Source organism: Tursiops truncatus, chromosome 18, assembly GCF_011762595.2.
Source record: "Tursiops truncatus isolate mTurTru1 chromosome 18, mTurTru1.mat.Y, whole genome shotgun sequence".
In the NCBI taxonomy this organism is placed as follows: domain Eukaryota; kingdom Metazoa; phylum Chordata; class Mammalia; order Artiodactyla; family Delphinidae; genus Tursiops; species Tursiops truncatus.
In genome coordinates, this window is record NC_047051.1 from 4,353,815 (window position 1) to 4,497,558 (window position 143,744).

Sequence of the window (143,744 nt, forward strand, 5' to 3'; positions counted from 1 at the left end):
ATATAGTTCAGATTCCTCTATGTCTTTTCATGCCTGATAGCTCATTTCTTTTTATCATTGAATAACATCCCATTGTCTGGATGTACCAGTTTGTTTATCCAGTAACCTACTGGAGGACATCTTGGTTGCTTCCGGTGTTTGGCAATTATAAACAAACATTTGTATGCAGGTTTTCATGTGGACCTACGTTTTCAGCTCATTTGGGTAAATACCAAGGAGCTCGATCGCTAGATTGTGTGGTAAGACTATGCTTAGCTTTGTGGAGAACTGCCATGCTGTCTTCCAAAGCAGCTGTACCATTCTGCATTCCCACCAGCCATGAATGAGCATTCCAGTTGCTCCCCATCCCTGTCAGCATTTGGTATTACCAGCTCTTTGAATTTTAGCCATTCTAGAAGGTATGTTGTGGCATTTCATTGTTTTAACTTGCAATTCTCTGACATATAATGCTTATTTGACATCTGAATATTGCCATCTCTATTTTGATGAGGCATCTCTTCAGATCTCTTGCTCATTTTTATACTGGGTTGTTTTCTTATTGCAATTTGAATGGCTTAAAAAAAAAGTGGGTCATTTCATGAATAAATAAACAGGAGTGAATAGAGAATGTCATTTACTCAGCAACTGTGGCAGAAACTGCATTCCCCTTTTCCCTTACTAACGGAACCCTCACATTGCTGCAGACAAGGTCCCTGGCTTATATTACTTAGTATTTCAGACTCTTTGGCACTCAGGGGTATGTCACAGTGTGACACAGGTCTGGCCAATAAGAAGCAAACAGAAGGTGCTGGTTGGGGCCTCCCAGAAAGGTTGTTAAGGGGAAGATTCAGTTGGCGGGCATCTCTTTGATCTTACGTCCTTTACCCATCCCCCTACCATTTTCCAGAATATGATACAATGTCCAGAAGGGGAGCAGCCATCTTGTGAGAGGAAGACAAAGCCACATGCTAAGGACAGCAGAGCCAACGGGGAGAAGCAGCCTGAGATATACTGACACCCTGGAGATATTGCAGACCCTCCAGGCTGTCTCCAGACTTCCTGTCACGTGGTAAGAAGCAACCCCTGTTGGTCTGCACTTTACTCAAGTTTCTGTTACAGGCAACCAATTTACTCCCTGATTTGGCAACATTTTTCCAGCTAAGTATGAGGCATTAGCCCCTTAAGGCAACTGCTCTGAGCAATTTTACTTAAAGGGCTGGTTCACAGAAGTACTATATTTGAAGAAAATTCTCTACATTATGGACACAATACTAAGGGTAAGGTTATATTTACTACATATTCAGCACTGCACTAGACATCACGGGGGAAGGAAACTGTAGTATAAAATAAGGACCTTACCCTTATGGAACTTAACATCTAATTAGAGATAAAACCGACTTATATGAAACAATCCTGAACACTTCAGGACAGTACAATTAAGGGCTAATAGTGGGTGTGAATTAAGTGTAGCAGCAGTTCATATAAAGTTGCGGGGGGGGGGTCACTGAAGACAGGAGAAGCAACGGAAATGTGATTAGCAACCCTGAAAACAGACTCTGGGTATCTTACACCTTCACATTTTTGAATTCTAAATCAATGACCTAAATATAGACCTGGAAGCTATTCCCCTGGGTAAATGAAGATAAAATGAAGGAAAGCCATTTCAACTTGAATAACAAGTCAGCTTTGAATGCAACAGAAATTTATCACCCTACTATCAATATTACAAATACAGAGCACTGTAATAATTCACTAAACTCCTGTTTACCTTATTAATGACCAGAATATTTCATGTTGACATGGTATGGAAATTAAATATATGTCACCTTAAAATAGAGCTTTAAAAACGCTTCCTTTGGAAGTAATGTAGGTTAATAGATTACACATGAAGAGGGATGCATGCGTTTTCTTCTGCATTTCTGGTGCTTCAAACTTTGCTAAAATTGTTATCAGCTGCTATGCATTTTCCCTAGCATTTAGTTGCTGTTAGGAGCCGGATCAGATGTGGGTAGTTATCACATGTCTGTAAAGACAACCTGAGTTAGTTTTTCTAGGACTCTTTATTGAGATTTGAACTTATTTCCTAAAAGCTTTTCAATTTAGTGACCTTATCGGTAAACCAAAAAGCATAAAGGCAAGTAAAATAAAGATAACACTTCCATTTTTAAACCCCTTTCCTTCAGGACCTAGGAGAACATAATTGGCTTTTCCTTTTTTTCTTGTCTTCCTTTCCTTCCTTTTCCTCCTCCCTTTTCTTTCCTTAAGCTTACTCCCGAGTCATCAATCAAGTCCCACTGCCAGGGGGCTTGGCTGGGCAGTTTATGGGATACCCCGTATTTAATAGGTATTGTGGATTCTCTCACATTTGGGCGGACGGAGACTGAAGTCGGGGGCGGGGGGAAAAGAAGAGAGGAATCTGCAGAGGGAATGAGAAGATTCTGCAGGCAGAATGCTGACGGATTTGAGAAGGGCATAAGACCAACCGAGGGCATGGCTGTAATCCTCTCAGGGTTGTGAACCCTCAACTCTGCAGCACACAGGTAGATAGATGGACCTCTGTCTCCAAGAGCCCTCAAACCCAGGGAAGGTTAGAGTATGGGTGGAAACCCAAAGGCACTGCAGTGGTACATCGTTAGCGGAGGTGCTGCACGGCCCCCAGGCTAAACTCTGCCCAAAGAGTCCCTACCTGTCCACTCCGGGAGGGACTCCGGCTAAAGCCTCAGCCCGACCCCAGGGGCGGAGGACGAAGGGCTAGAGCCACCTCCTCCGCAATCCCCCGCCCCCCGGCGCCGACGCGCCGCACTCCTGCCGCGCCCCCATTGGCCGAGGCGCTCGCCAATCCGGGGGCAGCGGCCGGTGAGCCGGCCCTGGTTGGTGGAGCCGGCGCTGGGCCCCCCTCTCGCTCCGGCCTGGCCCCCCGCCGGGAGGGGGCGTGGCCGCGGCCGTGGCCGGGCCGGAGGCGGCGTCGCTGGCGCCGCTGCGTGCGGGGCGGTGCGGGGTGGGGGCGCCGGGCGGCCGCGAAGCGGCGGGAGCATGGAGCTGAGAGCGCGGCGCCGGCGCCGGCGGCGGAACCGCGGACCGGTGAGTGCGGGCTGCAGCCAGCCGTCTCCCTGTGCCCGGCCCTGACCCCTGCGCTGCTCGGCTTCGGGCTGGGCGGCTGCCCCGCGGGCAGAGGCGGGCGCGGGCCCCGCAGCCCCGCGGCCAAGTGAACTTGCTGCATTGCCCGGGCGCTCGGGCGGGCGGTGGGGCCCACTGCGGCCGCGCCGCCGCCCGCGCCCGCCCTGCAGCCCGGCGCATCCTCCCCGCCGGCTCCCGCGCCGGCCCGGGCTTCCCGCCGTCGCCGCGCGGCCCGGCACCGTTCTCGCCCGCGCCGCCCCCCGGCCCCGGTGGGCGCCACCCGGCTGCGGGGCAGGCGCTCGCCATCCCGGCCGCAGGTGGCGCCCGGGCCTCGGCCCGCGCCGCACGCGTGGGCCCGGGGCTGCCTCGCGTCCGGGAGCCTCGCGTCCCTCCGGGCTGCGCGCGGTCTCGCCGCACCTGGCCCAGTCGCCGCGTGCCCGCCGCCCGGGTCCGGCCCTCTCCCCTCGGCTTCGCCCTCCCCGCGGCCGGTGCCCCCTCCCCCGGGGCTGCGGGCGCCCGTGGTCCTGGTCCCGGCCTTGGTAGCCGAGCGGGGCTCCGGGTGCCGGGAAGGGGTCGGCAGCCTGCGAGCGGCCCGCTGCGGGGTGCGAGGACTGGGCGCGCCGGGGCCCGCGGGCCGGGATGCGTCCTCTCGGGAGGCTCTCCCGGCGGGGCCTGGCTCTCGCGCCTCCTGCGCGCCGGGGCTTCGGCGAGGGGAAAGCCTTTGCCTCTCCGTGTGTGCTCCGTGTGTGCTGCTTAACCGGCAATGGCGATTTCTTCTTGGTTCAGCTTCTGTGCAAGGGAGAGTTCCCTGGTGGAGAGCAGAGTTCTTAATTATTAAGAAACTCAGCTGTGGGTTTAAGGATGAATGGAGCATCTCGTTTCTCAGCTGCTATTGGGCGGAATAGGAATTCTTTCTCGTTTGGGGATGAATTTTAAATTCTCAGTTATTACCAGCAGTAATTATTACGTTTTTAACAACTGACAATTAAAAAGGCCTGTTTTTGCTTTGAAGCTCTTCAAATCAAATGCATCGTGGGGCATGAAAGATTAAGAATCGGAATCCACATTTTTAAGGGCAGGAGCCAGCCATTAGAAATGTTTTGCATCTTAAAAAAAATTAGGTTTGCCTAAAACTTAAAATGTCTGCTTCTCTGTCAAAACTAGGTTCAAAGTGTTATAATTGACTTACTTCTCTATTGCCTCTAGGGCAAATTCTATTGAATGCTGATGACTTCTTTTTGTACGTGCTTTACCTAACTTTCCTTTTTCTAGCAGTGAAACAATGCAGAGATTCTTTAAAGCTAGTTCTTTTATCTACTTGAGAGGTTAAACGAAAGAAAGCCGGGTTTGGCCTTTCCCATAGGCAGTTCTCATTGTGCGTCTGGTCTCCTTCCTAAGAGCGTCCACGTCATACTCATTTTTCTTCATTTTTTAAAGACCTCCTTAATTGATATTCATGAGAGTTGTGTCTTTTCAGATGTTTCAAGCTCACTAGGTTGGAAAGTTTGGTTGGCTTTATATAGTTACCGTCTGACCTGTAGTCTCTGTTTTCTTAACACAGTGAAAAGAAGCTCGTTCTGGAACTATCTCCTTATAAAAATTGTTCTTTCATGTCTGGTTGCTGACATGAAGTTGCATTATAGCATTGTTTTCTCTGTTTGCCTCAGATTTATGACCTAATAGGCAATGATGTGCTACACCATTTTTACAAAATTCTGAAAATAAAGGTGAAAAAAGACACTTTGCCGAGCGGTCCTGCCAACATTATAGCACCCATCTCTTCTCAGTGTGTCCTTGTAGATGCGCCTTACCCTTCCCATGGAAGCCTTCATGTGGCAAGGAACCTTCTGGTTATTGGAACGTTTTGATTGAAATAGTTGCCTGTTATAAGTATTCAACATATAGCTCGTGGACCACTGCTAATGGTCTTTTAGAGTTCCCAGGACTTTCTCTGGAGAATATTCGAGATTGTGTTTTCCACTCACAGGCTGCTATCTTTCCTTATGTTTTCTTGGGAGCGCCTCCATATGGCTGGACAGACTGCAAATGTTCGACTTCTCTTTTAAGTCCTCTTTTTTTCTTAAGGCCTGGTTTTCCTCTTAGAGGGCAGATGTTCTCGGGAGCTGCTCATGGCGTTGGGACCCATGCATGCCTCTTCCCCGCTGGTTCTCTACCCCTGCCTTCATTTAAGGCTGGTAATGCAGGAATATTGTAGACCAGCAATGCGTAAATAACGCATGTTGTAACATACATTTACTGTCACTGTAGAGATAAGTGGAGCCGGAAGTCTGAGTTCCCCCTTCCTCCTGGTCCTGTCGCCCCCCGTCTGGTCCTGTTTCTTTCTCCAGGGGTAACCGCACTTAATGCCATGGGGTAGTCACCTTTTTTATTCAAAAGCCCTTTAGTGGATGCCTGCGAAGTACCGGGCGCTGCTATTTCAATACTGGGATTGCAGAAATAAGAGACGACAGCTCTGAGGATGCTCATGGTGTGCCGAGACGAACAGTTCGCGTGCAACGCGGCGGCTGCTGAGGCAGAACCCGCGGTGAGGCCCGTGGAGCATCCCGTGAGTGGCCGGACCCACTCATTGGCCCGCTTTATTCATTCAGCGAACTCCAGGGTTCACGGGGTGTTCGGGGACACAGGGGAACAAGGCAGGTGCCTCTGTGGGCCCCGGATGAGCTCCCGGTTCGGCGGCATCTGCGGCCGTGGGAGCCGCTGGTCACGGCGCAGTGTGCTCCGAACGGGCCCTCGCGGAGCTCCCAGGATGACCAGAAACCCGAGCCTGGGGACGGTTCGGAGAGACGAGGAAAGCGCCCCCAGAAGTGCCAGGGGGAAGGAGAGAGTACAGAGGCCTGTCGGGGACACGAGGCTTTGGAGCAGCTAGAGCCGAGGTTAGGGCTGCGTGGGGGGAGGGGGCCGGGGTGCCGCGTGGCAGGAGGAGGGGTGAGCCGGGCCTCCGGGGCCCTGCGAGGCCCGTTAGGATGGGCCTGGCCTCCCTGCTGGGTGACCAAAACGGCCGGAGCCTTCCGAGCCGAAGAAGGACGCAGTCAGACGTGCCCTTGGAGAACGGATAGCGGGGCAAGGCTGGAGGGAGGGGAGCCTGAGGGGGTAGGACGGCGTGGTCCGCGCGCGTCTGTGCGCGCGCGTGTGCTGGGAGAGCGAGGGCACAGGGCAGTGCCGAGTTGTGGCCGGGCGGCTGGTGGGTGGTGAGGCCGTCCTTAGGCCCCAGGACAGCGAGCAGCCGCCGTTTGGGGGAAAGATGCTGCCCTTGTCAAGTTCAAGGTGCCTGCGGGACGCAGCGGTCAGTGGCTGCACTGGGATCCGGATATTGGGAGGTGGCTGGACTGGAGGCACGCGTGTGAGAGTTCTCAGCACCGGTTCCCAAACTGTTTGCCACAGTGAACTCGCAGGGAGTATGAGTTCGACGAAGGACGCTCAGCAGTGCAAACAGCTGTCAGCCTTGCGGGACCTGCCTGCTCGGTTTCTCCAGGAGTTTCTGTCACGTTCCTTCTGATGACGTCATCTTTGCAAAGCTGGGGTTTCACTGGTTGCTGTTCTGCGTGCAGATCGGTGTGGACCAGGGAACGGGGGAGGTGCTATCCAGTCTGACTCCAAGGTGTGAGAAATTATGCTGTTTGTGCTTTATTGAAGAGAGAAGTGAAATACCCACTTTCTCTCAGTTGTAGTGTGCTGTTTTCAAATGGGTACTAAGTCGCTAGGACATAGATACTTGTTATTTGCAGTATCTAATGGTTCTATTACTCAGTAGGCATTTGTCCTTGCAATCAGGGCTGAGCGAACCGGTGCAGTGAGAAGAGAAAGTTCTAGAACCTCTGCCTTTGTTAATGGAGTAGATTCAAGAAGCTTGTGCAGACCATGCGTAAAGAAAAGGAGTGCGGAGAATGGGATCTGAAGGACTCTTGTGTTTAAAAGATAAGCTCCCACACTGAGACTGAAAGGCTTGGGTGTCTGGGAAGCCATGGTCCAGGAAAACGTCAGCAAAGAGGGATGATAACAGCCAGGTCATTGTAACATAGCTGACGGCAGTGATGACGCAGGGATGGGGGCAGGAGTGAGATGGCTGGTTTGTGAGAGGGCTTCCTAGTGAGCAGGGGCCACAGAGTGTGCTGGTGCTGAAGGGTGACAGAGGAGGGTGGGTGAAGGGGGACGTTTTTTTCTTTTTTAATGGAGGGATTTGTGTAAAAGTACCAAGAGAGAGAGGTTGCTAGACAGAGGTTGCTAGATGGTGGTTTCAAAATTTCCATTGGTTTTAGCCCTAGGACGTAATTACTGATTTTGGCAAGAGGCATCACAGTGGAGCCTTATTGCCGTGGATTAAGGGGTGGTGGTGCTAAGGAGGTGAAGCCAGTCAGGGGAGGCTGGATTTTGAAGAGGAGAGAAGGGCCTTCACTAGAGAAGAACGTCTGGCGCAGGGTGGAATGTTTTTAACAGTGACTTTATTTACTCTTATTAAAAACAAACTTTTTAGGATGCTGTTTTCCCTTTAAGGCATGCTTTTCCTAGGGCGGGTGGTCCTTCCAAGGGTGGGTTTATGTGCGCACAGCCTTGTCTTTTTCCAGGTCCTGGTGTCCTCTGGGGTCACATTATCTGTGACGTCCTCTCCGTTGCTGCCCTGTCCTGGCAGTGCTTTCTCAGCCACTTACCTCAAGGCCAGTCTTGTTTGTTTTGTGTCAGAGCCTATCCTCCTAACTTAATAGATGTCCCTAGATTAGAATATTTTTCCATATACTTGGATTTCACTCCTGATCTTTAGAGCCACCCTGTTTTGTTTCTTCTTCCCCGGACCTGTGCCTGTTCTCTTTGAGGTTAGCTCTTTGCTTCTGTTGACTTTTTTTTTAAAAATTTTAAACATCCCAAACATCCCAGGGTATTTTCCCACCTTTCAGGTCTACTAGAGCCTCTGGGCCTTGACCCTGAGCACAGCATCTGGGATCATTTCTAAACTTCGGACGAGTGACATTGTCCCTTGCTCCTCTTGTTGGGATGCCCTTTGACCTTCTGGAGCAGTGGTCTTGAAACTAATGTAAAGACGTCTTCAGCTATATTCTTGAACTTTTTCAGTGTTTTATTTATTTTAATTTCTTTCTTTCAGTTTTTGCTTTCTGGTTCTTTTCAGGAGGTCCACACGTGTTTGAGTGCCTACTGTGTATCACGCTCGTTACTGGTGATAACAGTGTTGATACAGCCAAGGTCCTGTCGTCAAAAGCTAGAGAGCTGAGGCAGAGGGTCGATTGTCCAGCTCACGTAACTATAAACTCCCTTCTGGTCAACAACCAGACATCGTGGTGCCTGTTTCGTAGGTGTGTCTGCCTTTGTCAGATAACCTGAGGTAAAGACCTCGTTAGGTCATAGCCTTAGCTCGCAGTGATAACACACATTGTCTTCCCCCAGCGGATGTGACCTTTGGTCTCTGAGTACTTCTGATTTCTGAAAACCCGTATTGGGCCTATAAAAGTTGTGCTCCAGCGCAATCCGAAGATTGCATCGCCTACTGCAACCGTTGCATTGTAGTTCATCTCAGAGCATCCTCCCATGAGTGCTGGTACTTGTTTTTGTGCACGTGAACAGTTCAGTGAAATTCTGTTGCAGTATAAAAGTGTGGATGTGATTGACTGTGAACCACAACCCATGGAGCCGTATTTTATCAGCTAAGTGGATGTAACAGTGTATTCTTTGCCATAGAAGAGCTTCAACAGATACTTTTTCATTGACTGAGTATGTCATAAGTTTTGATTCATGACCTAAGCAGAACACTACCCCTACTATGTAATTTTAAAAACTTGATCTGAGTCATCTTGCCCTACTAATGTCACACTTATTTTTTCAGCTCCTCAAAATGTGTGTATGACACAGGGGGTTTTGGTTTTTGCCTATTACCTTATGTAGTCCTGTGTTAGGGAATTACCTAGGCAGATATCAGCTTTCAGCTGACTTTGTAACTCTTTGCTGGGTGGTATTCTTTCCTCAGGTTAGAGTGAATGCTTAAGGAGAGGCCATGGATTTGAATTACTCCCTGTGGTGCATGGAAGGAATAGTGTCTAAACAGGAGGGAGCAAAATGTCCCATCCAAAGGGAGGATGACATTAACCAGAAGGTTGCAAGGAGATAGAGCCTGTGCTCACGTTGGTCTCATCCTGTGCGAGGCTGTCCACAGCCTAGAAAGGGGAGGAATAGATTCACTTTCCATCTCTGCAAAGTAAGACCTTAATTTTGGGGGCATGATTGTAATTTTTCAGAATAGGACCTTCGTCTGTTTCAGTAGAAATGGGAAAGCATTTGTTTTATAACCAACCCTGTAGATTTAAAACATATCTTGGTTCTTAGTTTTCCATAGGACTTGTCTCCCGTTTTTGTACACCTTTTAGAGTTAACTACCTTGATTATTGGTTTAAAAACCAGCAGTCACAGAAACCCCCAAATTCCCCAGTCACCTGCCTTCAGATTTTAATTACACACTGCAAACAACTTTGTTTCCAAAGGCTTGACTAAAGTGGGAATTGTTCTTTGAGATATCCCAGGGAGGAAGATTATTAAAACGTTACTTCTTTTTCTAAAAATTGGCATTGTAATTTTGAACGGTTACAAGGCTTATCAGCGATAATGAAGTCCCTACCTGAGCTGTAATTAAAAACGCACAGCTTCTGTGCTGTTTGTCCACTGCATCACATAGGCTAATTAAAGCCTTCTTCCACTTCCAATATGCCCAGTTCCTTCCATTCTGCCCCTCCAAAAAAAAAATTATGGTCATGACAAAACTTAGGGTATCATTTGGAAGAATTGTGTTGGGGCTCAGGCATTAAAGGGTTTAGGACAGAATTTTTCTTTGAAACTACATTTATGGCTACGTTTTCTGCTATGCAGTTTAGAAGTTTGTGGCTTTATTTCTTAGGCTATTTGGTTGCTACTGATAGTCAAATTTCATTTGAGACAAACAGTATTGCCCTGCATTTTAATATTTACTCAGCATTTTTTCTCTTTTTGGACACTGATATAACTTAGATCAACTGTGTATAAGTAAAAGTTGCATGTACAGTTTTTTTTAATGGAATGTATACTTTATCCAATTTTTTACTGTTTGAGATGCTTATGATTTTATTGGACGTAAGTGGTGGGAGCTTGTCTGTCTTGTCCCCCATTAAACAAAGATTTGAATGAACTTATAGGAAATACTCATCATAATAAAGCTGTATATAAATAATGAGAATCAAAACTACATGAGGATCAGGAATGAAAACAACACCACCTGTACTTTCAGTGATGGCTGAGCCTCCCAAGTTGGTGTTTTAGGTGTGGTGGGCTTACGTGAATAATGCAACGTGTCAGTGACTCAGCACGAGAAGCATCTCTAGGCTTGCAGTGGTGTGTGTTGGAAGCTCTGTTGGAATTCAGTTAGTTTATTCCTCCACTTACAGATGATTTGAAGGCTGTTGTATTCCGCCTCCTATATCAATGCTGGAAGGCATGGATCATATGTGGATATTTTTGCTCTCCTTGTGTATGTTTTGGAGGGAGAATGTATGAGGAGATTTGGAAGCAGGTGGACAAAATCCTCTGAGCCTGAAAGTCCTGCCAGGCCAGCATAATCTTAATATCTAATATTGTCAAGGATGTTACAAGAAAAAAATCATAGGACAGTCTCATTCATGAACATGCTTGCAAAAATCCTAAAAGATAACAATTAGATCTATCAACATAAAATGATAATATATCATGAACAATTGGTGTTTATTCTAGAATGCAGTGTCGGTTTAGCATTCAACAAATCCAATGCATCTCACCATATTGATAGAGAAAAAAACTATACAGTCATCATTAGATGCAGGAAACACTAAAATTTAATATCTATTCATGATGAAAAACTTTTAAGCAAACTAGGAAGAGTATCGGTGAGAAAACTTAGAGCAAATATCATATTAGTGTTGAAATAATGAAAAGTTATCTTCTAAAATTGGCAATGAGATAAGGATGCTTGTAATTACCACATTTATTCAGCATTATATTGTAGGTTCTTGCCAGCACAGTAAGATAAGAAAAAGAAATAAAAAATACTAGAGTTGGAAAAGAAGAAAAAAATTCAGTATATGCAGGTGAAACTATTGTGTATGCAGAAACATCCAAAAGAATCCGTGTAAGTTATTAGACTTAAGGTGTGTCTTTAGCATGGTTGCTAGATTCTCTATAGCCGTAAACAATTAGAAAATGAAGTTAATAAAGGTACTACTTATAATAGCATTAAAAATCCAAATATATAGGAATAGAACTTATAAGAAATTTATAATACCTTGACATAGGAAACCGTAAAATATTTAGAGAATTTAAGGAACAGGTAAGAAAAGAGGGAATATACCATGTTCATGGTATGAAAGACTAAATATAGAGATGTCCGTTCACCCTAAATTGATATAGATACTGTTCAACCCTAGTCCATAGTATGAAAAAATCTTAGGAGGTGGAAATTGACTATCTGTTTCTAGAATTTATATAAATGTAGAGGGCAAAGAATTTCAAGACACCCTTGAAGAACAACAGGTGGCAGGACTTATCAGATATCAAGAGTTTATAAAGTTGTAATATTCTAGACCATGTGGTATTGTCACAACTGTGGGCAAACAGATGAATGAAACTGAACAGAAAGACCTGAAACAGAACCAAACATCTGTAGACATTTGATTATGTTAAGTGTAAAATAGTTTGGAAAGGATGGTCTTTTTGGTCATTGGTGTGTGATCCTTGAGATGGATGTCCATAAATGACATTTGACCCCTACTTTATAACATACACAAAAATCAATGCCAGACAGACTGTAGATCTAAAGATGAAAGGTAAAAAATAATATAGGGTAGCTTCATGACCTAGAGTAGGGAAAAATGTCTGAAATAGAAAGCCCTGACCGTGAATGAATAGATGCTAAATTCTTTGTTGGGGGTTTTTAACCACAAATGGGTGTTGGATTTTGTGAAAGAAAAATCTGTATCTATTGAGACACCCATGTAGTATTGTCGTTTATTAATATGACATATAGTACTAATTGAGTTTTGGAGGTTAAACCAACTTTGCATTCTTCGGATAAATCCCGTTTGTTCATGGTATGTAATTCTTTTTCTGTGTTTCTAGATTTGATTTGTTAATATTTTGTTGAGTATTTTTGCATCTAATTCATGAGGGATATTGATCTGTAGTTTTTTTTGTGTTTTTTTTTTTTTTTTGTTTTTTTTTGCAGTAGGCAGGCCTCTCACTGTTGTGGTCCCTCCCGTCGTGGAGCACAGGCTCCGGATGCGCAGGCCCAGTGGCCATGGCTCATGGGCCCATCTGCTCCGCGGCATGTGGGATCTTCCCGGACCGGGGCACGAACCCGCGTCCCCTGCATCGGCAGGCGGACTCTCAACCACTGCGCCACCAGGGAAGCCCTGATCTGTAGTTTTCTTGTGCTATTTTTGTCTGGTGTTGGTGTCAGCATAAAACTGGTTTCATAGAATGAGTTAGGAAGTGTTTCCTCTTCTAGAAAAATTTGTGAAAGATTGGTATTTCTGTTTTAGGTATTCACCTGTGAAGTCATTTGGGCCTGAGGTTTTCTCTGTGGGAAGATTTTAAATTACTAATTCAATCTCTTAACTTGCCATACATTTATTCAGCTTATCTCTTTCTTTTTAAGTCAGTTTTGTTAATTTGTATGTTTCCAGGATTTTTCCTTTTCATCTAAGTTGTTTGGTTTGGTGGCATAAACTTCTTGAGAGTATTCCCTCGTAATCCTTGTGAAGTTTTTCTGGTTGGTAGTGATCAATGTCTATTCTTTTTTTTTTTTTTTTTTTTTTTTTTTTGCGGTACGCGGGCCTCTCACTGCTGTGGCCTCTCCCACCGCGGAGCACGGGCTCCGGACGCGCAGGCTCAGCAACCGTGGCTCACAGGCCCAGCCGCTCCGCGGCATGTGGGATCCTTCCGGACCGGGGCAGGAACCCGTGTCCTCTGCATCGGCAGGCGGACTCTCAACCACTGCGCCGCCAGGGAAGCCCCTCAATGTCTATTCTTCATTCTTGATTTTACCAGCGTGTGATTTTTCTCGTTTTTCTGTGTGTGTGTGGTCATTCTAAAGGTTTGTCAGTTTTGTTAATCTCCTAACGTCTAGGTAGAACTTAACCTCAAAACTGTCGAAAAATGATCTGTGACTGTGTTTTACTTTTTATTTTTTTAAAGAGAGGTGAAAAGCATTTGTTTTAAAATTAACATTCATCTTTTCAAAGAAACATTTGAGACCTTATCTGAGGCTAAAATGTTATTCAGTAATAATTTGGTTTGGTAAGTTAAAAGTGAGAGGAAAAATGGAAATGAGTTTAAAGGAAATGATGGAAATCGTCTATGTACCTATTTATGTTGACTGTGTTTTAGACTATAGAATTTTAGAATGATAGTTGTGCGGAACTGTCTTTCTATTGTGAAACTGTAAAACAACAAGAAGAGAGAAACTAGATTAAAATACAAAAGTCAATAAAATATCCAAGCTAGAGAAGGGGGAGGCTGGTTATGATTCATTATAAGCAAATTATTTAATGATTGTTTTTTTTGGCTTTCCTTTTATTGAGTAATTTGAGATGATAGACAGACAAAATTCAAATATTTTAACGTTCCATGGATTACACAGGTGAGTAGCCTGATTCCAGACAAACACTAAACTGAAGTGCCAAGAATGGGAAATAAGGTTGAAAACAACAGTTCTCTTTCGCTGAGGAGACATTGATATTTTGGGTTGTTTTGCAGATAAAACAAAATCTCACGTCCATTATCACCGTGCCTAGTTTACCATTATTTTTTTGTCTCTTTGAACTTTTGGGGGAAAAAGAATGAAAGACAAGGAAAGCATTATTCTCTTTGTATCTTGCTCCTTCTTTGTCCCCACCTTACGATGATCTTTAGACATGATATACAGCCCTGTGATGACCCTTTTCCACCAGGAGACAGCATTCCCGACGGTTAGCGTGCCCACTGATTGTGCATGGTCATCAGAAACGAATGAATGAGCCCAGAAAAAATGAAACTGAATCATGCCGAAAAACGCGTGATTTCTAGATTGACTGCGTTTCCGAAACCTTAGATGTTGAAGAGTAGAGATGCCTGTATTTCCAGTCATTTCTTGCTGCGTATTTTTGGCTTTCCAATATGTAAATTTGCATTTAAAAATAACCTCTTATGTTTTTCCATTTAGAAGGGTATTAGGATAGGTTTTTATTAATATGAATATGTTCAAAAGTTGGCTTTCACGCTGTTTTTCCCTCAGAAGTGCTGTAGCATAAAGTAGCTTAAACATTTGCGCAGTTGCTGTTTCTGTCTGGAACATCTCAAAGAACCTCCGTGAATGGAATCCCACTTTCAGCGGGCTTTGTATAAAAGCGGCCAAGCATTAGACGCATATGCGTTTGTAGGTCCAGTTAGCACTCAAATATTATTTCTGAAGTGTTGGATTTCATATAATACATTTTGGTGCTTGTTGACTTTTTTTTTCCCCCTTTAAGTCTAGTGTCAGCCTCAAATTATTTCTGGTAATTTTGGAATTTCTTTCTGTTGTTTTTAAAGATGATGTTTGCTTTGCACGCATTGGTCATTGGTGGAATGAGGAATCCTTCCTTATCTGGATGAATGGAATGTGATTTCTTTTCCTAAATTGAGTGAAATTTGATTCATCCTGGTCTTCTCATGAAAGTACTAAAATAAATCATAAGGTTCGGCAAATTTCATTTACATTTAACTTCCCAGAATTCCTGAAGTGTTAGGGACATGAACAGTAGTTAGTTAAATCACATTTTAGGAAAGTTGAATAAATAGAAACCCAGAGAGGTTTGGGTTGACCAGAGCTTTTTGATGTTTTCCTTCCCTCTCCCCCAGATGTATAAACGGTAAATGCTGTATCCTAAGATTACGTTTTAATGCTCTCACTGTTAAATCTAGCATAGTTTTGTAACTTTTCTAGTCACTCGTATTTCCTTGCTGCCATATGTAAGTTGTTGCGTATTGCTTCAGTTTTCTTAATTTGCTGAGATATCCTGTATGTACGTTTAAGAAGTGTATTATTTAATAGGCTTACCACCCGGAGTTTCACTTTTGCTGCTAATTGCTCCTTTTGGAAGGAAAACAAGCGATAAACTTTGAAGGAAGCAGTAGGAGGTGCGTTAGCTGTAAGTGTCGGGGAGGGCAGGGGACAGTCCTGAGTGACTTGCCAAGTTTCAGAGAAGTTATGATGAAGAAATCAGTTGGAAGCTTTCACTCTAGTTCCAACCAGAGTTACTCCCTTCTGGCTGCTTGGCATTCTGGTGAAAATTTTGTTTAAAAAAAAAAAAAAAAAGTTACAAAACTACTGCTCTGTGGGCAAGGGGTCCCAGCTTATATTATCAATGGAAGACGATCAGAGCTTCTTGGCTTTTATTTTTAATGACCATTTACTAGAGATTCTTTCCTCGACAGTCATTTGCTATGAGGCTATGCCAGCTAGGCTCTGGAATCAGAACAGAGGGGCCATTTGGAACATTGAAGAAAGAGGAATATGCCTTGGGGATTATTCAGCCCCTGCTTGGGGATAGGATGTCAGTAGGTGTGGACTCTATGTTTGCTGGAATTGCTTCCAGCTCTTAGAATCAGGAGTACAGGCACTTTGGTTTAGTAGTTGGTAGATGTGTGGCTTGTGGACACTATTCTGTAAAACCTTAGATTCCCCTTTTCAGGTTCTTGAACCAGATTTGTGGCTCACCTGAAGCAGATGTGCAGGATCTAAGGGATGCCTTCTGTATGTGTCTCATTTCTAGCTCACTTAATGCTTCTATTCTTATTTTCCTTTTCTTTTTTTCACCTACTTCCAATAAATGCTGTCTTGTTTCTGGAACACAGTGGGATGTGCACAGGGCTGGATGATTGAGTGCCTCTCAGACCCGATGAGAGACAGAATTGCAACCCAGTCAAGAGCCGGTGTTTGGGGCCAGACTGATTTGGGGTCACATCTTGGCTTTGCCGTTTATTAGCTGTGTGGTTTGGGGGCCATTTCTTAACTTCCGTGAGCCTTGACTTCCTTGTCTAAGAAAACAACGCCTGTCCCACAGAGTTGATGTAAGGAGTAAAGGAAGCCACGTGAATACTGAATGAAGGATCGACTTCTGTACTGAGAGTAAAAAATCGCCCAGGAATCGGCAGAATAAAGAACAATAGCAACAGCAAGAAAATTCCTAAGAAACCTTCAGACCTGTGTGTGCGTCCTGGGACCACACCTTGGAAGAGAGGGCAGAACAACCTAGATGTCCTTCTTAGCTGTTAACAGATCTCCTAAGAGGGTCAATACCTTGAGGGCATAATTAGTCACTAAGAAAGCTGTGGAAGGGCACCTCTATGGACGTTTAAAAATGGGGCAGAAAGAAATGAATGCTAAGTGGTAATTTGCAGCCTGGGGTCTTAGTGGAAAGAGGGTAACAGCTAAGGTGCCGTGGCTTGGACAGAGTTCGTGTGGGCGATGTGTGTCAGCTCTCAGAAGAGTGCACGTCTGATGATGTACGTGTTAGGGGTCTTCATTACGTGATCAAATTTGATGTCTACGGCAGTCCTCTGCGGGAGCTTTTTATTCAGATGGTCCCGGATCACGTGAGGGCAAGTTCCAGAGGCAACAGAGACAAGCAAGGATGGGAAAAAGTAGGATGATTTTCCTTAATAGATGAGACACAGAGAACTGCTTCTGGGCCTCAAGCAGCGGGTGAATGGGTAGTGCTGGCTGAGGACCTGATGCAGCGGGGGGCCCTTTCTCCTGTGCACCTGTTGTTATTCTGTCTATGCCCAAAACGGTCCCACAGAAGATGCAGAGAAGGTCGTAGTCAGAGTCGGCACAGGTGAGGGGGAAGCAGGGCCCAGGGATCCTCAAACCCAAGCACAGTTCTTTTATGTCAGGTGGTGTTTTCATTAAAAATTCCTTATTCTATTAAAAAGCATTTTTTTAAAGTTATGAATTTGATGATATTTCCTGTTTTTGTTGCTTCTTGGAGCAGTTTTTCAGAAAAGTGGCCCTAAACACACTGTACTGGGGCTTGGGAGCTGTCTTTAAATTATCCTTCTGTAATCTGTAGAATGTCTCTTCTTCCTCCTTAAAGCTGTGACGGTCTTGTGAAGCCACTCTTGCTTTCTTGAAATTTGCCTTTGTGGTCGGGAGGCTGTGTCAGGACCGTTTCATTCCCCTCAGATAGTAGGAGCAGATGGTAACAGGCATCCGGAGTGTGGGTGCTGCCTCAGGAGCCCGAAAAGGTTTGGAGGGCAGAAGCCACGGCTCACCAGGAGGTGATCTGCTCAGAAAGATCCGGAGAACTCAGTTCAGTGAAGTTCATTTTGGGCTCAGGGCAGTGAATCTCTGACCTCCTGGAAGATGCTGCATTTTTTCCTAGTGTTCACTTAAATCTCTTAACTTTTAAGTGGTACCTCTGGTGCTCTCCTACCATCCCCCTCCCTTCCAGGAAAAAAAAAAAAAGACACCCTTGGTTTTGCAGGATTATGGAGATCCAGCAAGCATTATAGCAAAGGTGCTTCATCATGGCTTAGTCGCCGGGGACCAGTGAATTAACAGAATGGGGAGCCTTTCTCTTGCTTTTTCTTGAGGGCTGATGGTTTCTGCTGGAATACAAATGAAACATCTCAGGATTTTAAAGATCTTACTATGAAAATCCTTGACTGTGGCAAATGAGGGTGTCTTATAATTCACGGGAAATACTTGCTAAGAGTGCTTCTCTAGAGCACTTATTTTTAGAGTAAAAGTGTGACTTTAATTTCCAGTACTAGGCAGTGAACATAATTTTTCTGAAACAGTATTCATAGGATCTAGAATTAAGACTGTATGGCCTCTGTTAACCTAATCTGTAGTTGATATGTTCACCGTAGAATATCGAGAGTCTGGTTGTTAACCAAAGAATTATTTATTACAGATTATTAAGGATAGCTTATTGGGTTCATTTCTTTATAATTAACAGATAAAAGGATGATTTGTCTTGAGTTCAGTCATTCCTTAAATTAAAATAAGGAACTTATAAAATATTTTTCCGTTTTATGTTATCTGGGAAGCACTCATGGGCGGCAAAGAAACACGTGAGATAATTATTCAGGAATTTTACTTGCTAGTATCTGTGTGTTGAAGGTACATATAGGACAAGAGGTCTTGGCATCTCTTGCAAAGTCAGAATTGCCCTGTAGATGATCCTACAGAGAGTCAGAACTGTTTCAAAGTCTTTGTAAATGGAACGAAGTGAAAACAGTTCCTCCTTTGATAGTTCTGACGGCTGGTGCCGTTTGGCCAAGGTTATGGAGGAGAAGTAGCGTCCAGCCTCTGGGAAGAGACGGCGGGGGGGCTGGGCAGATGCCTTCTGAATCAGAGCTTTCATCGTGAAATACACAACGTCCTCCCAAGCGATAGTGTGGGAAGCAAAAGAGGAAGAAAAACTTTGAAAAAATTGACAGAAGTGAGCGAATACGTAATTGTAACAGGTAATATTTTCATGTCAAAGAGAAAGAATGAATGGATGAGAACTTGGTGGAATACCAGATAGGGATAAAGGGGAAAAGTCCACAAGAGGTAAAAATTGCCTGGTTTCTGGACCAATATGATACTGAATGATGACTGAGTTTAAATAGCAGCTGTTTACATTTCCCTGCAGATGGAGCACCCGCTCAGCTGACGGGCTGTTCCGTGGTGCCTTCCGGTTTGGGGGCCGAGTCACTTAGGTATACCCGTAAACTAATTGTTTAAAAATCCCATGGTTAGAAGGGATTTGCTTATAAGTAATACATTAGATAACTGTAATTTTGCTTTATTCAGTCACGTGGGGAAATACGAAGATTGAAACATATGTTGCTGCTGTCGATAAGGACATCCGTTCCTCACGGTTTGTTTCGCGGATAACTTAGATGGTAAGCTTCTGGAAGGCAGAAGACTGGTTCTTCTTCATCTTAGAGCTTGGCTAACATGCAACAGGCGCCCAGTAGTGTCTGTTGACATTGTAAACTAGGTGAGCATTCACTGCTGAGTCTGCATGCTGACTGTCAGACCATACATCCCAGAGCAGACTTACTCTGAAAAAATGCCTGTTGCTTTGCCACGTGTACGTTTTGCTGAAGTTAAACTGTGGCCCCCAATGCCTACGAAAGACTTACTGTGTTGCTGATGGTTTCTAGTGTGAGTAGAGGTCACAGCTGAGGGTGGTGCTGTAGAAATCTCACTCCACAGGCCTAGGCAAGAAAGGAAGGTTTGAGGTCGTTTCCATGGATTCTGTGAGATTTAATTTTTCATGGTTTTAAAACTATCTTCTGAGGAATCTGGGATTGTATGGCAAACAGGAGTGCTGTGCTTGGATGGCAGAGAATCTGGGTTTGTCTGATGGTTAGGATTGTAACGCTCCGGAGGGGCTTCATTCGGTGGGTGACGTTGGCTTTGTTTGTTGGATTTTCAGTAATGAAGTAATATTTGATTCTTTCAAGTAGTTTAACGTTTGGCTTCTGTTGTTCAATCATGTTTCACAAGACCTTCTCCACTGCAAGATTATTAAGAAAAAAAAAAATCTTCTGTGTTTCTTCTGGTCCTTTGTTGGTTCCGTTTGGAGCTTCTTTTGGCCTGAGCGGTAAGGACGGACTCCGTTTGATTGCCCTCCCCCCATAGATTGTTACAGTAGCATTTAATGAATGATCTTTACTCCAGCGATACGAAATGCCACACCCATTTTATACTGCGTTCCGAGGTGTTAGGAGTCATTTCTGCGTTTCAGCGGCACACTGAGGCACACTGATTAGTCACTGTAGCTGTACAGCGCCTCAGTGGCCGACAGGGATGCCCTCTACTCTTTAGTCTTCTTTTTCAGAATTCCGGATCTTTGCTTGTTTTCCCGTAAGAACTTGAAGATCGCTTTGTCTTCTTCCTAAGCGGATTGTTGGGGATACTTAGAGAAAACCTTCCTCTGTGCTGAGTGACGCTCTGGAATCTTAGAACCCCATCTGTGTCGTAAGTCTGGAGACTTGTTTTGAGACTCAGTTCTGACGTTAACTGGCTCTGTAATAAGAAAGAAGAATTAGATTCATGTGTTACTATTTTACAGGTGTGTGCAGGTGGCTGTTAAAGAATTACTGTGCACTCATGGTTTTCTTCTTTACTTTCTCAATCACTAGACACAGCTATTGTAAGAGTCCTTAACATTTTTTAGCATCACAGAGGGGTCCTCGTCCTTGCAAAAGTTGGAAACAACTGAATTAGAGTACTCTAAGCTCTTTTTTGTTCTAAAATCCAGTTCTAAGTAAATGAAAGGTGGTATATCATCAATCCAATCAAGGATTGAATTTAAATCTTTGTAGCCACTGAAAGGGCTACTCTACCAAGAGAAACTGCAGAGATTGTTCTTGGCAAGATCATTTGTCTGTTTCTTTCTTTTTCTCTGGAAGCAGTTGGTGTTTTGAAAGGAAGCATATTGTCTAGATTTTCAAAGTTCTCTAAAAACAGGATGGGGGAGTGCGTTATTTTCGAAGCATGTAACATGATTGCATCTTCAGCAGAATTAAGTGCTTTGAAAGCTTGAATTCTTTGTGTTGTCATAGTTGACTATTATGATTGAAATAAGTACGTATATATCTTCTTCCCTTTCTGAGTGTTCATTGTGAGGTTGGGGGAGAGCCCTGGACGAATGATTATGGGAGAAGACAAGCCAGGCTATGTTAATTTTCTAAAGTCAGACTTCACATTTTGAAGGGCACATCGCATCTATAGTCTGTAGAATTCTGTAACAGGTTGGAAAATAATGGAACAAATGATGAGAGAAAATTGGCCTTCATCTGTTGGCGAACGGCAGTTACCATGAAATTAAAGTGAGTTTTAAAAATGAGGAGACGATAATTCTTTTTTTGCCCCCTTTGGAAAATTACTTTCAGGATTCGTTGATTTTAAAATTGTTATAGGACTTAAAAAAAAAAAAAAACCTCAAAAAATTGACCAGAAATCCTATAATCCTATCAGAATAATACTCTGAAGCGGAGGGGGAGTTTGGGGATTTGTTGAATCTAGCTGCACCAGACCCAGTCTGTTTAAGAAACATAGCTCATCATGCTCTTAAACAGGAAGTCAATATGGTCGTCAAATAAACTGGTTGAAATCGGAGTTTAGGAAAAACGAGGACATAAGCAGAAAATAATCCTAGAGTATAAATTTGAAAAACTCAAAGTGAAAGTCGGTTCACTGAATCCAGATGCCGTTTGTGTGCTAAGCAGGAAGAGAATATGCCAGGAACTCGGGACTTCTTTAGATGAAGCTCTCGATGTGAGTTCAGTTTCCTTCGTTCCAGCTCACGTGATGAGACTCCACCAGAATTGGGCTCTCAGATCCCCGTTCCTGGGAGGGAAGCCGACTGGCCCGTTTTGGGTTGTGTCCGTCCTGGTCACCGCGTGGCCAGGAAGTGTGGGGAGTGGGGGGTGTCACGCTAACCCTTCTGGTTTCCGCCAGCGTTAAACAGCATCCCAAACTGACTTCTTTGTCAGCTGTCAATCACAGACTACCTTTTGGGAAATACATATTTTTTCCCTTAGATTCTAATTTGATCCTGGGCACCCTTTGCAGTCTAAAAAGAGCCTCATTTATAGCTTCTGCTTGTGCCGGTGAAGTGTCAGAGTGCCTGAGGAACCCCAGCCTGGCCAACACGGGGGTTTTCGTGTTTCAGTCCTTGCTGATACGGTAAGTGAAAAGAGTGTATGGCATCGCGGCTTTCATTCGCGTATATGGATGTCACTCGAGGTCGGGCGTTTCTTCACGCCTGCTTTTCTGTTAATCGCTGGATGGAGTGTGACGTGGTTCTCTTCTGTTTTTGTTCAGCTGAATCTCTGGGCTGCAGGGAGTCTTCTGTTTTGTTAGAGGAATCGTTTGGGAGAAGTTTCAGCTTGTTCCATCAGGCATCAAATATAGCACTAGGAATGGTTCATCTCGAGACTGCCTCGGGCAGAGGGAGTGGGCAGGTGCCAGCAAAGCCCAGAAGGAAGTGATGGGGGAGCAGCGTGTCTGGTGGGAACCGCTGTGATGGGTGCATCGGTAGACCACACATTGAGCCCAGTGGGCCTCAGGAGCTGTATGGTCTAGACCAGGGGCCCCCAACGCCCGGGCCACGGACCCGTAGTGGTCCGTGGCCTGTTAGGAACCAGGCCGCACAGCAGGAGATTAGCAGCGGGCGAGCGAGCGAAGCTTCATCTGTATCCACAGCCGCTCCCCGTCGCTCCCATTACCTCCTGAGCTCCGCCTCCTGTCAGCATTATGGTGAGTTGTATAATTATTTCATTATATATTACAATGTAATAATAATAGAAATAAAGTGCACAATAAACGTAATGTGCTTGAAAGGTCCGGAAACCGTACCGCAGCCCCTGTCCGTGGAAAAATTGTCTTCCACGAAACCGGTGGAAGAAAGGTTGGGGACTGCTGGTCTAGACAGTTCCTGATGTCTCAAGTGACAAAATTCCGTGAAGGTCAGAGATTCCAGCCTGGCGCAGCGCTGTCCATAGATGGATGTGTAGGAGGGGTGGCTGCTTCAGCATTAATAGAATTCTAACAGGAAACTCGGTACCACGATAATACTTAGGGAATGATTTTGCTATATCTGGTATTTAAATCTTCCCTTTTGTTATTTCTCCAAAGCGCCACAGAGCTGGGCAAATTTATGTGTGTACCTCTCTTGAAATTAAATTAAAAACAGTCCCGTTGGTGGAGGTTGGGTTGGAGTGAACCTTCTCCCTCCGAGAGAACGTTAGACCTCGTGCTTTGGATTGTCTTGAACACAGAGTCTCGTGGCTTAGATGTTTCTTTAGATTTTAGCATCCGCGAGCACTGTTGTCGTGCCTCTTATACTGAATTGGAGCAAAGCAGTGTCCTGTTTCTGCATTAGTTCCTTGACTGCCCCCCCCCCTCGCCTACCCCCAGTGCCAGCGGATGTGACCTCATCAGCTCAGGTTACAGGAGTGAATGGAAAATGTAAACATGCCTTTGTTCTTGTGTGTGTAACTTTCCCTCCCCCTGTGAATGAACCCAGTTCCTTTGGGGAAACTGACGCTGAAGGGCCCTGTCTGAGTAGCGCAGCAACAAGACGCTGTCAGGGTATTCTTGGCCGTAGGCCGGGGTGCTTGGTTTCCATCCTGTTCATTTCTTATCCGTGATCCTCTGCTGAGAAGGTCTCCCCTCCCCATTTAATCATATTCAGAAAAAAAAGGGTAAACCACCTGATACCTGTTTTTAATGGTTTCTGTACTGGTGAGGTTGCCGCCTCTCTCTGTAGAAAGATGTAACGTGGTATTTACTTCTGCTTCAGTCATTTTTTTGGAATGTTGACCTTTTTTATTTGAGGAAAACACTAAAAGGAGGCGTAAGGTGGAGAATTGATGATTCTTTGAAAATGTCTTTCTCCCTACAGATCTCAGCTTTAAATGTAGATCTTAAACCAGAAATATCCCCTAAAAATCTACTCGTGGAAGGTGATCTGGCTGGGAGGTAAGTACAGGCAGATATAGATGAGGTTACTAGATGAGATCACCCAAGAAACGTTCCAAATAAATACATCAGAAGTCTGATAATCTCACAATTCTCTAGTGTCTTCTGTATAAAAAGTAGGAATGAAATGCCACGCAAACTCCCAGCAGCTAGCTGTTGACTCCCTGTCACGCTCCGTGTACTGTCGGAGTGAGGTGACCAGCCCTGAGAGAGTTTCAAATCCAGGAGACACAGGATCCGACTTGCCTGTTGACAGAATTGCTCTGGCTCCCGAGTGGAGAACAGGCTATTGGGAGCCAAGGGTGGAGGTGGGAGATCAGGTTGGGGCCAGCAGAGTCAAGGTGAGAAGTGGAGACCAGGCTGGGGGGCTTGGCGGAGCCATAGGTGAGAGCAGGGAGCAGAGCGAGGGCACTGTTTTGAAATTCAGGGCAGTGGTCTGGTCTGGTGATGTGAACTTGGCGGTTGTCTGGACTGGATGAGATCTGAGAGGAGGGGCTGTGATGGAGGAGAGCAAAGGTCCAGGGACTGAGCTGTGGGCCCTTGTGTTCTGCATTAACCCCCAGTGTGCTCAGCTGCTTCTTCAGGGTGGGTGGCTGACCGCCTGATGGAAGGAAATATTTATCAGGGAGTAGCTTAGAAGGACCTAGAAGGAAAGAGGAAGTTGGTTTTCTCTTTTGCTTCCTACGTCAGAGTGATTCTAGATTGCTCCGGGCTTTGCCTGATCTCCATAGGATAAGCTTTCCTGTATTATGGTTTTAATGAAGTTTATGATGTCACCTACCTCTGCAAAATGCTTTATTTAACCAACCTCCATAATATAATATCTCATTCTGAAACTTGACTTTTTAAAAATATAAGTAATTAGTATGCATTTAAATCTTACTTTTCAGGAAATATTCCAGAATACAGGGAATATTTGTGTGGCTTTTTGCAGTAGTTTTCCTCATGGAATTATATAGTATTTTTACTTTACAATGTTTTCTCAATTTCTCCATACCTACTATGAGGACATTCTTACCAGTTATCTGCTGAAGAGTAATTGTTTGGAGGATAAATGTCATCCGAGTTGTGCATGTGTTTTAAGTATAGACGCATTATTTTTCAGAGCGTTTGTGTAAGATGTTGTACAGCTCGCGTCAGTATTCTCAGTGCTTTCCTTCAGTTTAGTGTTTTCACAAATGCTTAAGGAATGGAACATTTTGCATTTGGGGAACTGGTCCTTGGTTTCTATAGGGGATGTTGTGATTTTGAGGGAGTCCCTGCCCTATAATATTGGTTCAATGAATGAATGAACAAACTTAGGTAAGTGAGTGTGTGTGTGTGTGTGTGTGTGTGTGTGTGTGTGTTGGAGGGGGGGTTGATCTGTCGTGAAAATGGAAAGGTACCAAATACCGTCCTAGCTTGTGTTTGGAAGGATCACTTCTCTTGTGAAATTACGGAGGAGATCGTTTTGGTCCAGAGCAGTCCAGCGGGGGCACAGGCCTCCGTAGCCAGGCTGCTTTCGTGCACTTCCTGATTTTTAGGTTTGAGGTTGAGAAAGGGGAGAGCTTGTAAGTTCTGCCTCCTGGGGATGCTGAAGGGTAAACCATAAAGGGCCCGGGCACTCTCCGGTTATAACAATGCCACCTTTCTTTTTCTAGACCATTTGTTAAGCCACCTGAAATTTGCTTTTGGTTTTCAGTTGACATTATTTTTTACTATTAATCTTGCAGTTTATTTATTTTAAGTCAATTTCAGGTACTTTTTATAGTTGATAGTATTCTTTTTACATCACCTGTTACGTTTGCCTTGTTAGCATTTATTTCCTATGAGGTTCTCTTGCAGATTTATTTATTTACCCTTTCTGGGACACTTACCAGTAGAATCCATGCTCCACAGAAATAAGGACTTATTTCTTTTATTGCATTTTCTCCCCAGTACCTAGGTGCTAGTACATAGAAGGTATTCAACAAATAATTCTTTCATAAGTAAATACTGTATATACTATTTTGTATGCTTTCGCATGTAATCTCATGTCATAAGACTTTTATCACATAATTTAAAAGTCTTCTAAAATGCAACGTAGGTATTGCATAATAATTTATTTTATAGATCTAGCATAATTTACTTTAAATTAATTCTTTTGTTTGGCATATTTAGTTTCTCTTGTGTTTTGTTATCACAAGTAACACTAAGGGGAACAACTTTATGTATAAATCTTTGCCCATATTTGTGTTTATTCCTTTAGGATATGTTGCTAAAGAATTAGTAGTTTAAATAATTTAAATAATTTAAGGCTCTTAACACATACTGACAACAAAAGTGGCACAATTTATGCCCCCACTGACATTTTAGGAGATCCCCTTTTCCCTGGAATTTGGTCTCTGATGCCATTTTCTCCCCATCTCGTGTTCATTCCCCTTGGCCTTGCCATCTGTTATGTCTCTGTTCCATTCCCTCAATTACAGCAGTGCTGGAGGCTTGTGACTTCTCTTTCCAGCCTCAGCTCTGCGTTCACTGGTGATCTGGAGGTCCCCTGCACGTCAGTTCTCCACCTCCAAGCGTGTAATTATTGTCTTTCCATTGCGACCTGCTCTCCCCTGCTCTGCTCCCTTTTTTTTGTTTGTTAGTTTTTTTCTTTTCTTTTTTCTTTCTTTTTTTTTTTTGCGGTACACGGGCCTCTCACCGTTGTGGCCTCTCCCGTTGCGGAGCACAGGCTCCGGACGCGCAGGCTCAGCGGCCATGGCTCACGGGCCCAGCCGCTCCACGGCATGTGGGATCTTCCCGGACCGGGGCACGAACCTGTGCCCCCTGCATCGGCAGGCGGACTCTCAACCGCTGCGCCACCAGGGAAGCCCTCTGCTCCCTTTTGAGACAGATTAAGGTTGGAGGTGGGGGAGTGATTCTCAGTCCTTCCCTTTTCCTGTTTATTCAGTGGTCATGAGTTACTCTCCACAGGCGACTGAAATTTTGTCTTCCTTTCTGGGCGGTAATCATTCCCCTTGTTCTGTCTCCTCTCGTGGGCTGTGTTCTTCCTTCTCACTGTGTGCGCTGAGCCGTTCAGCTCCCACACCCCAGACGCAGCCATGACAAGGTATGACTGGGGGCTCGGGAGACTTGAACGTGACAGCTGCGTGTGTCAGTCTTGTTTGAACGCACAGGTCACCTGTGGGGGGACGTTTATGGACCCATTTGTTACAGCGGCTGCTACTATACTTTCCTCAGGGAGAAAAATAACTGATGTTACTTGTTGAATTGCTTGTGTAATCTTTATGTCAGGTTTAACATTACACAGAAAGCTTTGAAATAGATTTTGATTCTGGAATATGTAAAAATCGTCATGGTGATCGGAAAAAAACCCAGCCGTCTGCCATGCGGCATTTACATCTGCTGTTTCCATCTGATAATGTGCAGATTTCCTAAGTATTTTTGTATATTTATGTAATAATTTTTTGGTCCAAATTTAAGATTCAGCATATTTAATGAAACTAAACAGTAATCCTGATTTGGTTATGATCTGTTTGGTATCTGACAGCATGTTGATTGCTGCCTGTATGGTATTTTAGGAGGTTGTTATATTGTTTAGTCTGAGGTTGAGGAGGGAAGGACATTGTGTCACTGGGGGGGGAGTCAGAGTGACTGCTCTGGTACCTGTGTTACGTCTGTCCTTCTCTTGAAGGAGTTGTGGACATGCAGAACTCCAGGTCTAAGCTGAAGATAAAAACGTAGGCTGGACCCCTCTCTCGGTCAGTTGTAGAGCTCCGCAGGTCCCCGCACGGGCCGACTGTGGTTGATGTGAGGGTGGGCTGGGAAGCCAGGCTCGAGAGAACCAAGTGGGGCTGGAAGTTCAAGCTGTGGGTCCTGGCGGGAACAGAAGCCAGGTGAATATGGGAGTCAAGGCGGGGCACATCAAGCGAATAGACCCCATGGAGACACCCAGTGGGTCCCGTTCCCGGGTGCTCAGGAACCAACACACAGTCAGAATCCAGGGACCGTTTACGGGGGTGGGGGAGCAGCAAAGACTCAAACCAGTTGAAGATGTAAGGCAACTTTAGTCATTGCTAAGGAAACCTCTTTTATATTTACTTACGATGGCCTGGGACAGACTTCCAGGATTTTCCAACCTAGTTGCAGCTAGGAAGGTGGGCCGAAGCCAAGAGTCATGCCATCGTTGGGGTGCTGGAGTTAGACCTTGGTCTCCTTGATGACTCTCTGATCAAGAGATGTTGATCATGGCATCATGATCAGGTGGCATCATGACAGTAATTCAGTGTATCCCTGTGATGTGTGTGCTATCATTCTAGACAGTACGAAACGTGAGATTCCATTTTTACCCTCCAGGGCTTCTAGTTGAGTTGAGAAGACAGAGCCTGTGCATTGGACGTAAGCCTCAGTGGAAAGGAGAGGTGCTGGGAGTCACCTGGGTTCTGCTCATCCTGAGTTCTGTTGGACTTGGAGGATGGGAATTGTGTGAGTCTTAGGAGGGGCTGAGTTTGGAATACGAGGTGGGACTTAGCGTGAGCAGGACGTAGGTGAGGGCTTGTCCCACCTTTACAAGCTGTTTCACTCTCAGAGCCTGCTTCCTCAGTTGTAAGCTGGTTAAAGTAATTTCTGCCTTGCTTGTTTGTGGCAGGGTTGTTGTAGAGATTAAACGAGATGATTTACGTGAAAACCCTTTGTAAACGGCACCATGGATTCAAATGTGAGGTGTTACTAATAATTTGCCATTTGCAGCGGGAGCCTGTTGGATCACAGCTCTGTTCATTCATCGTATGGAAATGAGACTGTATTCTTGCAGTCAGAGGTGTTTAATGAAGGTCATGATTAGATGTTGAGGAAAAGAGTCAAAGAGACTGTTTTTAAGTAAGGTTGGTGTATGTCTGAGTTTTTACTTATAAACTTATAAATACATAATTAGTGTTGAAAATTAATGTTTAATATGCATCTGAAGTGCTTTACATTTTTGGTTAATAAAAAGAGGAAATATATTTGAAGAGTAAGTTACTGAGCTGTGAAAAAAACAGGAGTCCATTTAGTAGCAAAATTACACGATGCTTCTCATTCCTCATTCTAGAACAGACTATTTTTAGCATCTCTTTGAATCAGTGGTGAAATTCCAGTTACAGGATTCAGTAATTAAAGCAGAGAAAAATATAACATCGTTTAGGCAAGAAAATCTTTTTACTTGAGTTGGACCTGTTTCAGGGTTTAGACTATTATCCTCAGCCATCCCCTGCCCCCTCCGGAATCGTTGGCTTGTCATCCCTGTGGGGTCACAAGCAACAGGAAGGGTGCCAGGACCTCGGCCGAGGACACAGTGTCCCGTTTCTAAGAAGGGATGTCTTGACGGGTAAGCTTGTTGAAACTGTCATCTGCGGGACTCTGGAACAAGTGTTCAGGGGTCCCGAGGCCTCCCCCTGTTTGCCTGTCCTCCATCCCTCCCCAATGGTCAGTTCTGTCGCTCTGTCTCCTGCATCTGTCCTGCCGCTCCTTTGTTTTTTCCGTCCTCCAGCTGCCTGTGAATATTGCGAAAGCAAACGGCGTGCTGCTGCCCGTTGGTCCCACTCCACATTTGTGTTTACTGGTTGTGGATTGTTCCATAATGTTGCTAAACAGCTTTCTGAAAACTTGCTCCCAGTCAGCAATCTTTCTTCAAGCTGGAAGCCTTATTTTTATCCTGTGCAAGTTATTATTATTTTATCTTTTTATGCCCATTCCGCAAAAGCTCATTAACTGTTTGGTTGCCCTGAAAGTGGTGTTCTGTTGACCCCAGTTCTCCTGCCGTTTCCCTGGGCGGAGCGCAGCCCTTGAAATGGTGACCACGGGGCCAGCACCGGGTCGCAGGACACTGCTGGCTGAAGTAGGTCACGGAGATGCATGATGATTTTTTTAACCGAGTCATTTGAGGAAGTTCACTTATTTGACCGATGTTTTTTGAGTGTTGCTTGTGTGCCGAACATTGAGCCAGGAATTAAAAAAAAAGAAAATGAGAAAGGTCTTTGACAGTGAAGAGTGCAGTTTTAGGACTCCGGTGGTGGCGCAGGGCCAGACCTCTCTGCGATGAGTGTTAAAATATATATATATATTTTATAAAAGCTTAACAGTCATAGGTAGGCAGAAGCGACACATAACTAGAAAATGCACTTTTGCTTTGAAAACTGATGGTTTACCGTGAATTTCCGAACCTTTTCCGCCTCTGAGTTCTTTGCTCTCGCGGCAGCGCGGTACTTTGTGTTGCAGTGATGGTAACCAGGCAAACGGGTAAGACCAGAACTAAATCTGGGCTTCTTCAGTCATCTTGCTTTTAGGCTTTTGTGTGCTCGTTTATTGATTCACTGTTTGTTTTGTTCTGGACTCAACACTGTTCGGGAGGCTTCGGAGCTCCTTTCTGTGTGAAGCCCTGCGGGCATAAGGACGTGGGTGACCCTCTTCCCACGCTGGGGGCCGTCACAGTGCCAGAGCAACAGGCAGGAGTGGTGCCGGGTCAGTGATGGATGTTCTCAGGGGCTTGTTACCACGTGTGAGGCCAGGCTTGTCCCAGGGATCACTCCTTTGATTCTCGCTCTCGTTGTATTTCGGGGAATTTAAGCTTAAATAACCTGCCTTAGAGGGTGTAAGTGGGAGGCCAGTTTGAGCTGAATCCTGGCTTGAGAGCCCACTGCACCATGGCATCCTGTGTCGCCTGGCTGACTTGGTGGGCACAGAGGAGGGGGTGGACTCTGCCGGCAGCTGAGCAGAGCTTTGCGGTGGAAGTGACTCCTCGCTGGTCAGAAGGTAGAGGGCAGGAGGGCCGGTGTGGGGAGATGCACGTGTGGGATGGGGAGATGCAGGTGTGGGGAGCTGCAAGTGTGGGGAGGGGAGGTGCACGTGTGGGGAGGGGAGATGCAGGTGTGGGGAGCTGCAAGTGTGGGGAGGGGAGATGCAGGTGTGGGGAGATGCAGGTGTGGAGAGATGCAGGTGTGGAGAGATGCAGGTGTGGGGAGATGCAGGTGTGGAGGGTGTGTGCATGAAGGCAGTGTGGGGAGGAGTGATGGGAGGGAAGCTTGCAGACCCTGCCCAGGAATTGGCCTGTCCCTGTGGGGGCAGGGCGGCGGTGTCAGGGACCCCAAGGTAAAGCCGATGGAACAGGCCGACGGGCCGCGTTAACAGAGGGTGTGCTGCTTCCCTCGGCTCCCCTGCTGTCCCTGCGCCTGTGAAGGGCAGACTGGAGCACCTGGGAAAGGCCAGAGTGCCTTCAGACCCTTGGAAGCTTGCAGAGTTGAAGGCTTTGGTAGATTCTCTGGTTTCAGAGGGCAGAACAGAGAGCATTGGTTTGAAGTGTTAAAGATACAGGCTTTAACCGAATACAGAGCTTGGGTTCTCAACGAGAGGTTACACATTCCTCTCCCTGGACAGTGTTCACGAGAAGCAGCCAGGGATGGGGCAGAGGGGAGTCGGCACTGGACGGCGGGTGGGTCTCTGGGCCCTTACAGCTCTGGCCTGCGCGTATCCTGTAGCTGCCCAGGCGGGCAGTACACACTCTATTTTATGAGCAAGCTCTGGACCTGGGAACTTCTGGACCCCCTCGTGATGTCTTCATGTTTAGGTGGTGAGGTAGCGCTTGTCTTTATGTTAACCTCGCATCCTCTGTGCGTTTCGGAGGACAGGAGTCAGTCTCTCGGTGTCGCTTTGCTCCGCACGCACATTGTAAGTCTTGTTTATTGAAGCCGGCATTGGTCCTTTCCTCCCACGACACCGGGCACAATCTCTCTTGCCACTTGGCACTTTCGGACCTCGGTGTGCTGTCTTTCTGGATGTCGTGTCCGGGCTGCCTGACTCATGGCTGCGTTGCTCCTGTATTGTAGAAAGGAACTAAGTGTCTGAATAGATCATGGGCGGTTGATGTGGCCCAGATCCTGATCTGCGTTATTCGATTCTCTGGCCGGGGACCGCTAGCCCAGAGGTATGGGCCAGCTGTGGCTCTCTGCACAGCCATGTTATATCAAGAATTGATCATTTTGTCTTCCTATTTCACTAGGTAGTTACTGTTCATCAGGTTAAGGGGAAGAAACTATTGTTTTATGACGCTAGTATTTAGGTCTGTGGTACATACTTTTTAAATGAACAAATTACTTAAAACTGGGAGAATTAGGGCTTCCCTGGTGGCGCAGTGGTTGAGAGTCCGCCTGCCGATGCAGGGGACGCGGGTTTGTGCCCCGGTCCGGGAGGATCCCACATGCCGCGGAGCGGCTGGGCCCGTGAGCCATGGCCGCTGAGCCTGCGCGTCCGGAGCCTGTGCTCCGCAACGGGAGAGGCCACAGCAGTGAGAGGCCCGCGTACCGCAAAAAAAAAAATACTGGGAGAATTTTTCATTTGCACCCTCATCGAATAATGAACGTGGTTTTATTAATTGTTAACTGAATGTGCCCCTAGCTGGGAAGGGGCTTATATGTAGGGGCTCAGTCCGTGTCGACTGGCGTGGCTGCTGTGCTGTGTGCAGCAGTGCTCCTGCTGCTGCTTGCTTTACGGGTACACGCGCGCACACACACACACAGACATCCTTCCTCAGCAGGTAAAGCTCTCTGGGCACCAGGACCGTGTCTTACTCCTCATCCCTCCTACGTGAGAGCTCACTTACGCGTTGAGGTGAACTGCGGGGCCAGCTACGTGTGTTCCTTGTGGCTCTGATCTAAGTGATGCAGGGCAGTTCTAGCCGTGGGAATTGAAGCTCAGGTAACCGACTGAGAGGCCGGGCAAGGCAGCACGGAGGTTGCTGTTTTGTCGTGTTGTTGGACGCGCTTCTGGCTGAAAACATTCCCGTTAGGCGTGCTGATGAGTGTTTCTCTGAAGATAGTGGAGTCTGCACGTTGCAGAGTGTCTAACAGTCTTGTAAGTAGAGCTTGCTCTGTGCATAGTGAAGAACGTTGATGACACGACCTCCTGGATGGAGAGGAACTTAGAATCTGAGCCAGGTGAAGAAGGTGGCCCCGGAATGCAGTGCAGAAACTGCTATCCTGGACCACGTGTGTGTGTTGTATGTACGCGGCTTCCCATTTCTGGAAAGCTGGAATTCAGAAGCTTAGGTGAGATGGCAAGGACCAAAATAGTACACAAATCCTAATACAATCAGATTAGGGTAATATTGGCAGATTACCAGTGAGTTACTTAGACACAACCTGTTCTCAGGTTAAATGTTTTCATGTCACAGAGTTCTTTCTTTCATGTTGACTTTGGATGTTGTAGGTAACAAAGAGGAAAGGGCATATTCCTAGGAAAAACTTTATTATCATTGACCTTTTAAAATGCTCTCTAGAACAAAATAAGGTATTTCATGAGTAAATTCAGTCTTTTCTCTCATCAGAGTACAGAAGAGTGTAGACCAAATGTCAGCTGAACTGCTTAGGAGCTGAAGGGTCTGTAATGTATTTGAAATTACCTGACCTCATGGTAAAGCTGCTACTCCTCTCCCCTCCCTGCTTCCTTTCATGTTTTTAGAAAATAACATATTTTACTAGATAGCAGTTTATCCTGGCTTCACTGATTATCTTTAATCTATGATTGTTTTCTAAATTATGGTTTCAGAAATATAGCTTTTCCTTTCCCCCCCTTTTCTCTGTCTCTCTTTTGCTTTCTTCAGAGTATGAGGAATTCGTAGTGCAGGGAATTGTAAGGTAGCAGTAGTGTTTTAAGGATGAGGCTGCGACCTGGAGCCAGCATGAGTACGTGTGGATGCTGCCACGTTGAGGGCATCACTCGAGACCCGAATGGCGAGGACACGCACCTCTTGATGGGATTTTAAAGGGAGGAACCCTTTAAGACCACCCACTTTGTTACTCTGTCCGTTGGCCTGTTCGTCCATCTATTCAACAAATATTTGCGTGTCCGCGTCCCTTTCTCTTGGGGATCCTTTTCCCAGGTCTGGTGACAACCCCTCAGCTCAGAATCTCGAGTCTGCAATGTTAAGAGCTGCACTGTTCAGTCCCGTAGCCACTAGCCACGTATTGCTCTTCAAATCAATATTAATTAAAAAGAAAGAAAATGGAAAACTCAGTCCCTCAGTCACACTTGGCACAGGTAAAGTGGTCGGTCGAGTGCTCTCTGTGACTGGGCCCACCACATGGGCCGGCGTCCACGTGTGGAACACGCCCATCACTGCGGGGGGCTGAGCCTGGCATTCCCGCCTCTGCTCCTGGGCTCCACCCCCGAGACCCCTCGGTGACCATCCGCTCTAGCACTCAGTGCCTACCTCTCCCAAGTTCATTCCCATTCATAAATTCTCCCATCTATTGTAGGTCTGGGTCATCTGTCATCTGAATTAAGGCCATGGTGTTACCAGAGCTGTGAAGCCTCCCTGCCCACCCCCCCCCCGGCTGCCCCCCGCCCCTCCCCCCCCCCGCTCTCGGTACCACGCACACAAAGTTGTCACACTGAATACCAATTCCTTGTTGATACAGCCTTTCTTCTGGGGGATCAAGAGGTTCTTGGGGGTGCAGGCTTGGGTTTTGGCTGTCCAGGGTCGGGGCACATGAAGCCTGACACATCACCACAGCAGGCAAGTGTTTATTAAACTGATAGAGGGAGGAACGGTGGGTGGAGGAGGCTCCACAGGTTGCGCTGTAAAGACTGGAGCCAATTTGGATGCACGGAAGCCACACGAGGAGAGGCGTTCGTGGCAGGGGAGCATCACAGGTGCAAGCCAGTTGGCAGGAAGTTCAGGGTGGCTGTGCTCCCAGGTGCAGCCGGAGTGGCACGTTCAGCACCATGGCCAGGGCTTAGCCAGGACAGAAACCATGTAAATCCTGGTGCTTCATATAAACGTGTTTCCCTGTGCTAATGCAACACCTCTTAGTAGAGGTGCTGCGTTTCACACTTAACAACCTTAACCTGTACCTTCAGAGGAGTTCAACATGCGCTTTTCCCCTGTAAAGTAAGGCAGCACATTCACAGAGTCCAGTTAACTCTTCAAGACCTTCGTGGTTCCTGACTTAGGTTAGACGGGTCATCAGCTCAGTAGGAAAGAAAAAGGCACGTATGCACGTCCAGAGGAGGCCATCTGATACAGTAATTAAGAACAGGGACGGTGGCCAGACAGCCCTGTCCTGGCTCTGCCTCTTCCAAGCTGTGTCGGCTGGGGCAAGTCACCTTCCGATCCTCAATTTCCTCATTTTTTAATGGAGATGTTACCTGTGTTGACTGAAGAAAATCACACAAGCTAAATAAATGCTTCGAGTTATGTTTTATTTGGGAATTTACCGAGGACTATAACCCGGGAAACAGCCTCTCAGATACTCTGAGGAAGTATTCCAAAGAGGTGAGGAGGGAGCCAGGATAGGAGTTTTTGCTGGAGGGGGGTGGGGGGGTGGGGTTGGGGCATGTAGTGGAACATCTAAAGATGACTGCCGATCGCAAAAACCAAACATCTCAAGTTAATGATTTTAGTGTCTTTCTATGTATGGGAAGATGCAAGAGTCTGGGCTCTTTGAAATTCTTCCTTAGATGTGCATCTTAACTATCTAGGACCAGTATCCTATTTTTCTCCGTCCTGAATCCCCTCAGGGCGCACCATCAGGGCAGCTGCAGCGGCTGCTAGCTTGATGGCGGGCAACATTTTTCCGTCCTGCCTTGTGAAGATTAAGTTACTCATAGGTGACTCAGCGCTCTGCTTAGTCCTCAGTAAGGCATTCACCAAGTGGTAACTAGTAACATAACCTTAACCTTTCACACAAATGGGAAAATGCATAGTTGTGTTTCCCAAAGGAAGAGTTAACACGTGATTGCGAATGTGAAGGGGCGTCCAGGGCACACACGTTTGGATCGCCCTTAGGTACAGTTAGCTGTATAGTCACATAGTGCTGGTTACTTTCAAAACCATGCAAATAAGGTGATCTGGTTCAGGTGAAATTTGGCCTGGATAATCTAAAACCCAGGGATGCTTCTCTGTATTTGGAAATAGGATGATCACTTATGCAAACGACAGGAAAGAGTCACTTTTGCATTTTGCATCGTCAAGTGCTGTCCAGCCGCTCCGAAGGAAGGGAGAGAAAATCATGTGCTGCTTTTAATTTTAACTGAGCAAAGTAGGAGGACGTGGGTAGTATTATCGAATGACCTTCCTATTTTTTTTTCACACTTTCAAAAGGATGGTGACAGTCTTAACTGTGGACATTCTCGTTATCCACTGGCCCACATACAACTCACGCACAGCCAGACAGTCCCTTCTAGACTTCAAGTTGCTTTCCTTTCCTACAGACATCACACCCCCTCCTTTCCAGGGCCTGCACGGCCTTTCCCCCTCCCCCCACCCTTCCTTGACCTCTCTCGAAGCTTTTGCTATACCCCAGCCCACTTCTGGGCTGCCCTGCTCTTTCCTGAATCTACTGTGTTGTATTATAATTATCTACGCACATCAATCACCCTTGCAAGACTCAGTTCTTTCGTGAGCAGGCGTTTTCTCAGTCATTTTTGTGTCTGCAGGGTTTAAAGGCGGGCCAGCTTACGCAAGATGCTTAGAAATGTTTTGCCGAATGAACGAATGCTTGTTCTCTACATGTTTCTTAAATGTATTCTCCTAAGTGAATGGTAACTCTATTTGGGTAGGAAACTGTACTATATTTTTGGTACCACAAACAGTGTTTATCTTCAGATAACTCTGTAGGCTTGCTGTTAATATCAGTTATCCTGGAAACACTTTCTAGGGTCAATTCAGCCGGTTTTACGTCGTCGTTACTGTTTTATCCCCACATGTACTATTAAAATATTTGTGAAGTGATCACCAAGATTTTTATTGCCTTGTGTTCTTATGCAAATGATCTGTATTCAGTTAATTGTGGGCGGTCACAAACCTAAAATGTGTGTAAGCAGTTCAGTTGAATAGACCTGTGGTATACTGGGCTTTTTTGTTTTTCTTCCCTTCGGCTGTTATTTACTAGATACCTTGAAGTTAATTTCAGAGCTTATTCCGGGATAGAGAGTGGGAATTATACCAGAATTCACATTCCTCATTAGCTCCCTGCTTAAACTAACTAAAAAGAACCAGTTCTGGGACTAGAGCTCCCTTGACGAAATTATTGGAACGTGAAATTTGAATTTAAGACTTTCTTGGAGACGTGAATGCATTTTGCTTGCCGGTACTGAATTTTTTTTTTTTCTTTCTTCTTAGTTTTAATTTTGATTGCTGTTACTACTGATATCTGAGCCAAAGTGGTGATGCTACCTGAGCGACATTTCTGCAACCCATAAGTCAACAGTTACACGGTAAGACTGTGTGCCTTTTACCCTTAAAGCCGTTTAATTTCTATAACATTATAGTTTAGAATTTGAAATGGAGTAGGATAAAATATGTTAGTGTTTCAAAATATCAATATATTTTAATCTATAAATATTAACAGCAGATAATATTTTAGAGCTTTTGGTCCTAATCAACAGTGAGAGGTTGAAAGAGAAAAACTATCATTTGATATATTCATTTCCTATTAATTTTTACGTGAACAAGTATGCATATGCAGTTTTTGACTCATTAAACTGGGGTCTCATTTCCCCCCCTATATATCTTGCCCATTTACTTTCTGTTTCCTGACGTTTAACCAGTTCATTATTTTTTGGATCTTGTTAATAACGAGTGGGTATGAGAAGCCACGATGATAAGACTTAAACCTCCTCAGGTGTTACTGTAACTCACTCTGAAGTGAAGTGGTGATTCCAACAGTGGCTCAAATGAGGTTTTGAATTATTTACGGGTTTAAATGACCTGTATTTCCCTATCTTTGAGGAATGCCTCGAGTAACGAGGATGGTGTACTAGGAAGGCAGGTCCTGCTCGGAACCTCACTTTCCTTCTGTACAAAATTCTGCCGTCTGTCTTGCCTGCTTTACAGAGTGAAAAAAATCACTTGATGTTTGTGGAATTGTCCTTTTTTGCATTAAGGGTAGAGGGAGAATAACAAGTCTTGGTTCTGAGTTGGTATTGAGAGAGAACGTATTACTCTTGATATCTGTGTGTGGGGCACGCCAGAAGCCTTGACCTCTAATCCTGCCTCACCTTGACCTTGGCACTCCAGTAACTTCCTGTCAAAAAACTGATGTTGATTCCCATACTTTCATGTTACAGGTAATTTTCCAGGAGTATGTCTGAATTCTTTGACCACAGCAGAATTAAGCTAGAAATCAGTATCAGATGTTTGGGAAATCACCAGATATTTTGAAATTAAACATCACATTATAAAGATCCCACGGGTCAAAGGGGAGGTCACAAGGGAAATCAGAAAATATCTTGAATGAAAATGAAAATATAACATATCAAGATTTATGGGATGTGCCTAAAGCAGTACTTCAAAGGGAAATTTATAGTGTTAAAGGCTTATATTAGAAAACAGAAGTTTTGAAACAATAGTATAAACTTTTACTTTATCAGCTCAGTGCTTTATATCCACCTAGAGGGTGGGATAGGGAGGGTTAGAGGGAGACGCAAGAGGGAGGAGATATGGGGATGTATGTATATGTATAACTGATTCACCTTGTTATACAGCAGAAACTAACACACCATTGTAAATCAATTATACTCCAATAAAGATGTTAGAAAAGAAAATAAATTAGAAGGCAGGGAACTATATTCAATATTCTGTAATAAACCATAATGGAAAAGAATATGAAAAAGAATATATATATTTATAACTGAATCACTTTGCTGTATAGCAGAAATCAACACAACATTGTAAGTCAACTATACTTCAAAAAAATTAATTAAAAAAAGAAAAGAAACTAGAAGGCAAAGAGCAAATTAAACCCAGAACAAGCAGAGGAAGAAAATAATAAAGATAAGGGCAGAAAACAATGAAATAAAAAACAGGAAAAAAAAATAGGAGAAAAATCAGTGAAACCAAAAGCTGTTTCTTTGATGAGATCAATAAAAGTGACAAACCTGTAGTCATAGTGATCAGGAAAAAGAGAGAGAAGAGAGACCATCAATCTAGATCCTACAGATATTAATAGGAAGATAAGGAAATATTATGAGCCACTTAATACATACGATAACTTAGATAAATGGACAAATTCCATCAAAGATACAACCTACCAAACCTCACTCAAGAAGAAATGGATAGGGACTTCCCTGGCGGTCCAGTGGTTAAGAACTTTGCCTTCCAATGTAGGGGGTGCGGGTTTGATCCTGGTTGGAGAGCTAAGATCCCATGTGCCTCGCAAGCCAAAAGGCCAAGACATAAAACAGAAGCAATATTGTAACAAATCCAATGAAGACTTTAAAAATGGTCCGCATCAAAAAATCTTAAAAAAAAAAAAAAAAAAGAAATGGGTAACTTGTATAGCTCTTTATTAAAGAAATTGAATTTGTAGTTAAAAATTGTCCCCAAAAGAAAGCTCTGAGCCCACATGGTCTCATTGGTGAATTCTGCCAACCTATTAAGAAAGAAATAATACCAATTATATACAAACCCTTCAGAAAACAGAAGGAAAGGAACACTATTTTATGAGGTCAGTATTACTCTGATACAAAAAACGGATATTTCGCCACAAAATATTAACAAATTAAATACAGTTTATATAGAAAGGGTAATATATCATGCCCAAGGACCATTTATTCCAGAAATGCAGGAGTAATTCACAATATCAACAAACTAAACAACAGAATTTTTAAAACCCCTATGATCAACTCAGTAGATGTAGAAAAAGCATTTAACAGTATTCATCATCCGGTCATGATTAAAAACTCAGAAAACTAAGAACAGAAGGAAACTCTCAAAAAAGTTGGAGTAGAAGGGAGCTTCCTGAACTTGATAAAAGCTGTCTATGAAGAACCTACAGCTGATATTACAATTACTGGTGAAAGACTGAATGCTTTTGCCTGACATTAGGAGCAAGGCTAGTCACTCAACGTTCCTATTCAGAATTGTCCTAGCCAGTGCAATAAAGCAGGAAAAAGAAATAAAAGGCATATGGTTAGGGAAAGAAGCAAAAGCAAATTTAGAACTCCCCTAGCAAGGGGCCTGAGAAATGTTGCTTTAGCCTGCCAGCCTCTGTGATATAGAAGGGAGAGCAGGAGTTGGGGAATAGCTGTTGAATGCCAGCACATAAAATCTACTACATTTTGGGTTCTGTGGTCATGATCTGAAAATCATAAAAGCAAGGCAACATTTATATCACTTGTGGGTTTAAATTACTGTTCTTTAAAGTTTTAAAAGTCAGCATAATCTATCGTGAGAGTCTTATTTCAGCATCTTCTTCTTTCCGTTGATATAACTGGAAAGCCACGTGTAGTATTTAAAAGTTACACATTGGTTTAAACTTCATTAAATAGCTTTTGTTTTTTAAGTTAAAGAAAAAGGCTATCTGAAACAATATAAAGATGTCCTCTAAAATTTTGTGAGGGCAAACAACGTTATTTGTTAAATCTGTTACAACCCTCACTTAACTTTGGAGGAGTTAACAGTTCTTAGACTATACAGACGTGTTTTGTGTAATAATATAAGACACATATTGTGCCTTTTAATGGCTGCTATGTAATTTCCAAGTACTTGCTCATTTTTGCGGTGGTTGGCAGTGTGGGGCTGAGGGAATCTTGAGTCGTGGTCCCAATTGTCTGGGAGAATTATGACAGGACAGCATCTCTGGGTGGTTTTACTGGAATCATTTCTAAGTCTCTTGCAATGAAATTGTTTTTCGGCCTAAGTAGAATACTTACAAATCTTAAACAAATTTAATAATTGTGTGCATTTCATTACATGTTACCGGCCCTGTCACTTGGTGCTCGGTACTTGGTATAGCACAGGGGACGAGTGTAAATTTAGACGTTACGGAAGATCTTGGGTCCAAATGCTAAAAACATAGAGGCTTAATTAAGCTTTCGAGCAAAATCCACGTAAATCCTTGATCCTCATTTCCCTTATCTGTAAAAGGAGGATAATAATCTTGATAAGCTGCTGAAAACATTGAAAATATTCCTCAGAGCATCGGAGAGACCGTGGACCCTCGGATGGTGATGCTGGTAGAGGGTCTTAGTTGCAGAAACATCATAAGACTTTGGCACCCACCAGAACCTTTTTTTTTTTTTTTTTTTGCGGTACGCAGGCCTCTCACTGTTGTGGCCTCTCCCGTTGCGGAGCACAAGCTCCGGACGTGCAGGCTCAGCGGCCACGGCTCACGGGCCCAGCCGCTACACGGCATGTGGCAGAACTGGTTTTGAGTTTAAGTTCTTCTACTTATGAATCATGTCACTTTGGATAAGTTAATTTTTGAGCCCTGAGTTCTTTATCTGTTAAGCGAGGGCAGTGCCAACCCATAAGGTTGTAGTGGGGTGTAAATGACATAACGCATATAATAAAATGCTCAGGTATGTAAAATGTTCCCATTTATCACCTGTAACGGGGTTACCATCGTTAGCTTTATGATTTTGTTTCTTTGGTTGATTTTCTATAAGGTGAACTAGAAACCCCGAATGGTCACGGTTCACCTGTTGGACTGTGTTGAGAAGAATGAAGCCGATAGGGTGCCACACCTGTTGGACTGTGTTGAGAAGAATGAAGCGGATAGGGTGCCAGGCTTGATGTTTTGAGACCAAGTGTTGCAAATGTTAGATATTTTACTAGTATTTCTCTGGTACTTGCATAGTGCCAACAGTTGGGAGTGGTTAACTAAAATAACCATTCAGTTTATCTTAACTATCTTTCATGAACACAGCTTCTAGTTGCCAAAAATATTGCCACCAGGATGCTTTTGGTTTCTAAAAATACAGGCTCAAGATCTGTAGCGTGTCTGCTAGGGAACAGTTGGTACGTTCTACAGCTTTTCTGCTATTTTGACCTTATTTCAGGATGTCGTTCGTATGAGTTGCCAACGTTTGGCTATTTTTGACCAACAAAAGTGGAAGCTCCATATGGTCCAAGTGGGTATTTCAGGCTCTGCTGTTAGTGTTTTCTTTACACACTTGGTAAATGATCTAATTTTGTATCTTATAATTTGTTGTTTCCTCTAGGAGCTTACATTTATTTTTAACGCATTTTGGATTTGCTTCATTAATTTGTTTGGTGAACGTTGTTCTCAAGTAATTGGTGCAAAAGAGTAGGACAGAGAAAAATAAGTGCTGCATCTTTCGTAACAAGAAGAGGAGATGCTGCCTAATCTTCAAGAAGACTTTCAATTTATGGTCAAGTAAATAGAAACAAAAACTAGAGGCTTTTGAGAATTAAACCTTGAGGTCATAGGTCATACAGGTAGAGTCTGAGTCCCTGAAGATTCTCTGAGATCCGTTCACCCTCGCAAGTGCTAAAGCCACTCTGGATGGTTATAGCGTCTGAGGGTTTATTCACGTGTTTCATGTTATGAAAATAACGCAGTGTTCACTCAGCTTAATGTTGTGTTTATAAAGTGTCCATGGGTCATATGTTTATTGTACTTTGAATAAGAAGCTGACAATTTTAGTTTTATTTAAAAGGGCATCCATGGAACAGATACTTAGTGGGGGTCGTAACTAGTGACAATACCATCGCGTTGAGCAGCTTGCGAGCCTTTCCTACGCATCTCAGTGTGACCGCAGCCTGATGGTGGTGCTGCTTAACCATCCTTCCCCCCCTTGTCCAGCTAATGGGAAAAGGGAGGCAGAGTTCGTTTTCTAATGTGTCAGGTAAGCACTGATTCCTGCACAGGGGTAGCATCTGGGGTTTGGGATCCGCTTTACGCTGTTTGTGGCCTTGGTGTACCACATCATCAGAGGTCTCATCGGAGCCCTCGGAGGGGAGCAGGCAGGCGTTGCTTCCGTCTTGGAGGTGAGGACTGGGGTGTAGTGGGCTTGAGCTCCTGAAGAACTTGGGTTCTGCTCGCTGGTCTGGCTTGCTCGGCTGCTGTGCCAGGCCCAGGCCCCTTTCAGGACGGCTGTCTGTGCTCACTGTTTGCACTGCCCGTCCCTGATGGTGGAGCGGGGACACATCCACTCTGGAGGATGGAACTCTGTAGGAGGAAAACTTTTCCTAGGAAGTGAGTTAGCATTTCCGTTTGCTGTATTCATCGAGCCATTAACTGTGGCGCCTGACGAGTTGCTAAATTTATCTTTTTCTGTTTTCTTTCTGTCGTGGTCTTTCGTCCCGTGTCTGTGGCTCACAGTAATTCTTTCTCCCTGACCATCGTGTCAAAATCTAAATATGAAATAATTTTCCAGGCATCTCCCAATTTGTATTCTGCTCTTATCTCTTATCCAACCCCACGGATCCAGTTTTTAAACTAATTGGATAGTTTTATTATTGAGTTTTGAGAGTTCTTTGTATGTTTTGCATATAAGACCTTCGTTCAATAAGGCGTAACTGGCCAACAGTAAATGATGCATGTTTGAAAGGTGCAGTCTGGTGAGTTCTGACCTGTGCACGCAGCCGTGAGCGCGCACGCTGTCGCCCATGGAAGGTTCCTCCGGCCTTTGTCACCCTCCCCACCCCCCACCGTCTCTCCCGCACCTCCAGGCAAGCACGAATCTGCTCTCTGTTTTGAGATTGGTGTGCGTTTCCAGAATGTTACTGTAAAGGAAAAGCAGTCCTCTGTGTGTCTCCTGCTTCTTCACTCTGACACCAGGCATGTAGTGTCCCCACGGCAAGCAGTTTGGTGACACCGGCCAGGTGGCTTGCAGTTCAACTCAGTTCTGACGTTTATCTGGTGGAGAGAGCACCCATCCCACAGGTGAAGGGCCTGTCCCACAAGATCCCCCCAGCCAAGCCCCCCAGCTTCCTTTGTTACCTGCACTTCTGGCCGAGTGGCTGTAAATCCAAGGTTCCCGTGACCCCTGTCTGGGCCTGATGGTGCACAGAACTCAGGAAACCAGTTTACCCACTAGATGGACGACCAGGCTGTTGCGAAGGACCTTCAGGGATATGAGTGAGCGGCTCGATGATGAGACACAGAACCCCGTGAGTTTGGGGTGCACCACCCTTCTGGCACGTGGATGCATCCGGTTCACCAGCCTAGAAGCTCTTGAACCCCATCCTTTTGGAGGGTTTCTGGAGACTTCATGACAGGCACGATTCGTTAGATCATTGGCGGTGGGTGACTGAACATGGTTTCCAGCCCCTCTCCTTTCCCCAGAGGTCTGGGGGTGGGACTGAAAATTCCAACCTTCTAATCACTGGGTTGGTTCCCCTGGCAACCAGCCCCCATCCTTAGGGAAGGTCCGGAAGTCACTTCATTCACATACGCAAGTGTGGTTCAAAGGGGTTGGTTTGTGTCAAAAGACCCCTTTATAGCTCTTATCACTTAGGAAATTCTAAGTTTTAGGAGCTCTGTGCCATTAGTGGTGATGAAGACAAAATACATATTTGTTATTATAAATCACAGTATCATAGTTACATAGGAGGAACCCTACAGTGTGTACTCTTTTGGTCTGGCCTTTGTTCAGCATAACCATCGGAGATTCATCCTTGTTGTTTCCCGTATCAGTAATTCGTTCCACGTTGTTGCTAAGAAGTGCAGTTTGTTGGGCTTCCCTGGTGGCGCGGTGGTTGAGAGTCTGCCTGCCGATGTGGGGGACACGGGTTTGTGCCCCGGTCCGGGAGGATCCCACATGCCGTGGAGAGGCTGGGCCCGTGAGCCATGGCCGCTGAGCCTGCGCGTCCGGAGCCTGTGCTCCGCAACGGGAGAGGCCACAACAGTGAGAGGCCCGCGTACCGCAAAAAAAAAAAAAAAAAAAAAAGTGCAGTTTGTTTATCCATTCACCCGTTGATGGGTTTTGGGGTCGTTTCTCTTTTGGGTTGTTTTTGGCTTTTGCAAATCAAGCTGTATGAACATTCATGTACGGGTCTTTGTGTGGGCATGTGCTTTTTTTTCTTTTTTAATTAATTTATTTATTTGGTTGTGCTGGGTCTTAGTGGCGGCAGGCGGGCTCCTTAGTTGCGGCATGCCTGTGGGATCTAGTTCCCTGACCAGGGATCAAACCCAGGCTCCCTGCATTGGGAGCTGGGAGTCTTAACCACTGCACCACCAGGGAAGTCCCTGGGCATATGCTTTTATTTCTTCTGCATAAATTCCCGGGAGTGGAATGGTTCCTAGGGTCATTCTGATAAGTGTGCGTTTAACTTTTTAAGAAACTGCCAGACTGTTTTCCAAAGTGATTGGGTTGTTTTACATCCCCTTCAGCAGAGAGTTCTGGTTTCTCTACATTCTTACCGATGTTTGGTGTGGTCAGTGGTTTTGCCTTCAGCCATTCTAATAGGTGTGCAGTGCTATCTCCTTGTGGTTTTAATTTGCATCTCCTTCATGGTTAATGACTGATGGTGTGAAGTGTCCTTGAGGTGCTTATTTGCCATCTGTCTGTCTGCTGTGAAGTGTCTGTTCATATATTTTGCTCATGTTTTTAATTGGATAGTTTTATCACTGAGTTTTGAGAGTTCTTTGTATGTTTTGCATATAAGACCTTCATTCAATAAGTGATTTGTACTTTCATCCATTTTACTAGTGATTTTCCCCCTTTACTCTAGAATGAAGCTTTTGGGAGTGACTGGGATTATTTTACAGTCTAGATCTCCCAGGTTCCATTTATCTTAAAAAAAGTTTATTTAAGTAGCTGGTTTTGTCTGGCTGGTCAAAACAGGGAAGGAAGGCAGTTCCCAGTGAAAGCATCTCTGAGGTTCCTGGATTAGTAACGTGAATCAGAATAAACTTTCATGTGCAACAGAGAAATAGAAAACAGGTGTAGGCTCAAATATAAAGTATATCCTACAGTCCCAAATGTACTGAGTGTCTGATTATATGGATACCAAGACACTATAAAATGACTTAGAAATAAAATACGAATATATTTTTAAAGCGGTTTACATCTAAAAGGAATTTAGTAATTTGTTGATGAAAAATTAATCAATAGTCAATCTAAGAAAGAGAGAGAAAATTTTATTCAGGCCATCCTGAAGATTATAACCCAGGAGGCAGTCTTTTAGAAATCTCTGAAGACTCTGCTCATCGGAGGTCAAAGCACACGATATATAAGTTTTTGAGACAAAGAGTCATACATCAGAGGAACATATTGACAGTTTGTGAGCCCAACAAGGCGAGTCGTGGGTCACGGTGACCTCTTGCAGGATTGAGAAAGGAGTGTTATTCCTAAGTCATTGCATCACTGGCACCAGTAGGAAGTTGCTTTTTGTGGGTGAGCAGGCATTCCTGTGTCTTTAAGGGGATCCAGTTAATATAATGTGTGATACAGATGCAAAGTGCACACTAAAGAGGGGGGGAGGGTAGTGGCTCAAATGGCAGAGAAAATTTTATGTTTAAACATTTTCTTGTTCTGCCTTAAAAATAATTTTATTTCATCACTTTAAATTGAAAAAAAAAAACCAGTCCAAACTAAAGAAGGACATAACAGAGCTTAAAAGTCAATTTCAATGTAGATATGCAGATAACTGGTGGAAGGTTCTAGAAGAGAAGCTTTCTTGAGCCCCATGGCCACCCCCGTGATGCCCAGGAGAGGAGGACGGGGCAGAGACCACGGATTGTTCTTCACTTACTGGATGCTCTTCACCACTTGCTTCTCCATATCCCACTCGTGGTAGGTTATTTTCTTCACTTTTTCTGGCCTTGAGCTTTCTTTCTACAGCAGACAAAAACAAGACAGGAGCCAGTGGTGAACACGCTGGTGCAGAGGAATCTCAGCCTCGGCCTCTACTCTCTGCCTTTTCAGTTAGAACCAGATGTTAGCGTCCACCTGAAAAAATGTCCAGGTGATGTTTTGTAGCCCATAAAAGACAAGCGACCGTTTCTTATCTCTGAGCGTCCTCCAAAAATAAGCACTTGACAGGGGTTTCATATCACTATGTTATTCCATAGACATACATCTGCTTTTTTCCCCTGGGGTACTTATTATTTACTTGTTGAGGCTGTTGAGCAAAAACGAGATGATACTTTCCAACCCTTGGAAACGAACTGCATTCCTCCACCACCTGACGTTTCCTGAGTAGCCTCCGTGTGCCGAGCGTGCGCTGCAGGGTCGGTGAAGCGGTGTGACCTCCCCATCCCCCAGTGGAGTCTTTCCAGTTGTGTGTTTTGTTTTGTTTTTTTTGCGGTACGCGGGCCTCTCACTGTTGTGGCCTCTCCCGTTGCGGAGCACAGGCTCCGGACGCGCAGGCTCAGCGGCCATGGCTCACGGGCCCAGCCGCTCCGCGGCATGTGGGATCTTCCCGGACCGGGGCACGAACCCGTGTCCCCTGCATCGGCAGGCGGACTGTCAACCACTGCGCCACCAGGGAAGCCCTCCAGTTGTGTTTTAATTTCCCAGGTATGAGAAATACCTTAAACTAGTGCTTGTCACCCTGGATTGTAACTTTATTGATATGCCTGCCTCTCTCACTGAACCATTACTTCCTCCAGGAAAGGGATTTTGTCTTATTTTTGATGTTTATTCTTTGTATTTCCATTGGCTAAAGTATAATAAAAATGCACAAGGTGTTTGGAGCACAGTTTGAATCCAATATGGCTATTTCTGGAAGCCAGCTGTATATCTAACTGGAAGGAAAGAAAGCGCGCCAGCGCTCGGGGGCCCTGTGAGAGCAAATCTGTTTCTTCGGAGGAGGAAACCGAGGCCCACCTTGGTTAAGAAACCTGCACAGGGTCACGCAGTGCTGGTGGCAGAACTGGGCCTGGAACCCAGGGCCTCCGGTTCCTCTGCGCCTTTCTGTCCCTCATCATGCAGGAGCCTACAGACCATGGTCTAGTAACAAAGCCTAGACATTTATCCCAGTGAAACACGACTGTTACACTTACGCAGTCTTTCCCCCACTTCGCCCCCCGACTTCATCACGACTTGCCTCTGAAGCTTACGTAAAAGAGGTGAGGCAGTGTCGCTCTAGAAGACCACAGAACAGGGTGGGCGCTGAGGAGGCCCAGGCGCTTCCTCTGGCTGCGGGAATGTGACGGCGTTGGGGGTACCTTCCGGGGAATGTCAGCAGGCAGGCGGGGTCCCGTAAAGCCAGGGAGGAGCGGACATGGTCCTTGCCCCTCACAGTAAAAGGGGCACAGCGGGAAATATGGTGGGAATCAGAGGACCGGCTCTGTGTGGGTGCAGGGATGGGGCCACATGTGCTGGGATCCCGTTTTTTCTGAGGACACAACTCCTACATACAAGTCAATGTGGTTAAAAATCCAGACATGTGCAGTAGGCACACGTGTAGTCTGCTGGGTGCAGGAGAGTCTGGGTGCGTGATTTCCTCTGCTGCGTGCTGCGCTGTAGCTGCCAGGCATGTGGCAGTCAGAGCAGAGGTTACCAGCGCGTCGGGAGCAGAAACGAAAGCATCACGAACGCCGTCAGGTTCCTGAGCTGTGCGCGTCCTCCAGCCTCAGGAAGTCTTTATGGCTGCAGGGTGGAGGCAGAAATCCATCACAGTTTTGTCAGCTTTATACACTCAAACAGGGCCATCAGTAACATAGTTTTAAATATGTAATAAGGACTTAGTGCACTTTCTTTAAGTCACTCTGCATCCAGTCAACCCTTTCTACAATCGTAATATAAACTGGGGAATGATCACGATCGTGGGTTTCTGGGCCATAAAACAAATCTCAGCAAATTTAAGGGAGTTAAAGTCAGACAAAGCCTGTCCTCTGAACACAATGAAATTCAACTGAACACCAGCAGCAGTGGGATATCTGGAAAAACCCACTCATTGTGTTTGTATTACTAAGTCGACTGCTCGCCCGAAAGAGATCTTCCAGATGGTTCACATGGACAGGAATGGCTGTGGAAAGGGACATTCTGAGAACTTCTTACTATTTTAAACATCTGTGGAATTGCTTCTATAAATTTTTTAAGAAAAAAAAGCATTCCAATTAATGATGCTGTAGGAAAACGGAAGAGTTTCAGTGTATGGAATTCTAAAAAGAGGTGAAATACGTTATTGGAAGATAGGAAAGTTGAGTGAAAGTAGAAAACACATTGATATGGTTCTGAAATTCTTTAATCCTTTGACTTTAATCACAAGAGTACTACTTGGAGAAGTTAAATGCCAGTTTGCAGACATTTCGTTGCATAATGAGTAAAATTACAGGAAAAATTCAGGTTTAGGTTAATTGTACAATAAGCAAAATTAGATGGGAAATATTAAGTATCTTATTTCAGTAATGAACGTGATATTAAAGTAATAAGATCATTAGTATCTTACATGTTGTTGCCCAGCACACATTTTCACGTGAGCCTCCACACGGCCTGTAAGGAACCCGCAGAAGGTGTAATTAGTACACACTGACTCGGGGTTATTTTGAAAAGGTGACACAAAAATCAGAGTCTAATGTCCGCTTATATTATTTATTCTGTGTCCTTATGGGATCCCACCTGCAAAAGTTTGATGGGGGATGTGCCTGTGTGAAAAGAGGAGAGGAGGCTGGAAGAGGCATCCTGCGTGATGCACGTCCGACCCCGAGGTGGGGGTGTAGGAGAAGGTTCCGTCCTGGTTGGCTGAGGTCTGCAGGAGCCTGGGCAGAGCCACTGGGAGCCCCGTCGCTGTCTGGTCTTTGCTGGTTCCCCTCAGCTGTCCCGTTCTCATTTCTTGCTGCAGACTGACCGTCAGCCTCCCACTCAAGTGGTGAAGACTGCTCCATCTCTGCTGCTCCAAAGAGCAGCAACTATGATCTGGACATCGTGGTCCCACTTCCAGGTTCCTGGGGAGGGACCCTGGCCTGGTTTCGGTCGTGCCTTGGAATCTAGTTCACAGTTGCGTGAACCAGGCTGTGTCTGTAAACTGAGACATTTCCCAGAAAAGTTGGACAAACTGCAGGCTTAGCAGTAAACCTCATGCTACCTCGGATAGTCCTTGAGCATTTGATTAGCAGTGTTAGATTTTTTTCTTAGCACGCAGGGTGGCTTTGAAGAATGGTTGGGACGTTCCAGGGATGGGCTGGTGAAGCGCATGGAAGTTGTTTGCTGGTGACTGGGTGGATTCGCTCATTCCATGTCTGTTTCTGTAACTGCAAAGCGTTTTCAAGAGAATCGATTGACTCAACATTTTCTCCTTTACCTCTTCCTTGCGCTTCCATTTATTCAAAACTGGATTCGCGTCAGATAAAGGCTGTCTGGGAAAAAATACATCTGTTAGAGTACTTCACACTGACAGGAAAGCCATAAAAGTCGTTGCTGGGTGATTAGAACTTTCAAAAGGATCTGTGAAATGCAACCCTTCTTCTAAAATTATACAGACGGCAGCACGTCCTCCCTCTCTGTTGTCTTGTGTATTTAGACAGGTGCGGGAGCCCCACATCTAGGTATAATGACAGTGAGAAGTGAAGGCTGGGATTAATTAGAGCTGAACTACTGAACAATAGGCCAGGTGCCCGGGGAGGGGCAGATAGACATGTGTGTGTGTAGGTATATGGGCACGAGGTCAGCAGGCATCATTGGGGTGCTCGAGCCATGGTGTGGGCTGTGAAGGGCTTGGTGGGGAACAGAGTCGATAGACTCAGCCCCGAAATCTGGGCAGTTTACGGTCTGCCCTGCGGGGAGAGACGCCGTCTGTGCTGGCCCAGTGCAGGCACACCGGCTCTGCGGGGTGCTGGGGACAGTAAGCGGGGAGCTGTGTGAGCGTCTGACAACGCAGCCTCTTCTGAATCCTTCTCAGACCTCTCACTGTTTAGAATATGGTGTGTCACTAGGAAACACGAGGTGTAGTGAAGCCAGTGGATCCAGAGACAACTGCCACTGACAAGAGAGTGAGTCGCTCCCAGCTCCCAGGGGCGGGGGCCCCACGGGGAAGCACCAGGGCCGTCGAGGCAGAGGGAGTGGGGGGGGATCAGGGGAAGGAGCCTGTATTGTGGATTTTCTCGGAGGCACGGGTGAGGCAGGGTGAGCGGGTTTAGGAGGAGCTCATTTGAATAATCTCAGGGGCTCTGGGGTGTGAGGTCACTCCTGGTGTCTGGCGCCCGGGTGATTAGGGCAGGCGGAAGGTGGCCTGCTGGGAGCAGTGGAGGTGGTGGCGAGGGCCCTGCACTGGTGGGCTGGATGGCAAGGCGAGTTCAGGATTTGGTCAGTCCCGGGAGGGGCAGCCCCTGCAGGCTGAGCCTGGGCTCAGGTGTCGAAGCATGAGAATCCAGAAAAGACAAGATGTGGTGAATGCCCCTGCAGAGACTTAAGCTCTTCTCCTCTGTGCCCTGATAGCATCACAGGCGAGTGTTCGCGTGGGCGCCTTCAGCACGTCTGTCAGGGACACACGGAGGCTCCAGGCAGCTCACCGATGCCGGAGGGGGTGTCTCAGGTGTAAACGTGAAGGACTTCAGCGGGGGCGGGGCAGGGCGGCAGGGCAGGGGAGGCTCCGAAAAGGCTGGTGTGGTTTTCAGGACGGCTTGTGGGAAACGGCGGTGTTAGCTCCAGATACGCCAGGACGACGACGTGACGGCACATCTGACGTCGGAGAGCCACCCAGTCAGGGAAGGAGGGGGAGGTGATGACCGCTTGGCCTGCTTTGCACGTGCAGGGGGGACGTCTGCGGGGTGCGTGTGTAGTTAGGATTTTGTGTATCTGAACGACGGCGGATCCAAAGAAATACGGGTGGTGGGCCGGGGGGTGTCAGACTGGCAAGTTTTGGGGCTGTCAGAGGTCGAAAAATATGGGGAAGGAGGACATTCCATCTTGAATAAATACAAATGCACCTGGAAGAGAATGTTATATACACAGTCGGCGCTCAGCTCCGAGCTCATGTCTACCCCAAGCCCTTGTACCACCCTCTTGTGAGAACTTACTCGAGAGCTAGTTCACACGTGGGCCGTTCTCACTGAGCAGCGTCCTGAGCAGTGGGTTCAGAGCCTTGCGGTCCCGTCCGCATCCCTTGCTCACCTGCGTCTGTGGAAGCTGCGCCCCCTGCCCCGCCCCCGCGGTGCTCGCCGCCTCTTTATGTACGTGGTAGTTGCTGTTGCCTAATTGCCTTCTAGTTCTCCAGTCTCTGCTATTGGTTCTCAGTATTTTTCTTTCCTATACTTTATGCTTTTATTAAGTTTGTTAATGATTTTTCTTTTCTTCCTCATGAGATTTTCTAGTTGATTATGACTCGTTACCAGCCTCTTGCTCTAATTGATTCTCCCAGGAAGAAATGGCATAAATCATAGCTACACGTTTGACTAGAGACTAGTGTATCTGGAATTTTCCTAGTTTAACACGCTTTCCTTGGATGTGTACCTCTTCTTTGACATCATTTCTTTTTTCTGGCATTCTGGGAAATTTTTAGTTTATTTTTATGCATATAAAGGTTCTCTCGTCACCACCTGGTCCCTTTCTTATTCTTAATAATCATGAGATGTTTAAGGACGGGGTGGGAGACAGTGCCCATGTCTTCCTAATGTCAGCATATGTGTACATTGAGAAAAACAATTTTAGGAACGGATGTAGAAGTATGGCTAACATCACTGAGATGAACCAGACTCTTAACAGTTCCTTTGGGTGCCCGACTTCCCCAAACTAGTCCCCCAAATAGGACTCAGATATCCTCCCATCAGTGATGTGGCTTTGGGACATCCCAGTCTGATGCTCTGGATGGGAGTGGGGAATGGGATGGCCTTGGAAGGCCAGTGAGAGCATCATGAGGCCTGTTAAACCCACCCTGCCCAGTGGACACCGCAGTGTCTGCACGGAAGGAGGCCCACAGGCTTTCAGTTGAAAGGGTCAGGGGCTTCTCCTCACTTCTTCCAGTTTCTAGATAATTCCAGGCCCTTCTCCTTTGGTACCTCTCAGTCTCCCACTTGAATTTATGAAGGTGTCAGACGTCAGCATCGGGCCGGTACACAGTCGGTGCTCAGTGTTTGATGGGTCCACGGCTGTTGAGGTTACGTGCAGTTCTACCTTCCTTTTTTTTAAGTTGAGGCATAGTTGTTTTACAGTGTTGTGTTAGTTTCTGCTGGACAGCAAAGTGCTGTAGAGTTCCCTGTGCTATACAGCAGGTTCTTATTAGTTACCTGTTTTATACATATTAGTGCATATATGTTCTTGGACATAATTTTAATGTAGATATTGTTATCCGTCTTCTGTGGTTCAGCCTTATTTTCAACCAGTGAACTGTTCCTTTTTTATTGTTACAATCAGAGTCAGAATTAACATCATAACAACATATGAGGTATGATAAAATTAATATAATTAGTCACATTGTTTGAGTGTCCCTATATGCCAGGCCCTGTTCTAAGTGGTTTATTATGTAATAATGCATTAAGTCCTCACTCCGTGAGGTAGGTCCCGTTGTGATCCCCGTTTTGTGGGGAGGAAAGGAAGGCATGGAGGGGTGAAGTGATGTACCACAGGCTGTGCACCTAGGTCGGTGGATGAAGTAGTATTTGGGTTGGAAGATGTGGTCGGTGTGCTCAACCAGCCCCTTAATGGACAAGAGGCGGAAATAGTCGATAAAAACACTGGCCAGTTGAGCAGAACTTTTCCTCTACAGCTGCCCCCGCCTTTCGCCCTCTGCTAGAGCCCTGTGAGATAGCCCCTGTCCACCCTTCTGATTTCAGCTCAGCAGTCACGTCCACAGAGAGGCTGCCCAGGGTCGGGTCCCCCAGGGGGTTTCATAGCCTGAGTCCACTGACCTGGGCGGTTGGACCGATGTCTCACTTCCCCGGGGGGGCGGGGAGGGGCCTTGTCTGTCTCACTCACCACGGGGTCCTCGTCACCTTGCACACTGCCTGGTGTCGGGTCAGTGCTCAGCAGGTGTTTATGGGATGCGCGAACAGAGGTAATGGAGAAGGGAGGAAGGAAAGAAAGATTTACCATGTGCCTCGCTAGTTCCAGCTTCTTGAGGTGAGCCGTTGTACCAGTTGGGAATAAATTTAATTCAGTAACAGAACACCCAGCAACAGTGACTTGAACAGGGTATTATTTGTCTCACGTAGCGAGAATTGCTCAGACGCCACCAGGCTCCTTGGCTTTTCTGGTGCTGCTCCTGTGAATTGGGCCTTGTGGGCGCCCTGTCAGGGTGACAGTGTGTCCCAGTCACTGGGTTTTCTCCTGCTGTAGGGGGCAGTAGATTTGCTGTATAGGTGGTAGGCTTGAAATTCTATATACCTCCTTAAACAAAACGTTGAGATGTCATTGGATGTATAACGTACTTTTTGAGGAGAGAAGTGGATTGAATTCCCAGGATAACGGGGAAGGCTTTCCTGAGTGTCTGGTGACCCTTCGCCCAGGTAGGTGGGCTCCGTCCTGCTCCCTCCTTGGCAGCCCAGGTTCGGCCTTTCCTGTGTCCTAGTCTGTAAGCGCTGCCTGTGGTTTTGGGCTGTTGTGTCCTTTCCTCCCTTAGTACGTGTGGGCTTGTGCCTTTCCTCTCTCTCGTCATTTTAGCGGAGTGGGGGAAGGGTAAAAATGCACGTATTCAGTCGCTAACGCTTCACTGGAAATCTCGCGTGCATCCCTTTTCTATAAAAGTGGGATTGTGCTGTCCATATATCTCTGAAGTCTATGGCATTCACGTAAGGAATTCAACATCTGTTGCATATTGAGCCGATTCTCTCACATAGAAATGATAGGATAATGCGGATTCCTGGAAAAGAGTCAGTTTTCCAGGGAGTTGAAACTCTAGGCTTGTTAAAACGTGCATATGAGCTTTTAAAACCGTCTTTTTAATTTTCAGATTGTGAGCCATGCCTTTAGTGAAGAGGAACATCGAACCCCGGCACCTGTGCCGGGGAGCCCTGCCCGAGGGCATCCCCAGTGAACTCGAGTGTGTGACCAACAGCACCCTGGCTGCCATCATACGTCAGCTGAGCAGTCTGAGTGAGTGTCCTGCCTCGGGACTCCTTTCTTCTGATTACCAGTGACATAGTTCAACAAATTAGCAAATTGATTTCAATTCAGTAGTTATGTGATTGTCCAGAGAAGAGGCCTGCAGCTTTGAAGGAGAGAGCCTCCCTCCCTCCCTCCCACCCTCCCTCTTGAATTTCCCAGCATGCAATCAGCTGTGGCCCCCTCACTGGTCTGTTGCTACCAGCTTCATGTGACGAAGTTAGCATTGACCAGTTCACAAGTCACTAGGTACCACCAAACGTGTAGATTTAAAGTAGTGTTCATTTTTAAAAGCTTAGTAAAAATGAGGATAAAATAATTGGCATTTTCAAAAATGTGAATTATGCATTAAACTTGGACAGGACTAATTATTTTTCAGTGTAACGAATTGAAAACTAGGTCGCACCTGTGATATGCCCGGCGTTAGAATAGAGGCTCAATACATGTTTGTTGATTGAATAATATTCCAAATGAATCAAAGAATCAAGCCCCAAGCTAGTGAGACTTGCTGATTTTAACCTACTGAAGGTTAAAATGCAGGTATTGACTTCCAGATTGAGGTCAGCAGATGAGTTGATGGTTACACGTACACAGTGCCATGTACACATTGCATACACAGATTATAGAAATATAAGCAAACACAAGCGTAAGGAAGAGAGGACTTCCTGTTACTCTAATTTTGAACATGAATATGAAATACCCAAGAAATATTCTATTTCTTAAGACTCACATATGCATGAAAATGCTTTTCCTTCAGAGCTTTTTGAAGTTGCAGTCTTTCTCCCTAACTTTTACATTTACGTCGTGATCTTATTTTCTCACTTCGTCCCACTCCTTTTCAGTTTAGATGGTTCACACTGCATTTTGGATGACAGGTTTTCACAGTTAAATTTTCAGAACCTCTGTTAATAATGAGAAAATCCTCCATGAAATTTCACATCCTGGCCGCGTCAAGCCGGGGAGAGCGGTTTTAAAAACAACTCAAGTGCTTTTATTTGTTTTGGAGAAGAAACACTATGGATGAGTTTTTTTTTTTCTTTAGAAGAATTGTAGCGCATCATTATTGGTATATTTTTGATATATTATGTCTATAATCATTGACTAAACAAAAGTAATTTGGAAATTGCTTAAAATGTGCTTCAAAATAGATTTCTTCTGGAATCTGAACTAATTATAATTGATTTTTGGTAGTGGTGGTTGGCAAAATGTATAAATTCGTATAATTACAGGAGGATACCTTGTGAATTATTGAAGGGTGAAGGTATTTCTGTGTGCATTCATATATCTCCACGAGAATGTTTTTTCAGTCTCTTGTTTTCTTATGACTGAAACGTCTATTGGCATAAGGTCTAAGTGATGAAAACCAACATGAACTGTTGAGGTTTTAATAATCACACCATGCCTCGTGCGCAGGGTTACATCAGAGGTGCCTGCCTGGCCACAGTCTCTTCTAAGTGAAACTACCCGCAGGGTACGTTTTGTTCTGTAGAGTCCGTTTGTAGGCAGAATGATCACAGCCCCTCTGAGGATGTCTGCATCCTCACCCTGGGAACCCGCAGATGTGCTGTGTGACCGGGCAAGGGGAGGATTAAGGCTGCTCGTCAGCTCACCTCACGAGAAGGAGGTTATCCTGGGCTGTCTGGTGGCCCCATGTAATCCCGGGGCTCTTTTAAGTGGGAGGAAGGAGTGTCAGAGTGATAGGATGTGAGAAGGATCCATCAACCGTTGCTGGTCCGAAGAAAGGAAAAGAGGCCACAAGCCAAGGAGTGCAGGTGGCCTCTGTACATTGCAAAAGCCTGGGAACTGGACCTTCCCCTGGGGCCTCCAAGGGAACAGAGCTCTGCCAGCGCCTGGATTTCAGCCCCGTGGTAACATTTCACACGTCTGATCTCCAGAGCTGTAAGATGGTAATTTTGTGTTGTTTTAATCCACTGAAGTTGTGAAAATTCGTTACAGCAGCAGCAGGAAACAGTGCACCCCTGGAGCCGTGGTGACACTTTGTACACACATCCTGCTCTAGCCTCGTGAGTGGACCAGGCATGGGTCCTGGCCTCAAGCACAGTCCAACCCCAGTCAGCCTGCTTCAGCCCTGATTCTCTGCTAGAATCACTGGGGGAGCTTGAACAGAAGATGCTAGGAATCACTGCAGGGATCGTGATCGGGGTGACCTACGAAGTCAGATGCTGCGTGTCTGGATCGAAAAGCCTGTCTGGGCCAGTCGTGTTCTGTCGGGAAGTTTGAACTAAGACACAGCGCGTGTGCTCGTTTATCGTGGGATCTACCGCTGGGGTGTGGCCCAGGACCGAGAGGTCCCGGTGGCCATCGCAGGCCTGCGTGGTTATTGCGGGGGGTGGAGGGAGGCCTCAAGGAGCTAGAGGGAGGCCTCAAGGAGCTAGAGGAAGCCAGCGGACGAAGAAAGGCAGGAGGGCACGGGGAGAGAAACAGGCACTGGGCACAAGCGAGGCCCCGGGCCGGCGAGGCAGGAGGGTTGCACTGATGGCCCCGCGCCCAGTCAAGGAGCCGCGTGGCCGGTTCACGGCAGACCCTCACAGGTGCCCAGGTGCCCCGTGCTCGCCGCCCAGGGAGGACGGGGGCGTGAGAGCCAAGGGTGTAACTTCAGAAAACTAGGATGGTTGTTTATTGGTGGTGGAGCAGCAAATTACTGATAACCAGTGATTTATTTATTCCTGTTTATTCACTCGGTGCTCCTCTAGGTGCAGCCTACAGCAAATAAAGTCAACTGGGTCCCTACTTAGAAGTTACAAAAGCATATATAATTGACATCAATATGGTCATACAATAGGCAACATGCAATTATGACCTGCCATAAACTCTCGCACATGATGAGTGGCGTCTACATTTTGGGTGAATCTTTAGTTTTTGTAGGTTTTTCTTCCCACTGAGTGGAAATACAGGAGATGAGAAAAGGTATATGCAAAAAAATTTTTATGATCTAAAATTGTTAAGGAAAATAAGAATTTAAAAGAATGTTTATAAATCAATAAAACAATGTTTTTTTCCTTTTTTTCCTGGACATAAATAGATTTCTTTTTTTAAATTTTTATTGGAGTATAGTGGCTTTACAATGCTGTGTTACTTTCTGCTGTACAGCAAAGTGAATCAGCCATACATACACATATATCCCCTCCTTTTGGATTTCCTTCCCACTTAGGTCACCACAGAGCACTGAGTAGAGTTTTTGTGTTGTTTTCTAATTTTCTAATCATTCATCAGTTATTTTTAAAGTGAAGTTTTAGGAAAGTATGAGTCTGTCATATTAAAATTCGTCTATTACTGAGGATGAATTTTCAAGATAAAGTCAAAACAGAGTCTATTTTTTTATTCCTTTGAGTTTCTGACCGTCATTCAGTAGGCTCCTGCCCACCCTGCCCCAGCGCCTCCACTCCCAGATTAGGACAGGTGATGTACAGTCATCTGAACTTCCTATAAGTGATACAGAGGGAGGCTAGACTTTGTCTACAAAGGCCGTCTTGGGGGAATCCCAAGGGGAACTTTAGGGATTTGCCTTGATCCTAGAGCGGTCATACCTGCCTGAGCAGCAGACTTGTCCTCCTGCCGTAATCCAGAGTAACTAATTCTCTAGTGGGTCTAAGGAAGGAAGAACAGACCAAGGGGCCAGAAGGAGTTTCTTTGGTCTTTTCCAAAAAGGAAGACTAGCAATTGAGGGCCCGATTCACCAGATCGTTCTGATTCTCATCACATCTATGGGGGAACAGTTCAGGGTCATCATGAAGGTTTAAATAACTTTACATCAAACAAGAGAACCCGGTCCTGGTACCAGATAGGCCTTTGAAGCCCCAGTGACTCTACGTAACTTTGGGGAAATCTTTAGGTTTTTACCGGTTACAGTGCTCCCACTACATCCAAACTAGACACTTGACTTTAAAGGGCCAGAAATTTTGTCAGAACTAGATATTTCCCAGGCTTTTCAGGGAATTGTTTCTTTTCAATGAAAAAATGTTGCTTATTGGTATTGAGTATAAGAACAGTCATAGAAATGAGGAAGAGGAAATTTGTAACTTGAACAGCCTTATAATTAGAGAATAAGTATCAAAAGCTTTCAAAGCTTTGTCCAATAAAATAAAAAATTAGTGTTTAGTAGTTTTCAGATTTTTTTCCTTTGAGTGTTACTAACTTCTAATATGAGTGAAGGTGTGGGGAGGGGAGTGGGAGGGAGAAGGAAAGCCACTTTTTAAAGTGGTTTTGGTTAATAGTGTGTTACTTGGCCTGTTGGCCATCTGTATGTCTTTTATGGAAAAATGTCTGTTCAGGTCTTCTGCCCATTTTTTGATTGGGTTGGTTGTTTGTTTTGATATTGAGTTGTGTGAGCTGTCTGTATATTTTGGATAATAATCCCTTGTCAGTCATATCATTTGTAAATATTTTCTCTCACTCCATAGATTGTCTCTTCATTTTGTCAGTGGTTTCTTTTGCTGTGCAAAAGCTTTTAAGTTTAATTAGGTCCCATTTGTTTATTTTTGCTTTTGCTTCTTTTGCCTTAGGAGACAGATGAAAAAAATGGCTGTGATTTATGTCAAAGAGTGTTCTGCCTATGTTCTCTTCTAGGAGTTTTATGGTTTCACATCTTACAATTAGGTCTTTAATCCATTTTGAGTTTATTTTTGTATATGGTGTGAGGAAATGTTCTAATCTCATTCTTTTACATGCAGCTGTCCAGTTTTCCCAGCACCACTTGTTGAAGACACTGTCTTCTCTGCATTGTATATTCTTGCCTCCTTTGTTGTAGATTAACTGACCATAGGTGTGTAGGTTTATTTCTGAGCTGTTTATTCTGTTCCATTGATCTGTGTGTTTATTTTTGTGCTGGTACCAGGCAGTTTTGATTACTGTAGCTTTGTAGTATAGTCTGAAGTCTGGGAGGGTGATATATCCAGCTTTTCTAATTATTAGAGAAATGCAAATCAAAACAAGATATCACCTCACACTTATCAGAATGACCATCATCAAAAAGTCTGCAAATAACAAATGTCAGTGAGGATATGTACACTGTTGGTGGGAATGTATCAATAAATTGGTGAATTCACTATGGAAAACAGTATGGAGGTTCCTCAAAAAACTAAAAATAGAATTACCATATGACCCAGCACTTCCACTCCTGGGTTTATATCCAGAAAAAATGAAAACACTAACTTGAAAACATACATGTACCCCAGTGTTCATAGCAGCACTATTCACTACAGCCAAGACATGGAAGCAACCTAAATGTCCATTGACAGAGGAATGGATAAAGAAGATGTGGTACATATATACAGTAGAATATTACTCAGCCATAAAAAAGAATGAAATTCGGCCATTTGCAGCAATATGGATGGACCTAGAGAACATTATACTTAGTGAAATAATCAGTCAGAAAAAGACACTGTATATCACTTATATGTGGAATCGAAAAAATAAATGAATGTATCTAGCAAAACAGAGACTCACAGATATAGAAAACAAGCTAGTGGTTACCAGTGGGGTAACCACTGGGAGGGGCAAGATAGGGGTATGGGATTAAGAGATACATACTGCTAGGTATAAAATAGATACGCAACAAGGATATATTGTACAGCACAGGGAATTACAGCCATTATCTTGTAATAACTTTTAATGGAGTATATAATCTGTAAAAATACTGAATCACTATACTCTATACCTGAAGCTAAAATAATATTGTAAGTCAACTCTACTTCATTGAAAAAAAATTAGTGTGTCACTTGGTTTTCCAGTAATGGAATATTGATATTTTTTTCTTCAAATAATGACAGTTTAGTGTAGCAGTTAACATTAAATCAGGAGTGCTTTTTCATCGTTTTCCTTGATTAATTATCTGAGTGCTCTTGTTCTTATCAGCTAGTTGCTCAATTAAAATTACAGTGTCTTGGGCTTCCCTGGTGGCACAGTGGTTGAGAGTCTGCCTGCCGATGCAGGGGACACGGGTTCGTGCCCTGGTCCGGGAAGATCCCACATGCCGCGGAGCGGCTGGGCCCGTGAGCCATGTGCTCCATAACGGGAGAGGCCACAACAGTGAGAGGCCCGTGTACCGCAAAAAAAAAAAAAAAATTACAGTGTCTTGCAATCAAATTACAGTGTCTTGCAATCAAATTCCTACTGATATTATAATGTAATTTTAATATAATTTGCTTTAAAAAGGAAATAGGGCATTTGTACCAAGGATGACGCAAATCCACTTCAATACCTCCCAGGCTGGTTTCCACTTCTTTCACTTCGTTCTTGTGATTATAGCTGTCTTCCCTTTCCTTTCTTAAGAGTATGTCACAAGGAAAAGAGTTAGACCTTAGGTGCCTCCCCTGCCCCAAAGTTTTTGGTTATATTTGATGATACTAATAAGATCATATAGAGAACTTAGCACAGGACAACACAAAGGAAAAAAATTACAATTTTTTTATTAATCAGGAAATCATTGATAATGCTTTGTATATATCATTATAAAAATGATACCTCACACATACGGTTTTGTAGCCTATACTCACTTGTATACAGTAAACATCTTTGTTGAGTCTTCTAAGACACATTTTTAATAGCTAGAGGTTACTGTGTTATATTGATACAGTATCATTAACCATTATCTTGCTGTTGGACATAACTGTATGTTTCTTTGTCAGGGAGGCACTAGTCTTTTTTGGCGCTTTTTTTTTTTTTTTTTAAGATTTCTTACATCTTATAGGTCATCAAACTTCCTCACAAAGAGCTAGGATCGTTCTTACAAATGGTCTAAAATTTTGAGACTCCATTAATTTTAAATGTGAGTCTCTGAAAAAAGTTATTACAAAATCTATTTTCTATTAATTTCTATATTAAGTACTTGTATAAATGAGAAAGAAATTCTGTTTTCTTCTCAGATTTTAATTAGTGATTATTTTTTTTATTGCTACTCCTTATGGTATGTATTATGTCTCGTATCAAACCAAATGCCAAATCGTCATAAAAATGCTTCCTTGAGGGCTTGCAGTATAATACATCTGCTTTATGTAATTGGATCTGAAATTCAGGGTTGTATTAATTGATTATACCAAGTTCAGTTGTCAGAATAGAGATTTAAGTTTTTTGAAGGCATGCACTGAATAGATTTCTTGGATGGTCTTAGCCAGATGGGATTTTTGAAGTGAAAGGGAAGATGTAAACACAGTATATGCAAGAAATAGGTCATAAGTTCATTTCCATGCAGGTTAAGGCTGGGTTGAGGTACTTTAAGAGGAAACGTGTGAATGTAGTGGACAGAGCTGACTGGAAGAAACAGCACGAATTTTTTAAAGTTTACTGCTTCAATCTGAGATAAGTATTTGCATTACTTGTGGATAAAAATAGGAAGCCAGTGAAGAGAGGTAAGAGAAATGTGTACTTAGGAAAGTATAAGGCACAACTCCATCAGCCGTAGAACTGGAGGTGAGTATAATGAGAGTCCCCCACAAAGGCAGGACTGTTGGGAATCCAAGCACTTACCGCCCCACCTGGAACATCGGAAACACTTCCTTCACAGAAGAAACGACGAGGGGGCCGTTTCTCACTTCTTGCCCTGGACAGGTTGCGACACGGCAGGATTTAAGTGTAGACTAATTGTCCAGAGCACAGGTGGAGAGCTAGCCACGTCCGAATGTTCAGTCAAGTCTGCCATCAAACCTCTCTGCTTTTGTCATCGGTATTCTTTCCATTTCGTGAGTTCATAGGCTTATGGTAACGTGTCTTCAGTGACTTACAGGTGTCTTCCTGATGGTTGTGATTTACACTGTTATTATCATCTAAAAACTTTGAGGGAAGATTTTCAAGGATTTTAATGTTGTTTTCTAAAGTTGTCCTAACCATGATCACTCCCCTCTCAGGTCCACGATTGTGATTACCAGCGTCCTGAGTTGAGTCGTGTTCCTCCTCGACATAGCACCTTTCATAGGAGTAAATGTTGTCTACTTCATTCTTTTTTTTTTTTTTTTTAAAGAAGATGTTGGGGGTAGGAGTTCAGTAATTTATTTATTTATTTTTGCTGTGTTGGGTCTTCGTTTCTGTGCAAGGGCTTTCTCTAGTTGTGGCAAGCGGGGACCACTCTTCATCGTGGTGCACGGGCCTCTGACTATCGCGGCCTCTCTTGTTGCGGAGCACAGGCTCCAGACGCGCAGGCTCAGTAGTTGTGGCTCACGGGCCCAGTTGCTCTGCGGCATATTGGATCCTCCCAGACCAGGGCTCGAACCCGTGTCCCCTGCATTAGCAGGCGGACTCTCAACCACTGCGCCACCAGGGAAGCCCTGTCTACTTCATTCTTGACTAGTCTTTTACACACGTTGTCCAGCAAAAAATTAAAATAGGAGACACATGGGAAAGGAGAAAAGCATGACTCATAATTAAGAGAAAGAGAAGTTAGTAGCAACAGGATCCACAGATGACTCCAGCCCGGCGTTTCAGGAACTTAGAAGCCACTCGCACCTGCATAACAGGAAAAGAGCTCAACAAACCGAAATCCACCAGCTTCTCTTAGATCCTTCAGAGAACTGAGGTCACAGGACAAACCGCTGCCCCCAAATTTGGAAAGACAGACAGATTCTGAGAATCACAACTCACCAGGATACAGAAGTTTTGCACAACACTCCCCCCCAATCTGACCTGATGGAGCTTTACAGAACACTAAACGCCCACCTGTAGAATACACGTTCTTCTAATGTTCCGTCCACATGGAATGTTCCTCGAGGTGGGACATATGCTTAGCCAGAGAATAAGACATTTGAAAGGACTGATACCATAAAGAGTGTGGTGTTAATGAGGAAATAATTACAATAACCTTTTTAGATACTTCTCACATATTGGAAAACCAAGCAATAGCTTCTAAATAACTCCTTGGGTCAAAGAAGAAATCAAAAAGGAAATTGCAAACTGTCTCTAACTGTGTGGGTAATGAACACACAGAATCCCCAGTGTATTTGTGGGATTAACGTAAAGAGGTGCTTAGGGGGAAATTTGTGCCTTTAAATGCTTGTATCAGGAAAGAAGAGAGATGTCAAATCACGAGCGTTCCTCAGGTGAGCACTCGTTTGCCTGGCAGTCCTGCTGAAATTCCTTCGCTCGTTAGTTTTCCCCGCCCGGAGGTGCCTGTGTCACATCTTCTCTTTCCACCCCAAACTCTGAGCTGGTGGTTTGCTTATTTCCCTGGGAAAATAAGAGCATTCAGGGGAGAACCAAACAGCCCCCTCCTGCCAGGTCAGCCCTCCGACCTGCCTGTGCACCGGCGCCCTGCCCCCCCTGCTCCAGTGCTGACCCCAGGACTCACTCCAGGACTGGGTTACGCTCCGTCTTTCCCGTGTCCTCCACCCCACCCCCGTCCGCATCATTCCTACTGAATGTTAACACACTGAGAAATCACGCTCAGGTCATCCTCTCCCCGTCGCCCCATTTCTTGCTCCCTTCACAGCAAGCTTCCTTGAAAGAACCACTCCTGCCTTTACCCTACCCCCGCTTGTCTCTTGTCCCCACTGAAGTTCTGTCGCATCTTTTCCTGAGACTGTGCTTGTCAGGGTCACCCACAGTGACACCCACGTTGCTAAGTCCCGTGCTCAGTCTCAGGCGTGTGGCCTGATGCCTGAGCACCGTTCGACCCCTGATAACTCCCTCCCCGTCCTGGAGGGCTTCCTTACCTGCCTCGGGCCAGCACCCTCAGGGTGTCTCTCGCCTCACGAGCCCTTCTGCATCGTTGGGCCCCAGGGTGTGGCCACAAGCCCTCCCCCGCTCCCGGTTCCCAGGCCACCTCACCCGCCGTGGCCCGAATACCTTCACGCTGACGGCTTCCAAACGTACGACCTCTCCCCAGACCTCAAACTTGTGTGTACAGCTGCTTCCAGAAGCATCTCACGTGCAACGTGATCAAACCGAAATAATGATTTTCTTCTCTCTTCCCCACCATGTATCTTAGCAGGTGGGGGCTCTGCTCTTCCGGCTGCCGTGGTCTTTCCCTTCTCTCTTCCTGCATCTTCACAGTGTGTACTGAATCCGCACACCTGCTCCCACCTCTGTTGCCGCAGTCCTGGTCCCAGCTGCCCCAGCCCTGCTGTACGGGGGCCCTGTGGGACCTGCCCGCCCCACTCTGGTCCCCCCACCGCAAGGGAAGGACATCCCTTTCTCCGTCCTCCTCCGCCACTCGCCCTCCTCCCTGAACGCTGTCCTCACCTGCAGCCTGTCTCTGCCTGGAAGGTGCCCCCTCACCTCCAGCCAGTGTCCGCCCAAACGTCACCTCCTCAGAGAGGCCTTTTGTGACCACCTGAGTGTCACCCACTTCCTACCATATTCTCTTGCAGTTTTGTTTTCTTCATACCACTTGTCATGTGATGGATTGTGTATTTATGGTCTGTGTGGTATTGTCTGCATATAATAAAAGCTGTGTTCATTGCTGTATTTCTTCAAGTGACTAGCATAGTGCCTGGTACACAGTGGGTGTTTGATACATATTTGCTGAATAAGCTGAAAATGCATAACAATCAGCATCTGTTGTCTTAGTTCTTATAAAATGCTTAGAAAGGGTGTTGTAAACAAGTGTACGAAAAAGTTCACTGTGGTTAACTATGCATGACATTTTTTACTTTTTATTGTTCTCCGAGTTTTGCAAATTTTCTTCCATGAGCTTGTGTTGCTTTTATATACCCACAAAGACATTTCAGAGAATCAGGCTGTGTGCTATGTTTTTGTTTTTGTTTTTGGTACGCGGGCCTCTCACCATTGTGGCCTCTCCCGTCGCGGAGCACAGGCTCCGGACGCGCAGGCTCAGCAGCCATGGCTCACGGGCCCAGCCACTCCGCGGTATGTAGGATCTTCCCGGACCGGGGCACGAACCCGTGTCCCCTGCATCGGCAGGTGGACTCTCAACCACTGCGCCGCCAGGGAAGCCCTAAATTTTTTAATTTTTAATTTTGAAATGATTTCAGACTTACAAAAAGGTCAAAAAGAGAATGAAGAATTCTCAGACTTTCACCCACATATTATTTTACCTCATCTGTTCTTTTTCTCAGAAATTCCTCTCTTTTCCTCCTGCCCTGCTTTCTCCTCCTCTGTCCCCTCCTGTGTCTGTGTGTACATACATGCGTACACATACATATATAGTTCTTATATATACAAACACGTATCTATTTCTATCTTTCTCCTTTAATCTGGAGCAGTTCCTCAGTCTGTTTTGACTTTTATGACTTGACATCTTGACATTTTAAGGGGAACCAGCCATGGTTTTATGGGCCATTCCTTGGTCTATCTTCTGATGCTCCCTCATGACTAGATTTAAGATGTTCTCAGGACTGTCACAGAGGGTTGACACCTCCTACTCAGGGCATTCTATCTGGAAGCTCACGTTACTGGCTTGTCCCGTAACTGCCCCTGTGAACTCTGATTGCTTGGTTAACATTTTGTCTGTGGGTTTCTGTACTGTAAAGTTTTATCCCCTATGTAATTAGTAAGTGTCTTGTGGGGAGACACTTTGAGACCATGTTCTGTCCCAGTTCTACCCAGTAGTCTTAGCATCCACGGATGGTCCTTGGCCAAAGCACTTATTATTGGGGGGGGTCACAGAATGGTGATTTTTGTCATTCCCTAATTTCTTCTGCGTTTATTAGTTGGAGTTCTGATGTAAGTGCTTTCACTTCTTTGCCTGTTATTCATTCATTCGTTTATTTACAACAGTCTGGACTCATGGATTCTTATTCCGTGGATTATAAGCCGTCATCTTGATTATTTGTCTTAGTACTCACATTTTCCCAGACTTGGCCAGTGGGACCCTTTCATGCTGGCTCCTGTGTCCTGTTGACATGTCCCCACCACCCTCTGAATACTTCTTTGCTTTTTTTGAAAAGCACACCAAGATATTCTAAGCACATCTTGTACTTTTTCACCCTCATCCCTAGAATCAGTCATTTTTTCACGGAGCCTCATTCCTTTTAGTGGAAAATGGAAAGCCAAAATCGTGACGAACCCAAGATCAAGGTGCTAGGTGTACGGATTAAAATTTCTGAAGGACCTCATTATGACTGGTGCCTTGTTCCGCAGAAAGGACTCTCACAGACACACTGATTGTTCCCCGAAAATCCTAAATACAACAGAAAATCCGCACATAATTTTGATGCTTTGGCAGTTGGGAGGCGCACTGCGCGACCTGACACACTTGGACGTAAGCTCGTGGTGGTGCCAATAAATCTGTAAATGGATCCTTTGTCAGTAAAGAATGAATAAATGGTGCTTACCTCTGTGTGGTCTTTAATTCAATTCAGAATTATTTTAGTGTAGCTATTATTGGACTTGCCACTGGAAGAGTGAGTACAATTAAGCTTTTCGAATAAGTTGCAGTTTGCAAAACGGAATGCTGTAATTGCAACACTTTATTCTTGTTCATCGGAAAATATAGTTCTTCCATTTCCTTCTCTTCAGTCACTCGTCAGCTTTCAGCAGCTGGAAGGGATTAAGTATGCAAGTCTTTAATTTCTGTTTCTTTTTATAAATTGAGAACTTCCAATGGGAGTATAGTAGCAGTTGTATGTTCTTTTCAAGTAGGGTTAAGCATGGAAGGTAAAGGGCCCGTGTTATTGACCCTTTTCAACGTATTTAGCATCTAGCAGAGTGTGCTTCTCAGCAGTGCTTGCTGTGCTTTGAGAACGCTGATGTCTTCTGCAAGAGGTCGTGCTGTACATGCCTGTGTTCTTGCTGGTATATGGTGTCCCTATTAGTTAGATTTCTGCAGAGTTGAAGGGAAAAGGGTTCTTCTGGAGTTGCACTGGAATTTTTTTTTTTTCTAACCATGAATGGGCAAGTAGAAAAACAAAAATCAGTTGGTTCCATTTTGACTATGTCTGGCATTCCAAATAAACAACTCCTAGACCTGGATCTAAAGCATTCGGAACACGGTGCTCTGTCTACAGGTCATCCCGGTGAACGGGCAGGCATTTTCCCAAATGGGCTTCAGAAAACAGTATTTCTGAAAGGTGTTACTGGTGTTTCCAGGCCCAGTCAGTTTGAAAACAGGGTGTGCTAGGGGCTTCTGCAGAATCCTAACACACACGAGCGTGTTAAAGATTTTAAGATGCCCTGAGGCGTAGATACACGTTTAATCCTTCTAGTCCAGCATTTCCCAAACTTACATGAGCAGGGAGCCTTTGTTGGCTGTGTCCTTGTTAACAAGAAAACACTGGTACAGGTTATGTGTTTTTATTCAAGAGATACTGAGCACAGGCTCAGCACAGACAGTGCAGAGAAGCAATGCAGATAAGGCATGGCTCACACCCTTAAAGAACTTCCGTCAATAAAGACAAGAATAGGGGCATGTGATGCGTCCTGTGACTGAGGCGTCCTTTGGGTACAGTAAGTCCCTGACATGTGAACAAGTCCTGTTCTGAGAGTGCGTTCGTAAGTCCAATTTGTTCATAAGGCCAACAAAACCTGGGTACCCAGCTAACACAGTTGGCTATATAGTGCTGTACTGTAATAGGTTTATAATACTTTTCACACAAATAATACATAAAAAACAAACACAAACAATAAAACATTTTTAATCTTACAGTACAGCACCTTGAAAAGTACAGTAGTACCAGCCACATCATTGCTGCTTCTACACTTGCTTCTGGATATCCTGGGCTTGAAATGAAGGGACTGTACTGCTGTACTCTATACCGTACTGCACAGTAAAGTACACAAAAGCACAACCACATGCAGAGGACGCACGCACGTGACCATGTACGCCAGACACGTGAACTAACTTACACGACTGGACCTGGGAACGCATGTTCGGGTCTTTGAAATTTCACAACTTGAAGGTTCGTATGTAACAGACTTACTGTATTTGCGAACACAGAGAGGGACCTCTGATCTCACAGACCCCAGTCTGCATCTGGAAGGATTGATTTTAAGTGTATGCATTTTTATTCGTTTATTCAAAACTCTTTTTGAGCACCTGTGATGAGCCAGGCACGCCCTAGACCTTGGCGACTGAAACAGCAGCACACAGACCGAGGAGAGACCTCCTCTCCGGATCGTATGTCCTAGTGGCAGGAGCCAGGCAGGAAACGGGATGAATAAGTACGGGTGTGTAACTTACTACGTGGTGGTAAGTGCTCGGGAGGAAAGTACAGCCCGGCAGGGACGGGCTGCCTGTGTGTTTGTTTACGTCTGTGAGAGTGGGCGGGAGGCGATGGCCGTTTAGCTGTAGTGGCTGGAGAAGGCCTCCCTTAGAAGGTGACCTTGGGTCGGGACCTGGATGGCAGCAGTGGCCCAGGCAGGAGGGACAGGAGTGAGCCTGGGGAGGAGCGGGCGTGGCCGGCGCAGCTGAGCGTCAGCAGGGGCCAGTGTGGCCCGCGTGGGGCGTGGGAGGGAGAGGAAAGCAGGGGATGGGCCAGCGAGGCAGATGAGCCGGACCACGTAGAACCTTCTGGGCCGTGACTGGCCTTCAGTGTCTTCTGAGCGAGGTGACAGTGCACGGGTTCGAACCTGAGGAGGGACTAACAGGGTCTGTGAGCAAGTGGGGCAGGTTTCGCCAGTGCGTTCTTCTGGAGCCCAGAAAAGGGGCAGCGCGGAGGTGCACAGGGCCCCCCGTGTCCTGCTGAGAGCCTCAGGGGTGGCGTTAGGCTGCTGGGAGCCGTGCAGGGTCGGCGCAGTAGCAGCGTGCCGCAGGGATTTGAGGGCAGAAGGTCAGTCTGGAGGCAGAAAAACAAAGCTGTTGATGTAATTCGGGCGAGAAACAAGGAGGGCCAGAGCCGAGGGGCTGGGGGCGTAAGGGGCCGAGGTTTGGTGTCAGTGGCCGTGGAGGGAGGGAGCTGTCCCGGAGGACTGTGTTCTCACTTGGGCTTCTTTCGGGGTGGTCCGTGCCTTTCCACGTGGGGGTGCACGTTTGAGTTAAGGTGGACACGAGTTCCTATGAGAACTTGTGCTGGCGTTGAGAGTCTTACAGGACATCCATGTGGAGATGTTTATGAGGTAATTAGATGCACAAGTCTGCTCAGGAAAGAGTTGACAAGGCAGCAAACAGACGTTAACTCTGGTGCCACGTCTAGTTGCAGTATTTAAAACATATGTAATTTGTGTGCAGGCTTTTTATTGAACGGACCCCTCACCAGAGACAGTGTACAGATGGCAAACAGGCACATGAAAAGATGCTCCACATCATATGTCATCGGGGAAGTGCAAATTAAAACAAGACACCACTACACACCGATTAGAATGGCAAAAATGCAAAACACTGACACCACCAAGTGCTGGCAAGGGCGTGGAGCAACAGGAACTCTTGTTCATTGCCGGTGGGAGTGCAGCCGCTTCGAAAGACTGTTTAGCTGTTTCTTAAAGACCTAAACATACTCGTACCGTAGAATCTAGTAGTCATGCTCCTTGGTATTTACCCAAGTGAGTCGAAAACTTAGATCCACACGGAAAGCTGCACCCAAATACTTATTCATAATCACCAAACACTGGAAGCAGCCAGGATGTCCTTCAGTAGGTGAACGGGTAAATAAAACTGTGTTACATTTAGACAATGGGATGTTATCCAGTGACAACAAGAAATGAGTTATCAGGCCATGAAAAGGCACGGAGGGACCTTAAGTGCATATCACTAGGTGATAGAAGCCAGTCTGAAAAGGCTCTCTACTATATGACTTCAATCCTATGACATTCTGGAAAAGGCAAAACTATGGAGACAGTAAAAGCAAGATCAGTGGTTGCCAAGATGGGGTGGGGTAAACAGCTGCAGCACAAAGGATTTTTAGGGCAGTGAAGCTACTCTGTATGATAACTACAGTGGTGGATCCCCGTCATTATATATACATGTCAAAGTCCATAGAATGTCCTACACCAAGAGTGAAGCCTAATGTAGACCGTGGACTTGGGGTGATAATGGCTTGTCAGTGTGTGTTCATCAGTTACAACACGTGCCATCTGGTGCAGGGTGCTGATAGCAGGGGAGGCTATGTGTGTGGGGGGCAGGTGTTACATGGGAACTCTCTGCTTTCTTCCCAGTTTTTCAGTGAACCTAAAACTGTCTAAAAAATGAAATCTAGTTAAAAAAAAAATAGTGGTATCTCTGTCCGGGGAGAGAGGATGCAGGCATGCCTTGTACACTCAAGTAGGTAGTTATTAAATGCTTGTTGAGAGAATAAAGGAATAGCGTTCGGATTTGGAAATTCATCGTAAGATACTGATTCCTATCTTGCTTGTTAAACTTTCAGAAATGTTATTAATTACACTTTAAGAAAAATTGGGAAGTATGTCTAGCACTCACAAGCATGAAGAGGTGATCCACAGAGAACAATTTAACTCAGAATTCAACATGTCGACTTTTAGGGAGGGCCAGAGTCAGCACTGTATACCTAGATTTTGAAATATGAATTAGAAGAAGTTAATGCTATTGGAAAGTTGTCGGCGCCATATGAGATGTCTAACATTTCCGATTGTGAATGAGGTAAAATCCTAAGTTTAGAAAACAACATGATTTACTGAATTACCTTGGGAAGTAAAGGGAAACCGTAGGTCCTGAGATGTTTATACATGCAGCCTGCAAAATGAGAGAGTAGTTTCTTCTAAAGAAGCTTAATGGAAAGCAACTGGTGGGATAGCTCATGGAACAATCAAGTAAAACTTCTATACCATTTTGGGGCATTTTAAAATTCTACAACTTTGGGTCAGTCTCAGATATGTGGAACATGCCTAATACATTTTGAAAACTTCTACAGGCCTTTGACTGTGATACTTTATTTTTGTGATCATTTGCGCAAAACCCCACGTGTTGAGATTGGAGTTTGGCTTGGGTGAGAATGTGGGTTCTGACCAGGTGGCCTTTCCCGTGCGTTCCTTCTCCAGGCAAACATGCTGAAGACATATTTGGTGAGTTGTTTAATGAGGCCAACAACTTCTACATCCGAGCAAATTCTCTTCAAGACAGAATCGATCGCCTTGCTGTCAAAGTCACCCAGCTGGACTCAACGGTGGAAGAGGGTAGGTAACTGCCTGAGAGCTGTGAGCTGGAAATGATGCGGACGGGACAGGAGTGGTTAATCGCAGGGTAATTCCTGCTTCTTCCTTGGGGTCGTATGCTGTTATTTCATCTTGTCTTTTTCTAGAAGAACGATGAGGGGGAAAACCCACAACAATGGGGTTAATTAGTAATTAAGAGAGTCCTATCTTGTCAGCCTTGTGTGCCACACTCTCTTTTTTTTTTTTGGTTGGTACGCAGGCCTCTCACTGTTGTGGCCTCTCCCGCTGCGGAGCACAGGCTCCGGATGCGCAGGCTCAGCGGCCATGGCCCACGGGCCCAGCCGCTCCGCGGCATGTGGGATCTTCCCGGACCGGGGCACGAACCTGCGTCCCCTGCATCGGCAGGCAGACTCTCAACCACTGTGCCACCAGGGAAGCCCCACACTCTCTTTTTAAATAAACTACACATGTAGTATTTGTTTTAAAGGACTCTTTGAATGCATTCAGTATTAGAAGTCCTCATGGACGTCATTGGTAGTTATTGGTAGTAAAGATAATTTCTTACCTAAAAATCACAGACTCTGTCCAACTAAGGGGGAGGGTGAGCTATCACCTGCTGCTCTCCTTAGGGCCGAGGCTTCTAAGTCATGCCGCTGATCCTGCTGGGTTAACTACCCAGAAATAACATTTACTGAAGGCCTCTAGGCTTCAGGGTTTTAAAACAAAGTTAGTGTTGACAGGCGCTGTGTAGTTAATTGATGGTCATACCCTGAAATTGGGGTAGTTTCAACAAAATGAATATTCAACAATTCCTTTTAAAATTTTTCCACTTGCTGTCTCTTTTGAACAAAAGACTGAAATTAGACTGGAAAAAATCTGTCCCCCAAAATCAAGATATGCCATTTTATATTTACTTTGAAAAGTTATTTTTACCTTTATATAAGGGTACTTACAATTCCTCTTGTTGCATTAAAACAATCCTAGCATCTGATTTTTCTACTAGGCCTTTAATAGTAGTAGTAATAAGAAGGTTTTCTTTTTTTTAATATAGTTATTTATGGAATTCATCCCTCATCATTTAAGAAAAACATGTTTTCTCATGTTCAGATCTTTTTCAACGGTCAAAATTAAATTAGCAAACTAAAAATTTAACAGAAATGTAGAACACTGATATTTTAATGTCTGTTACGAGCATTTCTTACTGACTCTTCGAACAGTAAGTAGCAAGCAGAGGCTGTGCTCTTTTTAATCTGATTTTTAAAATTTATCTCTTATTTTAAAAAATAAAAATTTGAATAGCTGCTTGGTCTATTCAGATAAGAAATTTTTAACATTTTAAATTAATCATTCACTTTTCAAATGGTATCACAAGTGTTTTTTTAAAAAATATTTGTCTTCAGTTTTTTGTTGGTTCTTGCAGTTGTAACGCCTGTGATAAACCTTACTCTGGAGAAGGTTAGTCTGTAGGTTAAATCTCATGAGATTCTACAGCATATCTCATATCCTTAACATTTCTTGCCAGTCAAGATTTTACCTTATTACTTTCCTTGCCATGGATGTAACTGTAGAAAAATCCCGCGGCCGAGTTAGGGAATCTGTGCTCTCCTTGGGCCTGCCACTGTTCTGCAGGGTGACCTTGGAAAGGTCATTGAACACCCCTGACCGTCAGCTTCGTTGGTCCAGTGGGTTAATGCAACAGTTTACCCACCTCAAAAAGTCTGTGTGGAGGTCAGATGAGTTGAAACCTGAGATGTAACATGTTGTACAAACTCAAGAAATGAGGATAATTAGCCTGGTTCTCATTCCTTAGTGCAGATTTGTATCATGCTGCTTAGTTTCTAGGACTACAGGTAGGTTGAAAAGCTTTGCCCTCTCTCTTTAATGTTAGTGTCAGAAAAATTTAATGCAGTTTTTACATTTGTGTGTTTTTTGCAGAAGTATTTCCCACATGTATTGTAATTAAACTGGTATTAACTGTTTGAGTGATTTTCCCCCCTAAGATACATTGTGTTTACATTCCTGTTATACTCATAACTCTACTCCTGTGTGGTTTCTGAGAAATGCTATTTGAGTAAAGAATGATGCTCTAATATCAGGTTCAATGAAATCATTATATCGCTACAGAAGAAGGAAAGGCGCGACTTACAGAGATAACTGTTTATCAGAGGGAGGGAAGGCATGTACTATTTAAGCATGGTTTTAAGTGAACAATAAAAGACATTATTTGGCTGTTCTAGGAGATGTTTATGATTGTGAGTCAAATTATACTTGTTTCTAAAATATTTCCATATAACCCGACTTGGACTTTTCTCTAAATAGTGTCACTACAGGATATCAACATGAAAAAAGCTTTCAAAAGTTCCACAGTCCAAGACCAGCAGGTGGTTTCAAAGAACAGCATTCCCAATCCTGTTGCTGACATTTACAACCAGAGTGATAAACCGCCTCCTCTGAATATCCTTACGCCATACAGGTACGGCCTTGTGTATCCCCAGAGCCTTTTCAGCGTAAGTAAGTTGAGAGAGGCGAGCAGTGCGGTGAAAATATCTTTTCAGACTTTGAGAATGATAATTGCGGTGTTAGCCACAGTGAAATTAGTTATTTACAGAATTGCTAAAGTCTGAGTCTTTCAAAATGTAAATAAGTTTACCAAGAGAAGTGGGAGCGCTCATGTTAGCTTTTAAACGCAGATATCTAGAGCAGAAGTGGGCACGTTATGTAATAACCCTGTGTGATTGTGTTGTTCCTCGCATGCAAAATCAAGTTTAAAGGAACTGCATAATTCACTTCTAATGCAGCAAAACACCTGTCTCAGCATTTCAGCCCTGCAGACGTTTGTTACTGAATTCAGAGAAACATGTTCTACAGCATTAGAGGTTTCTAAGAGTGAATATATAGTCAAGAAGTTAACCTTCTGTGTGAAGTGGTAGGACACATTATTAGGACCAAACTTCCAGGAAAAAGAATAGAAAATGCGCAAAAAATGAATATTAAGAAACTAACTAAAAATGCCCTTTAGAACTCCTCCCCTCCCGCCGGCCACATCCGTGTGTTCTTTCCCATTTCATGTACTTCCCTGTACTTCCCTGTCTTTTCACCCCACTGTCGAGCTCACTGGTGCAGCTTCTGATGAGCTCAGTCAGGCTGGTGGTGGGGTCCCCACGGTCCCCCAGGATTAGCTCTGCTGGGTAGTACCCCTGCAGAGGCCTTCCTGAAATCACTGTGTCCTTCACGTCCATTATTGTCCTCCTGGGCCCAGTGGCCCTTCTCAGGGAGTGCCCAGAGGTTTTTTGGGTCTGAATTAACTATCCTTTCGCAGGGTCCAAAAGGAGACGTTTGGAGCTGTGCTTTGTTGCGGCTCTGCTAGTAAAGCAGTAATTCAGACTGCATCCCTGTCTTTCAGCATGGACAGAAAGATTCTCCAAAAAATGTAATAGAGATTCCATGGAAACCGTGATGGGAGAGGACCAGGGTACCACATTTTTATATGAAACAAGCACACTTTTCTGGAGGTTTTAGTGCACTCACTTAAAGATGTAGATGAATAGTGGTACTGTAAGCCTAACGTTTTAACTTGTGACTTTGCTTTTGTTCAATAGACATTTTTCTGGGACAATTTCAGTTTTACTTATTAGCCCAGAGCCATGAGAACGTAGTAAAATTTTCCTAAGAAACCTCAGTAAATACTTTGTTCTAAAGGAAAAAAGAAACCCAGAAAATTCAATGAACCACTTGTGTTTGATTATTCAAGATCATGATTAAATATTTGTGGTGATTTAAAATGTTTAATTGCATAAAAAATGAATCGACCTTTATATATTATATTATTGTGTGTTTACTCAGTTTTATGGAAAAGAAAAATGTCTTTGACTTTTTAATAGTATTTAAGAATAGTAGTGCCAGCTCAAATCTACTTTTTATTAATACAGAAATGTTTGGGGTAAGAAAGCACATAAACTTTTGCATTTGGACTTAAATATGACACAGTCACAATGCAGTCTTAAATATGAGATGTATGTACAATGTAACTGAAAAATCGAATGTTTAGTTGCGATAAACATAGGACATTTCTGCTTATATTCTGATGTCAAGGTTAACATTTGCTTAAGTTATTAAACATATTTATTCCATTAAGTATTAGCTCCATTTTTGAAAAAAAGAAGGTGCATTTTATACGTCTTAAAATTGCAGCAAGTTCCTGCTCAGTTTTTCTGTCTTCACCTATATTGAAGGCCTAGTATCTTAGGGAAATAATTTATATTTTTCACAATAATGTTATTAATAAAATCTCAATAGTGCAGGTTGCTTCTCACTTAGGAAATTTGGAAAAGAAAGGATTTTAAGTAATTAAAGTTTAAAGTACAGAGTGAATTGTGCTGATTTGTTAGCGACTTTAAGACAGAGCTACCAGATGACCCTCATGAAAGCCTGGGTCTCTTTATTTGATGCTGAGAAGCTTACAGAACACGGCATAGCAGGAACTTCAAGACCATGTTTCCTTGAGTAATTCATGTCACTTTCTTTGACTGTGTGGCTACAAACTCTTTTCTATACTCATTTCTCTGATTTTTTTTTCTTTCTCTGTATGCCTTAAATGACTAATTGAAATGCTAATTTTTAAAAATAAATTTATTTTGGGCTGCATTGGGTCTTCGTTGTGGCGAGCAGGGGCTGCTCTTCGCTGCGGTGCGCGGGCTTCTCATTGCGGTGGCTTCTCTTGTTGCGGAGCACGGGCTCTAGGCACACGGGCTTCAGTAGTTGCAGCACACGGGCTCAGTAGTTGTGACTCACGGGCTCTAGAGCGCAGGCTCAGTAGTTGTGGCACATGGGCTCAGGTGCTCCACGGCATGTGGAATCCTCCCAGACCAGGGATCGAACCTGTGTCCCCTGCATTGGCAGGCGGATTCCCAACCACTGCGCCACCAGGGGAGTCCCTGACATGCTAATTTTAAATGTAAATGTTTTGCCTTCTCTTGAAGGTAATATACAGGCCAGATACTTTTTAAAGCATTAGTAGAATAAATAGAGTGTTCCCTCCTTATCATGATTATTTTGAGCTTTGCTGTCTATTGATTTATATTACAACTGTGGATTCATATTGGCTGCATTCTTATTGGCTTTATGATAAATGAATAACTTATATAAAGACTTGGGGCTTCCCTGGTGGCACAGTGGTTAAGAATCCACCTGCCAATGCGGGGGACACGGGTTCGAGCCCTGGTCCGGGAAGATTGCACATGCCGTGGAGCAACTGAGTCCGTGAGCCACAACTACTGAAGCCCGTGTGCCTAGAGCCGGTGCTCTGCAACAAAGAGAAGCTACCGCAGTGAGAAGCCCGTGCACAGCAACGAAGACCCAATGCAGCTCAAAATAAATAAATAAATTTTTTTAAAAAAGCCTTGAAGTATTTTTTAGAATATAGTAATTGCAGCAGTTCTTGACAATGAAATGGCTACAAGTGAATTTTCTTTGTCGGTTACTTCCATTTAAAAAAATATCTAGGTCATCATTTTTTATCCTAGTTACATTTATACACCATGAACCTTTTGCTCCTTTCCTAATTGAATTGTAGACATTGGGCAAACCTGATTAAGAGAAAAGCACAGAGTACTTGCTAATTTTTATCCTAATAACATTGTCGCTCCAGAGTAGAAGTGAATGTATATATATACTAAGAATCCATCCATCTGTGTGTGTGGCCCCCATTGGAATAAACAGAACATACCTTGGAATAACTGTGGAACTAAATGTTGCTGTTTACGAGCCATATTGTGATTTGGGCAGCACTTTGCTGTACCGAAATCTAAATTTGCAAGAGTAGTTTTTACTTCATTATTCTAGAAAAAAAGTGCTGTTCTTGCATGTTCACACATTTTTCCAAATAAGGAAAATTGGGAGACTTAACAGTGTATAAGGACAGTTCAAATTCCTCACGTAGATGTTACCATCTCATGATTTAGAATTAACATTAATGTTTACCCTGTATGAAACTCTCTAACGACCTTTTCTCCCCCCCGACTTGTAATACATTGGTTTATAGAGATGATAAAAAGGACGGGCTGAAGTTCTATACTGATCCTTCCTATTTCTTTGACCTCTGGAAAGAAAAAATGCTACAGGACACAGAAGACAAAAGGAAAGAGAAAAGACGTCAAAAGGTAAATAATTCTAGTATGGGAAACGTGCGTATAAATGGGATTCTCCCTTAGAAATTAGAAGTTTAAAATCAGTAAATTCTTTAAACGGTTGAGATGTTGAATTTCGTGAAGTTGTTTTAGAGGTTGCATTTGTCACATGAAGATACCATTCAGTCTAACACAGTAATACTATTTTCAATAAATACTGTTGATTTGTTCTCTAATACTTGCTTTAATAAATACAGTTTTGTTCGTAACTGTGGTTTATAACTTTTCTCTTGCTCTTCAGATTTCGTAAAGTAGTCAACATTCCATATCAGTTAGAATTTTCTGCTTTGGTCTTTTTAACATTATTAATTGTTGGGTTGTCACCTAACTGTAATTAAGACCGTGGTGAGAGGTTCATATTGGATTGAAAAGCGTGTGTGATCTGCACACTTGGAGGAGGGTAGTATTTACTAAAAATGAGATTCCCTTTGGTGGGGTGGTCGTAGGCAGGAGAATTGCAAGTTGGAAGGTTGAGAGACATCTGTACTGCAAACGCTCTTGGGAGGACAAACCCACTCTCAGATTAAGGAACTTCCGTTTTGAAAATTATCCCTTTGGGGCCCAGAAATTAGACTTAAACCATTGAAAATCAGAGTTAACTCTCCAAAGGCAGATATTTGCCAAGCCTTTTATATGTGAGCTGTGTTTTAAAAAATGACGACCTGCTTTGTTTGACAACTATTAGGGTGTGTGAATTAAGAGCTTAGCATGTTGTGGGCTGGCTGCCTGAAGGTTCTGAGACATCTAGTAGGTGTATTGGCCCAGTAGGAGTGACAGTTCGAGATGGAAGAGAACTTGAGATTTGAAAACAGGATTTAGGAAAGGGAACATGGAAATAGGTTGCAGACTGCAAGTGTGAGCGGTTACCACGAATTCTGGGAGAGAGTTCCACAGACTTGGTTATCTGTGTGCACTTCTCGTGCTGATGGGTTGGGGAGATTTAATGGGAAATCTTCGAAGAGTTGCTGGGTATTCACGTGGAGAAATAGCCAAGCAAAGAAGCTGCAAAGTGTTCAGGTGAAGAAAAAGAAGACACTAATCTCTCCAAAGGAAAAGGAACAGAGATTTAAAGGCCTGTTGGTCTGAATCCCCGAACTCTTTGATGGTAACAGGGCAAACCCCCAAGTACTTTTAAGAGGACTCTCCTTTAAAAATCTCCTGCTTTTAAAGTGGCCTCCCAGGATTTCCTAGAAGCATCAGTGATACTTTTGACAAAAATATTTAACTTCTTTGCCACTGTTCTTTAGTCTTAATCTACTCTGTGTGGTTACTGTGTCTTCAAAGTTACTTGTCATTTCCTTGGCAGTTTTGTCTTGTTCCATATTCCTCAAAGACGTAAAATTCTGATGAGAATTTCTTATTCATTCATTTATATAACGGTTCTTTTTTGAATGGCTTGTAAATGCTGTGATGAAAAAGAAAGGATTATCCCCCTCATGGAGATGAAAATACAGCGGGGGAAACAAACATTAGATAATCATGCTGTCCTTTGGAACTCAAAGAGGGAAAGAAATTTGAAAATTTTAATACAAATCTGCTTTCTATAGGAACAGAAAATGAGGCAAGATATCCTTAATTTCCCAGGATTTTAGAAACCCAAAAGTCACTTTCACTTTGGAACAGACAATTCTATCTGAAGGAAGAATTAGTTTAGAAAATTTGGGGATAAGACATCCATTGTTTCTGAACATTAAATTTCCTTGGTTTGATGGTCTAAGAACATTTTTTTAAGTTATGCAAATAGTTATGTCGTTGTAAGGCTGTAGTTACAGTGCTGGGAAGGAGAAGCCTTGGGGGAGGTGGCAGCAGCAGGTGGGGTGACAGTGCAGAAGGTGAGGTGGTGAGTTGAGGAAGGCCCCCCGGTGTTGCTCGCTGAGGTGCAAGGACTGAGAGCAGAAGTTAGCTCCGCAGAGTGAGTGTGTGTGCGACTGTGCGTGCATGTACGTGAGAGGGGATGCCGGAGGCGTGCTGGGCAGACCGAGGGGCTTTCAGGTATTGATAGGAGCAGCTAGGATCATCCTGGGGCAGGAAACAGCCTGCAGTAGCCTCAGGATTTTAACCTAGGCAGCGTAGTTGAGATGCAGATGCCTCATGGTTAGCATTTTATTATAGTTGGGGTGTGTGTGTGCTTGTGTGTGTGTGCGTGTGTGTGTGTGTGTGTGTGTGTGTCGGGTGCGTGTTGATGGGTAGATTGGAGGCTAAAGCATTGTAAAGAAAGTGGCAGATATAACACTTATCCCTGAATATGTCAGCATACATCTCTTAAAAGTAAGGGTGATAGTTATCAATTAGTGTAATACAGTGACGCTTGAGTGAGATGTATATTGGAACCCATTGAGGTCTCCCTTCTTTGTTCTCTCTTTTGGTTTTAAAAGTGTTCACACAATACATGCCAGTTGTAAAATGCCCCACCTACCCTGAAGTAAAACACATTTGTTTAGAAAATTTGGGGGTGAGTTTCTCCCTTGCCCAGGCATAACCACCCTCTGGTAACACATGTGCATACTTTTCGGCCTTGTAGGGCGTTCATAAATACATGTGTACACACTTCACAGAGTATTTTTTATTCCTAGAATTGACCTGTATACACACACACACAGACATACACATACAGTGACGTAATAAAGGTGGACTTCATGCTTTTTAATAGTTGTGTCATATTCCAAAGTTCGGAGGCTTCATAAACTATTTACCCATTACCGAATTAATGAATATTTAGGTTGCTGCTAAATTGTTGCTGTTACAGCACTGTAGGGGGTACCTGTACTCATGTGCACATATTTCGTCAGAGTAAATTCCCAGAAGTGCAATGTGAACTTGAAAATTTGAAAGATCCCATCCTATTGCTCCTGACCCTTTAAGGACTGAACCAGCTTATACTCCTAACAGGCCTCCTCCGGTCCTGAAGATTATTATTATTATTTGGCATTATCTTCATTTATTTAAAAATTTAAAAAAAATTTTTATACAGTTTTTAAAGGTTACTTTCCATTTACAGTTACAGTTACTACAAAATATTGGCTCTATTCCCCATGTTGTACATACATCCTCGAGCCTGCCCTACACCCACTAGTTTGCACCTCCCCCTCCCCCATCCCTACGTGCGCCCCACCACTGGTAGCCACTAGTTTGTTCTCTATATCTGTGAGTCTGCTTCTTTTTTGTTACGTTCATTAGTTTGTTGTAGTTTTTAGATTCCACATATAAGTGTATCATACAGTACTTGTCTTTCTCTGTCCGACTTATTTCACTGAGCATAATGCCCTCCAAGTCCATCCATGTTGCTGCAAATGGCATTATTTCGTTCTTTTTTGTGACCGAGTAGTATTCCATTGTATATATGTACCACATCTTCTTTATCCATTCATCTGCTGATGAACTATTATTATTTTTTGATGAGCTTCCCCACCCCCAAAAAAATCAAATACAAATTGCACATCTTTCTGTGTCTTTATTAACACTTGGCATGTGTTCTGTGAATTTCACGTTCACGTCGTCTGCCAGCACATCACTTGAGCCTCCTGGGTACGTGGGCTAATGGCTCCCCTCCTCTCCCATGGGCCTCCTCTCCTTCTGGACACCTGAGCAGCTTTCTGCCCGGCATCCCTGCCTCTCCCCGTGGACTCTGTCCCCAGCACAGGGGCTGCTCTCACGTGCCAGCCCCTCCCCTCTCAGTCTTCATGGTTTCCCGTTGCTCTTGGGATAAAGAACAACATTTCTACGCAGCCTTCAAGGTCTTACCCACCGTTCGCCCGAATTCACACTCGCCTTCTGTCGCTTCTCCTGGCGAGATGCTGTCCCATGGCCTCTTGCGTGCGTCTGCCCCCCTCCTCTGCAGGACTCAGGCCTCCTCACCCTGCAGAGCTCGTCCCAGCCTCTCGGGCACCCTCCCTGACTTCCAGACTGGACAGCGTTCTCTGTGTAATACAGTCGTGTTGTTGCACATTTCATAATTGCTCATTTACCTGTGTGACTCTGTGGGCTTCCCCGCTGGACCTCAAGCTCCATGAGGGCAGATCCTTGTCTTCTTTTGTTTGCCGTTTGTACCGTCCGGGCCTGGCAGGTGCTGGGACGTAGTGAGCACCATCGCTCACCTGGACGTGATCATTCAGTCCGCGTTTACTGAGCGTGGACCCTCGGTAGAGCCGCGCGTGGAGGTGCCGTGAGGGGAGCGTAGGACATAAAGGCGCATAGGTCACCTCCCTAAAGGTCAGCAGATCTCACGGGGGAAGCAGGAGGGACGTAAACACACGTAGAAGTAACTGTCCTCACCTTTAAAGAAGCATCTGCGTAGGACCCAAGTTATTTATCGAAGACATTTTTGCTGGCAAAGTAGGGCTGGAGCAGGAATGATTCTTTGTACGGGAGGGAAGGTAAGTTCTTATCTTGTTTTTTTTGTTAAGCTAGTTGCAGGGTTCGCTTAAATATTCTGCAATAACCTTTTCAAACTGAAATGGAGCATTTAAAATTGTGTTTTGAAAGATGATTGCACGTTAACAAGTCAGAATGGTGTAGGGGTGGGAAACGATTTCTCTGTCTGGTGCGGGCAGGTATTTCATGTGTGTAATAGGGATCTAAAAGGTGTCGTACATTGAAAACGAGCTAAATCCTAGTGAAGTGGGAATTCTTGATCCAAAATGCTGGTAAGCGACTCTTGAAGTTGCAGCACGGTAACTCTGATGTGTCGACGTTAACTCGTTAGGTATGTGTTATTTTGGTCGGGTCTGAGTTGGGTAAGCATGTTAGAACGTTCTTGACCCGGGAGTGATGGAAACGGGCCTGCCTTGCCTGCACGCCAGGCTCGTGGCTGCCGGGGCCGCTGCACTAACCCGCTCTTTTCCTTCCCTCTGTCTCGGCACGCTTGCCTTCCTTCCCGGACGTCAGGAGCAAAAGCGCATAGATGGCACAACCCGGGAGGTGAAAAAGGTTAGAAAAGCCAGAAACAGGCGCCAGGAATGGAATATGATGGCGTATGACAAAGAGCTTAGACCCGACACCAGGTTGTCGCAGAGCGTACACCACGGAGCATCTTCCGAGGGATCCCTGTCCCCAGACACTAGGTGTGTGTGCGTGTGCGTGTTCGTGTGCATGTGTGTGTGCAAAGCCGGCCTTGGCTTCCCTGTAAATGGAAATGCACGGTAGCATTGTGCTTCTCTGGCCCACAGTGTGTTTCCAAACTTTCCTTAAAAATGAACGGTATATATGCTTTGACTTCGAAATAATAGTTTACAGCAGTTTTCTGTGACGTTGGGTTACTTTGTGTGATTTTCTGTCTCTCTGGCTTAACTCGAGCATTCCATTAACCTAGATGCACTGTTTTAACTTTGATTCTGAATTTGGGCATAGTAACTGCCTATGACTGACCCTTTTAATTTTAATAATCATTTAATTCTCTTTCCGCCTCTTTTGCTTAGAATGTTGCCTTTCCTTTCACCTGGTATCTGAACCGATTGGTAGGTGGTAGCTGATGTGATCAAGGAATAACTGTTGTTCTTTTCGATAACCTTTTCTAAAAGTGATGAACAAAGATTTTTTTCCTTCAGTTCGCTAATCTTATGTATTCTAATTGCAGGAGGAGAATTCTGTTGAAGTTTATTTTAAAAATTTGTTAGCAATTAAGTAAAAATCTCTCTTGCAGATGTGAAAGATGTGGTCAGTAAGCAGCATTTATCCCAAAAGGGCTTCACTGAAGGAGAAGAACTGACCAGTCAATTGTAACTTACGGTTAATTTCCTATTTCTGCTTCTGTAAAGTTGGAGTCTTCCGTCAGTGTTTAAAAATGTGAATAGAGAATTCTTACATGATTCAAGGATGTTTCACAAACAGCAACAACCTGGACCTTGCGTTAGATCTGGGTTTTTGGTTTTTTTTATGTTTGTCTTTATTAACCTCAGCGTTTAGCACAGACTGACAGATGGAAGATACTTTTGATGTTTGGTGGTTACAGCCCTATAAATACTCCTACCCCACAAGGGCTGTCAGTCATTGCCTGTGAGGCAGGTCTAGGTCATTTTTCTGTACAGGCTGTGATCGGTTAGCTATTAGAGAATTACTGGAGCTTTAACTGAGCCCTGGCCTCAAGTTTTAATCTTTATGTCAGTTTATTTCTGTGGAAAGTAAGAATGATGACACACTTGTGCCCATAGTTCTTTGGGTGGGAGAAGTGCTTGAACTTGATCGGTCCCAGGAGAGCCATTTGGGTTTTGTTTTTTTCCAGCTAACTTAGTTGTGACCGTTGACTCATGCAAAACATATACTTTGCAATTCTCCATATATTCCCTTTCATTTCAGTAGGTAGATGGAAAGTGACTTTTTTTAATCCCTCAGTTGAATAATTGATATTTATTCTAGAATCTGAGATTAGATTGTGCCATACTGGGTGTACAATTGATGGATGATTTCCCTTAAATTATTTTGGAAATTTTTATTTGACTACAGCATATCACTATTTTTCTTATTATGAAATAAGATAAACCTTCCATATTTGCAAATTATAGAAAAAATTAAAGTATTCATAATCCTGTTATCCAAACAAACCACTTTTTTTGCATTTTAGTGTATTTCTTTCTTTGGTCTTTTTTCTGTAAATGCAAAATTTTTTTTTTTACAAAAGTGAAATCCTGCTCTGTTTTCTATCTTTTGATTTTTTAACTTCTTGTATTCACGTTTTAAGTATTACTTAGAAACTTGGTTTTTAGTGGATGTATTCAGGATAACTGAGGGAAATTTGAGTATCAGGTATCATGGTACGTGTATAAGTTGTTCATATAACTTACATATTTTAAGCTGATTGCATAAACTGATGTTAAGTTTTACTCTCTTTGTAGATGGTCAGGGATGGTTTGATTCTAAGCGTACGTTTAGGATGAGACTTGATGCAGTGCCTGTCCACTGCTCTCCTCAGCGATCCGGAAGCAGGATGCCTCCTTGCCCACCATCCTCGCCCCTTTCCTCCTCCTGTCCTGGGTGTTGCAGACGCCCGACTCTGCCCACCCTCCCACCCACAGAACCCTGCGGGATTCGTTTGATTCTCCCACTGGGTCTCCACTGCTTACACCTACTTCCTCCTGTTGCCATCTTGTCTTCACTCCTCCAAGTTCTCGTTCCCGTAACAGATCATTCCTGACGCTCATGCAGCTTCAGGACCACCCGCTCGTGCCCACACTAGTGCCGTGTCTTCTGTGGCTGATTTCTGCCTTCCTGTAGGGGTCCTTGTCTCTCAGAAGTCACCCCCCTCCTCACCTCTCCTCCAGCCCACCGGTGTCCCCTGTACTTGGACAGTGACCCCTCGAGTGACCGGTCCCGTCTCCCACCCACCCTTCGTCAGAGCCCTGTCCTTCCCGCTCTCCTGCTGTAATTCTTGATGTCGGACCTTCACCGCCCATTCCTTTCCTCCGTCCGATTATGCCGTTTGTATTGCCTCCTTTCGGCCCTTTATCACCAAGCTGCTCTACAGGACAGCTTTCCAAATTGTGCCAGGATATTCCCAGTTCCTGGCTTCTCATCCCCTCAGGAGCAGTCCGTGTTTTGTAGACGAGTCCATTTCCCTTAGAAAGTTACGCCCAGTCTATGACGCAGCCCCCCCGACAGAGCCAGGCACCCATCGTCAAGGACTCCAGAGTTTTAGGTATTTACGTTTTTAAAATAAGATAAATCTAAATACAGGTCAGAGTCTTCCCCCGTTGAAAATATTTTTAACTCTCTGACCAGCGAGCGGTTGCCACAGTTCAGAAGGCAGGCACACGCGCACTGTAAGCTAGAGTTCATAGGGCACTTAGGGGAGAAGAAAGTGAGTTACAGGTTATTATTATATTGCACTTAGGGAAGGAAAAAGAAAAAAGCCAGCGATCTTTTGCCATTTAAAGAACTTTTCTGTGTGGTGTGACGCTCCAGGGACGCTACTGTCTGAATTCCAAAGACCCGATGTGTGTTTGCCTCTTTCCTTCAGAGGGAGAGACACAAGCTGAATCCTAACAGAAACCAGCAAGTAAGTGTGAGAAAAGTAAGAACGAGAAGAGAAGAGTGGGAGAGAAGGAAGATGGGCATTGAGTTTATGAGTGACGCCAGGAAACTGCAGCAGGCAGGGAGCTCGGGAGACGACAGGACGCCCAGAGGGTTTGTCGCTCCGCTTGTTCTTGGATCGCAGCCTCAGCAGCCCCCTGCTTCGGCGTCACGAGAGGATGTGCCCCCTGTACTGACCACGCGTCCCGTAACCCGGGTGACTAACACCGTGTGACGTTGCCGAGCCCTCCCCTCCCCCAGCGGCCGGGTACCAGCATCCTCCTGAACCCTGCTGACTAAAACGAGACGCGCATTCCTTTCAGAGTTTCCCTCCCACCCGTGCGTTCAGAGACAGCAAGAGGGCCTCTGCGCGTGGCACCGCACTCCTCCTCTCCTTTTTGGCTAAATATGTTTCTTCTGTTTAAGAAAACCGCGACTCACCGTATCGCATCCTTGATTTCTTTTTCTGTTCTTACTGTTAATATGTATCCGGTTCGTCTGCCATTTGATAAGGTCTCATCATGTGCTGTCAGTTTCGTTGCACTAAAATCTTAGGTCTCCGATGCCATTTTCAAGTTAAGCACAGTGTGTCTTGCAGCCTCTCTTAGAAAAGAGTCGGCTGCGATGTTGAGGAAGGGGGCTCTGCTGCCTGCCGCTTGCCCGTCTGTGTCCGTCTGATGCGCTCACTTCAAAGCTGCGGCTCTGAATCCGCGTAACCCTGGCGCTTGCTGCCAAAGTTGTGATTACATTGTCGCTTGTGGGCCTAGACCTAGCTGATGGGAAAGGGAAAAAGCGTGTGATTTCTGTGCCTTGGCCATGTTATTATTCAAATACATGCTGATGCCTGGGAGGGGGAATCTTTTTCACTTACGTCGTTTTCTCCCACCCCTGGTTCTGGCCGTCAGGTCCCACGCGTCGGACGTCACGGATTACTCGTATCCTGCCACCCCCAACCATTCTCTGCACCCGCAGCCCGGGACGCCTTCCCACGGAGCCGGTGACGCACTGCCACGCGGGCCGGCAGCCCAGGCCCCCGAGCACGAGTTCCGGCCCCCGTCGGCCTCGGCCAGGCACCTGGCCCTGAACCGGCCCCAGAAGCCGCCTCCGCCCCCGCCGCAGGCCGCAGAGGCGTCGCAGGCCCCCGCGCCCCTGGCTCCCGCCGACTACGGGTAATTCCCCACTCCCGGGCTCTGACCGTGCCTTGCCATTGCACTGGGGTCTTGCTGTGCGTGGTGGAAGAGTTTTCACTGAATAATCACACTGTGGAGGCCAGGATGCAGCCCAGAATGACCGGATACGGATACTGTCAGTCGTGAGAAATCCTGTGTGAAAAAATGCAGTGTCATGCTGCTGCCCCTTTTTATTACAGATAAACCTCAGGTTGGTGTCTGTATTCGCAAACACACGTTCCCTTTATGTCTGAATGACTGAGCCAAGGCATTGACAAAGGATGAGCTGCCGGTTTTGTGAGCCTGTCCCAGCTGCTCCAGTGTTTCTCTGATATGCCAGGCGAACCGCAGAGAACGCGTATCTCAAAGGAGAAAGCTGTACAGTGCAGCGCTTGCTACACTTGTACATGTCACCCGGACCTCTTGGTACCCAAATACTCTTCTGCCACCAGGTCCTCTTGTTTTCTGTCGTTCGGGAGAAATTCGAACACCACCTAAACAAAGACCCTCCTGTTCAGCGTTTGTTCGTTGAAGCCCCCGCCTGTGTTTTGATAGGCTGTGGTTTTCGCACCACCTCAGCCTTTAAAGAGTTAGCCCCTCCGAGTCAGCGCCCAGGGAAGTTGAAAATGTGTTCCCATCGACAGTGTTTTTCTTCACTCCAGAGCAGCGTGGGTCACGTTCTGGATGTAGGTCCCTCAGCTCCCCGAGGTTTTCTCCCGTGGTTGGTTCTCTTTAAGTCAGGATCCCCAGCGTGTGTTCTGTGGCTCCTCCCAAGCATCAGGCAGAGAGGGTTTGCGGTCCAGCTGGTTTGGAAAGCTCTTGGCTAAATGGAACTCAGCAGATTTCTCGGCTGGAGGGGTTTTCAAAGCTTTGGATGTTCTGATGGGCGTCATGGGCTTGGGGAATTTCCGTGGAGACGCGATATAAAATACAGAAGTGTCCAATCTGATTGGCCACAGAACCCTTGTAAGATGGGTTTTCAAGCCCCCACTTCTGAGATGCCTCGTGCAGAGGATGCATGTGTGCTGCCTTCTTACCTCTGCAGTCAGCTGTTCCAGTGTTCCACAGAAAGTTACGTTTTCAGTGGTTAACTTTCTGGTGCACGTCAGTAGATGCTCTTGAATTCCGACCTAGGGATTGGTGTGGTCCTGTGGTCCAAAGCGTGGATGTTCGCGTCCTGCAGTGTTGTAAATTCAGCTGCCAGTGTGCGTCTTGTCCGGGGAGGCCCCTCTCCGAGGCGTGCGGGAACCTCCGAGGTTGGGACCCTGGGTTGCTCTTTGGTGACTCTTGTTTCGTGTCTCCGCCAGGATGCTCCCGGCACAGATCATGGAGTATTACAACCCCTCAGGACCCCCGCCGCCGCCGCCCCCGCCCATGATCCCTTCCGCACAGACTGCCTTCGTCAGCCCCCTCCAGATGCCCACGCAGCCCCCCTTCCCAGCGTCCGCCGGCCCCTCCTACGCGGGTCCTACCCACCCTCCCTCCGGTGGGCTGGTGGTCACGGCCCCGCCCCCCCCGGGCCCCCCGCCGCCGCCGCCGGGCCCTCCAGGTGCCGGCTCTTCGCTCTCCCCCTCCCCGATGCACGGCCCGCCGGGAGCCGAGGCAAAGAGGCCGGAGGCTGCGCAGCCGCCCGTGAGCGACGCCCGGAGCGACCTCCTCGCTGCCATTCGGATGGGTGAGTGCGCGTCCCGGGACGCTGCCCCCTGTCCCGGCGGCTGCAGCCTCGTCTGCTTCCAGGGACCCCCTCTGCCCCAGAGGGCCGGTAGAAGAGGGTTGAAGGAGCCTTGTTTGGTTTTCTTTTTTCTTAATAGTGGATACATTTTTTTTTCAGTGCAAAGTAAGCTCAGTGATAAAGCACTGAATTCAGGAAAGCTTTACTTGAGCAGAAACGGATAATAAAAATGATCATTAGTTAATTGGATCTTTTTTCTCTGCGTTCTACTCTAAGGGCCAAAGTATAAATGAAAGAAAATGAGCTCATGTCAGTGATTTAGTTTTTTTAGAAACCTAGGATGTAACTTACTTAGCCTTTTCATATTTTTAGTTTGATGTGCTAAGCCAGTAGATTTTCAACATTTATTTAAGTAGCAAAACCCTTGTCAGGTGAAGGTCCTACACCAAACCCCAGAGCACGAAACCTTAAGAAGTGGAGCGTCTCTGGTCAGATCAGGGCGGGGAGCTCTTGTATGCATTGACGTTACTGACGCACGATGATTTTGTCAAGAAGAAAGTCCCAGAGTCAGAATACCTCACTGATCACGCGTTTGCGGGCCTGGTAGGACAGTGTTTTGCTTTTTGACACCTGTGAGCCTTGTCCAATGAGAGGGATCCGTAACCTGGATGTGTCAGAGGAAACCTCTGAGGGGTCCACATCGAGGGACGTCCTACAGAAAGGTGAAGGTCGTAGAACACAGAGACTAAGGGAGGTTAATGAAACGTGGCGAGTAATGTAACAGGTGAGATCCCATGGCGGATCCCAAACCTGGTGGAAAACTTTTTTCGTTTGTTATATTAGGTCTATTTGCAAAATTTAAATAAAATTCGTAGAATAGATGGTACTATTGTATCTCTGCTGCTAGTCTGATTTTGATCAATTTTTTTTTTAGGAAAGACACATGAAGTATTTTAGGGGCAAAGGGACATTATATGCCACTTAACTCTCAAATGGTCCAGAAAAAAAGTATGTGTGTGTGTGTAAATGAGAGCGAAAGAGGATAAATTTGGTCAGATGTTACCAGTTGGGGAATCTGAGTAGGTTATATGGGAACGTTTTTCTACTAGTCTTACGGCTAGTTTATAGGTCTGAAATTACTCTGAAAGAAAAGGTTAAGGAAATAACACAGCACATTGTTAGATATCCCATTTTGTTACTTACAAAAGTAAGAGAGTAAGGTGATTGCGATCTCATACCCATTTTCAACGGTAATTGTTGAAGTTGAGCTTTCTCAATTACTTCGCCCGCTTAGCCAGAAGCTTGGCTCTGTTTCCCAAGCCTTTGGGTCCCAGGCTGTCCAGGAACACGGTCCACTATGGGGGCCACCGGCCACCGTAAATCTACCTTGAAACAGCCTCTCGTGCCCGGTGGCTGCCGGGTCAGGCTGTGCCGTCCTGGAGTTTTCTTTCACGGTGCTCGTGTGCGCTGAAATTGTAACTGACTTTCTTACATTTCAACGCACCGCTGTAAAGAACCTTATGACTTCGCACATTCCTTTTTTCTTGCTCATGAAACTCTGTTTCCCAAGCTTCTCCCCTCAGATTTCTCAAGCTTTTTCTGAGAGTGTCAGTGGGGAGAACAGCAGTCGGGTAGACTTCCCTGTCCGTTCTGTGTGATTGGAGCGGTAAGCCAAGGGGTGTCGTTCTAAGCCGTGTCCCGTGTATCCAGGAATTCAGCTGAAGAAGGTGCAAGAATTGCAGGAGCAGGAAGCCAAGCGCGAGCCCGTGGGCAACGACGTGGCCACCATCCTGTCCCGCCGCATCGCCGTCGAGTACAGCGACTCGGACGATGACTCGGAGCTGGACGAGAACGACTGGTCCGACTGAGGCTGGCGCCCAGGGCCCCGGGCTGGGGAGTGTGCTGACGATCTCTGTGGCCCCGGCGCCCACATACTGGTATTATAATCCCGTAGCTTAGCGACTTTTGTATCGATAACGTGAGATTGCTCTTGCACATGCAAAAATTCTGGGTTTTTCAGTATTTACTGTGGAATACTTAAGTGCCACGAAACATAGCAAACCGTGCTGCACACGAGGAAATAAGCTGTAACTATTGCATTGTCCCGAAAACAGCCTTCTGCTTCCTTCCTCCTGGCCACGAGAGTACTTAGTGCAGTTTGGGTTCACTCCCCTTGATCATTAGAATCCTGCAGACTCGCTGTGCGTTTGTGAAGCTCCCTGATGTCTGGTCTTTGCAAGATTAATGACTGTGCGTCAGACTGATGTCTTCCCATCCGTAAGAGATATTGTTTCCACTTTTTTTTTTTTTAAATGTGTTTCAGAAGAAGTTGGTTCTAGAGAGAAAGATTTGACAAGTAGGAGAGTTAGATGTTTCTGTTTTCAGTCTCTCGGCCTGGTAGCCTCTGTGCGTGGGAACGCTCTGTTGAAGAATTGCGCTTCCTTTGCTCCCTCTTGTGAAATGGGAACTTGGCCCTTTGCAGGCAGGATCCCCTGTGGGCATCCGTGGAGCCGGTGCTTGTTGAGGAGTTTTGTAAGAGGTTTCAGCAGCGCAGCCGTAATGAAAGTGGAGATTAGCCCTTCTTCCTTCAGGGCCACTGCCGTCTGCGATGGCATGCAGAGCCCTTGGCGGTCCTTGCAGCTCGGGTGCCAGGCTGCCCGGCCCCGGGTGGCCCCGGGTGCAGAGCCCTGCACAACCTCTCTTCCGGAGCCATGTGCCAAGTGAGGCCACGTGGAGGCCTCGGTGCTGCAGAGGAGGGGCCGGGCGGCACCTCGCCCCACCTGGTCTGAATCCTGACAGCTTCAGTTTAGGTGAAAGGAGACTGGGGCAGCTTTTCACCTTTCCTGGCGCGATGGCCAGTTAGGGACCCAGCACGAGTAGGGCCTTCTCTCTGTCCTAGAAGCACATCGGTCCCTTTCCCACACGGTTGTCAGCACACGAGGCTGGACCAGGTACCTCAGAGGAGAGTCGCCCCTTCGCTGGAGCAGGTCATGTCCCTTCCTTGTCCCCTCCCACGTGGTGACACGCGAGCCCAGGCAGATTTTCCTGCCCAAGGCAAACCCCTGGGAAACTCATAAATGAGAGCTTACATTCTGTAATGCTGGGTGAAGGGTAACTGCTTGTTTGGAAGGAATAAACATCCCAGGCTTTGATCTCAGATATAACTTCACAGATGTACGAGACACTTCACCCACTGAGCAGTTCTTTCGTCTGTACCGTGTGTCAAACGGACTGTGGGTCCTAGTGACTCAGTTGTGGCCCAGGAATCTGTAGCTGAGACAGAGGTGTTTGGGTGGATGGTAGAATGTCAGCAGGACCCTGACTGCCGGCTTTTGTTAATGAGTTCTCCTCAGGACGTCACCGGCCCCCCCCATCACGTCTGTGTCCCCGAGGGACACTTGTGGCCTGTGGAAGGTCGTGGTCATCCTGTAAGGCCAGCCTGACGGGCTTTTAGTCACCTAGGTTGGAACTCTGAAAAGCCTCAGGTCTGTATTACCTTTCCCAGTGCCCGGGCCAGGTTATCTGAGTCTTTTCAGCTAAAGCCAGCTGTCTGGGCACGTGGTTCTTGATTGAGTTTCTGTGTCTTGGAGCTCGTCACCATACGTTTATTGCCTGTAAGTAGTAGCTGTTAATGAACTTTTCAGTTTCTCTCTTTAATTTCTCTCCTTTTTTTCCCCAGTGTGGAGGCCAACTGTGTTGGCATTTTCCTCGGGACTTTTACCACTTTTGATCGTATTTTGTCCTTCTTATAATATTTCGTCTTTAGCTTTACTTTGGATAAGGAGTCACCTGTGTCATTCTAGAACTTGTATTTGTAATGCTTCTTTGGTTTTTCTTACGGCCCTTCTGTCCTCAGGATGGAGAGAATGCGTAAAGCTACTATCCGTGTCAGGATTTCTTCTGTTTATATCTCATCACGATAAAATTAGTGGCACTTTATCCGTAAATATTCATGAGCCTGTTAAGTATTGGTTGTCTTCCTGTAGTTTAATTAGCAAGTTATTTTCAACTTGATATTCTGACTAGTGGAAAAGCTTTCGCCCTGATGTGTTACGTAGCCTTTAACAGAAGGGGAGAGGACTGAAATCCAGTGTAGATTATTTTTTGCAGTATTTTTCTCAGCGCATTTGATTTATTCTAAAAATGAAATCCAGACTTTTTCTAATACGATAGTACATGAAAAGGAAAAAGTGACTATTTTGAATTGTCCGTTCTCATTTGCAAAAAGTATTTACAAAACAGATGGAGAAAAACATGTAAATGCATCCTTCATATCCATGGATTTTACATTTTAAAGTAGTTGTATGTGGTAAGGTTATTTTAAATTGTCCCGTTTCCCCCGGCGTGTATTTAGTTTAATTTCTTACAAGCTTTTCCTCACGTCATAGATCAGGCAGAGGGATGAGAAGATTCCTCAGAACCACCCATGATGTGGTTGATTTTCTGTTCTTGGCCCCAAACCATAAGATTTGGTCACTTTTGGTTTTCTTCAGTAGAAGTATACTGTTGGAGAATTAGCATTTTCATTTCAGTAAATTTTTAGAATATCGAAATCTTTTCTGAGCACCAAGTGGCTAGGTTGTGAAAGTTTTGTAATAATTTGCAGCTGAAATCCATGATACATTTTCATCCATTGAACACTCATGGGAATGTGTCAGCGACAGTAGCAAGTAATTTTTGTTTTCTAAACCAGAGTCTGTCATCTTGCAGTATTACCAATGCTGTTGTACATTGACTTTAAAGTGGTATAAAAAAAAAAAACCTCCTAGTAAACAATTTTTATCTGTTTGTATATCTTACTATAGATTATGTACAAGTAACATCTAAATAAAATTACACTTTTAACCCTAAACACTTTTGCTTATTTATAACAGTGTTGTATGTTTAATCTTTGGCGGGGAGGGGGGGAAGTTGGGGGTTGGGTGGGGCTTTTTTTTTTTTTTTTTTGTGGTACGTGGGCCTCTCACTGTTGTGGCCTCTCCCGTTGCAGAGCACAGGCTCCGGGAGCACAGGCTCCGGACGCGCAGGCTCAGTGGCCATGGCCCAGGGGCCCAGTCGCTCTGTGGCACGTGGGCTCTTCCCGGACCGGGGCACGAACCCGTGTCCCCTGCATCGGCAGGCAGACTCTCAACCACTGCGCCACCAGGGAAGCCCAAGGGTGGGGCTTTTAATTAGCATTTTCCTTATTAGGTAACAGAAGATACTGCTCTGATTTCCATTTAAATTTCTGCACAATTCTTGTGTAGCCAAGAGTTCAGGTTGGATTCTCGAGTGAGTCGGGAAAGCACTGGTACAGTTAGAAAGAAGAAGCCGTTCCCAGAGCAGGAAGCAGCCTGCCCAGAAGACAGAGGCGTCTCGACCGCATCCAGTCTCAGTTATCATAGCGACTGATACCCTGGAGCATTGATTGCTTCTGAGATGCTTCCGTTTAACCTTTGAAAGGGGCATCCTCTCTGCGTCCTGTGGGAGGGAACGGAGTGAAGATCAGCTGCTGGCCCGGGGAAGGTTCTCGGGGGATCTGAACTGCAGCATTGCGGGGGGTCGGGGGGTAAGAGGGGCGCCTTAGCAGGAGCAGGCTGGCGTCGAGGCTGCTGTGGCCGCTGCCCCGAGCTGCCCGTGTGCATGGTGTGCTCCGCGTGTGCTACGTTCCTCTGCGTGTCCCGAGACCCTCCCGGCACGGCCCGACCCCTCGATGGTGAGCAGCTGCTTGTGCAGTGATTGGATGGATGACAGATTTTCCAGTTACTTTTTTTCACCAGAAGTTAATCGTGTGCCATTTTTACCACATGAAGCATTTTGCCAGGTACCCCGTGTTTCCTCCTTGTCCCTGGACGCACGGCTCCCACTCTGTCTGGGTGTGTTCCCAACAGCCTGGGCTCCGCAGCACAGACGTGGGGCCTCGTGTTTACTGTTACAGCCTGTTTGTTGAGCACAGCACCTGGTACTTCCTAGGGGCCCACACATCTTTACTGACTGATGGTCGTTTGCAGAAGAAAGAGCAGAAGAGAAGCCTTCGTCAACACACACTCGAAGGCTTAAGAAGAGTGTAAATGCAATAACCCGCGTAAAGTGCACAGAACTGTGCCGGACACCTTGTCGACAGATGGGAATGTTGGCCGTAGGCATCTGTAGGCCACTTGCGGAAGATGAGGCACAGGTCGGTCTTAACCCTCATGGAGCATCTCGTCTAAAGAGAAAGACGTCATATGTTGTCGAATAAGTAATTTTGATCATTGTCTGTGTACTTCAGTCAGGGGTGAGGTGAGGTCTGCTCAGTCTAGACTGGACCAGGGGAAGCTGAGGTCTAGGAATGGACAGAAATTAGCTGGGAGTCAAGGGCAGGGAGGGGGTTTCTCAATAGCGGGGACAGCGTTGGTGTTTGCTGAGTGGGAAAGACCGTGACAGGTGACCATGGAACCCAGGGATCAGTGAAATGGAGCGAGAAGAAGGACGGTGTCATGAGATGGGGTACAAATAGGGTGGAGACCTTCCTGGGCCCAGTACTCAGGACCGAGGGGGCTTTTTGTTTTTTTCGGCTGCATCAGGTCTTCGTTGCTGTGCGCCGGCTTTCTCTAGTTGCGGCGAGCGGGGGCTACTCTTTGTTGCGGTGCGCAGGCTTCTCATTGCGGTGGCCTCTCGTTGCAGAGCACGGGCTCTAGGCGTGCAGGCTTCAGTAGTTGTGGCTCGCAGGTTCTAGAGCGCAGGCTCAGTAGTTGTGGCTCACGGGCTTAGTTGCTCCGCAGCACGTGGGATCTTCCCAGACCAGGGCTCGAACCCATGTCCCCTGCATTGGCAGGTGGGTTCTTAACCACTGCGCCACCAGGGAAGCCCCTGAGGGGGCTTTTTAAGCCACCACAGCTGCAGCTTCAAACGTATAGAAAATCTCTCCATATTTGCAGCATGTTGGTTATTCATTGATCTCGACAGCCTCGTGCCTTAGTACTAATACTCTATGTAGCGTATTAGTTTTACTTAGGTCAGTTTTACTTATTTATTTATATTATATTTAGAAGGCTTCTTAGTGCTAGGCTAGTCCAGCTCCCTAGCCTTAAAGATGGGGAATCTGGCCATCACTTGGGTTGCAGAACTTGGTCTCTTAAGTCTTATTTTCAAACGGTGGCGCCCCTGTTCCACAGCAGACCTGTTCAGTGAATGCCCACGCACCCGTATCTATCCATCCACCCATCCATCAATCCACCTTATTTCATGCATTTCAAAGTTCCAGTATACTTCACCCCTGAGCACTTCAGTATATCATAAATTAGAGTTTAATATTTGTATTTAATGTTTTAAGGTAAAAGGTACTTAGAGTGAAATGCACACATCTTAGGTGTACCAGTCAATGAGTTTTAAAATGTGTGCGCTCGTGTAGTGCAAATCCCATCAAGATAGAAGCATTATCCTCACCTCAGAAAGCTCTCTCGGGCGCTCTCAGATTCAGTTCTCTCCTATTCCAGTCCCCAGAGCAACCACTGTTCTAGCTTTTTGTTTGTTTGTTTTCCATGGGTTAGTTTAGCCTGTTTAGAACTTCATCTAATAGAATAAAACAGTACGTGCCCTTTTGCTTCTGGCTTCTTTGAGCGTAATGTTCTTGAAATTCATCCACGTTATTGCATTGTGTCATTGTGTCAATTGTTAGTTCCTTTTTATTGCTGAGTACTGTTCCTTTGTATGAATATACCACAGTGGGTTTATCCATTTTCTTGGATAAGACTTAACACAAGTCCCTTCTGGACATACGTGTTCATCTATCTTTGGATAAAAGTCTAGGAGTGACATTTCTGTATCGTCGGTAGGTGCCTGTTTAGTTTTATAAGAAACTGCCAGACTTCTGCAAAGTGGATATACTGTTTTATCGCCATCAGCAACGTTGCTCCACATCCTTAGATGTGATTTTGTTTGTATTTATCCTGCTTGGGGTTCACTGATGTTGAATCTGTAAATTTATGTCTTTCATGCAATCTGGGAAATGTTTGGACATTATTTTTTCAGATACATTTTCTGCCCCTTTCCATACTTGCCTTCTTATGCTGCTGTTACAGGCAGACCTCGTTTTATGCTTTGCTTTATTGTACTTCACAGATACTGAATTTTTTTCAAATCAAAGCTTTGTGGCAACCCTGCCTCAAGCAAGTCTGTCGGTGCCATTTTTCCAACAGCATTTGCTCACTTCATGTTTTGCATCACATTTTGGTAACTGTCTCAATATTTTACTTTTTCATTATTACATTTGTTATGGTGGTTTGTGATCAGTGATCTTTGATGTTACTATTGTTAATTGTTTTGGCATTTTTTAGCAATAAAGTTTTTTAAATTAAGGTATTTACATTAATTTTTAGATATATTGCTATTGCACACTTAATAGACTACAGTATAGTGTAAACATAAATTTATATTTGCTGAGAAACCAAAAAGTTCATGTGACTCGCTTTATTGCAGTGTTCTGGAACCAAACCTGCAGTATCTCCGAGGTCTGCCTGTATACATATGTTAGACCTTTTGATGTTGGCCCACAATTGCTTGGGACTCTTTCGATTTAAAAATTCTTTTTCTTCCTGTTTTGCGGATTGGATAATTTTTATGTCTCCATCTTCAGGTTCACTGGATCTTCATATGTAATCTATAATTTGCTCTTAAGCCCATCTAGTATATCTTTTATTCATTGTTCTTTTTTTTCCATTCTAGAATTTGCTGTTGGTTCTTTTTTTATAGTTTCTCTGCTGAGATTTCCTACTTGTTCATTTATGAAAAGCTTATTTTCCGGGACTTCCCTGTTGGTCCAGCGGTTAAGACTCTGAGCTTCCACTGCAGGGGGCACGGGTTCGATCCCTGGCCAGGGAACCAAGATCCTGCGTGCCTCGCGTCACGGCCAAAAAATAAGAATTATGTTCCTTTACCTCTTTGAACGTAGTTACACTAGCTCTTTAAACATTTTTGCCTGCTAATTCCAACATCTGGATCTTTTCCGGATGAGTCTCTATTGATGGCCTCTTCTCCTGAGTGCACAAGGCCTAGTAGTTTGGGTTTGTATCCTAAACTTGGTGAATAACGCATTTCAGAGACTCTGGATTCCATTATGTTCCTCTGAAAAGTGCCAATTTTTTTTTTTTTTTAAGAGAGACAGTTAACATGGCTAGAATTAAGCTCCCAATGCTTCCCCACTCCCCTTGCAATGTATAACAGCAGAAATCTTTTAGGTTCTTTTAGTTTAGTCAGGCTGCCTGGAGTTTGCGTTGCTCAGGCCTAGTTGCAGGATCAACGGGAGGTGGGCAGTTTTTCACAGAATGTTTGGGTCCCTTCTCAGGCTCTCCTTTCTTGGATCCTCCTTCACTTTCTATCTACTCTGGTCACTCTGAACTTAGTCCTCTTATTCTTTGAGCCAGTGGACTTTGGGATACGCCAGCAAGGCTTCAGGGTTTCTATTCAAGTTTAGCTGCCCTGCTTGGCAGGACGGAGCCTGTCCTCAGGCAAAAAAGCCATTAAAAAACAGGAAATGCACCAAACTTCTTTCCTTCCAAGCGTCAACTTCCTCTACTGTCTTTTTGATTTCTCTCCAGTGCCTTAAATAGTTGTGAGGTCTATTTTGTCCAGTTTATAATTGTTTTCTGTAAAGAATTGGTCTGGAATGGGTTAGTCCTTCATTCCCAGGAGCCCTCAGTCTGTAAATATTTGATGCAATGTTTATTTTTAAAATATTTTTAAATGTGATTTTTAAAAATGCAGACTGTTGTTGAATACCAAAATATAACAGACCACCAACGGTTCAGATTTTCTACCAGGCAAACCTGTTTTTGCAAGGACTCTGCAATAAAACTTGCGATATCTTTACTCATATGGTATAGAAGGGTTGCAAGCATGGTGTGCTCTGAAACACGTGCTGTATGCATCTCCTTATGTCTGTGAATCAGGATATTCTCTAAACCGCCAGCAAAGCACAGTACATAAATAATGTGGAGATTGAAGCTACTTTTGCAAATTGCCGGCCTTAATTAACCCCAGTCTCAAATTTTTATGTTCCCCAAAGAACCTTAATGTTTTCGTTGAGTGTTAGAAATGGAAATTCTATTATTGGGGGTTCATTTGAAAATATGGTTTCACTACTTAACAGTTTGAGAACCACTGCTTGACATCATCACTCTCTGATTTTCTTATCCTTAGACCAAGAAGCATTCCCACCGCTAACAGCGCATTGTACTGTGCGCCAGTTTTGTATTCCGCTAAGGCAGTGCTAATACAGAGGTGTGTCAAAGCTTGAGAAGACTTACGTATTGAATTTGCAGGTGTGCGTAACTTGTAGAGGTATCTGTCTTGACAGGGACTTAGATGAGAAAGAGATTTGCTTTCTTCACAGAGCTGACACCTGCTGGACATGGATTTGCCCAAACACAGTAGCTCTGTCGTGAATATTTGCTTCTGTCGTCTTTCCAGATCCCCCACTGCATCCATCCCTCACATTTGTGATCTGAGTAATTAGCGTCAAACACAGCACCGTGATTAGCTAGAGGTGGTGAGTTGGTAGCTGATTCACAATGAAGATAAATGAAGAAAATATGCCCTTTGAGAGTAATTTAAAGCTACCAAGCCTTCCCATGAAGTGACATTTCAAAGCATTTAATATTCTAGGATGTGCTTCGGCTGTTCTGGCCTAAAACCAGTTTAAATTGAAGTCGGGCAATTGAAGAGTACGTAGCCTTCGCATCCTGCAGACATGAGCGTAACTTAGCGTTTGCGTGGATCAGACGTTGCCTTCTGCGTGCGCGCGTGACGGTGGCTCGAAATGTACCCTCTCGAAATCGAGACTTTATGACCTTGATAATTAAGGTCGGGTGTTATTACCTTTGAGCGCCTTTGAAATATTTCAAGGACCCAGGCATTCATTTGATTTGTAAGTTAGAGAGTTTCAACGGCCTGTGCATTGAGGCAGAGCTGAGCGAGTCACCGCGGGGTATTCTCGTAATCCCCTCCAAGGCGCTCCCGCCCCTCCACTCGGCCCCCCCGCCCGCCCCGCCGCCGTCCCCCCACCCCGGGCCCCAGCGGCCAGCTGGCGGCCACAGCGGGTTCTGAGGCAATGCTGGGGGCACAGGGGCCCAAGGCAGTTAACAGAGGACTCAGCCTGGCATCGGAGCCAAGGTGCTCCTGAATGTGGGGGGAGGAGCCAGGCCAGGCGCCCCTTCCCTGTCTTACCAGCAGAGCCGGGGTTTTCTCCCAGGGCGGTCCCCCACCCTAGCCACCTCAAAGTTACCTGGGATGCGTATTAGAATGCAGATTTCCGGGCCCTCTCCCAAACCTTGAGCGCGAGACTGTGGAATCCACAGTTTATCCCGTCACGCAGGTGTTTCTTAGGGACACCAAAGTTCCAGAAACGCCAGGTCAGCACCTGCCCTTCCATGGTTGATAGGAGCCCAGAGATGCCCCTGCGGTGACCTAGGCTGTCGCTCAGCCGGCGGAGGCACCAAGCGGACTGGACATTGGGCCCCAGACCACAGGAGGGGGCTGTGTGTCACTCTGGCTCCTGAAGGAGGCTCTGTGCAGCCCTGGTGCACTCAGGGGCGAGCTGAGTCCCTGCTGGCCATCTTCGTCTTTGGACCCCAGGTGCAGGGATGCAGAATCGCCATCCCTGATTTCACACCCGGTGGCCCAGCTCCATGTTCCTTTCAGGGCGGCTGTCCCTTCGCTTCCAAGCCTGCCTGCGGCTCGGCACCTCCACCAAGCTTCTCACTTGTTTATATCGATGGGTCCTGGCTGCCCAAAGCCCCTGGGAGATGTTATGGTCTCGGGGCAGGTAAGTTAGGAGCCCCTTTGAGCTCTTGGCCTCAGAACCTGGGAAGACAAATGCTGGGGCCTGATCCTTGCCTGGGGGCTGTCCCCGTTGATGTCACTCACTGGACAGGGCTTCATCCTCCTGCGGCTGGACTGGGAGATGTTAGTCTGAGTCTCTGCTCTGTTTCTACCGCCATGGGGTCCTTGGGGTGGGAACAAGGTGGCGTGATGCACGCAGGTGTGTGAATTGGCCCCAGGCTCCCGGGACTTCTCTCCTGGGCTTGTGAGCACCTACTCTTAAAGGTTCCCTTATCTCCCTTCATGGCCCATAAAACCAGCTTGTGGGGCAGGTTATGATGGCGGGGGGTGCCCTGCCCCTCGGCCCCGCGGGGCCGGGCAGCGTCAAAGGCGGCGTGAAAGAGAGCCAAGCACTTCCTTGATTTTCTTTGGGCCGCGTGTCTTACAAAGATGCTGCTGTGGGGTCCTGGCCCGTCACGCAGGGCGGGGAAGGGGGGAAGGGGGCTTCCTTGCCCCGGGTGCAGTTGGTGTGCAGAGCTGACCCAGGCGGGTGGGTCTCTAACCACCGGTCCAGGGTGGGGAGCACCCTAGGTTGTCCTTTCCCATGTGGTAACTGCCTTTAAGTGGGAAACAGAATAAACATCCTCCAGTCAGCCCCACACCTAGTACCATGGTTATGTGCCCTCTGCTAAGACAAGCGGTCAAAGAGACTAATGAATGCCCCGCCGGGCCCTCCACCTCTGCATGAAAAAGACGCGCCTGTGCTCAGCGTGGGGGCCCAGGGAGCCTGCTGGAGCCTCCACCCCTCCCGGCCCTGCCCGCTGGACTCATACGGAGTCTGTTCCGAGGCCACCGCAGGAAAGCAATCCCGAAAGGAGGTTAGCAGGGGCCTCGCTTCCGACCTGGGAGGGTAGAAGGCAGGCTCCTTAGTGGATGTGGATAGAGGGCAGTGAGGGGCCAGCCACGGCATGGAGAGGAGGGCACCCCACCCCTCTGTGGCCTGGAGCCACCAGCACCGGGCTCAGGGCCAAGTCCAGCATCCATTTAGTCCAGCAGAGAGTCAGGCGGGGCTGGGCCCTGGTGGAGCCGGCACCCGGGGCCTGACACTCAACCTGCCCCCCAACACAGGTGATGCAGGGGGAGCAATTGCCGTGTCCCCAAGGGCCCGTCCACGTCAGCTGGAGAAACAGTGTGGAGGGGAAGCTGGAGGGAGGCTCGTGAGCCCCGGCAGCCTTGGTGCTGAGTCTCAGGGTGACCCGCCTCTGCTGTGAGTGTGGCCAGGACGCCTGCATCTCCCGTTTGGACGAAGGCATCAGGGCTGGGAGCTGTAAGGTCAGGGCAGGGCCAGAGTGGCGGGACTGGTACAGGGGCTGGCCCCCCCCGCCCCCCGTGGCAGGCCTCACGCTAGGATGGCTGCGTGTGCTTTCTGACTGAACACAGCGATTCTGTGCCGTGGGGGCTGTGATCCGTTTCGTAGGTGAGAAAAGTGAGGCCACATCACCCGCCCAGGGTCCCAGGATTGAGGTTCAAACCAGGCCTTCCTGATGGGACTCCGCGCCCCCGCCTTCCCAGGCGTTGGAGGAATTTGCAGGAGGACTCGTTGGGCAGCCTTCCCCGCTGCCGGACTGAGGCTGGACTGCAAGGTGGAAGCGAGGGGCTGGGGCACAAATGGACCCCAGAACTAGACGAGTCCGTGCAAGGGGCAACACGGCCTCTTCATGGCAGGCGGCAGGGCTCAGCGGAAGAAGGCTGCTGGTCCCCCACTTTGGACTAAAAGCAATTGTTGGATGTCCCGAGGCGCTGTGCTGCTTCCCGCGACCCTCCCTGACTCCAGCAGGTCCCGAGCCCCGCCCGGGTCTCAGTGGTGGACGCGGACATCCCCACTGGGTCTGTCAGGAATAGGCATCTGTATGATGATGACACCAGGGCGGACCTGCATCTCAGGATGCGAGGTTCCGCAAACGACCGTGTGGGCAGATGTTTGCAGAGTGGGTGTTGCTGCCCGTAGGATGCCACGCCCGGAGCCGACGCCCGTGGTCTCGGGGTCTCTGGTCTGGGGTCCCTGGAAGTGACTGAGGATTCTGCACGCGGGAGGGCGGGGCGAGGAGCTGCGCCCCTGGAATCACCTGGGCAACAGCCGGAGCGCGGGGCTCAGTATCCGCACGGTCTCTGGGCCGCAGAGCAGCATCTCCTGTTCTCCCGGGGCGGAGCGACTCCCGGCTTAACACGGAGGCCGTTTGGAAACCTGCCTTTAAAGGAATTGCATCACCCCCTGAGGCCCCTGCAGAAGACAGGTGGGTTCTGAGTCCCGGTCCTGTGGTTTGGGGAGGACTCTCCACGGGGAACAGACGCCTCCTGTACAGATGAGCTAGAGAAACGGAAATCTGTGATCCCGGCTCCCCTCTTCCGTCCACCGAGGCATCCGTGCCGTGTGACCCCGAAGTACGGACCGGATGCAGGGAGCTTCCGGCCTCCCTCTGCTAAAGTGCGTGTCACCAAGTGCTAGGGAGCCTCCCGAGGGCGCAGCTCCGCCCCCCAGTGGCCACATGGTGCACCAGCTTCACTCCTGCGGCACATCCACTCACCCCTTCTTTCCCTTAATCCGTCCTGCATGTGTTTCTCGCGCCCTGCTGTTAGGAGTGAATTGGGACACATTCTCCAAAGGGCAGTTAGCAAACATCTGTCAACACTGACTGTACCTAGAGATTGTCATACTGAGTGAAGTAAGTCAGACAGAGAAAGACAAATATGTGATATCGCTTATATGTGGAATCTAAAATATGACACAAATGAACTTATTTACAAAACAGAAATAGAGTCACCGAGGTAGAAAACAAACATGGTTACCAGGGGGGAAACCGGGGGAAGGAGGAGGGATAGACTGGGAGATTGGGATTGACATATACACACTACTATATATAAAATAGATAACTAATAAGGACCTACCGTATAGCACAGGGAACCCTACCCAGTACTCTGTAATGACCTGTATGGGAAAATACTCTAAAAAAGAGTGGATGTATGTATACGTATAACTGATTTACTTTGCTGTACAGCAGAAACTAACACAACACTGTGTTGATAAATCAACTATACACCAATAAAATTTTTTTTAAAAATAATGGTAGGGGATTTCCCTGGTGGTGCAGTGGTTAAGAACCCACCTGCCAATGCAGGGGACACGGGTTCGATCCCTGGTCCAGGAAGATCCCACATGCCGCAGAGCAACTAAGCCCATGCGCCACAACTACTGAGCCTGCGCTCTAGAGCCCACGAGCCACAACTACTGAGCCAGCGTGCCGCAACTACTGAAGCCCATGCGCCTAGAGCCCGTGCTCTGCAACAAGAGAAGCCACCGCAGTGAGAAGCTCACGTGCTGCAACAAAGAGTAGCCCCCGCTCGCCACAACTACAGAAAGCCCGCACACAGCAATGAAGACCCAACACAGCCAAGATGATAATAATAATAGTAATAATGGTAGGCAATGCCAACAAAGTAGGACAAAAAAGAAAAAAAAAGACTGTACATATGCGTGATCAAGTAAATCCACATCTAGAGTGGATTTTCCAAAAGTGTGAGGACGGTATTTTCAGCCCCACGTTCTCCTCCAGCACTTTGCCCCTCCACTGTCAAGAGGTGGATTCTATTTCCCTCCCCTTAGAGCTGATGGGACTTGGGGGCTGCCTCACTGCAGGCCTGACTTCCAAGGCAAGGTCACAAAGGCAAGAAGCCTGGCTCTCCCTCAGGACCCCCCTCTGGGCTTAGCCACCATGTTGTAAGGAAGCCCAGGCCACCTGAGGGGCCACATGCAAAGTCTGGTTCCAGCCATGGTCCCAGCCAGCAGCCAACATCACCTGCCAGCCCCATGAGTGGGCAAGACCCCTTCAGAGTCCCCGCCATGAACTGCCACAGGTGACACCTGCTGAGGCAGGGACATCCATCCCGACAGAGCTCATCAGGGCAAAACTGCAGATCTGTGAGCTGAAATAAATGTCATCATTTTAGGTAACTCCGATTTGGTGTAACTGGTTATACATCTTTAGGAACCGAGACAGATTCCAGTAACTGGGACGGATAGGTACTTCAGACTTAATTGAACATGTGCAAAATGACATACTCCCCACAGCATGGTTTAAAATAACAAAAGATTGGAGACAACCTACTGTTCTGGCAACAGAATATGGATGGCATTATAGTACATACACAATGGAATGCTCTGCAACTGTACAAAGAATGAGGATGTTTCAAATGCATTCATGTGATTTTCAAGATAGATCATTAAAGTGAAGAAACAAAGAGCAGGAAAATGTGCATATATGCTATTCACTAGATAAAAAGAAAATATGTGTCTTCGTTTATATGTGCATAAAACATTTCTGAAAGGACCCATAAGATTGTGACAGCATTACCTCTGGAGGGCACCCGGCTGTCTGGGGGTGGGGAGGGGAATCTCTGCTACGTTCCCCTTTCAGTACCTGTCAATTTTGTAACCAAGTAAATGTTCACCTACCTAAAAAAAACTGATCAATTATTTTTAAATGTATAAAGGCCTTTTGATATGCTAGACATGGTGATATAGAGACGAAGGACTGCTGCTGACCATTATAACATTCACCTTATTTTTCTATAATTAAGGGAAACAGTAAAGCACCACAGTAAAGAGTGAGGCTCTAGAATCAGGCTTCTGGGGTTCAAGTCCTGCCTCTGCTCTGTGACCCTGGGCAAGTTACTCAAATGACCGATTCCTTAGTTTCCTCCTCTGTACAGTGGGGAGTGATGGTGCACTCAGTTCAAGACATTTTCCACTTTGTGTGAATTATTTAGAAATGTTAATTTCCAGATGAGGATTTTCTAGGTGTTTTGGCCTGTTCTTGGTTTCTAGCTTTACTGCATGTAGTTCTAGAACATGTCTCTCATGATTTCACGCATGCTTTGTAGGAAATTTGATGAGATTCACTTTACGACCCAGTATACGGCAAATTTTGGAAAATAACGTATACGTTATCGGATGCAGTGTTTTATGTGTCCATACACTTTTTGTATTGTCAACTCTTCCATATTGCTACTGAATTTTTAATCACTCAGAGGATGTGTTTAAAATAGCCCATTGAGAATTTGGACTGGTATCTGTTCATTTCTGTCGTTCTGTTAAACTTGTCTTCACGTATTTTGATGCATGTTATTAGGGTTTGCAATTTCATGCCCTATGTGTGTAATGCCTACTGTGTCCATACATGGCAGGCATTGTTCTAAGTGCTTTAAATATATGCTAACTCTGTTATCCTCTTAACCATCCTACAAGGTAGTTACTATTAGTATCCCGTTTACGTGTGGAAACTGAAAATTACAGAGACGAAGCAATTTGCTGAAGATCACACGTATAGTAAGTAGCCGAGCTGGAACTAGAACAGACTGACTCTGGAACCTGTTCTTTTAACCAAACTGACATTGTTCTACTGAAAGAGCTTCTATCATTATGACACGAGCTTCGTCCTGGTGATTTTCTTTGCCTTAAATCTATTTTATCTAATATTTATAATGTTCCAGTGGCTTTTTTGTTTTTGATTAACATCTTCCTGTTGCATGTTTTACTGTCCTTTGACTTTCAACATCTGTATTCTTATGTTTTAGATATGCCTCTTGTTAGCAAATATTTGGATATTTTCCTCATTCTGACAGTTTCTGTGTTTTAAATGGAAAAATTTTAGTGGGTCATTACTCTAAGAATTATAATATGAAAGCTTAATTTATCAAAGTCTAAAGTTAGTCAATAATTTTCTGCAGAGGTAATAAAAATATTTGTTTTATGACACACACGGACCAATCAGAACCCTAGTGGCCAATTCACTTGGGACGATGTACAGGTTCACACCGCCTGGGTGCCAGCCCTGTCTGCTCACTCCTTCAGGACAATACAAGGGTCTTTGCAGCATTTATCCCTGTTTTAGCTCAGCTGCCATAATGAAGTACCACAGCCTGCGTGGCTTAAACAGCAGAAATGTATTTTCTCACAGTTGTAAAGGCTGGAAGTCCAAGATCAGGGTGCCAGTGTGGCTGGATTCTGGTGGGGCCCCCCGTCCTGGTTTGCAGACAGCCGCCTTCCCACTGTGTCCTCACACGGCAGGGTGGGGGGAGAGGGAGAGCTGTTTGGGGTCTCTTCTTTTTCTGTTTAAGATTTACTCTTGGATGTGGGCCATTTTTAAAGTCTTTATTGAATTTGTCACAATATTGCTTCTGTTCTATGTCTTGGTTTTTTGGCCACGAGGCATGTGGGACCTTAGCTCCCCGACCAGGGATCGAACCCGCACCCCCTGCACTGGAAGGTGGAGTCTTAACCACTGGACGGCCAGGGAAGTCCTTGGGGTCTCTTCTTATAAGAGCACCGATCCCATCATGAGGGCCCCTCTCATAACTTAATGACCTCCCAAAGGCCCTGCCTCCAAATGGTATATCACAGTGGGAGTAAGGGCTTCAACATGTGAATTTTGGGGAAATACGATTCTGTCCATAGCTCCCCCACCCCGTCTGTCTTGCATGTTCCCTTTTTTTAACCTCATAAGATAGCATTGTTTCATGTCCTTTTAGATTTATCCCAATATTTATCATTATTTTTGCTCATCCTTTCTTTGCGTATTTCAGACTTCCATCTGGGATCACTTCGTTCTGTCCTGAAGTATGTTACTTTAGAATTTGTTTCAGTGAGTATCTGCTGATGGAAAAAAACTCATTCTTTTCATCTGAAAATATCTTTATTTCACCCTCAGTTCGTTGTTGAGTGATTCTCCCGTATCTCCACAGGCACACCCCATCCCCCAACCCCCTATCCCCACTCTGCTTTGTGCCCTGGGGCGGGGAGTCTGCCAGAGACACTCCCCCTCTTGCCAGCCTGGAGCTCGGCTGGGGGCCTGTCAGTGTCCAATTGGGAGACAGAAACTTACTGGTTATTTGAACAGGGGTATTTTAATATAAAGATTTTTTTTTTTTTTTTTTTGGCCCTGCAGCTTACGGGATCTTAACTCCCCGACCAGAGATTGAACCTGTGCCCCCCGCAGTGGAAATGTGGCATCCTAACCACTGGACCACCAGGGAATTCTATAAAGAATTATTAAGTAGAACAAGACAAGGTGGTTAATTCCTAACAGGTGAAGTCCTACCAGGTGGTTAATTCCTTAAGAGGACCCCGAGGAGTGCAGAGGTAAGAGGTATGAAAGAACAGCTACTGCTTCTCGGCTGGGCAAGAGGGGGCAATGAAGGAATGAAGGATTAGGGCAGGGACCTCCCACACGGCGGTCCCGCAGGAACCCGCAGTCTGCTGGGGGGAAACCAGACTAAGACAAAACAAGCCCTTTGCCAGGCTGTGGGCTGGCACTGGTCTACACAGCGGCCACTATTCCTGGAGGATGGGCAGGCAGGCGCCTGGCCTGGCCAGAGGGTGCGGTGCAGGGGGGCTGGGCTCAGGAGAGGGTGTGGCTGGGCCAGGGCTGGTCTGAGAAGAGCGGCCAGCACGATGTTGAAGGAGGAAACAGTCAGAGGGCTGACGCTCTGCTTAAGACTCACTGTAACGCTGCAGTGATCAGGAGAGGGTGGGGTTAGGGGAGGGGCAGCACGGAGGTAGAGCGGGGTGCAGGGCCCTGCCTGTGGCCGGAGCTCTGGTCGCCCATCGGCCCTCTGCTGGCTGCATGGCCCTGGGCAGGTCACTGTAAGGAACGGCACCAAAAGCGGAGGAGAGCTTAAACAAGCTTTATTTGGGAGCGCTCCCGGACGAGGTTCACTGGTCCGAGAGAAAGGGGCCAGAGAAGTCGCGCCCGGGTGCGGGCGCCAACAAAATTTATAGGGTGGACGCAGGGGAGGCGCTTGCTGTGTGAAGCAGCCCCCTTTTGTGGTAATCTTTCGGGTGTTGTGGCAAGGTTGGGTGTCGGCTGCATCCGCCTCAGAGCCATTGGTTCCGCCCTTTGGGGAGCGGGAAGACCGGTCGGTTGCATCCGCCTCCTTGGCGGGGGTTCCGTCTGGCTCCCTGGGCCCTTCCCCGGACCTGCTGGCCTTACATCCCGACTTCTTTGGTGTAATGGGGCGACGTTTGGTCTCTGGCTACTTCCTGCTGTACGGGGGCGCCGGAAGGGCGTCGGGCGGCCAGCGGTCCGGAGGTTAGGGGAGGGCGGCAGCGGGGGGCTCTGTGGGTAGCAAGGCATGTGGGTGGAGGAGCATCTGATTCACCCAAGAGACTTCTTGTATGCGGCTGCGGAGAAACCTGTTGAACCACCTGAGAGACGAAGGCGGGTCCGTTGTCCGACTGGATGGAGATCGGCAGGCCAAATCGGGGGATGATATGTTGGAGAAGGATGGTGGCGACCGTGTCTGCCGTTTCTCGGGCCGTTGGGAAGGCCTCGATCCAACCTGAAAAGGTGTCAACGAGAGTGAGCAAATATCGGAAGCGTTTACGGCGGAGCACGTGGGTGAAGCCAGTCTGCCGGTCCTCGCCAGGTTGGTGTCCGCGCATCTGGTGAGTAGGGATTCGGGGCCGTAGGCCTCCTTGTGGAGAGACGGACGCGCAAGTCTGGCAAGCCGTGTGAGCTTTTGAGATGGCATCTCAAGTCCAGGCATGTAAAAGAGGGGATCTAGGAAACGGAACATCGCCCTCGGGCCACTGTGTAGGGACTTGCGGACGTCTGCTGGGAGGCTGGCCGCTTGGGCTGAAGGGAGGGCAACTTCGTTGTCCATAAAAATCCATCCTTTTTCGGCCTGGTGGCCCCCTTTGGGTAGTAGGGCCGTCTCTTCGTGGGGGTCGTATGTGGGTCGGATTGAGGTGGTGAGGAACAAGATCGGAGCTGGAGGGGCCTCTTTGTGGAGCTCGCGGGCCACGGAGCCGGCCTTTGAGTTACCGTGTGCTGTTGGGTTAGAAGGAGACAGGGGGCCCCTGCAGTGGATGACTGCCACCTCCTCAGGCAGCTGGAGGGCATCCAGGAGTTTTGTGATGAGGGAGGCGTTGACCACCGGGGAGCCCTTGGTGGTCAAAAATCCACGCTCCCTCCCAAGAGCTGAACGGCTGTGTGCGATCAGGAAGGCGTATTTAGAATCTGTGTAGATATGGACCCTTTGGCCCTCAGAGAGGTCGAGGGCCCGCGTGAGTGCAATCAGTTCAGCCCTTTGAGAGGTTGTCCCTTCTGGGAGGCGGTTGGCCTCGATGATGGTTGAGATGGTTACTACCGCGTAGGCCGCCCGGCGGCGTCCGTCGGGGCCGAGTATTGAGCTGCCATCTACGAAGAGGGTGCGGTCCGGGTTTAACAGTGGAGCATCAAAGAGTCCCTCCCTCGGCGGGCTGAGGGCCTCTACGACTTGGGGGCAGGAGTGGGAAGGGGAGGTCCCGGTGTCAGAGATAGGCAAGAGGGAGGCCGGGTTTAGGCGGGGGTGGGAGAGGTCGAGGGAGATAGCAGGGTTTTCAATGAACAGCAGGTGGAATTCCTGGATGCAGGAGGGGCCCGAGAGAGAGAGAGACTTGTGGCCTAGGAGGTCGGCCAGTCGGTGGGAGGAGAATACAGTCAGGGACGGGCCAGGGTCAGTTTGAGTGTTTGTTTGGTCAGCTCGGAGGCATGGTTGCCGTCCCCGAATGGTCGGGTCAAGTTGTTTGGAAAGGTAGGCCACGGGGCGAAAGGAAGGCCCTACGGGTTGGGCAAGGAGTCCAGTTGCTATTCCGGTCCGTTCATCTGCAAAGAGGTGGAAAGTACGGTCTGGGTTAGGCAGAGAGAGGGGAGGGGAGGATAGCAGGGTGTCTCTGAGGGTGAGAAAGGCCCGTTGAACAGTGGAGGGAGAGGTAAGGGGTCCTTGGGGGGGTTTCTTTAGCAGCTAAATATAGGAGCTTAGCAAGAAGAGCAAAGTTAGGGATCCAGTGTCGGAAGAATCCTGTTAGGCCCAGAAAGGAGAGAATCTGGTCAGCTGTCTCTGGAGATTGGAGGTCGCGGATGGCCTGGGTGTGGTCGGCTGTCAGGCTCCTTGTGGGGGTAAGGTGAATCCCCAGGTAGGTTACTGAGGGTGTAGACAGTTGGGCCTTGGCTGGAGAGACCCCATAGCCGCGACAGCCGAGATAATTGAGGAGGTCAGCAGTGTGCTGTTTTGAGAGGCTGAGAGATGGGCTGCAGAGGAGGAGGTCATCCACGTGTTGGAGGACTATACTGGGGGTGAGAGGGCAGGAAGCGAGGTCCCGGCGCCAGAGCCTGGCCAAAGAGGTGGGGCTGTCGCGGAAGCCCTGGGGAAGAACCGTCCAGGTGAGCTGGTGGGAAGCCTGGGTATCCAGATCTGTGCAGGTGAAAGCAAGAAGGAAGTAGGAATCAGGGTGTAGGGGGTAGAAGAGAAGGCATCTTTGAGATGGAGGACCGTACAATGGGTGGTGGACGGGGGATATGGAGAGCAAAGTGTACGGGTTTGGCACGACTGGGTGGAGGGGAATTATCGCCTCATTGGTCAGTCGGAGGTCCTGGACCAGGCGGTAATCTCCTGAGGCCTTGCGGACAGGCAGGATGGGGGTGTTGCAGGGAGAGTCCGTGGGGACGAGGAGCCCCTGGTCTAAGAGTCTGGTGATAATAGGCTGTAAGCCCCTTAGATGAGTCTCAGAGCTGGGGAACTGGGGCCTGGATGGAAACTTGGAGGGGTCTTTTAGACCGGTTAGGACAGGGGGTGGTGTGTCGCTATTATGGGTTTTGATGTATCCCAGACCTGGGGGTCTATCAGGTTGGGGGAGATGGGAGGAGGGAGAGAGGAGGGAGAGGGTTCCGCTACCAGACCGAGGAGGGGGAGCAGGAGTTGAGAGGAGGGGGCCTTAGGATCAAGCCTGGCCAGTTGGAGAGAGGCCCCTAATTGGAAGAGAACATCACGACCTAGCAGAGGAACCAGGCAGGAGGTATGACTAAGAAAGAATGAGTAAAAGGGAGCCTCTCAATGTAACACGAGAGGGGGCCGGTCTGGAGGGGGAAGGACAGCTTACCGTCGATGCCCATAACCAAGATCTGGGAAGGAAAACCTGGCCCGGAATATGTAGGCAAGACCGAATAGGTAGCCCCCGTGTCCACCAGGAATGAGATGGACTTACCCGCTACCTGTAGCGTTACCCTGGGCTCGGCGAGGGTGATGGGGGTCTTCGAGTCCGGGTGATGTCAGTCGTCAGCCAATCCCAGGAGTTCGAGTGGTAGAGCCGTCGGGTCGGTTCGCCCTCCGCGTGCAGGCGCTGAGGGAGGGCCGGCCGTAGGGCAGTCACTTTTCCAATGGCCTGTTAGCCCGCAGCCAGGGCAGGGCTTGGAAGGAGGCCGGGGATTGGGACATTGGCGAGCCCAGTGCCCCTCTTTTCCGCACTTGAAGCAGGCCCCTGGTGGGGTTGCCTTCGGCGGGTCCCGTGGATGTTGTCCATGGGAGATGGCCGGCCGCAGGGCGGCTACGAGGGCTTGGGCTTGGAGGGCCACCTCCTGGTGCATCCGGGCCTGCCGGCTGGACCCTACCAAATCTTCACGGGCATTGTAGACTTTAAAGGCCTTTTTTACCAGGTGTCGGATGGGAGTCTGGGGGCCGTCCTCTGCCCGCTTAAGTTTTTTTCTGATATCAGGGGCTGATTGGGTGGTAAAGTGGGTGGCCAGGACCGTTGTGCCTGCGGGGGTGTCAGGGTCCATGCGGGTGTAGAGAGTTAGGGCCTCTGTAAGGCGGGTGAGGAAAACGGCTGGATTTTCACTGGGCTCTTGGGTTATCTCTTTTAGCTTTTCGAAGCTGACAATCTTGTGGGAGGCAGCCTGCATACCAGCCAAGAGGCATTGGATCATTAGATCGCGTTTGCGGCGACCGTCTTGGCCGTCCTGATAACTCCAGCCCGGATCGGTGCCAGGCACGGCAGTGGCTCCGACGGGCATAGAGTTATCAGTGAGGTGGACCTGATCTGCGTGGTTACGGGCAGCAGTTTGAATTCATTCCCTCTCGGGGGGTCAGAGTGGAAGATAGGATCACATAGATGTCGTGCCAGGTTAGATCGTAAGCTTGAGAGAGGTAGCGAAATTCTTTGATGTAGCGGGAGGACTCGGCAGGAAAGGAGCCTAATCGCTTTTCTATTTGAGAGAGATCTTGGAAGGAAAAGGGAACATGAACCCTAACTAATCCTTCCGCTCCGGCCACCTCTCTTAAGGGACAGAGAAGGTTTGGGTTTTGGGAGTCGTGGTGGTGAGAGCGGGTGTGTGAGCTGACCGGCGAGGAGAGGGGTGATGGGAGAGAGACGGAGGGAGAGGAAGCGGGGGAAGGGGGGGCCAAGGGGGAGGTTGCCAGGGGGAGCGGTGGGGGGCGATGGAGTGGGCTCGGGAGGGAGAGGGGCCAGTCCAGGGTAGGGTGGGGGTTGGAGAGGAGCTCTGGACGGGGGAGAGGCGAGAGATTCGGGTGGGTCGGCGAGTGGAGAGGGGTCATCGTCAAAGGCGATTAGGGGCTTGGATGTAGGAGATGTCTGTTTGGCAAGAAGGATCTGGGAAGTGGAACAATCGGCACAGAGGGAAGGGCGGGAGCGTAAATACCAGAAGGCCTGGACGTAGGGGACCTTGGACCATTCACCCGTCCTGCGGCAGTAGTTATCTAAATCGCGGAGGATGTTGAAATCGAAAGTCCCTTCAGGAGGCCATTTAGATTGATTGTCTAGAGGGTACCGTGGCCAGGCCTCGGTGGAATAGAATACGAGCCGCCTGCGGCGGAGATCTTGAGAAAAGCCGAGTTTTGAAAAGTTGGCCAGGAGACACCCCAGGGGTGCCTTAGGATCTGGTTTGGATTCTGAAGTCCCCATGACCTCCGGTCTGTCCCCGGGTGAACAGAGAAAGAGAGAGACGTCTCCGGTCTCAATCTCCGGTCACGGCGGATGGGAGAGCAGTCAGGCGGTTGGGACGTCTCCACAATCGCCCGAGGCTCGGAGGGAGGATGGAGTCCCTGACGCGGCCGCGGTTAAGGCCAGGGAGTCCAGTGGGTAGGGCCCTCGGGGCTCGAGGGGAACGAAGGAGGAACTTACCCCGCTTCTGCCGGATCGGGTGGGTGAGCAGAGGTCCCCGGTCGTCCCCTGGGGGGGCGGGGAGGGGTGGCCCCGCGGTAATTTGTGGGGCTGCGTACCCCTCCCGGGTTTCGGCACCAAATGTAAGGAAGGGCACCAAAGACGGAGGCGAACTTAAACAAGCTTTATTTGGGAGTGCTCCCGGGCGAGGTTCACTGGCCCGAGAGAAAGGGGCCAGAGAAGTCGCGCCCGGGTGCGGGCGCCAACAAAGTTTATTGGGTGGACGCAGAGGAGGCGCTTGCTGTGTGAAGCAGCCCCCTCTTGTGGTAATCTCTCTGGTGTTGTGGCAAGGTTGGGTGTCGGCTGCATCCGCCTCCTTGGCGGGGTTCCGTCTGGCTCCCTGGGCCTTTCCCCGGACCTGCTGGCCTTACTCACATACGGTTTCTGAGCCTCAGTTTCCTCGCCTGTAACAAGGTGAGAATGATGCCTACTCCACAGCGGGGGCGTCGGTGGACCCAAATCCAGTGATAAGTGGATTTTAGCGCTGCTGCTACACGTGCTGTCGGGAACCAGCTGGCTGGGAAGCTAGTTCACGGAGAAGTACAGGGACCTTCCACAGGGGGTCAGCACTGCCTCGAGCACCTCGGAAGCTTCCCGCCTGGATGTGTCTGAAAGGACCAGGATGAGGTGTCACCCGGCGCAGGGGCCCTCAGCACCCCTGCGGGGCCTCCCACCCGCCTTGTCATCCCCTGCCCTCAAGTGACCAGCTGCCCAGTGCAGGTGGACATTGCCGCTGGGCCCGTCCTCCACCCCGGGGTCTGGAGCCCAGCGGCTTCCCGGCCCTCCAGCTGAGCCTTCTGCGTGTAGGGTATGCAGTCAGTGGTCTAACCCCAAACTTCTGCTTCCCAAGGCTGCTTCTGCCTGAAAATAGGCATTTCCTACCGCACGGAACGTGCCCCTGATGGAGGCTGGGAGAGCGGGGTGGTGTCGGTGCCCGGCCTGGGTCCTCACTCCTGCCTGGAAGAAGCAGGTATTAAATCGCCCTCCTCCAACTGCAGGCCGTCAGTTCTGCGTCCAGACGTGGGTCTGAGGGAGTGGGTCCTCACAGGCAGGGTGCTGTGTCACGTAGCCCTCGTCTGCTCTCTAACCGCTGCCTGATGGGCACGAAGGACACTTTAAGAGATCTTGATGGGGGGTTGGGGGCTGTGTGGACAGAGCTGCGTGTTCAGTGAAGGCGGCTGTCACTTCAGACTGAGCAGCCGGTTGGTGAGCGCCTCCCTGACCTGGAAGCTTTTCCCCACAGCATCTTCTGCTCCACGGAGCCGCTGACTCAAAAACAGAAGTGACAAGAAGCACAGTAAGTAAGTTCCCTGTTCGGAGCTGCCAGGCTGTTGTACAAGAGAAACCGAGGCTGGAGCAAGCTGGACCGGCCAGCTGAGGCTGCCGTGGCCCCTGGACGGGCTGGGATGGGGGCTGGGTGGGGGAGGAAAGCCACAGACTTACCTGCACCTGTGCTTTGGGACCCTGAGGCCCTCTTGGGGGCAGGAGATGGAGGGAGGGAGGGCCGGCCTCTGAGGATGGCGAGGGAGGATTCTGGCCGTGCCTCATCGTGTGCACCCCCGTCCCCTTTCCCTCGCCTCCCTGGCTCCCGCATCCCGTTCCCGTCCCTGGGCCGATGGGAGGAGGACCCCTTACACTGCGGAAGGGGACCCTGAGTCTCCTGGACTCAGCAGCTGAATGGCCAGAGGCACCTCAAGTGAAAGAATGAATTGGTCCCCACCTCTGCTACACCGCCTTGGGTCTGAGAAACCCCTTTATCCACCGTAATCTTCCTGCCAGCAGGTTCATTACGGCTCTCTGGTTTTGTGCTTCACCTCGCTGAAGACTTTCGAGTACTTTTCTTTTCTCCCAGAAGTAGAGTGAAACGGGCACATACCAACTGGCCCTCTGGTGTTGGAGGTTAGGGTACCTGTGCAAAGGAACGGAGCAGGCGGGCTGGCTCCACGTAAGGTTTCGGAGGATTTCTTCTGAATCGGTGGCTTTGATTCTAAACACGTTACAGTGTGGAAATCTCAGCTGAGCTGCCTCGGTGACAACACAGCTCCGTGGAGGGCACGGTGGGTGAGACGAGATTATCATCCCTAAGTTCTAGTCTCTTTTGGAAGCCAACCCACCTGTGGAGGTCGACAAGCGTCGGCAGGAAGTTGCCCTGCATCCACCAGTCCCACGGGTTCTCAGCGCCGGGTTCTAGGAGGCGGACACCTCCGTTCTGCCCTTGACCCTGATCTGCTCCCCACGCAAACCCTCCGCATGGCTGGGCTCCCAGCTGAGCGCACTCCCCGTCTCCCTGCCCTGTCAGCTCTGCATCTTGGGGGCCTGGCCTCGTTCACTCTGAGCCGTCAAGTCTTCCAGCCGAGGTGCACTAAGGGCCGAAGCTTCCGGGCAGGCTGGTGCTGTGAGAAGGGTTATGTTGCCGTGTGGGCTCGGTAAGAAGGCTCAGCAGAGGAAGGCAGGAGCGGAGGAAACAGGGCCTGTCCCTGTGGCACCTGACCTTGCCTGGCCTGGGAATCCGCACGTGGAGGTGGCGAGCCCCATTTCCGAGAGCCTGGCTGTGGCCGGAGCTGCTCCCTCCTTCTGCCATTCAGCCCCGACCTACGGGACAGAGCTGAAGCAGAGGGTCCCGGCGAATGTCCTAGCGTGAGAGTGAGGGTCCCCTGGGGCCAGGTCTCCGGAGTCCTGTGGCTACTCGGACTTGATGCACGCTTCCCACCGTCCAGAGAAATAGGTATGAAGCAGGGTGAGCCTGCCCGGATACAGAACCGTTGTCTTCATGTCCCCGTACTGGTCAGGATTCCCTGGAGAAACAGAACCAGTGGAGCCATGGTTTCGCGCTGGAACCTGGGAGCAGTCAGCGTGGAGCTTTTGAGAAGAGACTGACCTTCTGATAAAACAGTGGACTTGCTTGTGGACCAGTGTCAGTAGTTCACCTGTATTTTCTTCACTCAAGACCATGTCAGTTCTCCAGCTCTGGACTGCAGTTTAGCCTGAAGAGACCTTGGTTGTCTCCCTTCTCATCCTGAGATCTTGTGTGAAGTCAGGAGCCGTGGCCGCCAGTGTTCGTGGAACAGTGGCTCTGCAAGTAGATAAAACGTCAGACCCTTCCCAGGTCTGGACAAGAGCCTGGGATTCACTGAGCCTCTGAATTCCTTCACCCTGCAACTCCCTCCCTCCACAGCCAAGTCCTTATAATTTCAGCCACTGTTCTTTGATTAATTTAAGCCTCTTTCCTTGCAGCCAAATGCATCTGTGGAAGACAGAGTGGATTGGGTCCGTCAACTCCATTTCCCGTCCCAGCCACAGTCCCAGCCAGCATCGCCTGCCAGCCCCGTGAGTGGGCAGGATCCCTTCAGAGGACTCTCGAGTCCCCACCATGAACTGCCACAGCTGACACCCGCTGGGGCAGGGACATCCACCCCCTCTGAGATCTGCTGGCCAAAACTGCAGACTTGTGAGCAAAATATATGTTTTGAAGTATTTTTTCTCGATTTTTCTTGTTTTTGTTTGGTTTTTTTTTCTGTGGTACGCAGGCCTCTCACTGCCGTGGCCTCTCCCGTTGCGGAGCACAGGCTCCGGACGCGCAGGCTCAGCGGCCATGGCTCACGGGCCCAGCTGCTCCGCGGCATGTGGGATCTTCCCAGACCGGGGCATGAACCCGCGTCCCCTGCATCGGCAGGCGGACTCCCAACCACTGCGCCACCAGGGAAGCCCGATTTTTCTTGTTTTGAAGTCCACTCAAGATAGTCACTCTAGGGGCTTCCCTGGTGGTGCAGTGGAACCCATGTCCCCACCCCCAATGCAGGGGACACGGGTTCGAGCCCTGGTCTGGGAAGATCCCACCTGCCACGGAGCAACTAAGCCCGTGCACCACAACTACTGAGCCTGCACTCTAGAGCCCGCGAGCCACAACTGCTGAGCCCACGTGCCACAACTACCGAAGCCCGCGCGCCTAAAGCCCATGTTCTGCAACGAGGAGTAGCCCCCGCTCGCGGCAAATAGAGAAAGCCCGCGCACAGCAACGAAGACACAACACAGCCAAAAATAAATTAATTAATTAATTTAAAAAATAACCGCTCTAGTTTTCTTAGGACTAGATTTGCATCATGTATCTTTCCATCCTTTTACTTTTAGCCTGTATGTGTTCTGATACTTACTCAGCCACGCAGGGACTTATGACTGTATCTTCATATCCCCAGAGTGTGACTAAGACCAGGCTGGACTTCAGAGAAGCCTTTCTCTAAGCCTCAGGAAGCTCGAAAGAAGAAAAAAGAGAGAGCAACATGAAACTGGATTTTCTGGATTATGAGGTATGACCTATTGACCTTCACCTCAGGTGTCATCCCCGATGTGGCCTCAGGTGACAGCCCTTTGACACCCTGTCCGTCACAGTGTGAGCAGGGGTGCAACCCTAGATGCTGCAGGATCCCTTTCCGAGAGGATGAGGGCCAGCAAGTCCCAAACACACAAGTCTCACCAGCATAAGTCCTGCCTTGAGAATTGTACTATTCTGCTCGAAGACAGTGGAAGTGACCCCCCTCTGCTTCCAGATCCAGTAGATCCGGGGTGAAGGGTGAGGCCACAATAGGACAGTCGACAGCACACAGCATCGGCCGCTGACGGTGTGCCCACCAGGGACGCACCTGCTGCCCACACGGGACTGTGTAAGGGGTTTCTCGCTGTCTGTGTTGCTCAGGGTCTGACACCAAGAGCGCGTGGCCTTGGGAAGAACGGTCTGTGACTCTTACCCGCAACGTCGTGGCTGTCGCCCCGCCTCTCTGCCCCCTACGATGTGGGTGCTGCGCGATCTCACTGGTCTTCACTCCGGTGCGCTTCTTACCCTGCTCAGTGCCTCCTTTCCAAGGTCCCACTTTTCCTTCCCTCATCTGCCCTGTTCTGAGGACAGACCCTGGTCTCCCTGGCTTCTCAGAACGGTCACCAGCGTTACGAGTCCCGTCTCTGTCTCGAACCGCTGACCACGTTGACTGTCCTGGCCACTCTGGCAACGTTTGCTACTGTCACCAAGGCCGTCCACACTGAGTGTACGTTTGTCATGACAGCCCTCCCGTCTCCCTGTTTCTAATGTTTTCTAAAGGCTCTGTTGGCGATTCCGTGAGTACATAAGTGACTGTGTTTCCCTCATGGGGAGCGAGACACACAGCTGGTCCTCAAACACCGGCGGCCGGCAGACTCACCTGGGGGGCATGTTAAAGCCCAGATGGCCGGGGTCCCTCCCTGGGCTTCTGATTCAGTAGGTCCGGAGCGGGGCCGTTGCTGAGTCGGGCCCCCAGTGGATGAACCCCTGCAGGATGCGGTGCAGCACATCTGCCCGCGGCCACTGGATCGTCCTCCCCCGGGGTGAGGGGCTTAGCCTGAAGCAAAGCCGCGTCTTACCGCGTCTCATGGCAACTGGTGCCGTTGGCTTCCTGGTGGGGTTTGGAAAAGTTACTGAGGAGCTGTCCCAGGTCACCAGGCACCTGACATCAGGAGCTCTGGGTTTCCTCTCCCTCCCGCCTTGGAGGACGAATCCCTGGGCTCAGCCTTCGGTGGGAGGAGCCAGCTGCCGGGCAGGCAGTCGTGGGCTCAGGCATTCCACTGCTTTTCATGCCCTAAAGTGGGTCTCAGTCCCTCTATTTGCTCATTTCTCGGCACATGGTTTTTTTTAAATATAGTTTATCTTTTTTTATTGTGGTAAAATACTCATAACATAAAATTTACCATCCTAGCCATCTTTAAGTGGACAGCTGAGTAGCGTCGTGTGTGTCCGCATCCCTGGGCATCCATCTCCAGAAATGTTTCACTGTGTCCCCGTTAAACGCTAACTTCCCTTCTTGCCACGCCCAGTCTCGGCACCCGCCATCCTACCTTCTGTCTCTGTGATCTGACTGCTCTGGACACCTCGTGTCAGCGGAGTCACCCAGTGTTTGTCCTTTTAGTCTGGTTGATTTCGCTTGGCGTGGTGTCTTCAGATCTGAACTGGTTTTTTTTTTTAATCTCAGTTGGAATTGTTAAGCCAGAGTGATGCAGACAGAAGGATTTTGCACTCAGAGGTGCCCAGCTTTGAGTCCTGTCTCTGCCTTTCCTGGTTGTGTGATTTTGGACGATTCACTTCATGTGCCTGGGCCTCCATTTCACCTGAGTTAAAGCAAATCTTAGAATTTCTCTCATTAAGTTGTAAACACAGGGGCCTGGCCCAGCACCTGCCCCACACAGGTAGTGAGAGCTGGCTTCTTCTCTTTCCTGACCTGAGGAAACAGGGGCTCAAAGAGGTTAGGTGGCCTCGGCAGGGGTGTGTCTCCAGCCGGGCAGGTCGTGAGCCCCGAGTCACGCTGCTTCCTGGGCTGCTGTTTTCCGTTTCCTGCAAAAAGAAGTCTTGTTTCTACAACATGAGCTGGGACTAAATCCACGTCTGCCACGCTGGCGTGTGTGAAGGGCTGCTTTTGCCTTTTAGAGTATTTTTAAATGAGCTATCTGCTCTGTTCTTTTTTCTTTTCCCTCTCTCTCTCATGTTTAAAATGCAGCGTGAACAAAATATTTCTGGCCTAGTAAGCATAATATATTGAGAGATTTTTATAAAGAATTAATGTAACTTGGAATCCAATTAAGACTAAGAAAGTAGTTCTCATTAAGATTGCAAATTATGCCACGCACTCCAATGTTAGGATGATTAGGATAGCGAAATAGCAAGATAGCTGACTTTTCTTAGCAGGATGCAAACTTGCTATTATGATCACGTAAAGCCGCCTGTTCATCAGGCCTCGGTTGGTGGGTCAGGGGTGCCTGAATGCCCTGGAGCCGGGGTTCCCAACATTGGCTGTGTATAAGAATCAACTGGGGCGATTTTGAAAGTCCCAGTGCCCAGGTTGTGCTGGTGAACAGGAAAGTGGTTGACTTTTGTGTATTAACCTTGTATCCTGCAACCTTGCTACCGTTGCTGGTAGTTTAGGAGATGAACCCTATTCATCTCGTGCGTAGCCCTTAGCCAGCTGCCAGTTTTCGAGTAACTACCATTTATATTGGACTCACCACGTGTTGAGCCATCTTCTAAGTTCTCTGCATATGTTAACTTCTCCGTGCCTCAGTTTCCCCATCTGGAACACAGGGAAGGGGGAGCTGTATTGAGGATTGAGTTCACGTGCCTGTGTCACAGAGGTAGAATGAGGATTTGAAACCCAAGCATTGTGACTCCTAGGACCACGCTGGAAGGTGATCCCATCACTACCACTTTGAACCGAACAAGCCTCTTATTTGGGGAGCCCTTGGTCCTTCCTGTCCCCAACCCTAGTGTTCTTTTGAGTCACTTATTACTTTCCTGTCTTTCTTCTTTGCAAAGATTGGTTATACTGAGATCTTACTCTCTCCCAAAAGCTCAGTTTGGGTCATTTTTCAAGACATCATCCATGCGTTTGTCCCAATCAAGTGCAGTTTTACAAAGAGAAGAATATACCTGCAGAAGAAGGGAATCCATCATTACCACAGAGTGACCAGCATCACAGGCTCCCAGGGCTCCGGTGTCACTGAATCCCGTGGCAGGAGGGGGCACATCACAGGCTCCCAGGGCTCCGGTGCCACTGAATCCCGTGGCAGGAGGGGGCACATCACAGGCTCCCAGGGCTCCGGTGCCACTGAATCCCGTGGCAGGAGGGGGCACATCACAGGCTCCCAGGGCTCCGGTGCCACTGAATCCCGTGGCAGGAGGGGGCACATCATTGTTTTTAAAGAAGCAGAGCTTTAATAACTGAGGAAGTTATATTAAATATTGATCATGTGCAATGAACTAAGCTCTTGAAGGAATGATCAAGATGTCGGATATTAGATCCCTTGTCCTCTGGCTCAAAATAGAAATGCCCCCATTATTGACATAAATGCTAACATGAGGGATCCGCCCATATCTCACAGGTAACAGCGGGTGGCTCTAGCTGCCACACGCACCAAAACAGGCTAAGGGACACGGCAACATTGCCACTAATAATGCCGCTGAGGGACACAGGCAAGATTTATGGGCCACACGCATAAGACTAAGGAGATGGCCACAGGCTCCTTTCCCGGTGCTCAGGGTAGGTGCTGGGATCCGCAAACACGCCCTCCAAGACACAAGACACAGCTATCCCCTTCTCTCCGTCCCCACGGCCCCCCTCATCCAGGTCAGCGCCCTCTCCCTCCCTCTCCCTCTCCCTTTGTCGGGTGGGGCGTCCCCATCCCACTAGCCTCTGTTCAGCCAGTGAATTTAATTAAAAGCTTTATGCAAATGTCTCCTGAGGCACACTTGGCCCCCGGTCCTGGCTGTGTGCACAGTCTAGTGGGGACAGGGGCCCACCTGCGTCCCCACTCACAGCTGAACTTCATTTAGTTAATCCAGAGCCCAAGGCCGTGCTCCCTGTGGCCACGCTGGGGGCACCTGCGGAACCAGGGTGGGTCTCGTCGGAAGCTGGCCCCAGGGGTTTAAACGATGAACCCCACACACGCCAAGAAGGTGCAGAAGGTTCTTTACTCACACAAGGAGGCTTCCTGGGGAGAGCGGGCAGGCTTCCCAAGCAGGTCCCCAAATGAGGTTGCAGGGGAAGACGGGCGTGGGGTTTTTCTGGTATTTAGGGACTGGGGCCAGGGCGAGGGTCGTGCACAGGCTGGGAGGGACTCCTGTGGTTCGAATGTCTCACAGGCATAAAACGTACCACAGGGGGCTCCCAACCAGCCGTGAACAGGTGCAGGGGGGCGGCTTAAAAGCTATCAGCCTGCGTCTGTCACGCCTGCAGTCTGTTCACCCCTCTCCTCTGGGGCAAAGGCTCTGTGCCCCCAGCGCCTGGGCTCAGACCCACAGGCTTCCTGCCTCCTGTGGCTGCTGGGATCTCGCGGAGGGGCTGGCATTTCTGGGCACCACGATGTGTGCCCCAGGTCCCCACGCCCCTCAGTGAGATTCCGGGGACGGCTGTGAGGGTCTGGGAGCTTCGCCAGGGCGGCTGTGACACGGGTGCACTGAGAGAGGTCACAGCCGAGCAAGACGTCGTCTTTAAGGGGCAGACATTTACAGAAAAATGACTGACGGGCGCTCAGTGTGATTCTGATTAGATTCCTGGAAGGTTTGCCTAGAACGTCCGCCTCAAGTCTGTGGCTTCAAGTGAAGAAGCTTGCGTGCGGCCTGGCGATTTTCAAGCCCCTATCTTACGATCTCTAGGACGAACATTCCCTACTTGGGTGGTGGTTGTTTTTTTTTGTAGTTTAGATTGTGGTTTTCTTTTTTTTTTTTTTTTTCCCCCACAAACCACCCAAGGCTTTGGCTTCTCCGCTGGTCTGAAAGCAATCATTCAAACACTGACATCAGGCCTCACGCAGCGGTCCTGGGTGACTCTGGGCACCCTGCACAGGAGGCCAGGTGCCACCCACCCTCTGTGGAGGGCTGGCAGGGCCACCAGTGTTCCACCTGGTAGGCCATATCTTCCTCTGCCTGCATGTCAGGCCCTGTCAGTGACACCCAGAGACAGAAGAGAACCTACCACCCTGATGGTCCCTCGGGGAGGGGCCCCTGCACGTCCCAGAGTCAGCTACTCTGCTCCTCAGGCCGCACCGTGAGGGTGGCCGGGTGTCTTGGTGAGGGTGGGTCTAAGTACCACACCCTCTGGAAACTCGACCTGGAGGGCGGGCCGTGTGTTTTGCGCAGCCTCCTCGTCCCCGTGGTGCACTTTTTCTTGGGAGGCTTGATAGCGCTCACTGAAAACTGGCCTCGATCTGCCACCCCCGTCATGTACGTCACATGGGCCTGTAGACGTCTGGGTGTCAGCTGTAGACAAAGGTCGGGTGTTTGCCCCCAGCTGAAAATTAGGGCCATAAAGAGGTTCCTGAAGAAGCACGGACTCTACTTGCTGGACAGTTTGAGCCTCAGCTCTGGCCCACCCAGGACACCTGGTTAACTCCATTCAACAAACAAGGGCAGGGGATGAGGGGAAGATGGCGGCAGAGTAAGACGCGGAGATCACCTTCCTCCCCACAAATACATCAGAAATACATCTACACGTGGAACAACTCCTACAGAACACCTACTGAACGCTGGCAGAAGACCTCAGACCTCCCAAAAGGCAAGGAACTCCCCCCATGTACCTGGGTAGGGCAAAAGAAAAAGGAAAAAACAGAGACAAAAGAATAGGGACGGGACCTGCACCAGTGGGAGGGAGCCGTGAAGGAGGAAAGGTTTCCACACACTAGGAAGCCCCTTCGGGGGTGGAGACTGCGGGAGGCAGAGGGGGGAAGCTTCGGAGCCGCGGAGGAGAGCATAGCAAGAGGGGTGCGGAGGGCAAAGTGGAGACATTACCGCACAGAGGATCGGGGCCGACCGGCACTCACCAGCCCAAGAGGCTTGTCTGCTCACCCGCCGGGGCGGGCAGGGCTGCGAGCTGAGGCTCGGGCTACGGTCGGAGCGCAGGGAGAGGACTGGGGTTGGCGGCGTGAACACATCCTGAAGGGGGCTAGTGCGCCACGGCTGGCCGAGAGGGAGTCCGGGGAAAAGTCTGGACCTGCCGAAGAGGCAAGAGACTTTTTCTTCCCTCTTTGTTTCCTGGTGCGCAAGGAGAGGGGATTAAGAGCGCTGCTTAAAGGAGCTCCAGAGACGGGCGCGAGCCGCGGCTAACAGCGCGGACCCCAGAGACGGGCATGAGACGCTAAGGCTGCTGCTGCCACCACCAGGAAGCCTGTGTGCGAGCACAGGTCACTATCCACACCCCCCTTCCACGGAGCCTGTGCAGCCCGCCACCGCCAGGGTCCCGGGATCCAGGGACGACTTCCCCGGGAGGACGCACGGCGGGCCTCAGGCTGGTGCAACGTCACGCTGGCCTCTGCCGCCACAGGCTAGCCCCGCACTACGTGCCCCTCCCTCCCCGCCGGCCTGAGTGAGCCAGAGCCCCCGAGTCAGCGGCTCCTTTAACCCCATCCTGTCTGAGCGAAGAACAGACGCCCTCCGGCGACTTACACGCAGAGGCGGGGCCAAATCCAAAGCTGAGCCCCAGGAGCTGTGCGAACAAAGAAGAGAAAGGGAAATCTCTCCCAGCAGCCTCAGAAGCAGCGGATTAAATCTCCACAATAATCCTGATGTACCTGCATCGGTGGAAGACCTGAATAGACAACGAGTCATCCCAAATTGAGGAGGTGGACTTTGAGAGCAAGATTTATGATTTTTTCCCCTTTTCCGCTTTTTGTGAGTGTGTATGTGTATGCTTCTGTGTGAGATTTTGTCTGTATAGCTTTGCTTCCACCATTTGTCCTGAGGTTCTATCCATCCTTGTTTTTTTAAATTTTTTTCTTAATAATTATTTTTTAATTTAATAACTTCATTATATTTTACTTTTATTTTATCTTCTTTCTTTCTTTTTTCCTTCCTTCCTTCCTCCCACCGTCCCTCCCTCCCTCCGTCCTTTCTTTCTTTCCCTCTTTCCTTCTTTTCTTCTTCCTTCCTTCCTTCCTTTCTTCCTACTTCTACTAATTCTTTCTCTCTACTTTTTCTCCTTTTTATCCTGAGCAGTGTGGATGAAAGGCTATTGGTGCTGCAGCCAGGAGTCAGTGCTGTGCCTCTGAGCTGGGAGAGCCAACTTCAGGACACTGGTCAACAAGAGACCTCCCAGCTCCACATAATATCAAACGGCAAAAATCTCCCAGAGATCTCCATCTCAACACCAGCACCCAGCTTCATTCAACGACCAGCAAGCTACAGTGCTGGACACCCTATGCCAAGCAACTAGCAAAACAGGAACACAACCCCACCCATTAGCAGAGAGGCTGCCTAAAATCATAATAAGTCCACAGACACCCCAAAACACACCACCAGACGTGGACCTGCCCATCAGAGAGACAAGATCCAGCCTCATCCACCAGAACACAGGCACTAGTCCCCTCCATCAGGAAGCCTACACAACCCACTAAACCAACCTTAGCCACTGGGGACAGACACTAAAAACAACAGGAACTACGAACCAGCAGCCTGCAAAAAGGAGACCCCAAACACAGTAAGATAAGCAAAATGAGAAGACAGAAAAAAACACAGCAGATGAAGGAGCAAGATAAAAACCCAGCAGACCTAACAAATGAAGAGGAAATAGGCAGTCTACCTGAAAAAGAATTCAGAATAATGATAGTAAACATGATCCAAAATCTTGGAAATAGAATAGAGAAAATGCAAGAAACATTTAACAAGGACTTAGAAGAACTAAAGATGAAACAAACAACGATGAAAAACACAATAAGTGAAATGAAAAATACTCTAGATGGGATCAATAGCAGAATAACTGAAGCAGAAGAACGATAAGTGACCTGGAAGATAAAATGGTGGAAATAACTACTGCAGAGCTGAATAAAGAAAAAAGAATGAAAAGAACTGAGGACAGTCTCAGAGACCTCTGGGACAACATTAAATGCACCGACATTCGAATTATAGGGGTTCCAGAAGAAGAAGAGAAAAAGAAAGGGACTGAGAAAATATTTGAAGAGATTATAGTTGAAAACTTCCCTAATATGGGAAAGGAAATAGTTAATCAAGTCCAGGAAGCACAGAGAGTCCCATACAGGATAAATCCAAGGAGAAATACGCCAAGACACATATTAATCAAACTGTCAAAAATTAAATACAAAGAAAGCATATTAAAAGCAGCAAGGGAAAAACAACAAATAACACACAAGGGAATCCCCAGAAGGTTAACAGCTGATCTTTCAGCAGAAACTCTGCAAGCCAGAAGGGAGTGGCAGGACATACTGAAAGTGATGAAGGAGAAAAACCTGCAACGAAGATTACTCTACCCAGCAAGGATCTCATTCAGATTTGTTGGAGAAATTAAAACCTTTACAGACAAGCAAAAGCTGAGAGAGTTCAGCACCACCAAACCAGCTTTACAACAAATGCGAAAGGAACTTCTCTAGGCAAGAAATACAAGAGAAGGAAAAGACCTACAATAACAAACCCAAAACAATTTAGAAAATGGGAATAGGAACATACATATCGATAATTACCTTAAATGTAAATGGCCTAAATGCTCCCACCAAAAGACACAGATTGGCTGAATGGATACAAAAACAAGACCTGTATATATGCTGTCTACAAGAGATCCTCAGACCTAGAGACACATACAGACTGAAAGTAAGGGGATGGAAAAAGATATTTCATGCAAATGGAAACCAAAAGAAAGCTGGAGTAGCAATCCTCATATCAGACAAAGTAGACTTTAAAATAAAGACTATTAGAAGAGACAAAGAAGGACACTACATAATGATCAAGGGATCAATCCAAGAAGAAGATATAACAATTGTAAATATTTATGCACCCAACATAGGAGCACCTCAATACATAAGGCAAATACTAACAGCCATAAAAGGGGAAATCGACAGTAACACATTCATAGTAGGGGACTTTAACACCCCACTTTCACCAATGGACAGATCATCCAAACTGAAAATAAATAAGGAAACACAAGCTTTAAATGATACATTAAACAAGATGGACTTAATTGATATTTATAGGACACTCCATCCAAAAACAACAGAATACACATTTTTCTCAAGTGCTCATGGAACATTCTCCAGGATAGATCATATCTTGGGTCACAAATCAAGCCTTGGTAAATTTAAGAAAATTGAAATTGTATCAAGTAACTTTTCCGACAACAACGCTATGAGACTAGATATCAATTACAGGAAAAGATCTGTAAAAAATACAAACACATGGAAGCTAAACAATACACTACTTAACAACGAAGTGATCACTGAAAAAATCAAAGAGGAAATTAAAAAAATACCTACAAACAAATGACAATGGAGACACGACGACCCAAAACCTATGGAATGCAGCAAAAGCAGTTCTAAGAGGGAAGTTTATAGCAATACAAGCCCACCTTAAGAAACAGGAAACGTCTCGAAAAAACAACCTAACCTTGCACCTAAAGCAATTAGAGAAAGAAGAACAAAAAAACCCCAAAGTTAGCAGAAGGAAAGAAATCATAAAAATCAGATCAGAAATAAATGAAAAAGAAATGAAGGAAACGATAGCAAAGATCAATAAAACTAAAAGCTGGTTCTTTGAGAAAATAAACAAAATTGATAAACCATTAGCCAGACTCATCAAGAAAAAAAGGGAGAAGACTCAAATCAATAGAATTAGAAATGAAAAAGGCGAAGTAACAACTGACACTGCAGAAATACAAAGGATCATGAGAGATTACTACAGGCAACTCTATGCCAATAAAATGGACAGCCTGGAAGAAATGGACAAATTCTTAGAAATGCACAACCTGCCAAGACTGAATCAGGAAGAAATAGAAAATATGAACAGACCAATCACAAGCACTGAAATTGAAACTGTGATTACAAATCTTCCAACAAGCAAAAGCCCAGGACCAGATGGCTTCACAGGCGAATTCTATCAAACATTTAGAGAAGAGCTAACACCTATCCTTCTCAAACTCTTCCAAAATATAGCAGAGGGAGGAACACTCCCAAACTCATTCTACAAGGCCACCATCACCTTGATACCAAAGCCAGACAAGGATATCACAAAGAAAACTACAGGCCAATATCACTGATGAACATAGATGCAAAAATCCTCAACAAAATACTAGCAAACAGAATCCAACAGCACATTAAAAGGATCATACACCATGATCAAGTGGGGTTTATCCCAGGAATGTAAGGATTCTTCAATATATGCAAATCAATCAATGTGATAAACCATATTAACAAATTGAAGGAGAAAAACCATATGATCATCTCAACAGATGCAGAGAAAGCTTTTGACAAAATTCAACACCCATTTATGATAAAAACCCTCCAGAAAGTAGGCATAGAGGGAACCTTCCTCAACATAATAAAGGCCATATATGACAAACCCACAGCCAACATCGTCCTTAATGGTGAAAAACTGAAAGCATTTCCACTAAGATCAGGAACAAGACAAGGTTGCCCACTCTCACCACTCTTATTCAACATAGTTCTGGAAGTTTTAGCCACAGCAATCAGAAGAAAAGGAAATAAAAGGAATCCAAATCGGAAAAGAAGTAAAGCTGTCACTGTTTGCAGAGGACATGATACTATACATAGAGATGCACAACCCAATTCAGCCCCCAGGAGGACTGTGGTCGCCTGTGACAGAGTCCTCGGGAGCCAGAGAGGCAGGAGCATCCTCCACTCCCTGGGTGGAAAGGGGGCTCCGGGAGCACGAGCTCTCCTCATGCCCCTCCCACATCAATATCCACATCAGTTTACCCAGCCAGGAAAACTGTCTCTAATGAGCCAGCTCCACTCTGGGAGGCCTGCCCGGGAGACACATGCTGCCTTCAGGCCCCTTCAGCGATTTCAGGGCCCTGTGTGCCTCCAGACTGTGCTCTGACAGCACGCAGCCCCCGCACGGGCCTCTTGCAGTGTCTCCAGACGGTTCCAGAAACTGGCTATTGGTCCCCACGCAAAGCTGGCTGGCAGAGCGAATACACTGCAGAGTGTTTCTCCAGAGGGCGTGTGTGGGGCAGTGACTTTTCCCTGTTCTGCAAAAAACTAACCCTCAAAGCAGTCCCTGCAGGCTCCACGGAACAATGAGTGCCACGTTTGTGCCTGGGCGGTCCCACCTGACTCCTTGTGGTGGAGGAGCACAGCAGGAGGGCGGAGGAGGACCAGGTGGCACCCTGCAGAGCTGCCCTGAGCTCCCGCAATTAGCCTCTGATCCCTGTCCTTACTGGGTGTGTTCACCGAGCCTTTCAGCCACGTCTGCCCGAGAACAGCTCATTGAGGTTACTCCTGAACAATGGACGGCGTGCTTGGGGCTATTGTGAGCTGTCCATCAAGGAGGGGTGGGTGGGTGGTGGGCTGCGCTGCCAGCAACCTGCTGATGGAGGTGACTATTTTAGACTATGCTTTATTTTCCCCTAAAATACAGCATTCATTCTTGGCTGCAGTTGGTCTGCCTCCACAGCCCTGCCTTTTATTTTCATCTCTGTATGAGTCAGGGATATTCACTCTTTCCCAAATGCTCATTCTATGGAATTTTCATCTTTCCCCCAATAAAACAATAATATATTGAGCCCCTATTACATGCAAGTTCATATCAAAATATCTGATTTTGTACACCTCCTTGCCCCTGAGCACCTCCCCCATCAACGGAGGGCAATTTCTCAATAATCAAAGGAATCTGTTTAATCCATATAAGTGGTATGGACTGGAATGGGATGCCACATGTCGGGGACCCAGATCCTTCTGCCTTGATTCTCAGCAAAACAGATTTCATGTCAAGGCTAAGATAACTGCTGTAGCTCCAGCCATCGCATATGCATTCCAGCTAGCCAGAAGAAAGAAGGGAGGTAAAGGTGTGTTTCTTCCTTTTAAAGACATTTCTAGGTAGTTGTGGACACCAATCCTGCTTCTATCCCATGGGCCATCCCAGATGCAAGGAAGGTTAAGTGTAGTTTTTCTTCTGGGCAGGCATGTACCCCAGCCAAAATTTGGGTATAATACTAAGAGAAGGAGAAAACTCATATTGGAGGATAAATCTTATCCCAGCATCCTAAGCAATTTTTATTTTCATACTAAAATCTGTGGAGGACCTCAGGAGACCCAGCTCGTATCCTCAAGGAGAGGCTCACACAAGGTACCAGTAAGACGAAGCAAGATCACACCTTCACAGAAACTCAGAGGGCTGGTGACATTCCCATGCTATTCATCATTTTGGATATTTTGTGCCACTGCTTATCTTAAAAGCCTGGCGCCTTAAGAACTTTCTGGAAGAGATGACCCCTGCACATGGCCTCCAGCTGATTATAAATTCCTTTATGTTCAAATCCCAGTTACCCCTATAGACTTTTTCTTGTCCACAGACACTGTTTTACTGAAATGATAACGTTACCTGAAAACCAAAGTACGACTAAGGAAAATACAGTAACTTAGTGGACACAAAATTCCACAAAGGCAGGGCCTGCTGTAAGATAGCGTTACCTGAGAAGAACGAGCCGTGGCGTCACTTTATGTGTCTAATCTCCCACGGTGGCCCCCAGGTTGTTCCCATAGCAACACTGACTGCGCTGCAGCCCCTCCCCAGAGCAAGCCCACGTACAAAGCCCACGTACAAAGCACGGCTGAGCAGTGCCGATTTTCCTTAAGAATTCACAGGGAAATGGATGACAGGATGTGACCTCCCACACTTCACAGCAACCAGCTTAGTTAAATCCCCGTTCCATATTTTTGTTTTCTCTCAAAGTTGTTCTTCAGTGGCCACTCTGGGGTCTCACTCGCTCCGTTTTCCCTGTCTCCATTCTACCTTTGAGTCTCCCCATCCCCATTTCATTATGCAGAGCTCGTTAATCTGGACATCCACGGGCTTCTACCCTGGCCATCACCGACTCAAACAAAAGCAGCTCTTCTCTAGAGAAGATTCTGCTGACACGAAAAATAAGACGTCCCCAATTTTTGACCCTGCTTGAAACTTAGGACCTGCGAGAGAAGGCCAAATACGTCCCCGTAACCAATGACACAGGACGCCCTGCTCGTGGCCTGCCTGCTTCCAGCCTCCCCACGCCGGCAGCCTCCGGTCAGGGCCCACCTGAAACCTTCCCTTGGGTCCACTAGGACCTCCCACTCTTCTGCCTGCCTTGGAGTCTCTGCCCAGACACACGTGATAGAGGCCGGGCAGGCATGGAATACATGGCCTGCACCTGTTGCTCTTCATTTATTTCCACATAAGTTAACACGATATGCTTTTGATTATTCTGTACCTTATTCACGTAAGAGCTGGCTTTTTGAACTTTAATGAGTGCATCGCGTTGCATTGTATGGAAGGAACTTCATGGATTTAACCCTGATTTATTAGTGGATATGAGTTGGTTTCCAACCTGCCATTTTTTGTTATTGCAAAGGGTGCTGTGATAACTCTTGTTTGCTCTTTTCATCCCACATGTGTGTGAACTACCCATAGAACAGGAAGGTGGACTGGCTGAGTGGTGGAATTGGTCTTATTTATTCAAAAGTGTTGAATAAACAACAAGGTCCTACCATAGAGCACAGGGAACTCTATTCAATATCCTGTGATAAACCATAATGGGAAAGAATGTAAAAAAAGGATATCTATATGACTGAAAATCTATATCTATATATATAACTGAATCACTTTGCTGTGCAGCAGAAATTAATACAACACTGTAAATCAACTATACATCAATTTAAAAATAAAAGGGTCTCAATAGATGCAGAGAAAGCTTTCGACAAAATTCAACACCCATTTATGATAAAAACCCTCCAGAAAGTAGGCATAGAGGGAACTTTCCTCAACATAATAAAGGCCATATATGACAAACCCACAGCCAATATCATCCTCAATGGTGAAAAACTGAAAGCATTTCCACTAAGATCAGGAACAAGACAAGGTTGCCCACTCTCACCACTCTTATTCAACATAGTTTTCGAAGTTTTCGCCACAGCAATCAGAGAAGAAAAGGAAATAAAAGGAATCCAAATCGGAAAAGAAGAAGTAAAGCTGTCACTGTTTGCAGATGACATGATACTATACATAGAGGATCCTAAAGATGCTACCAGAAAACTACTAGAGCTAATCAATGAATTCGGTAAAGCTGCAGGATACAAAATTAATGCACAGAAATCTCTGGCATTCCTATACACTAATGATGAAAAATCTGAAAGTGAAATCAAGAAAACACTCCCATTTACCATTGCAACAAAAAGAATAAAATATCTAGGAATAAACCTACCTAAGGAGACAAAAGACCTGTATGCAGAAAATTATAAGACACTGATGAAAGAAATTAAAGATGATACAAATAGATGGAGAGATATACCATGCTCTTGGATTGGAAGAATCAACATTGTGAAAATGACTCTACTACCCAAAGCAATCTACAGATTCAACGCAATCCCTATCAAACTACCACTGGCATTTTTCACAGAACTAGAACAAAAAATTTCACAATTTGTATGGAAACACAAAAGACCCCGAATAGCCAAAGCAATCTTGAGAACGAAAAACGGAGCTGGAGGAATCAGGCTCCCTGACTTCAGACTATACTACAAAGCTACAGTAATCAAAACAGTATGGTACTGGCACAAAAACAGAAAGATAGATCAATGGAACAGGATAGAAAGCCCAGAGGTAAACGCTTTTTCTTTGATAAAGGAGGCAGGACTATACAGTGGAGAAAAGATAGCCTCTTCAATAAGTGGTGCTGGGAAAACTGGACAGGTATATGTAAAAGTATGAGATTAGATCACTCCCTAACACCATACACAAAAATAAGCTCAAAATGGATTAAAGACCTAAATGTAAGGCCAGAAACTATCAAACTCTTAGAGGAAAACATAGGCAGAACACTCTATGACATAAATCAGAGCAAGATCCTTTTTGACCCATCTCCTAGAGAAATGGAAATAAAAACAAAAATAAACAAATGGGACCTAATGAAACTTCAAAGCTTTTGCACAGCAAAGGAAACCATAAACAAGACCAAAAGACAACCCTCAGAATGAGAGAAAATATTTGCAAATGAAGCAACTGACAAAGGATTAATTTCCAAAATTTACAAGCAGCTCATGCAGCTCAGTAACAAAAAAACAAACAACCCAATCCAAAAATGGGCAGAAGACCTAAAGAGACATTTCTCCAAAGAAGATATACAGACTGCCAACAAACACATGAAAGAATGCTCAACATCATTAATCATTAGAGAAATGCAAATCAAAACTACAATGAGATATCATCTCACACCAGTCAGAATGGCCATCATCAAAAAATCTAGGAACAATAAATGCTGGAGAAGGTGTAGAGAAAAGGGAACGTTCTTGCACTGCTGGTGGGAATGTAAATTGGTACAGCCACTATGGAGAACAGTATGGAGGTTCCTTAAAAAAACTACAAATAGAACTACCATATGGCCCAGCAATCGCACTACTGGGCATATACCCTGAGAAAACTATAATTCAAAGAGTCATGTACCAAAATGTTCATTGCAGCTCTATTTACAATAGCCCGGAGATGGAAACAGCCTAAGTGTCCATCATTGGATGAATGGATAAAGAAGATGTGGCACATATATACAATGGAATATTACTCAGCCATAAAAAGAAACGAAATTGAGCTATTTGTAATGAGGTGGATAGACCTAGAGTCTGTCATACAGAGTGAAGTAAGTCAGAAAGAGAGAGACAAATACCGTATGCTAATACATATACATGGAATTTAAGGAAAAAAATGTCATGAAGAACCTAGGGGTAAGACAGGAATAGACACAGACCTACTAGAGAATGGACTTGAGGATATGGGGACGGGGAAGGGTAAGCTGTGACAAAGCGAGAGAGAGGCATGGACATATATACACTACCAAACGTAAGATAGATAGCTAGTGGGAAGCAGCCACATAGCACAGGGAGATCAGCTCGGTGCTTTGTGACCACCTGGAAGGGTGGGATAGGGAGGGTGGGAGGGAGGGACACGCAAGAGGGAAGAGATATGGGAACATATGTATATATATAACTGATTAATTTTGTTGTAAAGCAGAAAGTAACACACCATTGTAAAGCAATTATACTCCAATAAAGATGTTAAAAAAATAAAGATTATGTGGTATAGTGGGAAGCAGCCACATAGCACAGGGAGATCAGCTCGGTGCTTTGTGACCACGTAGAGGGGTGGGATAGGGAGGGTGGGAGATGCAAGAGGGAAGAGATATGGGGACATATGTATATGTATAACTGATTCACTTTGCTATAAAACAGAAACTAACACACCATTGTAAAGCAATTATACTCCAATAAAGATGTTAAAAAATAAAATAAAATATAAATAGTTAAAAAGAAAAGTCATGTACCAAACTGTTCATTGCAGCTCTATTTACAATAGCCAGGAGATGGAAACAACCTAAGTGTCCATCATCGGATGAATGGATAAAGAAGATGTGGCACATATATACAATGGAATATTACTCAGCCATAAGACGAAATGAAATTGAGCTATTTGTAATGAGGTGGATGGACGTAGAGTCTGTCATACAGAGTGAAGTAAGTCAGAAAGAGAAAGACAAACACCGTATGCTAACACATATATACGGAATTTAAGAAAAAAAAATGTCATGAAGAACCTAGGGGTAAGACAGGAATAAAGACACAGACCTACTAGAGAATGGACTTGAGGATATGGGGAGGGGGAAGGGTAAGCTGTGACAAAGTGAGAGAGTGGCATGGACATATATACACTACCAAACGTAAGGTAGATAGCTAGTGGGAAGCAGCCGCATAGCACAGGGAGATCAGCTCGGTGCTTTGTGACCACCTAGAGGGGTGGGATAGGGAGGGTGGGAGGGAGGGAGACGCAAGAGGGAAGAGATATGGGGACATATGTTTATGTATAACTGATTCACTTTGTTATAAAGCAGAAACTAACACAATTATACTCCAAGAAAGCAATTATACTCCAAGAAAGATGTAAAAAAAAAAAAAATTAAATGAGATAATGCATTGAAAGCCTTTTCATTGTATCCAACTGGAAAAAATCCAGTTTTAATATGATCTATCCTTCTTATTCAATACTCCATTCATACTGAAGAAAACGCTCTCTTTCAAGTTCTTTATAACTTTAAGGTAGTAATTAGGTCACTAATTGGCCTCCTTTCCTCCAGGACAGATAATCCAATTCTTTTCATCTTTCCTCATCGACTCTATTTCCGGACCCTTTAATCACTTTTTAAACTGAATTTATTCCAATTTATCTGTAACCATTTCCAAATATGGTGTCCCCAAATGGGCGCATCGACTAACAGAAATGCAACCGGTGCCGAGGGGAGGGGCGAGGTCGTCCTCAGCCCTCCTTCCCCATTTGCCTGGAGTCTTACATCTCTCCTCTTTGTGCCTCTGGGTTGAGATGGAGCCCACTGTACCATTGGGGTATGACCTACCAGGCCGTCACTCACTCAGCAGAATCATCCGAATCATCCTGGCTTCGTCATGTGTGCAAACATACGTAGAATAAAATCGAAGCTACTGAGGACATCTGCACGAATTGATGGTAGGATTGTGAATTGTTACCTGGAGGGCAGTTTGGAAATTTGATGCAGTAATTCCTCTTCTAGGATTTGTTCAATTAATTACTTTGTTTTTTTAAAGGATGCAAATAGCATCATATTATTTTTTATACAAATGAAAGACGAACAATACTAAGTTATGTAGTGTTTGTTTATATTTTTGCCACGCTCCACATCTTGTGGGATCTTAGTTCCCTGACCAGGGATTGAACCCCAGGCCACAGCAATGAAAGCACTGAATCCTAACCCCTGGACCTCCAGGGAACTCCCCCACTTCTAGGATTTTTAGAGAAAAAGCCTAGATGTGGGCAAATGTGCGTTCGGGGCTATTCCTTAAAGTGTGTTTCCAATAATAAAACTGAAAATTGGCTAGATAATCAATAAAAAGAGGACTGGTTAAATAACAACAGTATTTGCATCCGATATAATTCTATAGAGTCACTAAAAAGTATGTATGTGGTCAGAGACCAGGCCATGCCTGTGGAAATGTGTTCACCATACATGAAGTGACAAAACAGCATGTTAACAAATTATGGTCTACAACAGAATGCAGGTGAGGCACTCAGCACTGCGCCGGGCCCTGTACGTGTTAGCGATCATCACTTACAACAGCATGAGCTGAGGTTTTAGAGAAGCATTCATGAATAATGAAAGAAAATACACAACTACTCCAAGTCGTTATCAATGGGTAGAAGAATGATAGATGGGGCTTCCCTGGTGGCGCAGTGGTTGAGAGTCCGCCTGCCGACACAGGGGACACGGGTTCGTGCCCCGGTCCAGGAAGATCCCACATGCCGCGGAGCGGCTGGGCCCGTGAGCCATGGCCGCTGAGCCTGCGAGTCCGGAGCCTGTGCTCTGCAACGGGAGAGGCCACAGCAGTGAGAGGCCCACGTACCAGAAAAAAAAAAAAAAAGGAATGATAGATGTATGAGTCCTACTTTGTGCTTTTCTGAATTTTCTGAAGTGTCAGTCAATGAACCAGGACTTCCACTTCTTTAGTGTGACAAGAGTCTCACTGAAATCTGCTAAGTTTCCTCTGCTCCATCACTTTAGACCAGCCTCAGACGAAGAGCCCTGTGCTGGGAAGCGGGAGGTGGACCAACCCACTCCGAGTCCTGTGATTGTGGATGCCGCCCTTCATCTCTCTAGGCTTGCTTCACCCGTTTGGGAAATAATATCTGACTTTTTTTAGGTTAGGGGACACTTGCTTATGCTGACACTCAGGAAGATTCTCGTTCACAGTAATAACAACAGCCCCCTTGGGAGTCCGTCAGGGATGCCACTGTATCTCCGTGATCTCAAGAGCAGCATCTCACAGAGGAGGACGTTTGTGCTTACAGAAGTGAACTGACTCACCCGAGGCGGCGCAGGCAGAAGGCGAGAGCCCAGGACTCGGACAGGCGTCCCCAACGGCAGGCACAAACCAACCACCTTAGCACAGGACACCTGGCCTGAGACGGTGTGGCAGCCAGTAAACCTGGGGGCTCGGATCTGACCCAGACCTCAGCGTCCACACTCAGGAAGTTGTGAGGCGGGAGATGGACCCACAGGGAGGGGTCTGAACTGACGCCACGCACAGCAAACAGATCATGTGGGTGGGAAGCCGGGGGGCTGGCTTGGGTGTCTGGGGCTGGCTTGGGGAGTATGTGTGCATCCTTCACGGCCCCATGAGTTGCTATCAACCCCAAAGGACTGACCCATGGAGAACTGTTCTTGGTAAAGCCGACTCCACGCCCCCGAGACCCATCGCTCTAGGAAGCTCTCTGGGTGACCCTTCTCTACATCCATCCCGGGATCCTGGGCATTCCCTGCCTCGGCTGAATCCTAAATCAAACAAACCCAAAGGAACTCGTCTTTCTTGTGGTTGTTTCCATGAGAGAAGTAGTGCATCTCTAGATATGTGCTGTGCAGCACAGCAGCTAAGAGCCACATGGCTTTTTACATTTCATTTAAATCGATTGAAATGAAACAAAATTAAAAATTCAGCTCCTCAGTCTCACTAGCCACATTTCAAATGCTCAGTAGTCACACGAGCCTGCCAGTTACTGTACTGAATAGCACACACGGAACTTCCCCATTGCCACAGGAAGTTCCGTCAGACAGCCCCGCTCCAGAGCTTTTCTAGGTGATCAAAATAGACAGACACACATAGGAATAAACAGAAATAGGGCTGATGGTTATTTTATTTTACTTCTCTTAAGTAACCAGTGATACAACTTTTTTTTTTTTTTTTTTTTGCGGTACGCAGGCCTCTCACTGTTATGGCCTCTCCCGTTGCGGAGCACAGGCTCCGGACGCGCAGGCTCAGCGGCCATGGCTCACGGGCCCAGCCGCCCCGCGGCATGTGGGATCTTCCCGGACCGGGGCACGAACCCGTGTCCCCTGCATCGGCAGGCGGACTCTCAACCACTGTGCCACCAGGGAAGCCCGATACAGCTTTTAATAGTAACTGTTTAGATTTGATAGTTCTAAATATTTACCAAACAAAATTATACAATCCAAAATATGTAACACTGACATTAAGAATAACTCACTAATTATGGAATTGTATGCTTTTAAAAGTATATAAAAACACGTTTGGAAAAACTGAGTATGTGTTCTTGAATGCTTCAGTTTTGTCCTATTCCCATTTTATTTCATACCTTTTGCAGAAAAATCAAGCTTGATTTTATATATCCTCAACAGTTTCTCAAACTGTTTCAAAACCTAAAATGAGACTACATAGGTTACACACACACACACACACACACACACACACACACACACACACACACACACACACTCCACTGAATATCCTCTTGCTAGATGTTGCTTGACGTAAGGATTATTATTCTTGGGTCTCAAGTTCTATGAGTCAGTTGACTGCTATACTGAAATGAACTGCCAAATCCATCATTTCCAGTGAAATCTTTTATCAAATATATAGACCATCTTCTTAGAAAGCCTGTAAACTTGGCTGACTGGAAAGTAGACAATCTGTGCTTTTCTCCCTCAGGGGAACTAAGAAAGCAGCTGTCCTGCTTTTTAAAAAAATTCTGTTTTTGTTGGTTAGCATATTTTGAGAGTTTCTTCAATTTACCTATATTCCTGTAATTGCAAATTTGCAAATCCCTCTTCCGAGCTTGCCAGCCCTGCTGTGACAAAGGACGGCATTGACTAGTGCATCTGTTAAGTTTTGTACTGATGTTCTGGGCATGCAGACATCATAGCGCCTGTGTTGAAAATGCAGTGAGTTCTGAAATGCAGCGTCACTTATTAAGCGAATAAATTGTTGGACGATTTGGGCCCAGAAGTGTGTTGAGCTCCAGGACATGCAGAGCAGAGCACCAGGATCCACAGAAGGAGGAGCCTTGTAGGACTGGCTCTCAACCTGCGATGTGTAAGCATCCCCCCTTTGAAGGCTAGTTTTCAAATACCACCTTCAAGGGTATGAAGAATGAGTAAGTCGGGGCTTCCCTGGTGACACAGTGGTTAAGAATCCGCCTGCCAACTGCAGGGGACACGGGTTCAAGCCCTGGTCCAGGAAGATCCCACATGCTGCAGAGCAACTAAGCCTGTGAGCCACAACTACTGAGCCCGCACAACACAACTACTGAGCTCGCACACCTAGAGCCTGTGCTCCACAACAAGAGAAGCCACCGCAATGAGAAGCCTGTGCACCACAACGAAGAGTAGCCCCCGCTCGCCACAACTAGAGAAAGCCCGCACGCAGCAACGAAGACCCAATGCAGCCAAAAAGAAAAAAGAATGAGTAAGTCAATACACCCATCAGCAGCAGCACTAATAATAATACTAATGCAAAATAACATCCAAGTAGGTCTGTGCAAAGCGCTACATGCTAAACGCTTCCTGTGTCCCATATCACCAGGCCGTGTGGTGGGTTTCTAGGTCATGCTCATTCCATAAAACCAGGACACAGAGGTTCAGAGAGGTTGTGTAATGCACCCCAAAGCTGGCAATCGGAAATGATGTGAACCCAGGTGGCCTGTGTCCAGAGCCCGTGTTCCCAGTCATTTTATTCATGAAGACTACGTAGCCACTGATTGACATCTTCCCTCTTACAATCATAAACCTATTTTGACTCCAATAGAAATGGTAGCTACGGTCAACACCGCTGACTCAAGCCCTGTCACTCTGGTAGGTCTGCAGGTAGAGGCAGGCACACGGAGGCCGATAGGTTTTCTTTCCCAAACCTCTTCAACCCAGGGGGGCTTCCTGGAGGAAGTCAGTAAGAGCTGGCCAGTAACTAGAGGGGAAACCAAGTCTGAGAGATGGAAGAAACCATCTTCACACCAACAGCAGGGTGGGATAGAGTGAAATAAGCTTCACTTTTCAAAAATGAAAAGACCTCTCAGGATTTGTCACCTGTCCCAGAACTAAAGCAATGACCTAAACGCAGAGCGATGGCTTTTGAATGAGAACAGCCTGAACCAGGGCCGGCTCTGCTTCTCACCCCGGGTGGAGCCTGTTTACAAGGTTAAGTTTGTTGAGGGTGGGAGGGCTGAGAGGAAGCCCCTGTCCCAGGACAACCTTCCCACGGGGTGGAAACATTCAGAGGGAGCGAGGTCCCTGGGGTAGCACTGGGGGCTGCGAGACCAGTGTTTTCACTTAACTTCAGTCATAAACTCTGGATTCAGATGTTTCAAAAATACCTAGATTTTCACTTGAAAACAAGCCAGATTCTCCTGTGCATCCACATCTGTGAAGTGTTTGGTCACTGGGCTGGGAGAGCAGCCGCCTTTGTCCCAAAGCCTCCTCGGGGGGCAAAGCGCCTCTGTGTCCTTTATTGCAGGATGTGCTGCTTCTTACACTGGATCTTGAACTGACAAAGGCAGAGTGTCTTTAATAATCATTTTTTGATCTTTAAAATAGGTTATGTTCTCATAGCTTCAAACGTTCCTAAAGAAAAGTGACCAAATCAATGCAGTGATTTGGAAGGGTACACACCCGTGGAAATGACATCCTACTCTGCTGAGTCACCAGATGCAGCTTGGCTCCAGCCTCCAGGCAGTCCCTAGAACCCACAGGAGTCCTGCTCAATACCTGACTATTGCTCTTCTTTCCTGACCTTTCTGGACTGTAAGCAACAGGATGAGGAGGTTGGTGTGTGTACTGGGGGCGGGGGGTGAGGTGACCGCCAGCCTATATCGTAGGAACCGCGCTCCCTGTGTAATCACGTCCGTGTTCTTGTCCTGGCACCACTGAACCAGCCTGAGGGTCAGACACACAGTCAACCACCTTCGAGGCCCTCACCCTCTGGGCGTCCCCACCGACGACTTCAGACCTGGGCAACGGAGAAGGAAGGTGGAGGTACGTACAGTGAGAGAGGAGGGGCGAGGGTGTGCTGTGTACATGCACGTGTGGGTGTGAGTAGCAAGTCCCACGGCCGGAGATGGTGGGTGCGGATAGACAGATGATGCGTGGCCGGACCACCGCCTTGCCTGTGGAATATTCTGGAAGGTTCACAGATAGGTCACGTACAGGAAAAGCACCAGACTAGTCTCTACGATGCCAAGCAGGAGGTCTGGCTGGACTTTTCCCCTCTCACTGAATTGTCTCTACATCCATTAGACTGCCATCCAGCACGACACACGTGGTGCACGACAGTGGAACGGCCCTGCTGGAAGGGGCAGAAGTTCAACTGACCTTGACGAATTAGAAAATAACCCCCCAAAAAAGCGACAAGTGCCACAGTAATTAGTGCAAGGCAGCACACCACAAACCAGAATCATCCAACAGGGCACAGGCAGCAGGAAAGCCAGTGGGGTCCTAGGCCTGATGAGATCTTAACGCCCTTAGTTATGTCGGAACGATGTCGGGATTTGGTCAGAGCTGAATGGCGTGGTTCTCAAACTCAAGTGTGCATCAGAACCCTCTGGGGGGCCTGTTAAAAGTCAGACTGCAGGGCCTCACGTCCCAAGTTTCTGAGTCAGTAGGTCTGGGCTGAGGCCTGAGATGCTGCATTTTAACATGTTCCCAGGAGATGCTGATGCTTCTGGTTGGGCCCCCTGCTTGAAGGCCCATGGCCACTCAGCCAGCAGATGCAGAGGGTAATCAGTCGTTCTGCCCAAGAAGTTCCACATTTAGTGGGCCACTGGAGCCCAGTTTTGATTACTAGAGTTGAAGAGGCTGCAGAGAAATGGTAGATGACATGGAAAAAAGGCTCAAAAGGAAAAGGATCAAAAGGATATAAAATGAAATCAATCCGGAAAAATGATTTAAGTCACTGGGATAACACTGTTTGAAGAAGAAGAGAATGCCGTTTAATGGATATTTGCAATGTATAAATGTTGTCTGTGACTAGGGCCTTCTCTGCATCTCCAGGGCTGGGCCAAGGTAAGCAGAATTAGAGTGTCATAAGGAAGACTGTGATTAGGGATATTAAAATGCTACTAAGCTTTGAGGGTAAGTGCGGGACTCTAGTTTCCAAAGACACCCTGACTTGGAAGATTTAGATTCGATATAGAAGATTCCACTCTGTAAATTTCCTTCCGATTGTCAGATTCTATAGCATCCAAGAATAAATCTGCTCCTATTTCAAAAGGATCCTGGAAGGAGTAAGGATAGAGTTGGATCAAACCAATTTTCCCTTAGGTTTCAGCTCAGTAACCTAGACTTCTGTTACCTTTCAGAGAATGCCATTAAGATGTTCTTTTTTCCTTTTAAAATACACTACTTGTAATTGTAGTCAATTACTAGGGAAATCTGTGCCCTAGGAAGTGCTTTCATTTCTGCTCCAAACTTATTTTCAATTGAAAATTTGTTCCCTGGTGCTTTGATGCTATTATTTGAATTTTTATGATTAAAAAATTCTTAGATTTCTTCTGTAAATATTTTATACTGTGGAGATATTTAAGTTATCTATCAAAATCCACTTTAACTATGTACTTTAACATACTTCTATCGGAAAAAAAAATACTCTTACGTCCTTGGGCCGAAAAGAAGTACAGTGGATGTAATGAGCATCATAACTGTTAACATTAATAGCATTTTTAATGCTGAAAATAACAGAAGATTACAGATAAATGTCAAAAATCAAGGTGAGATATTTAAAATTTCTCTGATTTGCCTGGCTAGAAAAGGGTTGCTCTAGGATCAGTTCAGTTGAATTGTAGGACACAGAGAACAAAAGTTTTCATCTCAGTTATTTCAAGATGAAATCATGCAGGCACACACAGCCCCCCAAATACAAACCCCATGTGTCATAGGGAAAACTATCCTTCTTGAAAATATGGAGACGAAAACCTTTGTTGCCATGTATACTCATGTATATATTGCATTGTTATATTAAGTTCTGAAAGAATTACCCTAAGGTAACGGTAATCCGAATTTCAAAAAGTGAGAACACTAACAAGGAAAAAGTCTTTACTAGATCCTGAGAAATTCTAGGAAAAGTTCAAAGTTCATATCCATTAAACACAGACTAGTTACCTTTTAACTTCTGACAAGAATAAACACTTTAAATATATATATATAATATATATTTAATATATTATAATTTAAATGTGTATTGTATTTTATTTGTATTATATATTATATAATTATATTTATATAACTTAAGTGTGTATTTATAATTATTATTTAAAAAATTATTTATCCTTATCAGAGGTTTATATATATATACTTTTTTTAAAGAACGCTAAAGGCGTGACAATTAGCCTTGTGACTCAAAGTATTGGCTACACACTGTCAGCATCACCATCAGCGTCACCTGGAAACTTGCTAGAACTTTAGCAACGCCCCAGACCTCCTGAAGCAGAATCTGCTTTTTTTTTTTTTTTTTTTTTGCGGTACGCGGGCCTCTCACTGTTGTGGCCTCTCCCGTTGCGGAGCACAGGCTCCGGACGCGCAGGCTCAGCGGCCATGGCTCACGGGCCCAGCCGCTCCACGGCATGTGGGATCCTCCCGAACCGGGGCACGAACCCGCGTCCCCTGCATCGGCAGGCGGACTCTCAACCACTGCGCCGCCAGGGAAGCCCAGAATCTGCATTTTAATAAGAATCTCAGATGATCTGTATGCCTTTTAAATATTTCAATTTTGAGGATCCCTAGTCGAAATTACCAGTAATTTTTTCTGCATTGTTTGCCAGAGGCCAGTAGATCTGTTTGCTAATTCCAACCGTGTTTTTACTTCCTTGATGTATATAAACTATGTCTGATGATTCTAAAAGTTCCAACCAGATTTTAAGATTCCAACCAGATATCAAAACCATCCAATAGGGGCTTCCCTGGTGGCGCAGTGGTTGAGAGTCCGCCTGCCGATGCAGGGGACGCGGGTTCGTGCCCTGGTCCGGGAAGATCCCACATGCCGCGGAGCGGCTGGGCCCGTGAGCCATGGCCACTGAGCCTGTGCGTCCGGAGCCTGTGCTCCGCAACGGGAGAGGCCACAACAGTGAGAGGCCTGCGTACCGCAAAAAAAAAAAAAAAAAAAAAAACCCATCCAATAATTATTCCATTTTTTAAAGGGGACAAGAAAGCAGTCTGTTCCTTCATTACACCAGGCATATAATCAAAGTGGAAACATAAACGTTGTTTAATAAAACACCATCGCAGTCACTTACTTAGTATGTATTTTAAATTTGAAATGATAAGTTGTCCTAATTTCATATGATGTATATACT

The 143,744-nt window shown here is 46.7% G+C and overlaps 1 protein-coding gene across 3 annotated transcripts; it reads left to right on the forward strand.

Annotated features, from left to right (window-relative positions):
• The first annotated feature begins 2,923 nt into the window (after window positions 1-2,923).
• Window positions 2,924-93,117, forward strand: WASF3 (WASP family member 3). 3 transcript variants are annotated; one of them, XM_033843700.2, is made up of 10 exons: window positions 2,924-3,060; window positions 36,744-36,838; window positions 54,144-54,286; window positions 71,132-71,266; window positions 73,565-73,718; window positions 77,286-77,403; window positions 82,315-82,490; window positions 86,337-86,600; window positions 87,908-88,275; window positions 89,983-93,117. In XM_033843700.2, the coding sequence occupies exons 3-10, from the start codon at window positions 54,154-54,156 to the stop codon at window positions 90,138-90,140; spliced, it is 1,506 nt and encodes a 501-aa protein (XP_033699591.1). In that variant the 5' UTR covers window positions 2,924-3,060; window positions 36,744-36,838; window positions 54,144-54,153; the 3' UTR covers window positions 90,141-93,117. The 3 variants fall into 3 exon arrangements, with proteins under 3 accessions (XP_033699591.1, XP_073651088.1, XP_073651089.1); XM_073794987.1 differs by lacking the exon at window positions 82,315-82,490 and adding an exon at window positions 85,379-85,545; XM_073794988.1 differs by lacking the exon at window positions 82,315-82,490 and having other exon boundaries at window positions 86,404-86,600.
• The last annotated feature ends 50,627 nt before the right edge of the window (window positions 93,118-143,744 follow it).

Coding starts and splice junctions, on each gene's coding strand:
- WASF3 (XM_033843700.2), top strand. CDS start 54,154: ATGCCTTTAGTGAAGAGGAACATCGAACCCCGGCACCTGTGCCGGGGA. Junction 77,404..82,314: donor AAGAGAAAAGACGTCAAAAG/GTAAATAATTCT, acceptor CCCGGACGTCAG/GAGCAAAAGCGCATAGATGG. Junction 82,491..86,336: donor TCCCTGTCCCCAGACACTAG/GTGTGTGTGCGT, acceptor TCTGGCCGTCAG/GTCCCACGCGTCGGACGTCA.